Below are 110,170 nucleotides of genomic sequence, written 5' to 3' on the forward strand. Positions count from 1 at the left end.
AATAATAAAACTAATCAAATCAAGTTGCCTAGGATAAGAGTAGAGTAAATAGAATAAAAATGGAATAAATATACAGTAAATAAATACAGTAAAAATATACTGAGGTCTACAGTAGGTGTAATATTGCACAGTGCTGTTTCAAACTAAGTCCAGGAAGATGGTAACTGCCACTCTGTGCTCAGTGATGCAGTGAGGCACAGTGATGCATTGTATAGTCTGATGGCTGTTGGAATGAAGGACTTCCTGTGACGTTCAGTGCTGTATTTGGGTAGTGTGAGCTTAGCATGCACTGAACATGCTCCTCCTGCCAAGTCTGTGTATAGTGGGTTTTCCCTGATGGCCTGGAGCTTAGCAAGGCTCTCCGCCACCCTCGCTAGGGAGTCCAATCCAATCCAATCAGACTCTATAACCCACCAAGCTTTTACTTTGACACTTTGTTTTTTCTGACATTCTCAGTGTGACAACTCTCAGCCTAGTATTGTGCCAAAAAAGTTATTATTGTGGAAAAACGTTTAATTAATCATGCAATCGAAACCGCCACAACGAGACACAGATAGTAGTCATTTAAGAGCAAGGTATTTGACCACCTTATGAACACCGCCCTTGGATGACCCCAACAGAGCTGCACGAGTAATCCAAAAGCTTTGGAATAGTGTCCGTCCAAATTTCAAAACACTTATCTCCAAAGCCACACAGGGGCGAGGCGCTAGGCTTGAAAGTGATGCAGAGCTTACTCTATTTCAGATGGACATGTAGCTCACGGTTGCTCATTTATCCAAAATTGCCTACACCACCTTTAAGTATGTCCAAAGATAGCATCAACCTCTCAGTGGCCAGTTTTGGGGCATAGCATGCTTGGCAGGTGACAGACCGGTTATTTTGGGCTGTATTCAGATAGTCCAATAAGCCTGGTCTGTGACAGTGACCCCAGCTTTTCTGAGGCACCGCTCCAGCACACACCCAGGCACTCTCATTCTTCAGGGGAGGAGTGTGAGAATGTAACTTCCATGTTTTGATAGCTCAGCTTAGGAGTGAGTTTAAGTTGGCTATTTACTATGAGGTTTCAACCTTGTGCCACATGCTAAATGTCTGCCAGGCAGCACAGGAATACAGCTGGCCGTCTGCTATAGCCAGCAAAATATAACACACAGTCAACTAATAATAGATATCTCCAAGGCAGCCTAAACAATACAATGTCATGGTTGCTGTCCGCCAGGCATGAAAGCTATATTCATGAAAATGTGTTAGTTCTTATTATTCAAACAGTACTACCAAAGGAAAAAAATGCAACATACGACATTTCAAAAACCTTTCAGATATGCAGCAATCTTCCTTTTAAAATCGCATGATGTTTCCTGGATTTCCATGATCACAGGAACCCTGACAGATGTTTGGACAGTAGTTTGACAGGCGATGACGTCATTAAACGTCTATCTGATGCCCTCAAAAGGCCAAAGTCCAGGCTGTTTTAGTTTTTTTGTTTGTTTTTAGAACTGTGGAACTCCGATGGTCTCTCAAGGACAGCAGGGAATCAGATGCTTCAGGTGATAATTTAATGAGTCGCGGTTGCAACCTCATGGGAACTGTGTGAAGTAAGGTGTAAAGCAAGCTGAGACATGCTCGCAGTGCATACACTATATACTGTACACACTGCAGATACAGTCTATACACACTGCAGAGTCTATACAAACTGCAGATACACTATATACTGTACAGTACACACTGCAGATACAGTCTGTACACACTACAGATAGTCTATACACACTGCAGTATAGACAGTATACACACAAAACAATACATGTTGTTTTATAAATATATAAAAAGAAATGTTAAAAACTCAGAAACAAAGAAAAGTTGGTAACACTATAATACAGCCACCTAGAACCTGAACCTGTACCTGGAACTTACTCCTACATATCAAATATTTACTGGTTCCTACTGGTACTTAAATGTAGGTACAGCCCAATTCACACAGGGTGAATGTCGGGGAAATTACATTCTAAATCCCCAATTGTTCCTCATTGTCTTGTTTTCTTCTGCTATACCTAAATGTACCAGTAGGAACCAGTAAATATTTTATATGTACAGATTCATACGAAGTTACACCATAAGTACAGTACTACGTTCTGGGTATTTATAGTGTTATCTAGTGTTTGTTTTTTATCATTATTATTATTATTATTATTATTATTATTATTATTATTATTATTATTATTATTATTATTATTATTATTATTATTATTATTATTATTATTATTATTATTGTCGAAAAGTATTTCTATAATAATAGCTGGTTGACCGTAACAGAATATCAGAATATAACTCATGATCTTACCAGTGAGGAAGTCAATAATCACATTGAGATAGTGTTCCTCAAGACACTAACTAAATATATTTTGTTTAGAGATGCTGATTCAATACAGACAAACATTTATTTTTCAAATCTTTAATTACATTTTAAAACAAGATACAAAAGCTTCCTTAGCAATTCAACAAAAGTCTGCTTTTATATGCAGAGTATTTCCTCTTTGTGAAATGGAAACGAATGAGAGAAAACATTCAGCAACAGGTAGGCCTACGGTAGCTTCTAACATCTTTTGTTTATATAGCTAGATTAACTACATATATAAACCTATGTTATGAATACATGTATACATTTATTAGACAACACACAGTGGGAAAGTGACAAGAAAGACAGAGGGTATTCCACACAACAAAACAATGAGTGTGACTGGAACCACAATGATATGAACACAATTACAAGTGACCCACATTAGGTATTTTTAAGGGCAAGACCATTGCTTTCCATGGACTACAGTGTGCAAACTTACCAAGCTCAACTACCACTGATGTTGCTTATCTAGGCCTTTGATATGCCCTAAATTGTCCCCTATACAGTAAACTAGACTACTAAATTTATCCTCGAACTGATGCTTAATCTATAGACCCCTCCCTTTCCTCTGTGCCAATACCAGTATCTTGGGAACTACTGCTTCCTGTTGGGGAGGGAACCGCTTTTCCATCCAGTGTCTTCGCCCCAGGTTTCGTGGGGTTCGCCCCGACACTATCCTTCTCTGTGGCAGCATCTTCAATCTTCCCTATCTTCGTCCACCTTGCCTCCATGTAGATTTTCCCCACCTTTTTTTCCTTCAGTTCTATGGTTTTAATATTTTTCTCCACCTCGTTCACGTCCGCTATATCTACATCTACCTCTCCTTCATTCACACCTCTCCCAGTCGCATTTGCATTGTTCCCTCCACCTTCTGTAGATACTTTTCCGATGTGATTATCTTCTACGCCGCTTTTTACCCCCTCCCCTCTGAGTCTCTCTGCTTCGTGTCTCTCTACTGTTGCCTCACCATCCACCTTTTCCTCAAACGTCACCTTCTTCCCAATCCTTGGCTTTTCTGTCGCACCCTCATCTTTCACTTCAGTGTTTCCATTTCCCACAATCGCCTCTGGCACGTCATTCTCTTTCCACTGCTCTTCTCCAGCTGCGTCTTTCGCTCTGCCCTCTTCCATTCTCGCAACGTCTGAGTCTGCCGCCTGTTTCATTCCCTCTGCTCCATCGAGGCTGACCGCCCCGCTCTTATCCACATCTATCTGCTGCTTGACCTCCACCGATCCCCCCTCTTCCTCCTCTGTCTTTGGGTCGTGCTCCCTGGCTAATGCTCCCTCCCCGCCACGGTGAGCGGTCACTAGAAGGGGTGACACGTGTTTGTCGTCTAGCCTGGAGTTGAAACCCCGGAAGTTGTTCTTGGCACCGATGATGTATTTCCCCAAAACGGAGGAGGATTCTTTTCCGGATCCGTCTCCGACAGCGTAGCCATTGTCTTCCAGACACTGCATGAGCAGCTTCATGTCGGTGTGTAACCTGCCCACCACTTTGGTCAGCTCCGTGATTCGATTACCCACATCTGTGGGGCAGAACACACCAAATCACAACCAGCATTTTATGAATATGGCCACAATCTGTGATTATTGAAATGGAGCTAATGGGGCAAGAATAGAAGAAAGAGGTAAATATAGTGGCACTAACTTTTTCATGTTATATTTTCCTAGGGGTTTGGTTTTAGCTATACGGCTGGACACCCAGGAACATGTTTAATGTTTTACTAAATCCAAGTGTTAAATCCAATATTGCAGACTTTGATGGTTTGACCAGCAGCTCTACAGGTCGCTCTGTCGGTCAGTTGGCATGGAGGTGTGTGTTAGGCCTGTCCCCGACTAAGGATTTGTATAGTCGACTTTGATTGGGCAAAATGTGCCCCCCCCCCCCCCCTCTCGACTGAGAGATTTGCAGTCGACTACGACTTATTTCGATCGATTAGTAGACTATTCGACTATTCTAGGTCAGCCCTAGTGTGTGTAAGTGTGTTCATGCCAATTGCCATGCCAATATATTTCCCTACAGTCTACCACAACACATTTGCAGCATCACCGTCCTCAGCTGTAATGTGCTGGCATTAGCACAATATTTTTTTTATTTTTTTTATCCACCTTTTTTCCCATTTTCTATATTTTCTCCCATCCCAATTTTGTATCATCCAATTCAACCCTCCCCTGTCACAAACGCTGTTTCTTGCCTCCCACAAGCCGGCTGCAATGTGGACTAAGTCATACATAGCACAAGTCCCCTCCGGTACTTGAGGTAACAGCAGTCGCATCTTTTCACCTGCGCAGCTCGATCTCTCAGTGGCAAGGAGTAACGCGTGGGAGGCTCACGCTGCCCCCGACACTTCCTGATTATACTGCGCAGGCGCACCAACCGACCTGTAGGCGTCGCTGTCCACAACGCCCGATCCCCACCCATCAGTTTCCCACCCCCTAATACGGCCAATGTGTATTAGTATGAACGACCAGCTAAACTGAAAGCAATGTGGAGCGCTGGCTCCGCATTCGTGGCGAGCGCCTTGCCCACTACGCCACGTAGCCGCCCGCACAATATTTCTATAAACCACAATAACCATAATTGGCAGTTTGAATGCAGTTTTTGAAAACTCTGTATCGTTGTAGTCGCAACAGGCTGTGTAAGAGATTACCACGGTTACCTTTTCTCTTGGCCTCCTCAAACTCACGGCGAGCTGCTTCTATGTAGCGCTGCACCAGCGCCCTGATCACCTGCTGTCGAAAAGGTGTCTGGCTCTCTACATGGTTAGGCTAGAGAGGGTAGAGATATTACAGAACGCATATGATATGGACAACATGTATTTTCAACACATAACTCCTTATAGTGCATTTGTGGGGTAATGTGGGGCTATTATGAAATCCAACGTCCCTCTTGAGGATGATTTGCCCACCAGCGCGACACGCCACTTTGGCGACCTCTAGCGGCTCAGGCCTGCATATGTTTTTAATACAATATATAGATAGAATTAAAGCACTAGTTGTTGCCTGACGATAGCCGTTTCAGCCGACAAAATCCCTTCAGCGGTTCTCGAGTTACATGCCGATATGTGAGGCGTGCGCTGAAGTAGACGGCAGACTTTTTATTATTTTCAAATACCACTCCCGACTCCCGAGCCTCTACCTCCGTCAATCATTTGGCGATCTCGAAAAGTATTGGACAGGGTTGTAACCAATGATTGCAGGTATGTCAGCTAGTGATTTCAGTGATTCTAATTTTTGCTAGATCAAAAGATTGACCTTAGTTAATGTGTTAACTTTCAATCCAAACACTTTGACAACCCCTGGTTTACAGGAAGACCAGTTCAATCCATGCAAGCAATTGCTGCACTGGATATGTCTTATTACTTAGAACCAGGAAATGAGCAAGTAAATTAATTATTGTTATGTATAAATCTACTATATGTATAACATTTCTTTAAAAAATCTTTATTTCAGTAAATATCTGAACATCAGTTTGTGTTTATAGGTTAAGTATGTATAAGGTTCGGTGTGCATGACAGTTTGAATTGAAATGTGCCCCAAACTCCTAAGCGCTGTTGTTCCAGCTGGGCCTTATGAAGTTGAATGTCAGTGCTAAATTTAGGTTACAATATGTCCAACGTTATGTTTAATATTCAGGCAATACATATCGCACCATCTACAAACACGACTGCACACAGCCGAGGCAAAACTGTGAAGACGACGTTGCGATGCATCTTGTGTCCTCATTCAGTAGTTACTACCTATGTGTGTTAGGTTGAAACCTAGATGGGATAATGATTGTCTATGAAAAAGCAGTGGCAGTCAGATTTGGAGGTGTATGTGAGAAGCCCATTCAAATTATGTAAATAAAGTGGTTATCGACCAGAGGAAAAAGCTACATATTGTACGTTATGTTAAGTAATATATTGACGTATTTACAAAAATGTACAATATGTACGTACAGTATTACAAATAAGTAATATATTGACCTATTTACGTATTTACAAATAAGTACATATATTAAATATTCAAAAAAAATTACTTTTAATATTTTCAGAAAACATTTGAGTTCCCCTGCTAAATATATTACTTATGGCTATAACATAACGTACATTATGTACCTTTTTTCCTGTGGTCGATTAGTACTTTATTTACGTTTTTTGATGAGACCGTGTTGATGTGAGAAGTGCTTTTCATCATCAAGGAGAAGCACAACTTGAACAGGGGATACATCACCTTACTGTTTGACTACAAAAAGGCTTGGTTATGAACCTTACTTATAACTGTCTGCTGGTGAATAACAACTGTTGAGAAGATAAAGGGCTTCATCAGTCACCATTCAAGCATTCAGGAGTTGTTCCACAAAGTCTTGTGGTCAAACAAGGCTTTTTTCCCAGAGTTTGAGAAGAAGTTGATAACTTGACAGTGTTAGCTATGAACAGGAACTTACCATAGAAGCTATAGGGGGATATTCTCTATCAGAATTACAGTTACAGCAGCAGCAGATGCGCCTAAAAATACCCCTGGAACAGAAGAAAAATTAAAGATGTTAAAGATGAAAGTGTCCTTTTTGATGGAGGCTGTTTTGCACAGTGGCACCAGACACAATGAGGTGTACCTTATCAAGTAACAGAAGGCTTTTGGAGAGGGGATGATGTTGAAGGGAACAGGCATGGTGAGACCCTCTCGGAAGTAACTGAGATACAGCTTTGATCTGGCAAATTTCCACTCCACATCCGCATCATCCTGAGATTAAACCAGATTAACAAAATAACAGTAACATGGAGGGTAACAGTGATGTTAGTCCAGATTAACAAAATAACAGTAACATGGAGGGTAACAGTGATGTTAGTCCAGATTAACAAAATAACAGTAACATGGAGGGTAACAGTGATGTTAGTCCAGAATAACAAAATAACAGTAACATGGAGGGTAACAGTGATGTTAGTCCAGATTAACAAAATAACAGTAACATGGAGGGTAACAGTGATGTTAGTCCAGAATAACAAAATAACAGTAACATGGAGGGTAACAGTGATGTTAGTCCAGAATAACAAAATAACGGTAACATGGAGGGTAACAGTGATGTTAGTCCAGATTAACAAAATAACAGTCAAATGGAAGGTAACAGTGATGTTAGTCCAGATTAACAAAATAACGGTAACATGGAGGGTAACAGTGATGTTAGTCCAGATTAACAAGATAACAGTAAAATGGAAGGTAACAGTGATGTTAAACCAGATTAACAAGATAACAGTAACATGGAGGGTAACAGTGATGTTCTATATCATGCTAGCTTCCGCTCAGCGTCATATTGCATATATCTCGCTTCAGTGTATATGCACTGAATACATTTCAAAATGTACCTTTACATACCAACATCCATCTGGCCACACCCCCATCTGCTACCTATATAAGCAGGGGTGGGGCCACACACTCATCTCCTTCTCAAATTTCACCACAAACAAGTGCCTGTATACCACCACTTGAATTAGGAAAAGAAGAGAGGAAAAACAGAAGACAAGGAGATACGTTGACATTATATCTTTATTTTCTCTCTCACTATTTTTGAGAAAATACGGCAATATTGTCTTCGTCACTGGAGTGTCTGGAAGATGTTGATCATTCTGACCTCCACCGGCTTTTTCGTATTAGGGGCTCGCGCCGCTGATATACTCCCCACCTGCAGTCCTCCTTGCTGCGGCTGGATAGGTATTGAACCTCCGGTCATACAGCTGGACTGTGGGAGGCACCGGCTGTTGTGAGAAACCGGTTTGCTTCCGAGCTGGGTGAGTACTGTTTTGCTTGCGAGCACTAGTTGTCTGTTAACGCTATGGGGGTTAGCTGACAATTTTACGAAGGCCGGCCCCAGATTGGGGTCCTCTGCTCGGCTTCTTAAGCGGCGGACGGAGGATCTTGGTCTGACGCCCATGTTGGTCAACCTAGTTGGCCGGCGACCGAGACCTGGTTGAACCCGGGATTCTCTGGACAAGCGGATGCTTCTCTGTCCCGTGCAGGCCCCATCTTTCTTTTTTTTTAAACTTAAATTTTTATTGAACATTTATAGACAAACAACATAGCATATACAATAACATCAACAACACTATTAAACAGACATAAATAATAAAGAAAAAATGTAATACCCAAAAGACGAAAAATAAAAAATACTGACTTAAGCAAATATTCACATACATAAATAATGAAGTGGAAAAAACATAAGACAATTGTCATATCTTAAATAAAAATAAAATTAGAAAACATTAAGTGTGTGACATGGGTTCAGAGACCCTCTTTGAACCTCTTTCCTCCTTTACCCTTCGCCCTCTTGTGATGTATTTGGTTCTTCCTCTGTGATGTCGTTTTCGTTCCCCTTGTAATCCTCCCACTTTCCCCATCTTTCTCCAAATTTCTCTTCCTGTAACCTCAGCATGTGTGTTATCCTCTCCATATCCTGTATCTCTTCCACTATTCCTACCCATTGTGCTATTGTCGGTGGGTCTTCTTTGTACCACAGTCTTGTTATTGCTTTTCTGGCCGCTATCAACATTATCTTTATTAAATATTTGTCCCCCCCTTGTATTCCCTCGTGTGTCAGGTCTCCTAAGTAAAGCACCAGTCCTGTTTGTGGTAACCCGTATCCTAATATTCTGATCATTTCATCCCCTATCTCCTCCCAATACCCCTTCAGCTTCTGACATCCCCAGAATATGTGCGTGTGATTTGCCCTCTCCTTCCCACACATCCTCCAGCATGCTCTTTGTGTTGGTGCATATTTTCCCTTCAGCTCTGGGGTTATAAAGAATCTGATTATGTTTTTCCATCCAAACTCTTTCCATATCCTCGATCCTGTTGTTGAATGTTGCACCTCGCATATGTTCCCCCATTCCTTCCCTGTTATTTCTATCTCTAGTTCTCTCTCCCATTTCTCCCTTATGTAATCGGTCGTGTGTCCCTTGCTGTTCATTATAGCCCGGTATATTGCTGATATTACTCTTCCTTGCCCCCCTTCGTATGCCCATACTATCATCTTGATTATTCCATTCTGTTCTTCGTCTTTGGCCCCCCTTATTTCTTTGTTGTAGTAGTCTCTAACCTGTAGATATCTGAAGTGGTCCCTGTTTTCTAGTCCAAATTTCTCCTTTAATTTTTGTAGTGTCTGCATTTCCCCCTTCTCTATCATTTTGCATATCGCTGTTGCCCCCCCCTCTCCCACCTTCTGAATCCATGGTCTAACCTCCCTGGTTTGAATCTCTTGTCATGTGCTACCCATCTCAGAACCCCTGACTGCTTCTCCAATTTGTGTGTTTTTACTACTCTGTTCCATATGGTCAAGGTGCATTTGGTGATTGGATCTAATAGTCCCTCTTTTTCTTTAAATAGTTCCCTATCTCCCACCAGAGCTTGTACCTTGTATCCCTCCCCTTCTTTTTCAATGTCTTTCCATCTTGCCTCATATCTGTCGTTACACCAGCACGTCACTGCTCTCAGTTGTGCTGCATAGTAATAATCTTGTAGGCTGGGTACTGCCATCCCTCCCTCTTCCTTTGGTAGTTGTAGTGTTTTATATCTGACCCGTGGTCTTCTCCCCGCCCATATGAACCTCGATATCAGTCTGTCCCACTCCCTGAATTGATTCTGTGGTATTTGTATCGGTAGTGACTGGAATAGGTACAGTAACCTTGATAGTATGTTCATTTTAATGACCTCTATTCTTGAATTGAAGTCCAAGGGCATTACTGTCCATCTCTCTAAGTCTCTCTTGATGTTCTGATTTATCTGTGTATAGTTCGCCTCAAACAGTTTCCCCACCCCTCTCGTGATGTTCACCCCTAAGTATTTAATCTTGTCCATGTCCCATCTTATCCCGTACTGTTCCCTAATTTCCGTCGTTGGGGTATAGTTCCATGCTAAGGTCTGTGTCTTTGTCACGTTTAGTTTGTATCCTGAGTAGTGGCCATATTCCTTCAGTAGATCCATCAGTGCCGGGAAGCTCTTGTCTGGTTGCCTCATGTATACTATCACATCGTCCGCAAATAGGCCTAGTTTATATTCCGTTCCCTTTATCCTTACTCCCTTAATGTCCTCGGTCTGTCTGATCAGTTGTGCCAGTGGTTCTATGAAAACGGCGAAGAGCGTTGGTGAGAGACAACATCCCTGTCTGGTAGCCCTCTCTAATCTGATTCTATCCGTCAGGCTGCCATTCACCTTAACCCTCGCTGTCGGTTCTTGATATAGCGCCTTGATCATCTTCATCGCCCTCCCGTTCAGTCCGAACCTCATCAATGTTTTATATAAAAATGTCCAGCTCACACTGTCGAATGCTTTTTCTGCATCTAGGCTAATCAGTACCGCGCTACCACCTTGTTTTTGTAACTCCTCTACTATGTGTAATGTCTTTCTCACGTTGTCCTGTGTCTGTCTCCCTTTAATAAATCCAGTTTGATCTTCATTTATAATGTCTGGCATAAACGTCTCAAATCTCTTTGATATTATCGATGTATACATCTTGTAATCCACGTTGAGTATGGACACAGGTCTGAAACTACTACATAATTCTCTATCCTTCCCTTCCGTCGGTATCGTGGTGATTATGGCTTCCTTCCACGAGGGGGGCATTTTGCCCTCTTCCATCGTGTGTCTGAACGCTGCCCCTAACATGGGTGCTAATTCCGTTCTAAATGTCTTGTAGAATTCCGATGGGAATCCATCACTCCCCGGAGATTTGTTGTTTTTAGCTCTACTAATTGCCTCTTCCAGTTCTCGTTCCGTAATTATTTTATTTAATTCTTCATTCTGTTCTTTCCCTATCGATGGTAACTCTAGCTTCTCCAGATATGCTTCTATTTCCTCTTCTCCCGCTGCTTTTGGCTGTGTGTATAGTTTCTCATAGTATTCTCTAAATGTCCTCTCTATTTCAGCTGGGTCTCTCAATATTTCATTAGTCTTTGTATCCCTTATTGTGTGTATCGTGTTCAACTTCTGTTGCGTCCTAATTCTCCTAGCCAACAGTCTGGTCGCTTTTGGTCCCCCTTCATAGTACGTTTGTTTCATGAACCTCGCTTTCTTTTCTATTTCCGTCAATAATTCCCTATTTATCCTGGCCTTTACTTCTTTGATTTCTCCGAGCGTTTCCTGTTCTTTTGATATCTGGTGTCTCCCCTCTAGCTTCTTCAGCTTCCCTATCAGATTGTGATATGTCTCCGTTCTGGCCTTCTTCAGCATTGCTGTCTTCTCCATCAATTTCCCCCTTATCACCACCTTCAGTGTGTCCCATAGAATGTTCGGATCTACCGCCCCGTTGTCATTTTCTTCCTTATACTGTACCTGGCTATCTCCTCCTTGATCTGACTCACCACCCCCTTGTTATTTAACATTCCTACATTTAGTCTCCAGATCGTGTTCCTCCATCTCCCTTCTAGATCTACTGTCAGATATATGGCACTGTGATCCGATATGTCCGCTACTCCTATTCTGCTCTCCCGTACCCTGTAACTGTCCCCCGTCGTCATCAAAAAGTAGTCTATTCTCGCATATGTCACGTGTGAGTAATGTGTGTATTCCCTGTCCATGGCGTGCATCCCCCTCCAAACATCTGTAATTCCCATTTCCGTCATCTGAATATTCATATATCTACTGATCTGTGCCCGTCCTTTTCTAGTACTCGTGGTGTCTAGGTCGTGATTCAGTACTACATTAAAATCTCCCGCGCATATCAATATCCCTTCTAGTTCCATCACTATCATATCAAAAATGGTCTCATATAAATCCCTCTCACTCTCTGGGGGTGCATAAACATTCACTAACGTAATCATTTGACCCTCCATTTTTCCCTTCACCAGAACAAACCTTCCCTCCTTGTCTCTTACTTCCTTGATCAATTAAAATTTGACTGTGTTTTTGATTAACGTGATTACTCCTCTCCTCAGGTTCCGTTTAAAGGAACTATAGTATGCATTTTCATATCCAAATCTCTTCAGTTTCTCATGCTCCTGTGCTACCAAATGTGTCTCCTGCAGAAAAATCACTTCCATCTCACTTTTTTACACTTCAACATCACTTTGCCCCTCTTTATCGTATTATTCATTCCATTAACGTTTAACGACATCATTTTTATACCTTTAACCATTGTCATCTTTCTTCTTCTTTCGTCTGTCAGTCCCCCCCATGTCACATTCATTCCCCCCTCCGGTTGTAGCCTCCGCTCTCTTCACCGAATACATATAATGATTAACATAGATAAAAAACATAAACTTTACATAAAGTGCTCCCAAGGCGTTCGGGGGGTCCCTGTGTCCCCCCCTGTCCCCTGCTGGTGGGTGAGGAGTAATTGCTCTCCTAGTGAGAGGCCTCCTCCTGACGGCTTGGGGGTTTGAAACCTTTACCCCCAACCGCTCGTCATTTTTGTCCAGCCTTCTTACTGTTTTTATTGCTGTCGAGCTCCTGGTCAAAAGCGCTCTGTCCTTCATTCTGATCAAAGACCCCCATTTCCTAGGTCCCTCTCAATGTGGCTCATATGTTCCAATGTCCCTCCTTCCTCCCAAACCCGTGTGTGGTGTCTTCTGTGTACCCCTTTTTACTTTCTTTTCCTCCCCTCTATTTTCTATGTGATGTCCATTTATCCCCTTAATCCCTTCCAACTGTGTTACTCGCAGCGTGTGTCTATGTATTTGTTTCAATATGTTTTGTGTTCCGTCTATCATACCTAATTATATTTCCATTTATTTCCTCCATCAGCATGTGTATTATGTGTCCATGTATACGTTATGTTCGTTCCTATATCCTGCCTCTACCTGGGAATGTGTGTTTATGTATATGTTATTTCAGTTTCTATATTTTGTCTCTATTTGGATCGTTTTTTCAATCTCTTGTGCGTGTACTCATCCGTTCGTCTCCTCCCGCCTCCTCTCCCCTCCTTCTCCGTCTCTGGCCTCCTCGTCCGTCTCCGCCTTCGGTCTGTCACGTCTCACCTCGGCCTTCTCCTCTCTCCTCCCTCCTCTCCCGGGTTTCGATCTCCTACTCTGGTCCATCTGCGTGCTTTCTCCAATCTCTGCTGCAGGCTCAGCGTCTGGCCCTCCTGTCCCCTTCCTTCTCCGTCCTCCGCCATCTGCATCCCCCGTCGCCTCATCTCCTCCGCCGCCTCCCGCGCCGTCGCGTACGTCACCGTCCCTTCCTTCCAGTGAATCCTTAGCGAGGTCATGGGTGATTGGAATTTCATTCCGTTTTCTTTCAGAATTCTCTTCAGTCCTGCGTAGGACCTGCGTGTTATTGCTACCGCTGTCGAGTAATCGTGATCAAACGACAGTCTTTTCCCCTCGATTTCTATCTTCTTGGTCCACGCGGTTCTGAGTATCAATTCCTTAATCTCAAATCTCAGAAAGTTAATAATCACCGCCCTCGGAGGTCTGTCCGGTTTCGATCTCGGAGCCAACACCCTGTGGGCCCTCTGTATCTCCATTTTTCCAGTCCCGTCTCCTCCAGTTGTTCCTTGATAAGCTTTTCCACATATTGGGTCACCGATTCCCCTTCGACTCCTTCTTTCAATCCCCATATTCTGATGTTATTTCTCTGTGACCTCCCCTCCATGTCCGATATCTTTGTCTCCATCTGTTCTTGTTTTTGAATCGCACACGTTAATACCTCGTGTATCTCTGTGTTCCATTCCTCCGCTTGCGCCGTTTTAGTCTGTAACTCGGTTACGTTTCTGTCCTGTTCCGCCATCTTCTCATCCACCCTTTTGAGTTCTGTATTCACCTCTGAAGTCCTCCTGTTCCTTCCTCAATTCCTCCCGTAACTTCCCAATATCATTCCTTATCGTGTCCGTGTTCAGTTTTATCGTCGCTGTTATGGTCTCCAATATCCCGGCCTGCATGACCACGGCCCATCCTGGCATTCCTGTGTCTGCCTCAGCGGGACCTCCCCCTTCTTCCGCCTGTCCCTTCTCGGCTTCGCTTCGGGGGCTCTGTTTCTTCAAATTCTCCTCTTCTTGTGTGTTCTCCATTTCTCTTTCCTTCACAATCGTTATCTCTTCCTTACTTCTCGTGTGCATCTTTTATCTTTAATCACTTTTCGGGTCTCTATTTATCCGTTTTTTCGCTCATTTGACCAGGAGCTCTACCGCACGTGTGTTACCCGTCTGCTCTCATACCGGAAGTCTATATATATATATATCTTGACGCAGGCCCCATCTTTCACATGAGTGAGAGTACACCCTAACGAGGAAATGTGGGCATGGATCTTCGTTATCGGAAGATCCATGCTCAAGTCGGCTGCAGCCCGGATGGGAATTGTGCCGGCTCCGCTGTATGTCTGGTAAATCACTGTTGAAAACTGTGTTTGACATTTCTTTTTCTCTTCTCTCTTAAGGATGAGGAGGGTTTCAGAGAGCGGCCTGTCTGAAGTGTGGCTTGTTATGTCGTTGTGTACAGTTCAGGTGATAGCTGCTTAGCTTGCGTGCTAGTTTGTGGCCTACCTGTTAGCCAGTCAGCTGTTAGCTGCGGCGCTAGCCTGTTGCGTTCACTAAGGCTAGGAAACGTTAGCTTGTTGCTATCAGTCGAGAGCGGCTGTTAGCTTAATGCTACACTGTTGAACGTTACTGTGACTATAACATGCCTTAAACACTCTGACTACGACGTCATCTTTGACAGAGGATGTTAGTCGACCCTACACCCGGGTGCCATGCCAGCGAGGACTTCGTCAACATGGAGAACGGCGGCTGGGTGGCGTAGCGGACATTACCCTCGTCACCAACGCAGGAGATGCCGGGTTCGACTCTGTGTCCCGTTGACCAGTGTTGCAGTCCTCTCGGCCTGCGCTCAGGGTGAAGGTAGGAATCCTGACCGGACTTTAAACACTTCTTCTTTTCTTCCCTTCTAAATGTTTTATAATAACGATGTTTCCAAAACGTGTGTTGCTGCAATACATTGAGGATACGACGCGTGTTGTGTGTGAATTGTCTTGTCACTGGTATAGCTTCTCTCTCCATAGAAAATCGGCGTTGTTTTTTACATGTGTAAAGATGAACTGGTTAGTTGTGATGAGAACATGTGTGTTCATGTAACATTTGTAACGTGGGTGAACTCACAACTAAGAGGCTTAATTAACCTGTGAAGCTATGCTTAGTGACATGTGATTGAGGAATGAATCTTTTTCTCAGCCTGTGATGACAATGAACAGCATGTTCACATATTAACACGGGTACCTGTTCAACCTGGTCCTATCAAGGGTAAGGTAGGAGGGGTGACCCGCTCGGTTTCCCTGGGGCTTCCCCCCCTCCTCTCAGACATGTTTGTTTACAATATATTGTGTCACTGTGTTTGTGGGGATACGATGTAACCCTCAGCTTAAGTTGCTGGGGTTGTGCTTCCGCTTGAGAAACTATTCTTTTCCGAAAGAAAAGGTTGTTTGGTCACTTATCATGTGTGCTTAGCAAGGCCTGTGGCCAATACGTAATCAAGGACTTATGTCTCTCTCGTTATGAAAAATGGCGTTCCTCTGTAGTAAGAGTGTACTTTTGCCATTTTTTGTTGTGATGAAGGGTTGTGTGTGTCGTTGTGATCTACAACTGGGTTAGGTTTGGCCCACAGAAGCACATGTGTAAGTCTGGACCGGGGCTAAAGGGGCCCTCTCTGTTCTGTGTTTTTTCCTTAGTAAAACTCAGATAGCAGGTTAGCACATGAGCTATGTGAAGCTGTTAGATGCCTCATGTAGCATGCTATGACTGGGTCATGCTCTACTTTGTCATTACATCGTATCAGGGGTGAGGGGTCGTAAAGGGGTGAACTGGTAAACCTTTCCTCCCCTTTTCTGATTGGTCAGGGGTTAAAACCCCCTGTCCTTCAGGGTTCCTGTCACGTTGCTGTTCGGCACGTTACAGGGTGGGGGGGGGGAGTTTCCTGGTCCCACGCCCTGGAAAATTGGGCGTGTGCACCGCGGAAATTCCCCCGCCATAGAGTACGTCACTGAGCGCGTTTCTATTGGTAAGACTTCCGTGAGTTGTTCAGGTTCCATGTTATGGATCTGTTCAGGGAGTTGTCAGAGCTCCTCCTCACGAAGCTCCTCCTCAGGGAGAAGTGCCTTCTGTGAGTTCGGACTCTCCTTCCCAGTGAGGGAGCCTCCTCAGAGTTTCAGAGCCTCCTCCTCAGATTGTCAAGGTGAGTAGAACTTCAAAGGAGTTCTGCTCTATTGTATGTGTATTCGATTCAATTCGATTACTGAGTGTGTATTGGTTCAGTGCCTCCTCCTCGGAGAGCCCTAACCCATGTGTTACATAGCTCAATGTTGCAATATTCTTTTCAATCTATACAGCTCGTGTGGGAAGTCTCTCTGGGGATTCCCGTCTCCTCCCTGTGGCAAGGGTGGCGGGATGTAAAAATTAAAAAAGAAATTACCCTCAGCCGCGTCACTTGGGATTCATGTCAGTCTGTGTTTCTTTCTTTTTTAATAAAAAAAGGAAAGAACATGAAGCACGACGGCTCCTTGTCGTTCTTCCAGGCGACTTGGAGGAACAATGTCTGGTGTCTTGTTAGACTGTCCATTGATGTGTTTGGGTCTCGACGTGTACATAGTGCTGGCTCGGGTTGTTTCTGAAAAGAATCACGCATGAGGCTGGTATGCCTTGGTTGCTCGTTATTAAAACTGCGTTTTTATAGGGCAACTGAGATAGAGGTTTTCTCTTCCGAGCGCCTGTTACTAGGTCTCGACGATTTCTCGTTCATATCTGGGGGATGTTAACGGAATAGATCAAAACATAGGTAGAGGGGTCTCACGCCCTTGGGGTGGGCCACTGAGCGCGGTATGAATGGGACCGTCTGGGTGGCGCCCTCTTTTCATGTTTTAGATCGACACGCGTACCTACCCCCTTTCTTGGAGTGGGGATGTCGGCGTGATTAGGGCACGGGACTGGTTCTGGTCACGCTGGTCCAGGTCAGTTAACCCGTTGTCCGCCGGGGACGCAGATCTGCTGTTCTGGTACCCTGAGGGACTTGTGCTTTTTTCGGGGGGAAAAATGCCGGGTCGGCCCGGGTGTCACAGGGTTGGGCGTTATGGAGACCCTTTGTTGGGTACCCTGTGCTCCTTTTTTCCTTTCGCCCCTCTCTTACGCATGGCGAAGAGGGGGCTGTTGGGGTGGTCTTCTGGACCTCCTCTGGCATCCCTGTGTGCTTCCCGGGCCGCAGGGCCCGGTCCGAAGTTGTGTTTCCTCGACCCGTAGGCCTGGAATAACCCCTTTTTGAAAACTGAAACACTTGTACTGCGGTATAGCCAGTGTATACCCGCAGGTGTGTTTTGGAGTTTTTTCTTGAGGGGTTATAGGAACAACCACCGCATGTGGTACCAAGAGGGTGGTTGATTCCCTGGTGTGTTGGAGCAGAGTCTACTCCCGGGTTACCCGGTTGAGTGTGCCCCTGCACGTTCATGACGTCTGCCAATCGTGTCAGCCTTCTCTGCCTCGGCCCCTCTGGGTCGGGGTTTTTTGGTGGAGGCTTTTGTCATGGTGCGCAACAATGCCAGCATATGCCCCTTCCGCCGGGGGTGCTGTTTTCAGTAGACCCCTTTGGCGCCTGTCTTGTCCACAGTGCTCCAGGCTCGGGTCAAATGCCTGCTGCCTGGATTGAGAGATCGACCCCTTCTGGTGGTCGTCTCCCCGGTGCGCTGCCTGCTCCCACTGTAGTGTAGCCTCTTGAGTGCTTCGAGTTACAGCCATGCTGACTGCCTGAGTGTGCCAGGGTCAGTGTGCCAGGCGGCGTGCTAGTGGGGGGAAGGGCCCGCTCTTGGAGGGGCCCTGTCCGAATACGCTGGCGATGTGGGGGGCGGTGTCACTAAGTGACCGCCTGGTGAGGTCTTGATGCTGTGGCGTCGTTGACCTCTCCGGGCCCCCTTTTTCCGGGGGATCCAGTCCCTTCAGTGGGTCTGGGTCTTCCTTCGCGCTCCGCTGCTACGGCCTTGCCACAGGGTTGAGTTTGCTCTTGACCCCGTGATTTTGGGGGCAGTAACGAGGTTTGTTCCTTCCGTTCGTTCCCTGGTGGCATGCGGGTTATGCGTGTGCGTAGTCGTGGGGTCAAGCCACTGTCTGCTCACCCTGTGCGTTGAGTTGCTCGAGTTTCTCTTCGCACGGTCGGATCCGTCTCCCTCCCGTCCTCCAATAGGGAGAGTATCCTCCATTAGGGAGGGTCGGGGGGCTCGGTCCTCTCCGGTCTGATGGTTGTGGGGGGCCTCAGCGGGGTACATTTGTCAAGTTTTTAGCTCCCGCTCAGCTCCTGTTATGCAATATGACGCTGAGCGGAAGCTAGCATGATATAGAACGTAAGGTTATGAATATAACCGTAGTTCTATGAATGCTAGTGACGCTCAGCGTCTAGACACCACTGCGGCCCTTGATTTTTCATTGTGGTGAAATTTTTTGGGAAGGAGATGAGTGTGTGGCCCCACCCCTGCTTATATAGGTAGCAGATGGGGGTGTGGCCAGACAGATGTTGGTATGTAAAGGTACATTTTGAAATGTATTCAGTGCATATACACTGAAGCGAGATATATGCAATATGACGCTGAGCGTCACTAGCATTCATAGAACTACGGTTATATTCATAACCTTACGTTAACCTTCACTCCATTACTGAGGAAGGATATTTTATAAGTGGATTATTTTTAAATCGATCATATTGGATTGAATTTCATGTACACCCCCAAGTATAATGGATGGGTCAGGGAGAGAATGTTGCCATTATCCAGGAATAGAGAAGAATAATGTGGATATAAAAATAAAATAATTTCTGTTTTGTTTTCCACTTCATGGTCACTTTAAACGGGGCACCCTCACCTCAATCTTCTGAAAGGAATTGGTGATCATAGCGATAAGCATGTTGAGCAGGACGATCACAATTACCAGGGTGAAGATCCCGTACAAGATCCTTCCCACAAACTCCGCCACCACAAACTCAGGCATGTCCACATAGTCCTGGTTGGCCACACCGAACATGGTCCAGAACAGGAAGCGGAAGGTCTCGTTAAACCTAGCGGGGTCAAGAGGAGGATTATCACCACGGCAAGTTCTTCAAACCCTTTTCTAAACTCATAAAATGTTCCGCTGTCGACTAAAAACACACTACTTCAAACAATATCTGAAAAAAATAAAAAATAAAGGATACTAACCTTCATACTGTCTTTTTTGTATCTACTTTTTCTCCCCATTTTTCAATTTTTCTCCCGTCCCCAATTTCGTATTGTCCAATTTTACCCTCCCCTAGTCTCGAACGTTGTTAGGCCATGCCTCCCACAAGCCGGCTGCAATGTGGACGAAGCCTTGCATCACGTGTCCCCTCCGGTACTCGAGGAGGCAGCTGTCGCATCTTTTCACCTGCACAGCGCGATCTCTCAGCGGCGAGGGTCTGCGTGGGAGGGACACGCCGCCCTCGTCGCTTCCTGATTCTACTGCGCAGGCGCACCAACCGACCTGTAGGAGTCGCTGTCCACATCGTCCGATCCCCACCCACCATCTTCCCACCCCCTAATACTGCCAATTGTATTAGTATGAACGACCAGCCAAGCTGGTAGCAACGCCAAGAGCTGGGCTCGAACCCAGCATCTCCTGCGTTGGTGGCGAGCGCCTTGCCCACTGCGCCACCTAGCCGCCACCTTCATACTGTCTTATAATATTATGTACTTGACTACTTTATCTACTGTGCCTATATATGCAAATGTGTATACTACTATGCACGCATGCACTCAGAGTGTAGCACTCAGGTTTGACAAATAATAACACTTACCCTTAGTTGCCAGAGTTGTACCCTTCCTACTGACTTGTAAATTGCTTTGTATTAAAGCATCAGCTAAATGACTAAATGTAAATGTAAACTCTTATAACAGCGATTGTCCGGCACGTCTTGTGAGTTTGACATGCGGTTTTCGTGGCCTAAATTCAACCTCTCTTTCTTCTGAAGAACCAAACATCTGGCTATGAAAGTGCAAGGCAGTCTCAGTAGATTTCTGGCTGCCATAGGTTTATGTACATACAGTAGTAGCCCTATTTGTTTTTATTTACATTCATGTGAGTTCATGGCTTTTCCTTTGTCCCATGAAATGTTCAAACAGTAAACCTCAACATGTAAAAAAAATAGATAAAAATAGAAAGTCAAACGCAAGTGAATCGTAGTATTAATAATAATTACTATGATCACACAAATTCACTGTTTATAAAGTCCCATGTTATGGAATGAGGCCTTTCTGTGTGGAATCTGCATGTTCTCCCCGTGTTTGCATGGGTTTCCTCCCACACCAAAAGACATGCGTGTTAGGCAGGGACTACAGATGAAAACCAGCTCATTAGATAACTCTGGCACATTTACATTGATGTGGAAACTGAGAATGTTGATTAATGTACATTGTCCCTGGGTAACACAATTAATTAATTGTCTAAATTATATATAATCCAGAATAGGGACAAGGCTCAGCAAATATTTTCTGATCCTTTGCAACCCCTTCGTAGTGAATTTGACAAGCTTCCATCTGGAAGGCGCTATAAGTTCCCCTAGCCCCAACAAACATATTTAAAAAGTTCATTCCACATGCGCTTGCTCTGATGAATTCTTAGCTTTTCATTTTAACCATGGTACTGGTTAGGTACCTGCAGCTCTGTCTGTGTTTGTGTTGTTTTTCTGTTGTCTATAATATATTGGGCTGTTTTAGGCCAATGTCCTTTGTGCCTGTATGGTGTTTGTACTGTGTTGTTTTGTTGATTGCAACTGTTACGGACGGTGTCTTTATGTGTATATATATGGGAGTAATGTATGTTATCTGTTGTGTATATAGGCATGTTTTGTTTGTTGTTGTCTTGTCTCCCTCTTGTGTCTACATATCCCACTCTCAGGTTCCCAGTTGCAGCAGCAGCTGGTCAATCAGCAACTCACCCCGGTGCAGCGGCATCTGAGACTCGTTCTGCAATCAACATCCACTCTCCCTTCATATACCCTTTGTGTTTCAGTGTTAGTTAGCTCCCTGGTTCGTTTGGTCTGTGGTTGTGGTAATTATACTTGGTCTGTGTCTGTGTGGGAGCTCATCTTTGTGTGGTCTGGTAATAGAGCTGGTGAAGGCTCTGGCACTTTGTGCTATTAGTTAGTTTAGGACTTTGGTATAGTTTTGTGCTGTTTGTGTGTTGTATAGAGCTGTGGCCTGTTTGGCATTAGTTTAGTTATTTGTACATTTCTGTTTTGTTCCTAACTTGTGTATTTCCTCGTCACCCAGCCTATGGTGATTGTTTTGCTTTGTTATTAACCTTTTGTTTCGCACACAGGGACATTGAGGGCAGGAAGATACCCTGGGGTCTACATCTGCATCACGTAGGAGAACTACTGTTAAAGACACCAGCTTTAGAGTGAGCACCACCTCCTGCACTTTGGGGCGTCCGTGCCTGTAAAGGGGGGGGTGGGCTTTTGTTTCCTTTTGATATTATTTGGTGCTCACTGGTAGGTCCTCTTTGCTCTCTGTGTTGCTGATCCTCACTTGTAAAATAAATATTGTTATTTTACAATCTGTCTCTGGTGTTTTGTGTCACTGCACCCTCACCTATCCCGTCTGTGGCCTAGTGTTGCGTCTCCCCACGGGGGCACGTAACAGCAACCATGGTGAAGCCAAAGACAAATGTCCACGAAAGTGAACAAATTAAAAATATCTATCTATTAATTAAAAATCACTTGACTGGAGATAGTGATTTAGGAGAGTGGTGCATGTCCTGTCCCGGGGTCACAGGAAGCACACATGTGAATTCATCCCCTTTAATCTGTAGCTCAGACTGTGGGACAGCACCAGTACATTACTCCTCACTGAAAGAAGCCTGTTTCATTATGGTCCAGAAGGCTATAAAATATTCCCATAACCCTGAACTCAAAATTTATGTGGCAGAAATATAGAGGGCCTGAGGCTAAATCTAATTACTCAACACCATGAATGAAGCAGGAGTAGCTGTGATGTGAGAGACGTTCTTCATCAATTAGTGAACAGGGAAAAAACAATGAAGCACTTTAGGTTCCACCATGGAGCCAGCATACTGTTGACCAATCCATCCAGTTTATTGCCTTGCTCAAGTGCACCTCAACAGTGGTTGTTGACTGTGTTTGTTGAGGGCGAGGGGTGGGGGCTTCTTAATCACTTTGACACCTGTCCAGATTTTCCCAGTTGACCGATGGATTCAAATAGGCAACCGTCACCCGTTTGTTGCTCTTACAAAATACATTTTCCACCAGTTGTTGAGTTGAACGAACAGAAACACAAATTCCCACCTGCCGAGATGTGGAGAGAGGACATAGGGAACGTAGACGTTGTTGATCCCGCAGAGGAAGGCTGTTCCAATGATCATCAGGATGAACATGAATCTAAACGGAAAGAAAAATAAACTGTCTTTTTCCTAATGATGAAATGGGGGCGTATGGTGCAGAAGGCACTGTGAAGAGCACAAAGACACACAATGGGTTGATGTTGAGCCTGGTCTCTAAGCTTTGTCTAGTTTAGCGAGCAAAACCTCCATTGCTGTGGGGTGTCGGCAGGGCCAGACTGGGAAAATCATTCAGGCCAGCATTAAATATAGCATGGAATATAGCCCCAGTCAGGCCACTTTTTAAGCGGGCATCTGGGGGTCCCCTACTAGGAAAATGTTAGTTACAAAGACTTAATATCCTGCATTCTGGTGAATTTTTGTGCATGAATTACAAACGAATGTGAGCCAACAACTGCTTAGTACAATCTACTGTTATAAATCATATATATCATTAATAGGGCTGTCAGTTTATCGCGTTAATTAGATTAATTAATTACACAGCAAATTATCGTGTTATGAAAATTAACGCAAAATTAATAAAAAAAATCTTTATTTTTATTTTTATACATTTAAAAAAAAAACTCATTCATTCCATAAGAACGTAGAATACACATTTACAGACTTTCTTTTTATATGGGCCATTTGCATATTCTTGGTATCTGATTCTAGGGACATCTATGGATCTCAGGGAATGTATTCCCAGTGTCAGAAATACTGTGTCTGTTACTAGTGTAGACACCTGAATATGTCTAACAATAATTCAATGTGTCTAACTCTAATTCCTTGTACTCTACTGTGTTCATGATAACGTTGTGTAACTCGCTGACCTGTCTTGATTCTCCATATCCTAATATTGACATTTAGTAGTGGGACATGGCGCTGGACTGTCGCCAGGGGGAGCTGGTGCGACGTTGGGCTGGCAAAGGACAGGTGAGGAAGAGACTGGCTTGAAGGAGGAGCTAGATACACGGGACGCTCTCTTCTTCCATTTCCAGCGAAGCAAGCGGACGTGTGGACTAAGAGCTCCTGATAATAAAGACACGCGAACTACGACTCCTGCCACGGGGTGGGATAGTAACGTCGTATGCGATCGTAGCTTCCCAGTATAGTGCTTAGGGTACGTTTGAACCAAGAAGAAGACGTTCGACTGCCGGACTGTGCTGTGGATATTCCACGCGCTGCGATTAGGAATGTATAGGCGAAAGACTAGGGCAGGGGTGTCAAACTAATTTTCACAGAGGGCCACATCAGCATTATGGTTGCCCTCAAAGGGCCAAAGACCGTATAAATGTTAATGTAATGTAAAATAAATGTAGCTACTCATTTACATATTGTTAAACATGTTGTTTCTGTATTTATTACTTATTCAAGTTATACATATTGCATATGCATTTGCATAGATGTACAAATATATGTTAGCTTATGTTATTTTAACAAATAATTTTAGTTTATCAGAACCCCATATTACTCCATTAATCAATGATCAAACCATTCAAGTAAATAACAAAGAAGAAGATCATCAAATACAAGCTATGACATTAAGTTTGTTCAAAACCTTTTTGTCACAGTCAAGAGGGGCAGAACTAACAACTGAGCTGCAAAGAACACGTGGGACAGATGTAGCAGATGTTACAAAAACAAATGGCTGCACACAACCTTGCAGAGGCCATACATCCAACTAATGGAAGATAGTTTAATTAACTTTACTTAACAGATTGCAGAATAGGTACAGTACAGTACAGCTCAATACACACAATTGTTAAGGGGATGCAGACCAGAGAAAGACTTTTGACTTGTTTACATCAGGGTCCCCCATTTTCAATTCGTAATGAAATTGCTGTGTCTGCATGAACACACAACTGTAACTGTACTCAAAAATAACAAAATAAGGGTTGTCTCAGTTCACAACTATATTGGTCAAGTTTTGGGTGGGACTTGTTTGCGTCCCTACAGCTTCTTATTCAATTGAGCGAGATGCTCGGTTATGTCACACAGCCAGTTTGCATCTGACAGTTCAGACAATATTTCTTTAACCCTTTGTTACCTATTCCGCCTGGATCTTTTTTGTATTTTGGGCTGTAAAATTGTCAAAGAATGTCTGAGGAGTAAGTGCTTTTGGCTTTTTTCCTTTGTTACTTCATCAATACCTCAGATGTTCAACATACATGTATGTGTAAGAATGTGTAATAACTAAGGCTGTCAAAGTTAAAGCTTTATTAACGCATTAACCCACAATTATTTTAACGCCGCTATTTTTTAACCCAAGATTAATGTTTAAAAAGAAAAAAAAATAAGAATTTTTTACCAGAGCTCTTGGGGGGCCACATCAAAGGACGTGGCGGACCACATTTGGCCCGCGGGCCATGAGTTTGACACCTATGGACTAGGGGGTCGCACTGACCAAAGCTTAGCTTCAAGTATAGGCCTGTTAGCCCAGTTAGCTCACGCGTCACTCCACCGTCTCCCAGCCCCGCAGCGGACACCGCAGCAGACGTCGCTGGACCGCACCCACCTCCAGCATTCTCCTAGCCGACCGCCAGTCCAGCTATTCGCCTGCCTAACGTCAGCCCAGCCAGCCCCCTTGCTATCACAGGTGACAACCCCGTGTCCGTTCGACGGCCACCTCGCGTCACAGACATTCGTTGTGGAAGCAGGCCAGCACTCGGTTGGTACAGTACACTCACACCAGGTACTGTTAGCACTCCAAGCGCTCTGGAACATTATCGGCGAACATTCTCCTTTTCGAGAGCATGCTCTCTAAGGGCGAAGAGAATAAATACTTTGAGCTGGCCCGTGCACCAGTGAATAGGGGCGCCCCAACGTTTGTTGTTTTAGGTAATGCCGGCTTAGATAGGCTTTTTGTTTCAATTGTGGGCCCACTTAATTTTCTGGTTACATGTGTTGTGTGATTAAGTTGTGCAGACAGCACTAAGGTATATTGATAATTTTTCCCATTGAATAGCTCGCGGAGCTCGCCGCTACCCTCTCTTATATTAACACTTACGGGGACCTGTTTCATTACCGTGGAGTGTAAGATACAAGTGCCATGCATTGTGCTGTGTATTGAATGCATGCCTACTTTATATAAAAGGAGAGGCGTAGAAATGGGATCACTGTGTGCGTGTCAATTACTGTGAATGTGTATTACTGCTTAACCCTTTCCTATCCGGCCTATGTATAATTGGGGCAGGTGTTCTGGACAGGTCTCCGCTCGTCAACAAGGAAAGGTACTGCTTTGGGGAGAAATTATAGCATCTATCACTACTGTCACCGGGTGTGAGAGGGTGTGGGACGTATTAGGGGAAGTGTGGGTGTTTGGGGAATTACTGCAGTCGCCCTGGAGGGCAAGAATGACCAGTGTAGAACCCCTAGGTTGGTCAATCCTAGGCCCCATCCTCTCCCTCTGCTAAATCCCAATTCTAGTACCTCTACACTACAGTCGGGGACTCGGGGACCCCACTACCTGGTGACAGTTCATATCCACTCTCATAAAGTAGGGATAATCCACCCTTCTACACTAGGCTTGAGTAAATTGTAATGAACCAAATGAGAATATCAATTAAATTTTTTTATCTTTGACTGTGAATAACAAATTTTGACCAGACCTGAAAAATCTAAGCAAATTAATAGATGGAAGATGATTAAACAGAAGGTTTTGTAGATACAGTACTGAATTCTGCCATCCGGACACATGCAATTTGAAATATGATTATAGAATATAGAATATCAGGCATAAAATGGTTACGCGATTAAAATGCGATTAATTAGATTAATTAATTACAAATCCTGTAATTAATTAGATACATTTTTCCTGTAATTAATTAGATACATTTTTCCTGTAATTAATTAGATAAATTTTTTACCTGACAGCACTAATCATTAAGTAATATCAGTATATCATTAAGGAGGGAGACAACACAGGGACTAATGTCAAAATAAATAACTATAGGCCTACATTAAAAGATAATTGAAAATGAGGTGTGGACTTCAGTTAATCAGTGGTGGGTGCAGGGTGTTGAATGAAGTTAATCAAAAACACGTTATTTTCCCTGCAGGCCATTTAGCAATTCCAATGGCCAGTCTGGGCCTGCTGAGAGGTCCACCAACTCATCTTCTCTATTGCGCCATTGCAACTAGAAACACTGGCCTGACTGGAGAATTTCTTTTAAATAATAATAATATATGCAGGCCACTATAGGCCTAATATATGCAGAAAACTCCCTGTGCTCCTGATGGCCAATCTGGGCCTGGGTTTCGGTCTAGCTCACTGGGATTTTAGCAACAATTTCACCCAGTGGGCTTGTACTCTTCATTGGACTGTGGTGATTGAATGGTTTGCATATACTTATCTCAGTCTGAGAACTCACTGAGGGAACACACATACACAACAGATATAATTTCTACAGAAGGACAACATTTGTGATAAGCTGTGACCAACTTGGCTGCAGGAAGTAATTTCGCTGCCTGGGTGTGACCTTTACCCTGAGCACTGTATCTATTATCTTTATTTACCGCTAATTATCTAGTGGCAAAGAGCAGCGTTGTGGACTAAAGATAGCTGGACATGTGTACAAAGTGTTGTGTCAGTGGGACATAATTAAGTAATGGCTTTTCAAAGTTGTATATAGGCTAACCACATCTGTATGTATATACCTGCATATAATCCTTTTTACATATCTGTAGATACTATCTATATCTGTACATTCCTTACCTACGCTGCTGGCCAGTATGACTTACCTGTATCACTGTACATAATAATACTATAACACTGTACATACATCTGATTAGCGCTATTACTCAGTAGTAATAATTTATATATTCTATATCCAGTTTAATTACCTGTACATTGTATTACTATTGTACTTTACTGTTACATTTGCACTCTGGTTAAATGCCAAACTTCTTTTCATTGTACTGTACTTGTGCTTTATGATGACAGTACATTTGAATCTAATCTAATCTAATATGCAAATTATGTGAAGCAACTGAGCAGGACAGAGACAACAGACACAATGCTCTCAGAGCCCCTAAATTCCCCTCTTGTTGGCCTACTACAGTATGAATGTTAGCCTAGCCTGCATGTAATCAGTGTCTTAATGTCAAACCTTTATTCAATCAGGCAAGTTAACTAAAAACACGTTGTTATTGACAGAACCGGCCTGGGGGATATTTGTAGGACGAGGGGAGGTTACACTGCAGGAGGAGGGGGAAGCTGCTCTGTACAACATCGTCTTGTACTGCTGTCCACGGTGGAGCAGCTCAAGGGCACTTGTAGTAAATTCCCAAACATAGACTCATGATTTAACTAATGTGTAGAAATATTTGGGCCTCAAAACAATAAGTCATAGATTGTCTGTGTGTGGTTACATAAGACTGATTGTGCAAATGCCCTCCTGGGGTGACAATGGCATAGTGGCAGCTGGGGTAAGACTTCCCTTTAGGGGGTAGATCAAAGCAAAAGACAAAAGGTTACGTAGACATGTTATCTTGCTGAAGTTTCCTGTCACACACACAGTGAAACAACTGTTACATCAAAGAAGTGTTATCAGCTGCTTACGGCCGGGGGACACAGACAGACACACAGAGATCCACACACACACACTTTTTCGAATACACATCCTCACACACACACTCACACACACAGAGACACACACATAGACACACACACACACAGACACTCACATACTCATACCCACACATAGTCACACACACATTCACACACATAGACACACACACACACAGACACTCACATACTCACACACACACATACACATCCACACACACACACACATAGACACACACACACACATACATACACACACACACACACACACACACACATTCACACACACACACACACACACACACACACTCACACAGGAGATCTCCAAACTACCTGGTATATTGTTAAGTAAGTTAAAATATAATTAGTGTTTGGTCATACTAAAATGTCTACAATTAGTTAATGTGTCTGTGCTATTTTCAATTAATGTTCAGTATGATTAATTGATTGTTACACATTCTGCAATCTGTTAAGCAATGTTTTATATGATAATAAAATGTATTCTATTAAGCTAACAGAATGATTAAATTTGTTAGATATATGTTCTGAAAGTCAAACAGACTTAGAAATATAGCTGTGTTTAGGTAATCAATATATTTTGAGGTACATCAAAGTACTAACAAGTCAAGTAATGTGTTTAAGTAAAAGATATAAGGAAATGAAAATGATGCAATGTTTAAACTTTGATTAAGGTAAAGGACAGCCTCTTTTTGCAGTTAGGTGGAGGGGGTTGGCCTATAGGCCAAACCCCTATTTTCAAAATGCAAGCTTAACCGGCTTGTGATTGGAGCAATTAATGTGATGATGTCATCAACTCAAAGACACTCGGCCTTGGGCTATAAGAATGGCTGTGTGATGGTGAGAGGGGACTCAGGAAGAAACAACCAAAGAAGAACACTCTGGAACCAACAAACCCACGAAGACCTCTCTTACCATCTCATCCACAAGCAAGGCGGGCAAAGGACAAAGGAACTTTTTGGAGGGAAAAACAGAATCCTCTTTGTTATCAGCAGAGAACAAAGACTTTCAACAATTTATCAACTAGCATTCTCTTTACTGTTATATTAGCCTGGTTGTGTTCAATTACGGCATAGTGTTTTTGATCACAACTATAGCATTCTTTAATGTAATTTGTATACACTCTTTCTCTCTTATTAAACAACTGTTAAACTATCTTTCCTCCTTATTCACCTATCTGCCTTTTTGCCTGCTCAGTCAGTTTTAAGAGAAGTGATTCCCAGCTTTAAAGCATTGAGACACAACGCCGAGAGTACTAGCCAACAGGTTCTGAAGCAGAGCAGAACCAAAACAGCCTGGGAATCCACTTCATTTTGGTGCTGTGGCCCTTGAATAGAAACGTCCGTTTTGAACGAGAACAAAAGAGAATTTTTTTTTCCTCCTTCTTCACCTCGAACAACAACAACAACAACAACAGATCGTCTTCGCGTAGCTCGGAGAGTTGCCAAAGGTGAGTGTTATGGAGTGTACGGGTGTTCAATTCGAACCAACGAGGGGGTTGCTAAAAGTATGACTGTAATTAAGTATTAAATGAAATGTTCTGGCCAAGGGGTAGCGACTCAAGGCTATGTGTGATTATGGGTCCTGTGAGCAGGATTTTTAACCACACTAGTGCTGTCGTATTCCTTACAGTAAGAGAGTTAAGCACGGATATGCGTAGTATTTTCTACAGTAGAGATTTTAGCATAAGTGAACGAGACGCTGCCCGTGGTCGGAGCATTAAAAGGTATGGAAGTATTTAGGAACAATGTCTAGGTTTGTGCTCAGGGTTAAGCAAGGGGAACATGTGCATAGTACGCCTTATAGTATTGGCTTAAGCACATAGTGCGTAGTATTTTCTATAGTAGAAATGAAGCATGAATAGGGTCTAGTTTTACCCTGGGCACAGCCAGACATGTTAGATTTAAACAACGATAGGCTGTAACATTAGAATGATACGTTAAGGTGGACTCGTATGTTGCAAGCTATGGTTAAACAATTACTAGTGTATGATGTTTGTGTGTGAGTGAAAGGACTTATGGTTAGGTTTAACATGTGTGAAGTATATAGATTAAATCTGTAAAGTGGCACTTATAATATGACTGAGAACGGTTTTTAACATTGAATCGGGTACACACGCGACGTCCAAAGTGCACACACGCAACGGCGAATGCGCCACCCAGCTTCGTGGTGGGGGGCGCGTGCGTGTCGTAGCGCGCAACATGCTACAAACGATAGCTCGTTGTGGCTCGCCTGTGGACGGTTTAATACTGTATGTTGTGAATGGGGCGATAGGGGTGGATGTTTATGGTTAGGAGTGAATGGTGGGTTGTGTGAGAGTATAGTTATGTAATTTAAGTCACCGATTGGCCGTGGGGGAGTTTAATAGAAACGCCGGTTTTCCGAGGCCCGTCGGACGCAGCAGCGGTTAGCTGCTGTATTAGCCTCTGGGCACCGGAGCGAACGGGGGGTAAAGTAGACGTAATTCAAATGTATAAGGTCGATCGATAGTGTCTTGAGATTACGGGGATATGTAGGGCACTTAAAAGTTTTCATATTCGTGGCAGTTAAAATATTTATATACATGTTTAAGGTGATCGGGATTTTCTAAAGCCCGACCCGGAAGTCGTTCTAAGCTCGCCGGAAATGTCGACGGAGGGGTCAAACTAGTATTTTACTATTATGTTTTTATATTTCTAATTAGATCACTACACTGGCGTTTTGAGGGAAATAGGATTCTGTTGTGGGGTATGTGATATTGTATTAACGTTGCGAGGGGACGGCCCGCGCGGCGGAACGGGTCGTTGGGAACGTTTTTATGGGATCATGGGGTAAGCTAAGCTAATGCTACTTAGCCGCGCTAAACGGCTAAAGCGGTCGCCGGATGTGGCGTAGTAAGCGCGCGCTAGGTTGAAGCTAACGAAGCTAATATGCTAAGCTAACATGCTAAGCTAACATGCTAAGCTAACTGTGCTGACGTCATGGCATGACGGGACTCTCGGTATGTCTCGCGAGGGGGCGTCCATCTTGACGGGGCTCCGAGCGTCCATCTTGGGAGGGTGCCGAGCGTCCATCTTGGTAGGGGTGGCGAGCGTCCATTGTTAAGGGAAAGGTGGAGTTTATTGGGAATAAGGTAGGGGGCAGAAGTGTACAGGATGAGTATGTTTGGATTCTGCTCACAGAACGTTTTCATTGTACACTCTCTCTCCCCTCTCTCCTCTCTCACTCCCCCTCTTCTCTTTCTCCCCCTCTCTTTCTCCCCCTCTCTCTCTCCCCCTCTCTTCTCTCTCTCTTACTCTCTCTCCCCCTCTCTTCTCTTCTCCCCCTCTCTTCTCTCTCTCTCTTCTCTCTCTCTCTCTCTCTCTCTCTCTCTCTCTCTCTCTCTCTCTCTCTCTCTCTCTCTCTCTCTCTCTTTCTCTTTCTCTTTCTCTTTCTCTCTCTTTCTCTCTCTCTCTATTTCTCTCTCTCTTCCTCTCTTTCTCCCCTCTCTTTCTCCCCCTCTCTCTCTCCCCCTCTCTCTCTTTCTCTTTCTCTCTCTCTCTCTCTTCCTCTCTCTCCCCTTCTCTTTCTCTTTCTCTTTCTCCCTTTCCCTCTTGCCTCCCCTCCCTCTCTCACCCTCCTCTCTCTCTCTTCCTCTCTTTCTCCCCCTCTCTTTCTCCCCCTCTCTTTCTCCCCCTCTTTCTTCCCCTCTCTTTCTCCCCTCTCTCTCTCCCCCTCTCTTTCTCTCTCTCTCTTACTCTCTCTCCCCTTCTCTTCTCTTTTCCCCCTCTCTTTCTCTCTCTCTTTCCTCTCTCTCTCTCTCTCTCTCTCTCTCTCTCTTTCTCTCTCCTCTCTATTTCTCTTCCTCTCTCTCTCTTCCTCTCTTTCTCCCCCTCTCTTTCTCCCCCTCTCTTTCTCCCCCTCTCTCTCTCCCCCTCTCTCTCTTTCTCTCTCTCTCTCTCTTTCTCTCTCTCTCTCTCTTACCCCCCCTCTCGCTCGCTCCCCTCATTTCAACACCGCCTCTCTTCCATGTACTTCCCCCCCCCCCCCCCCCCCCCCGGAACGCTTCTCTTTCTCTCCTGGGTTAGGGCCTGTATATAGAGTTTTTTTATGGGTTTCAAACGCGGTGTAGTGCTAGGTATATTGTTTATTGCTGTTTACTGTAAGGTTTCAAAGGCGGTAGGCTGAGTTTGGGACTTATTGTGCGTATGTTGTTGTTCCATATTCAGTTTTATTGTTGTTTTTAGGGAATTTCTAGTGCTGGCAGTGGTATTGCCTGCGTTGGCGCTACGCTTTGTTCGACAAGGCACTCGTACTTCTTTCCTTACATTTGGACGGGCCCCGGCTGGGGCTCAGTACCAGTTCATGTTGGTGGGCCGTAAGTTGGAGCGTAATTACTCTAACTTTGCATGCAATCACACTGAAATGTATAGGCTACCATGTCAACCTAAACGCTTTGTTCGTACTTCTTTCCTTACATTTGGACGGGCCCCGGCTGGGGCTCAGTACCAGTTCATGTTGGTGGGCCGTAAGTCGGAGCATAAATACTCTGCTCGGCTGCGCCTGCGGTGGGGGTGTGGGTAGACAGTTCGTCGTGGCTCACTGTCTGCCTCCACGCTTTGTGCGCTGTGTGTGACTCGTCGGTGCTCGCTGCCACACTGCGCACATTTTTCATTTTACCAGGGGTACGGGGACTGCTAAACGTCGTGGCGGGGGTGGGCTCGCTGTCTGCCACCGCGCATTAACGGGGTGCGCTAAGCGTGCACTCGTCAAAGGCTCGCTGCCACACTACGCGCGTCGAATTATATTGGCTCGCTGCCACACTACGTGCGTCGAATTATATTGTGTGTGAGTGTATGGGTGACTGGTTACGGTGGTTGAGTGGGTTGTGAGTGGAATGATTTTTGAATATCCTTGAGTAAGGGGCCCGGGGTGTCACGTTCCAGGTTGCAAACTGGGGGTGATGCCGTGGGCCACAGGACGAGTTGGCCAGTGGAATGTCATTGGTCGGCAGGATTTTCAGTATGGGGATGGTGTCGCCACCTGTGGTTATGAACGGGTTGTGTGACACTGTTCTAAATGCACGGGGACTTCAGTGACATAAGGCACTGAAAATTGATTTCTGTTCCCGTGGGGAGCGCGTTATTATAACACCTAAAGGGTTAGGTGTTACGGGGGATATATAATAACTGTGTGAGAGATTGTGAATGGAAAATATGTGTTACTGATATGTGTAATGTAATATGAGCGAAATACATACTAGGCTTTCACGGACAGAAATAAATATAGTTACACATACACATAGTCATTTGCAAATTGGAGTAAAAGTGAGATTATTCACCTAAATTACAATGTCCGATACAGATGTTTAGAAATGATAGGCTGTAAATAACAACTTTCTGCTGACCACCATCTCAGGAAACAGCTGATGGAAAATAAGTTCCCCGGAGTGGTAATAAGGAGGATCTTGACAACAGGATTGAGAATCTGGGTTTCCAATGGAGACAACTGGAAAAAAAGATTAAGGCGGTGTCATTGATAAATCAAAAACGAAAATTGCACAAATGCTCTCATATGATCATAGTCTAGGAGATGCCCGACATTCCATGCTTAAAGACAAATGATGGATTGTGAATGGCAAATGTCACTGATAATTAAGTGTATTTTTTTGCTTCTCTCTTTTCACAGCTGCTCCAGGACGGATGGCCGGCGCTGACAATTCCGAACCCCAACAGGGAAATCGAAGAGACTGTTGACAGTCAGGGGGTATAGTATCACAAGACCGAAGTTATCAATTCCTGTTTACACCAATATAAAAGTGTGAGTGAAATTAACTCAAGTTTGGTAAAAATAGTTTGAATACAGAGAAACTTGCTTTCCAAACGGTGACGTTACGAGTGATTGAAGGAAAGGTGAGAATGGAAAATACACAGATAGGAGCAACCGGAGGGTTAGATGCACTGACCATAGAAAGGGTAGACAATCTGTCTATTTCAACGACTGGAGATGTCACAATAAAAGTGACGAAAAGATGGCCAAAGATATTCAGGCCATTACAGAACCTTGTGGTTAAGGGAGGCCGGTGTAGAATGCGTACCCAAATCAAGATAATACCGATAACCTCTGCAGACATTACATTGACCGAATTGGACGTTGACTTGATTGGCTGGAGTTTGATCGACTCCCCTTTAGTGTCCAGTGAGACGGAGGGACTGGAAATAATGTCTTTTACTCCGCCACAGGGAGTCGTTGCAGCAAGCGACCCAGAGACAGTTGTATTCCACGCTGAAGTGTCCGTTGCAGATGACTGCCAGTTACAGACGTGCCTCCCTCTCGAAGATCACCTAGCCGAGGCTAGACGGGTAGTGGACTATCTCCAAGGCCTACTCCAGCCCACACAGCCCGGAGGGGAGACAGGTTCCAATCGCCTCTCTCCCTCTCCCTCTGGAGAACCAGATGGCCAGAGACAGGCCCAGTTGGGGCCACAACCCGTGCCGGGTCAACAACAAACCCCAATAGGACCACCCACGAGGTGGCAACCACGAGGAAAAGGTGTAGGCAAAGGCAGGAATCCGATTGGCTACCGTGTGCGGCAGGTGCACTGTTGGACGTGTGGGACCCTCGGACACATTGCTCGGAACTGTGCAGAGCAGGACCATATATCCCCAACAGGGCGTGTTTGTGCAGGAACAGGTGACGGGCCCCTCCCAACCACGGGCCCCTCTCAAGGAACTGTGACTGGACCAAATAGGTATGTGGCTTTCTCCTCCGAACAGGCTCCAGGGAACCATGGCGAAGATGGCACACCACCAGGACGTGTTCTGGGCCCGATGACCCCAGGGTCATCCGGTCACAGGCAACTGACCCACCGGGTCCCACAACCCGGGGGAGACCGCCAGTGTTGTTGGGGCTGTGGAGTGAAAGGTCATTTTCAAAGGTCATGTCTGCAGAGGCCACCGGCAGAATAAGAATATATGCAACTGACTAGGGTAGAGGTGGGATATATTGAATGATAAAATATGCTCCTAATTAGATTATGAATGAAAGTTACTAAAAACGGATGTATGGGTGACTGACAAATGCATGAACTAATCAGACTAACAAGAGGTCAAATTATGTTAAACAGTTAATCGATATTAGACAGTGTGATGATGTGACACTGCGGCAGCGAGTGATCAGTAAATTATCCATGCTCGGTCAACATTCAGATTGATCAAGAGGTGGACTGCATGATTAAGAAATTGAAAAGACTCATAGTTGTTTCTAGTATTTTATAGTATTGATAGAAGCATATTAACAGTTATGAGCAATAGGATAGGTGTTTGTTTACTTTTATTTTTACTTCTCTTTTCTAGTGTGATATGAGCAATTCCTGACTTAGGCCGGGAGTGTACATTTCGTTTATTCATTTGATTTCCCTTTTTGTTTCTTAGTTAAAAATGAGCTAGAAAGCTCACAAGTTTGGTTTATTTTTTCATTTATTGATTTGGCAGCGTTTTCTTTGTGTTTTGTTTTCTGTTTTCTTTCTTTCTGTGTTTTTTCTTAGGATACCTGGCAAGCTGGGAGTGATCTCGACACATCAGGACGGGGTAGTATGTGTCTGTAAAATGGACTGGGAACAAAGTGAAGGAACATGAGCTAGTTATGGATTTTTGTTCTCCGCCCATTGAATACCCAGTTTTAGCGGCTGGGGGTGTGTCGTGGTTGCTTATAGTGTTGGGAAGCATGATTCTCTGTACATTAATGAAGCTCAATAGATTTGGTCGCTATTGGCCAAATTAGTATTGTGTAGGGTGTGAACATGTGCAATTGATAATTGGCTTGTGATGTATAAGATGTGTGTTTAAGGCGGACTGTGAATTGTTGCCATACACACAGGTTACTGGGAGAATGGATGTCAGTGCTGTCCGGTCCGGGATGCAGCTGTCCGAAACCAGAGGAAGACGGTAACGATGTTTTCATGTGTATTTCACATCGAGAGGTGGAGAGTATACTGTTTTGACAGCATAATATAATGAGAGCCATGTGAATTTTTCAGAATTTTGAAATTTAATGATCTAGAAGCCATGAAATATATAGATAAATGATTTGGAAAAGAAAGTTGTCAAAAGCTCAGACCAGTAAAGAGAGTCTGAGGGATGGAAATTATGGATTCTCAATCAATTGTTGTGGTAGAAGTGATCCCCACTGTGCCCCGGAGCGATATATTCACTACAGGATACGGAGGGGAGATTGGGGGATCCACAGTCATCAGAGAGTGGTACAAGGAAGACCGAGGACTCCATCGGTACCGTTGATCCAGGACACTGGCTAGTGTCTACCCAGCGGTTCCATGGGGAACCACAACACTGCGGAGAACCAGGAGACGCCTACATCTCGGGCCGGGAGAGTCTTGGCCAACGCAGTGACCGAGTCTTGAGGCTTCAGAGGGAACGACAGACAACCAACGAGGAGACAGGCAGCTAGGCCTCAGCAACGACTCCGGCTGTCAACAGAAGCAAGGCCTCAACTATTGACCAGGTGGTCAACAAGCGAAGGGGGGAAGCTGCTATCGCCCCTATCAACGACCAGGCGGAGGGGAGGAGAAACAAACCTCTTCCACTGATCCGAGGGTCAACCAGCGAAGGGGTCGAGCAGCCAGCAACGACCTCCCCATCGCTGTGAAGAATAGAAGATACTACAGCAGGGGGCTCTACCCCCTAAGAGAGGATCTCCACGAGTCAAGATGTGCTTGACAGAAGATGGGGTGTAATAAGAAAGGCAATTTGCTTTCTGAATTGCACCCAGCAGTCGTGATATTGCACCAGCTCTGAGCAATAAAGAGGAGGCAGGGTCAAATCTAGAAAACATGGACCCCCCTCCTCAAATGCTCTATTGATCTTGGTACGAGAACAAGTATTAAAGACTGCACATGATCACAAAAACTGAAATGGCTAATTTGAATTTTAGGATCTGAGTGTGACAAATCAGATACATATTTTATCCTAATATGATTTAAAATGTCTTAAGTGTTATCTAGATAGTAGTGTGTAGAGATTGATATCTATGTTTGACATATTAAGGATAGGTAAACTATCCGAGTGGGGATCTGTAGTAAATTCCCAAACATAGACTCATGATTTAACTAATGTGTAGAAATATTTGGGCCTCAAAACAATAAGTCATAGATTGTCTGTGTGTGGTTACATAAGACTGATTGTGCAAATGCCCTCCTGGGGTGACAATGGCATAGTGGCAGCTGGGGTAAGACTTCCCTTTAGGGGGTAGATCAAAGCAAAAGACAAAAGGTTACGTAGACATGTTATCTTGCTGAAGTTTCCTGTCACACACACAGTGAAACAACTGTTACATCAAAGAAGTGTTATCAGCTGCTTACGGCCGGGGGACACAGACAGACACACAGAGATCCACACACACACACTTTTTCGAATACACATCCTCACACACACACTCACACACACAGAGACACACACATAGACACACACACACACAGACACTCACATACTCATACCCACACATAGTCACACACACATTCACACACATAGACACACACACACACAGACACTCACATACTCACACACACACATACACATCCACACACACACACACATAGACACACACACACACATACATACACACACACACACACACACACACACATTCACACACACACACACACACACTCACACAGGAGATCTCCAAACTACCTGGTATATTGTTAAGTAAGTTAAAATATAATTAGTGTTTGGTCATACTAAAATGTCTACAATTAGTTAATGTGTCTGTGCTATTTTCAATTAATGTTCAGTATGATTAATTGATTGTTACACATTCTGCAATCTGTTAAGCAATGTTTTATATGATAATAAAATGTATTCTATTAAGCTAACAGAATGATTAAATTTGTTAGATATATGTTCTGAAAGTCAAACAGACTTAGAAATATAGCTGTGTTTAGGTAATCAATATATTTTGAGGTACATCAAAGTACTAACAAGTCAAGTAATGTGTTTAAGTAAAAGATATAAGGAAATGAAAATGATGCAATGTTTAAACTTTGATTAAGGTAAAGGACAGCCTCTTTTTGCAGTTAGGTGGAGGGGGTTGGCCTATAGGCCAAACCCCTATTTTCAAAATGCAAGCTTAACCGGCTTGTGATTGGAGCAATTAATGTGATGATGTCATCAACTCAAAGACACTCGGCCTTGGGCTATAAGAATGGCTGTGTGATGGTGAGAGGGGACTCAGGAAGAAACAACCAAAGAAGAACACTCTGGAACCAACAAACCCACGAAGACCTCTCTTACCATCTCATCCACAAGCAAGGCGGGCAAAGGACAAAGGAACTTTTTGGAGGGAAAAACAGAATCCTCTTTGTTATCAGCAGAGAACAAAGACTTTCAACAATTTATCAACTAGCATTCTCTTTACTGTTATATTAGCCTGGTTGTGTTCAATTACGGCATAGTGTTTTTGATCACAACTATAGCATTCTTTAATGTAATTTGTATACACTCTTTCTCTCTTATTAAACAACTGTTAAACTATCTTTCCTCCTTATTCACCTATCTGCCTTTTTGCCTGCTCAGTCAGTTTTAAGAGAAGTGATTCCCAGCTTTAAAGCATTGAGACACAACGCCGAGAGTACTAGCCAACAGGTTCTGAAGCAGAGCAGAACCAAAACAGCCTGGGAATCCACTTCACACTTGGACAGTAGTTAATGATATCTTATAGTCTGTGGATTCAAACCACCACCCCTTTCACCCCACACTTTCACTATATAAAAAAAATTGAATTATTTCCCCCACAGCAACAGCCACAGATTCAGGTGACTCTATCCCTCTTGATGTGATACAAGTCATAGCAATGTATTCTGTGAGTCCACTAATTCTGTCCCAATATTGTCCAATAGACTAGAGCCAGATAACACATTTAAGCTCGCATTTACTTAACTGGAAGTTAAATTCAGACTGCGTGTCAACCGGCCCTCGTACACGTCTCTCACCGTCTGCCTAGTACCTGATGCAATTGAGCAAACGGCCCTCGTACACGTCTCTCTCCTTCTGCATAGTACCTGATGCAGGTGAGCAAACGTCTCTCTTCGTCTGCCTAGTGCCTGATGCAAGTGAGCAAACGGATCAAACTGGGCTTTATCTCACGCTTGTAGGCTGTTTGGTTAAATTCTCTAAATAAATACACTGACTCAAGAATGCCTCTTGTTATGAAGTGGAAATAGTTCTACTCTATTGTATGTCCTCATACGACATACTGTACATTCTGGTACAGACAACAATCTGTACAATCTGGTCTATAGAAAAAAGCAGCTAGTAACACAGACTTTCTGAACAAATACTGACATGGACAGTGGCATTGCATCAAACCGTTAGTGTACATTTAGAATGGAGTGAGGCTCCTATCTAGGCTACATTTTACCTTTTGATTGTAGAGCCACCATTTGGCCAACTGGTGTGCAATTTGGTGTGAGGCGTTGCCACACCAATAGCTGTCATTGTGGTTTCATGTCTCTATTATGTGATTTCTGTGAATAGCGTTACCACGTGGCCAAATTACCAAAAAAATTGCACACCTCTCCCCTGTTATGAAGGAAACGCGTGAAGTTGGATGTAATGCCGCCTTCAAATGGAACTTGTGAGTTTGTAGTCTGGACGTGGGAAGTCCAGTATGCATATGCTTAGCATTCTTGCTTGAAGTCCTGAGGACACTGTAGCTAGGCAACTGAGGCAATTGCGTCTTGAAGCCACTGAGGTTAATATTTTAGCCAACTAAATGCAAAGGCATAATGACTGAGGAAACAGATGAGACTGTTTGGAATATGAAAATGTTCCAAATATATATTATTAATTTACTAAGAAAGACTACATTTACAATAATTCCACAGCAAAACAAACTTCCATGGGCTCCGGCATTTAAAAAAATTTCAGCACCATTACAAGTCATGAACTCTGAGCTTTCAGATGTTGTACGACGTCTACATTGTGAATACCACAACAGTGGGTAGTTTCCATATGAGTCCATATTGATAGATTACAGTGTTCTTCAGCCTCTAATCAACTCGTCACCTGCTGTTCCGTGACTTCCCTCTGCGTTGTGTTTGTGTCATCAGTTGATGGTTATCTCACTGGCTGTCACACACTGTATCACCCCGTTGGTACATGTGAGGTTTTGTCCGCTGCCCACCCACTTGCTCCGTTCCTTTAAGGTATTTTGTTAATTAATTGCATTCCGCGCCTCACGCTTCTTTCCTGTAAGATGCCGTTTGATTGGTGCTCTCCCAACCACACGCTTCTGGAGCAATGATCAATTTCATCCCGCAGCTGTCACAGCTTGTCATTTAGCGCCCTGTGGCTTTAAATACCCTGATCTCCCTAATACCGATGTTGGATCGTTTTGAATATTCCCTGCATCTGCCTTTCTTTCCCGTTCGCTGTCTGTTGCTCTCCAGGACTCTCGTGAAGTATCCCTTGGAGAACCTGATTCCCCGTACGAAGCTACGCCTCGTTTATCTGCCCGCTTTACGCGTTGCGCTTTGGTGAGTTTTTGAAACAGTCTTTTTGGATCACCAGTTTGTTGTGTGTTTGTGAAACACCGAAGAGATCCCGTTTTTGTTATACTGTTCTCACCTATTTTTTGTTGTTGGATTTACTCTTTGGATTACCGTATTGTTTTTTCTCTGGACTCTGCTAACTGTGTGTATCACACCGAAGATCAAGTCACTTGGATATTAATTTGGATCAGTCACCTCTCTGTTATCTGTTGTGCGCTGAGCTAACTGGGATTCTCTCTCTCCCTCCGTGTTCCATCTGGAGTGTATGCTGGGGGGATCTGCAGAGCGGCTCAGACGTCACAAGCAAATTCCTCACCAACACCGTCTGGGAGAATCTGCAGAGCCGCAAGACATTCTTCACATGCCAGATTCCCCGTTTGTTCTGTTTTCCACCTAATTCAATCTTGTGACTCTGAGAATAAACACGCCCTTGTTTTTGGCTAACTCTGAAAACAACTCTCTCAGTGCCGTTGCGTTTGGGGTCGGTTACAAACCATAACATTACGATCCAACCATGACGACCCCAGCCGACACAGAGAGAGTCAGAACAGCATTGGCAGTCCAGATAGAGTTAACCAAGGAACACAGCCAACAGCTAGACAGGGCTGCGGCTGCTGTACAGGAACTCCGAGAGCAGGTCCTGCCTATTCAGGGGTCCCTGGGCGCTCTGGCTAGCCAGCAGTCAAGTATTCTCCTCCACTTACACACGCTGAGTGACACCGTTAACACCTTGCTTGTAACCCCACTTCCTTCAGGAGCCTTGGCCGGAGCATCACCCGCAGCCCTGGCAGGCCCCGCGCCTCCCGATCCCGCACCTCGGGAGCCCCGTCTCTCCGAACCACGGCTGTTCGACGGTAAACTTCGAGGATTGTGCCACATTCATCATGCAATGTGAGTTCGTTTTTCGTCATCAACCCAGTCGTTTCACTTCAAGGGGAGCCCAAGTGGCCTACATGACTAACTTGCTCTCAGGCCGGGCAGCCCAGTGGGTCACTGCCTCCTGGGCAATGGCAGACTTCTGTTTCTCCTACCCAGACTTCGTGGCTGAGCTCCGCAGGGTTTTCCACCATCCAGCCCGTGGCCTGGACCCTGGAGCCCGGTTGGGTACCTTCCGGCAGGGCAGCGGCGGGGTTACCGACTACGTGCTGGAGTTCAGACTGGCGGCTACGGAGAGCGGTTGGAACGACCAAGCACTTCGTCTTACCTTCATGAGGGGGCTCAACGACGCAGTCAGGGACCAGCTCGCGACCCGTGAGGAACCTGAGTCCCTCGAGGACCTGTTCAGCCTCGCCATTCGCATCGACGGACGCCTCCAGGAGAGAAGACGTGAGAGAACCCGACAGGGACCTCCAGAGGTACTCCGGACCCCCCGTACTCGTGACGTTACTGCTGGTCGCCCTGCTCCCAACACGACTGGTGGTTTTTTTCCCCTCCCGTTCGGTACCCGAGGAGGAACCCATGCAGCTGGGACGTTCTCATCTGAGCCAAGCTGAACGGGAGGCGAGGTTCAGGTCCGGCCTTTGCCTCTACTGCGGTCGGGAGGGACACCGTATCGCCAACTGCCCCACCCGGCCAAAAGACCAGGCTCGCCGGGACCCCGGGAGATCCTGGTGAGCCGTTTTTCTCGTTCCCAGAGCCGTGCACCACCTGGCCATCTGATGAGCGTCACCCTGGCCTGGGCGGACCAACGGGCCACGGTGGAGGCACTCATTGACTCGGGGGCAGACGAGAGTTTCCTAGACTTCGAGTTTGCTACCTGGGCCAACATTCCACTTGAGGACCTAGTGAGGCCATTGGAGGTATTCGCATTGGACCAACACCGCCTGGCTGACATCACTCAACGCACCTGCCCTGTCCTGCTGACCATTGCTGGTAACCACGTTGAGAGACTCCAGTTCCTTATCACCAGATCCCCTCTTGTCCCAGTAGTCCTGGGCCGGCCCTGGCTCGCGCTGCACGAGCCCCACATCGCCTGGTCCTCCGGTACCATCAAGGGCTGGAGCTCCTCCTGTCATGCCCAGTGTCTTCAGGCGGCGTCCTGTCCCCCGCCCCGGAGATCCGTTGGTGAGCCGCCTCCGGACCTTTCGACCATACCCCCAGAGTACCACAACCTCATGGAGGTTTTCAGTAAGTCCAGGGCTCAGGCCCTTCCGCCCCACCGGCCTTACGACTGTGCCATCGACCTCCGCTCAGGGGCTCCCCTTCCCGGCAGCCGCCTCTACAGTCTGACCGTCCCGGAGAAGGCGGCGATGGATCAATACATCTCTGAGTCCTTGGAAGCAGGACTCATTCGGCCTTCCTCCTCTCCTGTGGCGGCCGGTTTCTTCTTTGTTGGGAAGAAGGACGGGGACCTTCGACCCTGCATCGACTATTGCCAGCTCAACGAGATCACCATTAAGAACAAGTATCCTCTACCTCTCATGAACTCCACTTTCGAGCCTCTCACCCAGGCTACCGTCTTTACCAAGCTGGACCTCCGGAGTGCCTACCATCTAGTCTGTATCCGTGAGGGCGATGAATGGAAGACCGCCTTCAAGACTCCCAGGGGCCACTACGAGTACCTGGTGATGCCGTTCGGCCTCACCAACGCTCCGGCGGTATTCCAGGCGCTCATGAACGACATCCTTCGTGACATGCTGGAGGAGTTTGTGGTAGTGTACCTAGACGACATCCTCATCTTCTCCAAGACCCTCGAGGAACACATCCAGCATGTCCGCCGTGTGCTGGAGCGCCTCCTCCACAATCGGCTCTTCGTCAAGGCGGAGAAGTGCCGATTCCACTCCGACTCCGTCGATTACCTGGGCTTCATCGTGGAGAAGGGCTTGACCCGAGCTGATCCTCGCAAGATCCAGGCCGTGGAGGAATGGCCTGAACCCACCTCTCGGAAGGAGTTACAGAGCTTCCTCGGGTTCGCCAACTTCTACCGAAGGTTCATCCGGAACTACAGTCAAGTGGCGGAACCGCTTACCAGACTGACCTCTCCCGCCCTGCCGTTCGACTGGTCCCCAGCGGCGTGTGCTGCGTTCCGCTCCCTCAAGAAGAGGTTCACTTCCGCCCCGATCTTGCTCCATCCAGACCCCAAGAGACAGTTCATCGTTGAGGTGGACGCCTCGGATACTGGACTGGGAGCTATCTTATCCCAGCGGTCGGCAACGGACCAGAAGGTACATCCGTGCGCCTTCTACTCGCGTCGGTTCCTCCCTGCCGAGAGGAACTATGACATCGGCAATCGGGAGCTGCTGGCGGTTGTGGCTGCCTTGGAGGAGTGGCGTCATTGGCTAGAGGGGGCCGAGGAGCCGTTTACCATTTGGACGGACCACAAGAACCTGACGTACATCCGTGCTTCCAAGCGCCTCAACGGCCGGCAGGCAAGATGGGCCAGCTTCCTCAGTCGGTTCGACTTCTCGCTGACGTTTCGCCCTGGTTCCCGCAACACGAAGGCCGACTCCCTGTCCCGGTTACACTCCAAGGGGGCTCCAACCACTGAGGACCCGACTCCCATCCTCCCGGAGGCCAGGGTGGTAGGAGTCGTCACCTTGGGCATCGAGGGGGTGGTAAGGCGTGCCCTACGCTTCCATCGCGCTCCAGGCAATGTACCGGTTCATCGTCTCTTCGTCCCCGACTCAGTCCGGTCCCGGGTCCTCCAGTGGGGCCATACCAGCCGGTTCGCCTGCCACCCGGGCGTTCATCGCACGTTCTCCTTCCTGGCTCGTCGATTCTGGTGGCCCACCATGAGGAACGACGTCAAGGAGTTCGTACTGGCCTGCGCGGTCTGCGCCCGCAGCAAGGCCTCCCACCAGGCACCCTCCGGGCTATTACAGCCGCTTCCCATTCCGAGCCGTCCTTGGTCACATGTGGCGCTGGACTTCGTCACAGGTCTTCCCTCCTCCCAGGGGAACACGTGCCTTCTGACCGTGGTGGATCGGTTCAGCAAGGGGGTTCACCTCGTGGCCCTTCCCAAACTTCCCTCGGCGGCCGAGACGGCGGACCTCCTGACACACCACGTGTTTCGCCTCCATGGTTTTCCCCAGGACGTCGTCTCGGACCGGGGGCCCCAGTTCACTTCCCAGGTATGGCGGGCTTTTTGCAAGGGATTGGGGGCAACGGTCAGTCTTTCCTCTGGTTATCATCCCCAGACTAACGGACAAACGGAGAGGATGAACCAGAGCGTGGAGTCTGCTCTTCGGTGTGTGGCTGCCGAGAGACCAGCTTCTTGGAGCCGTTTCCTTCCCTGGGTCGAGTACTCCATCAACTCCATGGTCAGTTCCGCCACCGGCCTCTCACCCTTTGAGGTATCCCTGGGCTACCAACCCCCTCTTTTCCCTGCACAGGAGACGGAGGTGGCAGTTCCCTCCGTGCAGGACCACCTCGACCGGTGCCGTCGGGTCTGGGAGATCGCCAGGACCGCGCTGCTCCGGTCATCAGAGCGCGCCTGTCGTGGGGCTGACCGGCGCCGGGTTCCTGCGCCGACGTACCACCCTGGGCAGAGGGTGTGGCTTTCCGCGAGGGACCTCCCACTTCGGTCCTCGGCCAAGAAACTTAACCCCCGGTTCGTCTGACCTTTCGAGGTTCTGAAGGTACTCAGTCCGGCGGCGGTGCGTCTTAAGCTTCCTGCGTCCATGCACATTCACCCCGTTTTCCATGTGTCCCGGGTTAAGCCTGTCTCTCTCAGTCCCCTGATGCCTCCTGCTCCGGATCCACCTCCTCCCAAGATGGTGGACGGTCACCCCCAGTGGCAGGTCCGCCGGTTGATGGGCGTTCGACGGCGGGGTCGGGGGTTCCAGTACCTGGTGGACTGGGAGGGTTACGGCCCGGAGGAACGGAGCTGGGTCTCCCGCCAGCTCATCGTGGATCCCGGCCTGATCACCGACTTCCATCGTGCCCATCCGGGCGAGCCGGGTCGGCCTGGTCGCCGGGTGGCTCCCGTGGAGGGGGGGGTACTGTGAGGTTTTGTCCGCTGCCCACCCACTCGCTCCGTTCCTTTAAGGTATTTTGTTAATTAATTGCATTCTGCGCCTCACGCTTCTTTCCTGTAAGATGCCGTTTGATTGGTGCTCTCCCAACCACACGCTTCTGGAGCAATGATCAATTTCATCCCGCAGCTGTCACAGCTTGTCATTTAGCGCCCTGTGGCTTTAAATACCCTGATCTCCCTAATACCGATGTTGGATCGTTTTGAATATTCCCTGCATCTGCCTTTCTTTCCCGTTCGCTGTCTGTTGCTCTCCAGGACTCTCGTGAAGTATCCCTTGGAGAACCTGATTCCCCGTACGAAGCTACGCCTCGTTTATCTGCCCGCTTTACGCGTTGCGCTTTGGTGAGTTTTTGAAACAGTCTTTTTGGATCACCAGTTTTTTGTGTGTTTGTGAAACACCGAAGAGATCCCGTTTTTGTTATACTGTTCTCACCTATTTTTTGTTGTTGGATTTACTCTTTGGATTACCGTATTGTTTTTTCTCTGGACTCTGCTAACTGTGTGTATCACACCGAAGATCAAGTCACTTGGATATTAATTTGGATCAGTCACCTCTCTGTTATCTGTTGTGCGCTGAGCTAACTGGGATTCTCTCTCTCCCTCCGTGTTCCATCTGGAGTGTATGCTGGGGGGATCTGCAGAGCGGCTCAGACGTCACAAGCAAATTCCTCACCAACACCGTCTGGGAGAATCTGCAGAGCCGCAAGACATTCTTCACATGCCAGATTCCCTGTTTGTTCTGTTTTCCACCTAATTCAATCTTGTGACTCTGAGAATAAACACGCCCTTGTTTTTGGCTAACTCTGAAAACAACTCTCTCAGTGCCGTTGCGTTTGGGGTCGGTTACAAACCATAACATTACGATCCAACCATGACGACCCCAGCCGACACAGAGAGAGTCAGAACAGCATTGGCAGTCCAGATAGAGTTAACCAAGGAACACAGCCAACAGCTAGACAGGGCTGCGGCTGCTGTACAGGAACTCCGAGAGCAGGTCCTGCCTATTCAGGGGTCCCTGGGCGCTCTGGCTAGCCAGCAGTCAAGTATTCTCCTCCACTTACACACGCTGAGTGACACCGTTAACACCTTGCTTGTAACCCCACTTCCTTCAGGAGCCTTGGCCGGAGCATCACCCGCAGCCCTGGCAGGCCCCGCGCCTCCCGATCCCGCACCTCGGGAGCCCCGTCTCTCCGAACCACGGCTGTTCGACGGTAACTTCGAGGATTGTGCCACATTCATCATGCAATGTGAGTTCGTTTTTCGTCATCAACCCAGTCGTTTCACTTCAAGGGGAGCCCAAGTGGCCTACATGACTAACTTGCTCTCAGGCCGGGCAGCCCAGTGGGTCACTGCCTCCTGGGCAATGGCAGACTTCTGTTTCTCCTACCCAGACTTCGTGGCTGAGCTCCGCAGGGTTTTCCACCATCCAGCCCGTGGCCTGGACCCTGGAGCCCGGTTGGGTACCTTCCGGCAGGGCAGCGGCGGGGTTACCGACTACGTGCTGGAGTTCAGACTGGCGGCTACGGAGAGCGGTTGGAACGACCAAGCACTTCGTCTTACCTTCATGAGGGGGCTCAACGACGCAGTCAGGGACCAGCTCGCGACCCGTGAGGAACCTGAGTCCCTCGAGGACCTGTTCAGCCTCGCCATTCGCATCGACGGACGCCTCCAGGAGAGAAGACGTGAGAGAACCCGACAGGGACCTCCAGAGGTACTCCGGACCCCCCGTACTCGTGACGTTACTGCTGGTCGCCCTGCTCCCAACACGACTGGTGGTTTTTTTCCCCTCCCGTTCGGTACCCGAGGAGGAACCCATGCAGCTGGGACGTTCTCATCTGAGCCAAGCTGAACGGGAGGCGAGGTTCAGGTCCGGCCTTTGCCTCTACTGCGGTCGGGAGGGACACCGTATCGCCAACTGCCCCACCCGGCCAAAAGACCAGGCTCGCCGGGACCCCGGGAGATCCTGGTGAGCCGTTTTTCTCGTTCCCAGAGCCGTGCACCACCTGGCCATCTGATGAGCGTCACCCTGGCCTGGGCGGACCAACGGGCCACGGTGGAGGCACTCATTGACTCGGGGGCAGACGAGAGTTTCCTAGACTTCGAGTTTGCTACCCGGGCCAACATTCCACTTGAGGACCTAGTGAGGCCATTGGAGGTATTCGCATTGGACCAACACCGCCTGGCTGACATCACTCAACGCACCTGCCCTGTCCTGCTGACCATTGCTGGTAACCACGTTGAGAGACTCCAGTTCCTTATCACCAGATCCCCTCTTGTCCCAGTAGTCCTGGGCCGGCCCTGGCTCGCGCTGCACGAGCCCCACATCGCCTGGTCCTCCGGTACCATCAAGGGCTGGAGCTCCTCCTGTCATGCCCAGTGTCTTCAGGCGGCGTCCTGTCCCCCGCCCCGGAGATCCGTTGGTGAGCCGCCTCCGGACCTTTCGACCATACCCCCAGAGTACCACAACCTCATGGAGGTTTTCAGTAAGTCCAGGGCTCAGGCCCTTCCGCCCCACCGGCCTTACGACTGTGCCATCGACCTCCGCTCAGGGGCTCCCCTTCCCGGCAGCCGCCTCTACAGTCTGACCGTCCCGGAGAAGGCGGCGATGGATCAATACATCTCTGAGTCCTTGGAAGCAGGACTCATTCGGCCTTCCTCCTCTCCTGTGGCGGCCGGTTTCTTCTTTGTTGGGAAGAAGGACGGGGACCTTCGACCCTGCATCGACTATTGCCAGCTCAACGAGATCACCATTAAGAACAAGTATCCTCTACCTCTCATGAACTCCACTTTCGAGCCTCTCACCCAGGCTACCGTCTTTACCAAGCTGGACCTCCGGAGTGCCTACCATCTAGTCCGTATCCGTGAGGGCGATGAATGGAAGACCGCCTTCAAGACTCCCAGGGGCCACTACGAGTACCTGGTGATGCCGTTCGGCCTCACCAACGCTCCGGCGGTATTCCAGGCGCTCATGAACGACATCCTTCGTGACATGCTGGAGGAGTTTGTGGTAGTGTACCTAGACGACATCCTCATCTTCTCCAAGACCCTCGAGGAACACATCCAGCATGTCCGCCGTGTGCTGGAGCGCCTCCTCCACAATCGGCTCTTCGTCAAGGCGGAGAAGTGCCGATTCCACTCCGACTCCGTCGATTACCTGGGCTTCATCGTGGAGAAGGGCTTGACCCGAGCTGATCCTCGCAAGATCCAGGCCGTGGAGGAATGGCCTGAACCCACCTCTCGGAAGGAGTTACAGAGCTTCCTCGGGTTCGCCAACTTCTACCGAAGGTTCATCCGGAACTACAGTCAAGTGGCGGAACCGCTTACCAGACTGACCTCTCCCGCCCTGCCGTTCGACTGGTCCCCAGCGGCGTGTGCTGCGTTCCGCTCCCTCAAGAAGAGGTTCACTTCCGCCCCGATCTTGCTCCATCCAGACCCCAAGAGACAGTTCATCGTTGAGGTGGACGCCTCGGATACTGGACTGGGAGCTATCTTATCCCAGCGGTCGGCAACGGACCAGAAGGTACATCCGTGCGCCTTCTACTCGCGTCGGTTCCTCCCTGCCGAGAGGAACTATGACATCGGCAATCGGGAGCTGCTGGCGGTTGTGGCTGCCTTGGAGGAGTGGCGTCATTGGCTAGAGGGGGCCGAGGAGCCGTTTACCATTTGGACGGACCACAAGAACCTGACGTACATCCGTGCTTCCAAGCGCCTCAACGGCCGGCAGGCAAGATGGGCCAGCTTCCTCAGTCGGTTCGACTTCTCGCTGACGTTTCGCCCTGGTTCCCGCAACACGAAGGCCGACTCCCTGTCCCGGTTACACTCCAAGGGGGCTCCAACCACTGAGGACCCGACTCCCATCCTCCCGGAGGCCAGGGTGGTAGGAGTCGTCACCTTGGGCATCGAGGGGGTGGTAAGGCGTGCCCTACGCTTCCATCGCGCTCCAGGCAATGTACCGGTTCATCGTCTCTTCGTCCCCGACTCAGTCCGGTCCCGGGTCCTCCAGTGGGGCCATACCAGCCGGTTCGCCTGCCACCCGGGCGTTCATCGCACGTTCTCCTTCCTGGCTCGTCGATTCTGGTGGCCCACCATGAGGAACGACGTCAAGGAGTTCGTACTGGCCTGCGCGGTCTGCGCCCGCAGCAAGGCCTCCCACCAGGCACCCTCCGGGCTATTACAGCCGCTTCCCATTCCGAGCCGTCCTTGGTCACATGTGGCGCTGGACTTCGTCACAGGTCTTCCCTCCTCCCAGGGGAACACGTGCCTTCTGACCGTGGTGGATCGGTTCAGCAAGGGGGTTCACCTCGTGGCCCTTCCCAAACTTCCCTCGGCGGCCGAGACGGCGGACCTCCTGACACACCACGTGTTTCGCCTCCATGGTTTTCCCCAGGACGTCGTCTCGGACCGGGGGCCCCAGTTCACTTCCCAGGTATGGCGGGCTTTTTGCAAGGGATTGGGGGCAACGGTCAGTCTTTCCTCTGGTTATCATCCCCAGACTAACGGACAAACGGAGAGGATGAACCAGAGCGTGGAGTCTGCTCTTCGGTGTGTGGCTGCCGAGAGACCAGCTTCTTGGAGCCGTTTCCTTCCCTGGGTCGAGTACTCCATCAACTCCATGGTCAGTTCCGCCACCGGCCTCTCACCCTTTGAGGTATCCCTGGGCTACCAACCCCCTCTTTTCCCTGCACAGGAGACGGAGGTGGCAGTTCCCTCCGTGCAGGACCACCTCGACCGGTGCCGTCGGGTCTGGGAGATCGCCAGGACCGCGCTGCTCCGGTCATCAGAGCGCGCCTGTCGTGGGGCTGACCGGCGCCGGGTTCCTGCGCCGACGTACCACCCTGGGCAGAGGGTGTGGCTTTCCGCGAGGGACCTCCCACTTCGGTCCTCGGCCAAGAAACTTAACCCCCGGTTCGTCGGACCTTTCGAGGTTCTGAAGGTACTCAGTCCGGCGGCGGTGCGTCTTAAGCTTCCTGCGTCCATGCACATTCACCCCGTTTTCCATGTGTCCCGGGTTAAGCCTGTCTCTCTCAGTCCCCTGATGCCTCCTGCTCCGGATCCACCTCCTCCCAAGATGGTGGACGGTCACCCCCAGTGGCAGGTCCGCCGGTTGATGGGCGTTCGATGGCGGGGTCGGGGGTTCCAGTACCTGGTGGACTGGGAGGGTTACGGCCCGGAGGAACGGAGCTGGGTCTCCCGCCAGCTCATCGTGGATCCCGGCCTGATCACCGACTTCCATCGTGCCCATCCGGGCGAGCCGGGTCGGCCTGGTCGCCGGGTGGCTCCCGTGGAGGGGGGGGTACTGTGAGGTTTTGTCCGCTGCCCACCCACTCGCTCCGTTCCTTTAAGGTATTTTGTTAATTAATTGCATTCTGCGCCTCACGCTTCTTTCCTGTAAGATGCCGTTTGATTGGTGCTCTCCCAACCACACGCTTCTGGAGCAATGATCAATTTCATCCCGCAGCTGTCACAGCTTGTCATTTAGCGCCCTGTGGCTTTAAATACCCTGATCTCCCTAATACCGATGTTGGATCGTTTTGAATATTCCCTGCATCTGCCTTTCTTTCCCGTTCGCTGTCTGTTGCTCTCCAGGACTCTCGTGAAGTATCCCTTGGAGAACCTGATTCCCCGTACGAAGCTACGCCTCGTTTATCTGCCCGCTTTACGCGTTGCGCTTTGGTGAGTTTTTGAAACAGTCTTTTTGGATCACCAGTTTTTTGTGTGTTTGTGAAACACCGAAGAGATCCCGTTTTTGTTATACTGTTCTCACCTATTTTTTGTTGTTGGATTTACTCTTTGGATTACCGTATTGTTTTTTCTCTGGACTCTGCTAACTGTGTGTATCACACCGAAGATCAAGTCACTTGGATATTAATTTGGATCAGTCACCTCTCTGTTATCTGTTGTGCGCTGAGCTAACTGGGATTCTCTCTCTCCCTCCGTGTTCCATCTGGAGTGTATGCTGGGGGGATCTGCAGAGCGGCTCAGACGTCACAAGCAAATTCCTCACCAACACCGTCTGGGAGAATCTGCAGAGCCGCAAGACATTCTTCACATGCCAGATTCCCCGTTTGTTCTGTTTTCCACCTAATTCAATCTTGTGACTCTGAGAATAAACACGCCCTTGTTTTTGGCTAACTCTGAAAACAACTCTCTCAGTGCCGTTGCGTTTGGGGTCGGTTACAAACCATAACAGTACATCCGTAATCGGAAGAATTAACGAGACATTGGAAACAGGATACCTTTCCTTCGAACGTTATGTTTATTCCCATAAACATACCATGTACAAGATGGAAACAGTTCTGAAAGGTCCTTGAAAAATATATTGCATTCATTGAGGCCTCGTCGTTAGCCAAAAACCTTCCCTGTTAGCCGAAGCTAGCCCCCTCGAGGGCTAGTAGGGGGGGAGGGGAGGCCCCTCCCACCACCCTCTAGCTAGTGCTCTGTCTCTGTCCACGTCTATTGCCCCTTTTCCACTGCATGGTACCTACTCGACTCCACTCTACTCTACTCTGCCTTTTCGGTTTTCCATTGCCAAAATTTGCGGATGGTACCTGGTACCGGGTACTTTTTTAGTACCTGCTTTGTCGAGGTTCCAAGCAAGTAGAAGCGATACCAGAAAAGTGACGTGAAACACTGCAGACCACTGATTGGTCAGAAGAGAGAATCGTCACTACATTATCATTGCGCTACAAGGGAGACGTCCTGCACAAAACACAACACCGCCATCTTTATATAGCCTCACGTAGCATTCATTATTTGTTTGCAGCAGGAACAAAGTGCAATAAACAAAAAAGGATACATTCACTGTGTATTCTACCTCATTTATTGATGAAACAAAACCAACATCAACACAATTTACCACCAAGAGTGGAGAGTTTAGTCTCACAAAAAGATCGCTGATTTTTGTTAGCTTACGTGCTAATGTGATTGCGTTTTACCATTATAATAGTTAGCATTGCGGCTAGCATGCATAGCGTGCAAAGATCAATATCGCTCGCTATTGATTGTTTGTACTAGTAATGTTAATGCTAGTAGAATAGACACAACGTGAGGTAATCATCATCATCCATTTTAAACCGGTTATTACCTAATGTTAACGTTAGTAGAATAGACACAAGAAGTAACGTTAACGCTAGTAGAATAGATACGAGAGGTAACGTTAACGTTAACGTTAGCAGAATAGACACAACGAGAGTCTGGTTAATGTTGTTATTGATTGATTGAAAACTGTGTTTACTCTGGCTTGCTCCAAGCTCTCACGGACATAGCTATACTCACAGAGCTCTCTTGCTGTACGCCAGCGGCCCACCTCCCCACACGGAGACAAATGGAGTACTACCTGCAGTGGAAAACGGACAAAGTACCAGGTACCTAAAGCGAGTAGAGTAGAGTAGAGTAGGGTAGGTACTATGCAATGGAAAAGAGGCATATACTTCTCAGCCTCGTTTTCTGGTCTAACCTACACCGGAAGAAACTAATAGCGTCTTTCCCCTAGCAACGGGGGCCATCCCCATAGCCCCGCCCCTTCTCGCGTTACTAAGTGACACGATACCATGGCAACGTCGTTCTGGTCACCTCTGACACACTAACTTCCCTTTCTATCTCTTCCCCATAGCTCTCTCTCTCTTCTGACCAAACCTTCCCCACCAGCGGCTATCAGTTGTTGATGTTAACAACTTGGCTGCCGACCTTGGCGCACAGCCCAAATCTCTGTCTGTCTGTGGCTTCCCCAGTCTAACTTGAAAACACACACGACTGATACTGTCCTCCTCATTTGAGATCTTAGAGTAGACGCTGTCATCTACAGATATTTACATTATGTACACATTGAAAAACAGGGCTATTCTATCAATATGAACAACCTATTGTAATGGTATTTGTGACTTCGTAAGTGGACATTTTCTGAAAGCTCAGAGTTTACAAGTTGTAACATGGTGATGACGGTTTAAAAAAATTGTCATTATACTTTTGCATTTAGTTAGCTAAATTGTTAGTCTTGGTGGCTTCAAGACACATTGCCCAGTTGCAACAGTGTCCTCGGGACTTTAACCACTTATATTGTGCCAAGTATATTGCGTACTCAATTTCCCATGTCGAGACCACAAACTCACAAGTTCCATTTGAAGGCAGCAGCTCATATGGACTTTTCTCGTGAACACGGTAAACACGACCCCCATCTAAAGGAGCATAAATCAAAGCATTCACGAGTACCACTTCACTTCCTGTTTACCAAAATTTCACATGGTCACATGGTTTGGCCTTGCAACTTTCAGAAGCGAAAGACGTTTGTGCCTAGATGCCACACAGATGATTTTGTGAGAATCGTGTAGGAGTACTAGGAGGCAAAGTAATTTAAAAGAAAAGAAAAGGAAGAAAATCCAATATGGTTGACATGGGTGGTCCTATTAGCAAGGCTATAGACCGAGGATAGCTGTATGTGTACATAATCATGTGTCGATCAGACTTACAGTGTGCGAGTTATGGCTTTTCAAAGCTCGACAATTTCATCTTTGATTATAGCACTAGCACCACCATCAGGCCGATTGTTGTGAGTTGCACTTGTGGGCTAGATGTAACAGTAAAGTGTAAAGTGCAATAGTAATATACAATGTACAGGTAATTCAACTGGATATGAAAATATATAAATTAGTACTACTGAGTAATAGTGCTAGATGTATGTACAGAGTTGCAGTATTAATATGTACAGTGATACAGGTACAGTATAAATACACTATAAGACACTACTAAGTCATACTGGCCAGCAATGTAACTAGTAAGAGTAGGTAAGGGATATGTACAGGTATAGATATAGTATCTACAGATAAGTAAAAAGGATTATATGCAGGTATGTACAGACAGATGTGAATAGGTAAGAATAAATATAGGTAAGAAAATGGTAAGAATAAAATATATATATATATATATACGGTATACAGCATTATTGTACATGCTATCATACAGAGTTATATGGGTTATATGCAGGTGTTCAAGTAGGTATATAGAAGGATTATATGCAGATATATTCAGACATATATGTCAATATATATATATATTAGTGCTGTCAAACGATTAAAATATTTAACTCGATTAATCGCATGATTGTCCATAGTTAACTCGCGATTAATCGCAAATTAATCGCATTTTTTTTTTTTTTTTTTACCTTAAACAGATCTTTTTCAAGTTCCAAGTTTTAATACTCTTATCAACATGCAAGTCAACAAATGCTTGCTTTGTGCAGCCATTTAACACAAAAGGATGACCCTCATGCATTGCAAATTTGCATCAAATTCAAAACAGAGTAATGCACAAAATAACTTAAAAGAAAATAATAATTTAAAACAATGAATAAAGTGTGCATGAAATAATAGGGGAAAGAAAACGTTAGGAACTTGTTACATTCACACACACAAGGGCTGATTAATCACACACCCCCCTCTCTCCCTCACACACACACTCTCCCAGCTCTTTTTCTCTTTTGCCCCTTCCTCATCTCTCTCACCCCCCTCTCTCTCTATATCTCACACACACACACACACACACACACACACACACACACACACACACACACACACACACACACACACACACACACACACACACACACACACACACACACACACACACACACACACACACACACACACACACACACACACTTCAGAAACAAACATAGTATCAATGAGAGCATCAATAATACACCTGAGTGAAGTCTAGTAAAAAAAAAAAAAAAAAAAATTATTTTTTTTAGTTAATCTTGAGTTAAAAAAATTAGTGGCATTAATAGAATCGGGAGTTAACGCGATATTAACGCGATATATTTGACAGCCTTAATATATATATATATATATATATATATATATATATATATATATATATATATATATATATATATATATATATATATATATATATATATATATATATATATATATATATATATATATGCAGTAAATATAAATATATAAATGTATATATAGGGTATATACAGCACTATTGTACGCAGAGTTGTAGGGTATATATATATATATATATATATATATATATATATAAATATATGGGTAGGTTGGATGTGTGCGTTGTTGGCTGTTCTGTGACCTCTCATACCTCATCATGTCATCAATCATCTTCCCTATGGAGATCTGCAGTGTTCCCAGAGACTCCTGTGCAGGCAGGATGTAGGCCAGGCGGGTGAAACTCAACATGCTGGTCACAGCAAACAGCACCTCTGCTATGAGCTGAGGGTCCTCCTGATGCCACTCCTCACGCACTGCAGTACAGCGTTGAACAAAACACTGTTTTCTTTTTGTTTTACAGTCGTCGTCGTCATCATCATCATAATCATTATCATCATCATCTCCATCATCATTCTATTCTGTATGCCACTGGCCCCTACCCAGATGCAGTACTTATGCTGAATCTGTTGAAACTAGCTACAATCTAGTCATGTGGTTTGGTAAAAAGGGTTCTGTGCCCATTTCACCTCCCCATATAAACACCCTCAACAGAATGATCCTAGAGCAGATATCTGAATATAAATAGCTGGGTATATGGCTGGACAACACTCCGCACAGAATGCGCTCTTCTTTCACTTTGTCTGCTATACAACCCATTGCACAGTAGTAGCAATTTGCTACTACTACTACTACTACTACTACTACTACTACTACTACTACTACTACTACTACTACTACTACTAATAATAATAATAATAATAATAATAATAATAATAATAATAATAATAATAATAATAATAATATAATAACAGAATACATACTAGAATACATACAAAGTGTAGATGAACAACATATATCTATAAGCCTTTTCCAGAGCACTTCATATTACGGTACACCAATTACAGGGTAATTACTGTATAATAAAACAGATATAACCAGAAATGACTTGGTAATTGCTGGTAAGATCTGGTAAAAACAAGATCTTAATATAATTAATTATGGATGAAAACCTACCTGAGAAAGCACTCGCCCATAATTACTTGTTATTACCAAGTCAATTATTTCCCTGTTATTGGCCAGTAATTACCCCGTAATCTGTGCACCATAAAATTAATTGCCATTACAGCAGTGGTTCTCAAGCTTTTTTTGGTCAATGCCCCCTATCTGATGTCCAGTTTCCAAAACGTCCCCCTCAACCCCCTACACCCAATGGGAATAAGACGTTCAGCTCTCAATTATGACTATTATCTGTTTATCATTGGTATCTATGCAATTCTCAGCCATTAATGTTGCTCAGTTCTAACAACGGGTATGGACCCTGTAACTGAGGGGTACAATTCCCTGACTGTATTACTAGATATGATACTTACTACCACTACCTTTGTACTTAATATTCGGCCACCCAGTACACGGCATAAATATATTATCATGAACACTCTCACGTAGATGAAACGGATCCAACACAAATGTACGAATTAGAAACAGGTCTTTATTGCCTACACAGCGATGGTGTGTAGACTAAACACTTAATCACTTAATTACATTTATGAATTGAAATAGTATGCACTTTTATGGCAAGGAGTATTCGTCGGTATATCAATAGATAATGTCCAATCTCTGAAGGCGCAGGTGGTAAATATACGACCTGGAATAGTTAAGGAATAACAGCAATGATACTTTAATGATTATAGGCTGGATACACTAGAGGGGGTTAATCCGGTCGATTGTAAGCCGACAGGAGTAGGAGGGGGGGGGGGGGTAGAATCCAGCTGCCTCGTCCGGCCAAGGGTATCCCAGGAGAACCCACTGTAGTGCCGTTCAATGCGCCGGCGATCCTTGGACCACAGATGAAAGCAGGTGGACTCTTTGTGGGCCGGCTCTCTCCGGTCCACGGGGGAGAGATGTGGAGAGACCTCGTCTTGCAGAGCGTCTCCTCACCTTGTGTCCTCTCCAGGGGGGGGGTTCCAACACACGGTAGTGTCGGGGGTCTTTATCCATAGAATAATCAAAGTATCCAAAGCATAATCCGTGCCTGGGAAGGCGGGCTGTCGTCGGTAGAATAATCCGGTATACAGGTCCACTCGCTCGTCGGCTCTGGGGCTCCTCGGGTGCAGCTTCACATAGGGTCAACCACCCTGGGTAAGCAGCCAGTTCTCTGCCCGAAACGATGGGGTACTGACCACGGTAGTATTCTCACCGCACAAAGCACTATATATTAACAGACTATTATTAGCTTAATAGACTACGTCCAACTCGACGATATAGTGCCAAATATGACTATTCAAATATTAATATACACGATGTCTCAATACCGATGGTAGGCGAACTTGGCCTTACTCCCACACGTGGCATCGCGGGGAGGCTTTACGTCTGTGACTCTATTGGAGGGTAAGAAACTGGACTGAAAAGAAAGTCCTACTTTAGTAGCGCAGTATATATACGCACTATGAACAAATAGTCCCATTAGTGGTGCGGTAGCCAAATTCCTACGCGGAACTAGGACTTGTTCGTACATGTCGAGCGGTACGTTTGAACTGGGTCTGAGGGGTATGGCAGCCTGGCACCAAGGTCTCGACCAATAGTAGAATGGAGACTATTATGGGATGTTCAGTAGGCTAGAATGGATATTCAATGCATATTGTACAAGGAATATACAAGGGATATCAGGGAATATTAGAGAATATACAAATACAATTAAATATATATATATAAATAAATATATATATTCGGTTTAATCTGGCCCTTCACAACAGCCACCCCCTGAATAGGTCCCAGACCTAATCAGTTAAACGGAGACAGATTAATCGCGTTGTCTATTTACACATAAGGGTTTGCTGTAGGGGTCAGTCAACTTCACAAAGTCATAGGGTTGTAGGGTCATGGTCATCATCGATTGTGTCTGGGAGTCGAGGCAGTTCTATGAGCCTTGCCACGGGACGGGTGTAAGTGCGACCCTGGACGAGCACTTCAGCTGCTCGGACCTTGCCGTCGGCACCGGTGATCACTTTGCTTACGCGGCCGGCCGGCCACATAGCTCTGGGCAGTGATTGATCAATAATCATGACGACTGTTCCTTCTGTCAAATTGTCTCTCTCCTTTACCCACTTCTGGCGGGTCTGTAGAGACGGTAGGTAGTGCAGTAGGAAACTGTTCCAAAACTTGTCGGCTAATACTTGGCTGTACCTCCACATTCGTCGGCCGTTCGCTTCTTCAGGCCGGTACATTGTCTGGGGTAATGTGGGATCTAGCCGCCCCATCAGGAGTGTGTTGGGGGTAGCTGGGTCGATATCCGCCACATCACTGGAGACATATCCGAGGGGCTTCGAGTTAAGTACTCCCTCAATCTCCGTGAGGACTGTCATTAGGACTTCTTCCGCCACAGTCTGGGCCCCAAGTACTGCGTACAGGGCTGTCTTTATGGAGCGCACTTCTCGTTCCCAAGTGCCACCGAAGTGGGGTGCGTTTGGGGGGTTGAATTGGAAATCAACCTGTGCTGGAGCGAGGTGGGTCTTAAGTTCTGGGCCCATAGCTTGGAAGCTCTCTCTCAGCTCTCTTTCGCCGCCTTTAAAGTTTGTCCCATGATCGGACAATAGGGTAGACGGTCTTCCTTTCCGTAATATGAATCTACGGAAGGCCATAAGGAATGAGTCTGTGCTCATGGTCGGGAGAAGCTCGATGTGTATCGCTCTGGTGGTCATGCATTTGAATACAATACCCCACCGCTTCTCGGTTCCTCTTCCTTTCTTTATGTGCAGCGGGCCAAAGCAGTCCATACCCGTTGAGTGGAATGGCTTGTCACCGATTCGGAGGCGACATGGAGGAAGGTCAGCCATCCTTGGTATGCTGGGCTGCGCGCGCCACTTGCGGCAGTCTAGACATGTTCGTTGGAAGCGTCGTACCGCCTCTCTTCCTTGTAGGATCCAGTAACGACGTCTGATTTCCGCGAAGACTCTTTCTGCTCCTGCGTGATGTACATCCTCATCGTATTTCTTTATAATCAGCTCTGTGACCTTGTGTCGGCTGTTCAATACGATCGGGTATTTAATGTCATCCGGTAGATTGGGGGCTCTGCGTAGGCGACCACCCACTCTGATGAGGGTGTGAGCGTCGCTCTCGGGGGCCAGGTGAATTAATCTGCTGTCGGATGGGACGGGCTTTCCTCCCTGTAGACAGGCCAATTCATCGGGGAACGAGTCTCTCTGGGCTCGCTGCAGTAGAAGCAATTCTGCTTCCTCGTAGTTAGCCGCTGACATATCAGCGGGGGACTTGCACTCCGGGTGGTACCGCAGGAATGTTCTTTGTTGTGCACTCTCTATGGACGTGCAATCGTTTATGTTAGGGTCGGTGGAGGCTACGGTGCTCAATCCACAGAACACAGACTTCTTAATTTCCACCTCCTCTGGACTTGCTGCCCTCGGGATAGGCATGGGCCACCGTCCTTCCGGGAGTCCTAGGAATGCGGGGCCGTCACTGTAGACATTGCGACGGGTGAGGTCATCCAGGGGCATCCCCCGGGTGATGACGTCAGCTGGGTTCTGTTTTGTATCAACGTAGCGCCACTCTGTTTCTCCGGTTAACTCTTCGGTTAAGTCTTGAATCTCGGTGACTCTGACTCCCACGAAGACTTTGTACTTGCATGAGTCCGATTTGATCCAGGCGAGTACCGTCGTGGAATCTGACCACAGGATTGTTCTAGACACCGGTATGGTGAGCTCACGTTGGATGAGCGTGGCTAGGTGCGCTCCGGCTAGGGCTGCGCAGAGCTCTAGACGTGGGATAGATTGTTGCTTGCGTGGGGCTATTCTCGAGCGGGCGAGGACAAATGCTGTGTAGATCTCTCCCCCTTGGTCTTGGGCCCGCAAGTAGGCTACTGATCCGTATGCGACCTCTGAGGCGTCACTGAAGACGTGTAAGTCCATTTTACATGTCTCTGGCCTCACCGTGGGTGGGAAGTAGCTTCGGCGCATATTAACGCCTGGGAGTGAGTGGAGCTCCATCTCCCACTCTCTCCAGGTGGATGCAAGGTGTGCGGGAATGGGGTCGTCCCAGCCCTGGTCCTTGTCCCACAATGCTCATACAATCATTTTTGCCCTGGTGGTGTACGGTAGAATACATCCTAGCGGGTCATATTGTCGGGCGAGTGTTGTGTACACACTCCGTCTGGTGGTCGGCGCCGCCGCCGGCCTTCCCTGCTCCGTAGTCAGGGGCTTGTGTCTGTAGTGAAGCGAATCTGTTTTGAATCGCCACACCAATCCCAGGGTCATCTCCTGGGCTTCTCCCGGGATTGTAGCCATCCAGGTCTCGCTGCTGGCTGCCTTGTCCTCGGAGGAGAGGCTGCGCAGTACTTGCGGATCGCTGCTGGCCCACTGCCTGAGATCAAAGCCGCCTTTGATCAATGAGGCGCGGAGTTTAATCAGGAGAGCCTCGGCTTCTTCCTGGGTTGAAAGGCTTTGTAGACAGTTGTCTACGTAGAAGCTGTTCTTTACGCTGTGTCGGACTTCTTCGTCCGCTGCTGGGTCCTCTGCTACATGTTTCTGTAGTGCAAATGTCGCACAGCAAGGGCTGCACGTCGTTCCGAAGGGGAGGACTTCCCATTGGTAGATGGCTGGGTGCTCATCTCCTGGCTTCTCTCTCCATAGGAACCGTAACAGGGGCTTGTCCGCCTCTACTAATCTCACCTGCAGGAACATTCCTTTAATGTCCCCGCTGATGGCCACCCTTTCCTGGCGGAAGCGGAGTAGAACGCCGAGTAGGGAGGGGCCGAGTGTGGGACCGGGCAGTAACTCTTTATTCAGATTTTGGGATCCGATCTGGTAGCTGCAGTTAAATACTATGCGGTCTTTACCGTTGTGATGGACCTTGTGGTGGGGCACGTACCACGATTCAGTGGTCTGGTCAGCCTCTTTAATGTCCATCTTTGTGACGTGTCCCGCTGTGATGAGCTTCTCAATCTCAGCGCGGTATACACTCCCTTGGGCGGGGTTCTTGGCTAAGCGCCGCTCCGTGTTCAGCAGGTACCGTTCTATGGCGTCTGTCTTGGCGTGGAAAGTAGGCATTCCTTCTCGCCGCAGGAGTGGCGTGGCGTATCTCAACACGCCGTTGACCGGGACTCTCTTGGTCCCTGTCTCGAGGAGGTGAATGGCGTAAATGTCATCTTTAGAGCGAATGTCTTTCTTTCCATTCTTAAAGGGCATTTGTTCCAAGCTCCATAGCCGCTCTACGTGTTGCAGGAGTGCGGTTTCTCCCTCTGTGACTCGGGAGTGGAGACATCTAGTGGCTGTACTTCGGTTGAGAGATTTGGCGAGCGGGCCTTGGAGAGTCCATCCCAAACGGGTCTCGACTGCTGCAGGACAGCCTCGGGGTCCGGTATGAACCCGGTCTATCGGGACAATGAGGTCTGCATGGTCGGAGCCTATCAACAGGGTCGGCATAGCATTGTCTATGAGCGGGATCGGTAACTTGCGCAGATGTGCATATTTCTCCATCAGCTTGGCGACGGGGTATGTGTACCGCGACAGTCCTATTTCTTGGCTGGTGAAAGCGTCTGCAATCTGGTACCGTCGCTCAGGCTGGCCGCTTGCTGCGATAGAGAATGAGACATTCTCGCCCTTTATCGTCTTCAAATCTCGTCTTATTGTCCGAATTGTCATTTGGGTTTCGCTTCCCCGCAGCCCTAGCTGGGCCGCAGCGGAGGCGAGCAGCAGGGTCTTCTCTGACCCGTCATCGAGGACGGCGTAAGTGTCCAGGACTTTATTCTGGTAGCTTAGTGTCACATGCACTACTTTTAGGAGTACTCGGGCTCCACTGCTGCTGGCGGGATCGATGTACATGACGCTCGCTTTGCGGCTGGATGGTGCAGGTGAAGGGCGCCGTCTGTTACTGTCGTGAAGTATGTCCAGATGGGCTCCATCGCACTTGGTGCACCTTTTCTTTAAGCGGCATTCGGCTGCCATGTGTGAGCGCGCACAGCGAAAACAGCGCTTGTTGGACTTTATCCATTGACCTGCTTCCTCCGCGTTCAGCTTGGGGAAGGAGTCACATTGCGCTAGCCAGTGTTCTTTCTCACAGTAGGGGCACACTATCTTCCACTTCTCCGTTCTGGAGGGGGTACTGTGGCTCCTGCCGCTCGGTACTGACTCCGATTGGTGCATCACAGTCACCGATCTTCTTCCATCATTTAGTCGTCTGGTTCCTTCTCTGGAGCCAGGGGTGCTCCGTCCGAATGTATCTAGCCGTAGGCTGCTGACTTCTCTCGCCAGGAAGTCTGCTAGATCGAGGAGGTTCGGTTCGGGGCCATTCGGGTCTCTGTGGTCCCTCTGCCGCCTAAAGCGCTCCTGACGAGCGGGCGGCAGCTTCTCCAGGATCCTTTCCACATTTGAGTTGGCGTAAAGTTCATACTTCCCCTTCTCTCTTTGCGCTCCCAACATCCCTACCAGGGACTGCACTCTGATGGACAGGTCGTCCAGTGCTCGATTGTCTATTGCTGGGGGTAAGCGGTCGATGTGTCGGATCTCCTGGATCACGTAATCCCATATGCGCCCATACCTCTGGTCCAATGCTACCAGCGCTGCTGTGTATGGGGTGGTGGAAGTCGCGTAGGCGAGCGCTATATTATGTGCGCGGGGCACCTTTAAGTGCTGCAGTAGGATGGCGTATTTGTGGCGTTCATCCAATACATCCACCAACATGGTCTCCAGACACATGCGGAGTTCTGTATACTGGGCCCGGTTCTCTTGGGTGAAGTCGGGTACCATAGGCGTGCCAATGTATGACGCTGACTGTGGATACATCGGCGAGCGTTGGGGGAGAGGCCTCCTAGGCGAGTCTCCTCCCGCTCCTTGGTATGGGCTGGTACCGGCAGTGTACCATGGCCCGCTTGTCCAGGTGCTGTTCCTCGGTGCGGGTCGTGCGTCGTGCTCACCCGTGTATAGAGTCGGGGGTCTGTAGCGCAGCTCCGCGGGAGTATAGCCTGGGCTGTACCGGACCTCCTGGTCCGGTAGAGTACTGTGCTGTCTTCGGGCGTGGTTCTCCTCCTCTTCCTCTTCGTCTTCAGTTAGGTCATCCAGTGCTTGTAGTCTCTGGTTTAGCCTCTCCACAGGATATGCTGCTCCTTCCCGGTTGCTAGGTCTCGCTTGGACCGGTGGGGGGAGGTGGTCTGTGGGGGGTATAGACCTCGTCTGTTGGTCAAGTTCAGGGTTGTTTACTCGGCTAGGGGATGCCGCCCTGGAGGTGTGTCTAGACGAGTTCCTGGAGCCTCTGGCGGAGGGAGAGGGTGTTGTCCGTCTGATCAGCTGTTCTATTAGTTGCGCTTGCTGTCTGTCGCGCTCTGCGTCCCGTTGAGCACCGGCTCGTTCTCGGGCCACATTCTCTTCCATCTGAATGCGTCTTATTTCTAGACGTATCTGCTCTTCTTCGCTCCGCTGCTGGATCTGCAGTCGGTCGCGTTCAGCAGCGGCGTTCAGGCTGATGAGGAAGGCCTGCTGTAGGGTCCTCTCTGCCTCGCTGGGAGAAGGCGGTTGTATAGGGGAGCCTTCCCTCGGGGTACTCCTTGCGGAGCCTTGGAGCTCTATCTCCACGGTGCTCTCCCCGTCTTCTTCCGTGCCGAGTTCTCTCTCGGTAGTGTTGTATTCCTCCCGGGACTCATCGGGGACTACTTCTTCAGTACTGGCGGGGTGTGAAGTCATGTCTGGTTCCCACTGGTCCCCACCGTGAACTTGGTCAGTTACATTAGAGCCCGTAGGGGCCTCTATGGTCGGGGTAGTCTGGGCGTTGGGGTTAGACATACTTTTACTTTCTAGTTTTACCGCGTTTACTGTTAGTAGAAGACTAGGTTGTTGACTGACAGCGTAAGCCTCTAAGTACTGAGGGAGCCGTCGTTCGCGCTGCGGGCGTTGGTTAGGAGGATCGTTTCGTGGAGTGTTCATCATAGGCCATTTCAATATTAATAACACTATATTAATATTACACTAATTACCCTCCGGCTCGAAGGACCAATTGTAACTGAGGGGTACAATTCCCTGACTGTATTACTAGATATGATACTTACTACCACTACCTTTGTACTTAATATTCGGCCACCCAGTACACGGCATAAATATATTATCATGAACACTCTCACGTAGATGAAACGGATCCAACACAAATGTACGAATTAGAAACAGGTCTTTATTGCCTACACAGCGATGGTGTGTAGACTAAACACTTAATCACTTAATTACATTTATGAATTGAAATAGTATGCACTTTTATGGCAAGGAGTATTCATCGGTATATCAATAGATAATGTCCAATCTCTGAAGGCGCAGGTGGTAAATATACGACCTGGAATAGTTAAGGAATAACAGCAATGATACTTTAATGATTATAGGCTGGATACACTAGAGGGGGTTAATCCGGTCGATTGTAAGCCGACAGGAGTAGGAGGGGGGGGGGGGGGTAGAATCCAGCTGCCTCGTCCGGCCAAGGGTATCCCAGGAGAACCCACTGTAGTGCCGTTCAATGCGCCGGCGATCCTTGGACCACAGATGAAAGCAGGTGGACTCTTTGTGGGCCGGCTCTCTCCGGTCCACGGGGGAGAGATGTGGAGAGACCTCGTCTTGCAGAGCGTCTCCTCACCTTGTGTCCTCTCCAGGGGGGGGGTTCCAACACACGGTAGTGTCGGGGGTCTTTATCCATAGAATAATCAAAGTATCCAAAGCATAATCCGTGCCTGGGAAGGCGGGCTGTCGTCGATAGAATAATCCGGTATACAGGTCCACTCGCTCGTCGGCTCTGGGGCTCCTCGGGTGCAGCTTCACATAGGGTCAACCACCCTGGGTAAGCAGCCAGTTCTCTGCCCGAAACGATGGGGTACTGACCACGGTAGTATTCTCACCGCACGAAGCACTATATATTAACAGACTATTATTAGCTTAATAGACTACGTCCAACTCGACGATATAGTGCCAAATATGACTATTCAAATATTAATATACACGATGTCTCAATACCGATGGTAGGCGAACTTGGCCTTACTCCCACACGTGGCATCGCGGGGAGGCTTTACGTCTGTGACTCTATTGGAGGGTAAGAAACTGGACTGAAAAGAAAGTCCTACTTTAGTAGCGCAGTATATATACGCACTATGAACAAATAGTCCCATTAGTGGTGCGGTAGCCAAATTCCTACGCGGAACTAGGACTTGTTCGTACATGTCGAGCGGTACGTTTGAACTGGGTCTGAGGGGTATGGCAGCCTGGCACCAAGGTCTCGACCAATAGTAGAATGGAGACTATTATGGGATGTTCAGTAGGCTAGAATGGATATTCAATGCATATTGTACAAGGAATATACAAGGGATATCAGGGAATATTAGAGAATATACAAATACAATTAAATATATATATATAAATAAATATATATATTCGGTTTAATCTGGCCCTTCACAACAGACCCAGTTTTTTTCTGGATTCAGATTTTTACTCATTATACTTTTTACTACCAAGTGTGTATAAATTAAACATTACAAAAAGTAAACCTCTAAAAAGTGAGACTTTCCTGGTTTCTGAAGTAGGATTTTAGATTTGTGTTGTGCTCACTGCATGTAGGCTCCTCTCTAGTTCCAGTCAAGTTGTCGTCCTGATATTAACTCTTTGGACGTCAAAATACTTCCCAAAGGTCAGTGAATACCTCGACACCAGAGGGAGCTCCACAAATCATGTTAAAACCCAGATTCGGCTCAAACAAGGGACTAAACACGTTTCGCAATTATGCCACATCAATGTGGAACGCCCCACCCAAAGCTGTAAAGGAATGTGAATCACTACCCACTTTCAAAACCACTCTCAAAGAGCACCTACGGGAGACTGCAATTCGAAACTGGCCCCTGTAAATGTCCTACGCCAACCGCCTGAATACTTTCCACAACAAATTTGTGTTTCCGCGTCTCTGATTGGCCACGCGCGTTTCTGGTCATGTGACATGTGCGCCAATCGTGGGACCGCAACCGCAAGTTTTTGGATGGTTAAGCTTAGGCGCTCTTTCGAAGTTGGTTAAGGTTAGAGTTTGTCTTAGAGCATGGCGATAGAACGCCTGCCCTGATTCCAAACTCTAACCGTAACCAACTGCGAAAGAGTCGCCTAAGCTTAACCAGTGATAAACTAGGCGTTAGGTAGTTTGCAGGCTGTTAGACCCGGAAATAGGCGCAGAACTTGCCGTCCCACGATTGGCGCACATGTCACATGACCAGAATCGCGCGTGGCCAATCAGAGCGCAAAACTCGAACGCGGAAACACGAATTTGTTGTGGAAAGCATAGATGCAACCCAACCCCCTCCAATGTACAGTAAATGTCCTAACCCAATAACACACAAGACCCTCTTCTTGGGACCAAGTAAGGTTTCCTCGAGACTCCAATGTACTGTTTCCCCCACCCCGCCTACCCACCCCACCCCCCCACCCCACCCACCCAACCACCTCCAATGTACAGTTCCCCCCCCCACCCCACCTACCCAACCTCCTCCAATGTACGGTTTCTACGTCAAATGTATATACTCTCTTTTTTAGACGCTTTTTGTATCACAAACAGTACTGTATTTGTAAATCTGGTATGTCATAAATGTATAGATGTAGTAGTACTGTCTATCTGTATGTCATGTATGTCATATATGTTATGATGAATTGAAAATGGGGGACCCTGATGTAAACAAGACGAAAGTCTTTCTCTGGTCTGCATCCCCTTAACAATTGTGTGTATTGAGCTGTACTGTACCCATTCTGCAATCTGTTAATAAAATGTTCAATCAATCACGCCACGCAGTTGAGCATTGTTTGTACCACGCCGACGCTCTAAAAGATAGGAATATGTGGCGGTGTTTGCAGGGCTATAACTATATTCTATATTATAGCTATGGATACAATACTATGGCCCATTTGACATCGACTAACTATCGTTCAATATGTGTTAAAGAAAATTTCATCAATACATTCCCATTTTATACCGTGGTGAATATGAGTATAGTTTTAGAGTAATCCTGTCTAATCCCAGAAAACGACGCTATGCAGCAATATGTGCATTTCACTAAAAACGTTGCCGTTTCTCGCCTGTACACGCTACTATTTCTAAATCAAATCTATATTATCGGTATTATGTTTCATCATGAATGCATGAAAGTGTGGGAGGGGGGTCGTTTTTTGATGCTTTGATCGTCACCAACGGCACACGTTGTGGAGTAACGTTACACACATATCTTTTTTATCCACTCTTTCTCCTTATTTTCTATTTCTTTAATTTTTCTCCCATCCCAATTTCGCTGTTTCCAATTCTCCCCTCCCCTGTCTTGAACGTTGCTCGCATATGCCCCCCACATGTTGGTCGTAAGGAGGATAGAAGCCTTGCATCACGTGTCCCCTCCGGTACATCAGGAGGCAGCCTGTCACATCTTTTCACCTGCCAGCGTGGACTCTCATTGGCGAGGTGTAACGTGTGGGAGGCTCACACTACCCCCGCTATTTCCTGTCTCTGCTGTGCAGGCGTCCCCCAACCGACCTGTAGGAGTCGCTGTCCACGACGTCCAGATTATCACCCATCGACTTCCACCCGCTGACTCTGCCAATTGAGCCAGTATGACGGCCGGCCCAAGCCGGAGGCAACTCCGACAGCCGGATTTGAACCCGGTGTCTCTTGCGTTGGTGACGAGCGCAATGTCCGCTGCGCCACCCAGCCACCTGTTACACACATCTTTTTAATTTATTCGTTTATTTGGACGGGACAATGCAAAATTAATGAACACTGTGGAGTGTAAAAATTGCCGGATTTAGCACAAGGCTAATTTCCATCCGTTGTCCCCAAACATAAAAACAGGACTCATAGAAACAGTAAGAAATGTACAAATACATGAAAACAGGACACATAAAAACAGTAAAAAAAATTACAAATACATAACAGCATGTCACATGTGTTCACATGACTGGTTGGACTTCAGCTATTTTTTTAGTTGCCCCCTAAAAGAAGCAAGGGTGGGGCTTTCCCTTATGGAAATGGGGAGACTGTTCCATGTTTGACTGCCTTTTATGAACAGGACGTTTTGGCCAAACGTGGTCAGTCTACTTTGGACCATGCAGTCACCTCTGGTGTCTGACCTGGTGCAGAGTCCAGTGTTTCTTTTTTTGTAGATGAATTCCTGTACAGGAGTGGGAGCTAGTCCATGTAGGCATTTGTAAATGAAACAAGAGCTTTTTAAGACTTTGAAATTTTCAAAGCTCAAAAAGCTACATATCTTGTGATCGAAGTGAAGTCATGGTTGGATCACAGCAGGATTGATACCATATAGCCCTGACCTTCACTAGGATGTACCCCAAAAAGAATATTCCAATTATCTGATTGCGAGTCCCAGTATTGGTGTCGATCGTGTCGCCAACATAATCCGCCACACATCATGCACCGGAAGCATTTCACGCTTCTCAATCCGATCGGGACAACCGCTCCCGTTGCCCGACAAAGAAAAATCCGACCGGAGACTTTTGATCGACGCACAGGCCAAGACATAATGTTTCAAAGGGTGCTCGATACTGCCACCCGGGTGGATGTGGCCGGTATTGCACTTTGGCATTCTCAGGATGATTCCTGAGTAAAAGAGTCCGTGTGCCTGTAATGAATGGAAATATCGAATAAACGGTTGAACGGTTGGCGAGTTAACCCGACTTTACTCAGGCCTGGCGCTGATTGAGTTAAAACAATGATAAATAAATTAAATAAACTAGCGCCCCCTTTGAGCATCTCAACGTCCCCCTTTCAATTATTCTGCACCCAGTGCCCCCCTGACACTCTCTGAACGTCCCCTGCACGTTTTCAGAAGGCAGTTATTGTCCCCCGCACTTTTTTACCGTCCAAAACAATGTTACACGATAATAAAAGGATAACTCAACAGGCACTAGGACCACACAGAAAGCGGCTGCTAGTTCCCTCTCTGAGCTCAGGTCTCTGACGACCTGAGCTATTGTTATGCAAAGACCGTAGCCAGGTGGGTACTTGGCACACGACTACTTGTCTTTGCATAACAATAGGCGTGTTTGAGATTAATTTCGGCTTGCCTCGAAAACAAGCGAGAGTAGACGATTGCAGCCGGGGGAGGAGTCAGAAAGTCGAACACTTCAGAGATGACAACAAGCCTCGCCTCGCATGGCAGATATCGCATTCACGTTCCCACACACCTTAACTACGCAAGTCAACTGCGTTAAGATGAACTCCCCAACTGCCAAAATTCTCATACCTTTTTCAGTGTTTACCCATCTTTCTTACATAAGCATTTTTCCAGAAAATTTACAGTTTGGTGTCGCAGTCCATCTGGAATAGGAGAGTCCCTAGGCTTGGTAGAGCCCTCTTACAAAGACCAAAACCTCTGGGAGGGATGGCTCTGCCCAATTTTTTATTATATTATTGGGCAGCCAACTTTAGAATATTACAACATTGGGCACGGTTTGAAAACACACCTTCATCTCCTGTATGGTTGCATTTGGGATCCTCTTCCAGCCCTGCCTCACTGGCTGCTCTTGCTCACGCACCTCTACTTTTCCCTGCCTCTCCCTACTCTAAAAATATTATTGTCAAATCAACACTTAGGATCTGGAATCAGTTTAAACGACATTTTGGTTTACAATATTTTTCTTTACTAGCTCCAATTACAGCTAACCCTGTTTTGCCCCCCCCCCCCCCCCTCTGTGATGGATATAGCTTTTCTCTCCTGGTCCCCTCTTGGTATTAGAACGTTCAGAGATTTATATATAGAAAATATTTTTGCATCATTTGAACAACTATCTGACAAGTTTTCTCTTTCGAGGTCACATTTCTTTAGATACTTGCGAGTCCGTAATGTCAACCCACAGTTCCCCAATCTTCCAGAAGGCACTCCTAACACTTTATTAAAGCCTACACCTCATACTCAAAAAGGGTATTATATCTGTCCTGTACAGTTTGATTTTCTCACTGCGCCCTACCTCATTAGAAAATATCAGGAGGAGATGGGAGGAGGACCTGGGTGAGGACATCACAGAAGACCTGTGGGAGGATATTCTACGCCGGGTCCACTCCTCTTCAATTTGTGCCAGGCACGGACTGATCCAATGTAAAATTGTTCACCGTTCACATTTGACTAAAGTCAGGCTATAGCCAAGATCAATGGCAACATTGATCCCACCTGTGATAGATGCCATTGTGCCCCTGCTACACATAGTCACATGTTTTGGTCTTGCCCTTCCCCAAGGCCAGATTAAGACTTCAGAGGCCCCTGAGCCAGATTCTTGTGGAGGCCCCCCCACACACACGTGCACGCACGCACAGTGGCGTTTTTATATGTCACTTTAAAAAATATATAGAATACCATAATTCCTCTAATAGTAACCCCGGCTTGTATTTGTTTCAACTGTAGTGGATACCAGGCTTGTATTAGGAGGAGGCATGTATAAGAGAGAGGCCTATATTTCTAATTTTCGTATCTCTTTTATTTTTTTTACTGAATGAATGAATGAATGAATGAATGAATGAATGAATGAATGAATGAATGAATGAATGAAAACTTTATTTAACAGATTGCAGAATGGGTACAATACAGTACGGCTCAATACACACAATTGTTAAGGCAGGGGATGCAGACCTGAGAAAGACGTTTGTCTTGTTTACATCAGGGTCCCCCATTTTCAATTCATATAGACATTTATGACGTACACAACATACATGACATTTATGGCATAGGGACATATAGGTATTTAGTACTAGTACTAGTGTGTAGTGTGGAGGCCCCTAGTCACGTTATTTCTAAACCTAGCCGCATTTCTGGCAAGACGCTCTCTGATTGGCCGATGCCTGTTTCTACACTGGTTAAGCTTAGGCACTCTTTCGAAGTTGGTTAAGGTTAGAGTTTGTCTTAGAGCGTGACGGGCTGATGGCAAGTTCTTTCGACGGTTAAGCTTAGGCACTCATTCGAAGTTGGTTAAGGTTAGAGTTTGTCTTAGAGCATGGCGATATAACGCCAGGTAGTTTGCAGGCTGTTTGACGAGGAAATGGGCAAAGACACAGCTCGTCACGCGATTGGGCAAACATGTCAGTGGCCAATCAGAGAGCGTTAGTCAGTGCCAATCATTCAGTGTCACAGTATGACATCGATCTCCAAAATAAGAAAGAAAAATAAAATAAAATGTGGGGCCTCTAGTGACGAGGGGCCTCCAAAAATGTTTAAAATAAAAGTAAAAAAAAAATAAACAAATATTTGGGGCCTCTAGTGACGAGGGGCCTCCAAAAGAAAAGAAAATAAAAGTAAAAAAAATAATAATAATAATTTGGGGCCTCTAATGACGAGGGGCCTCCAAAAAAATAAAAAATAAAAAATAAAAAATAAAAAATAAAAAATAAAAAATAAAAAATAAAAAATAAAAAATAAAAAATAAAAAATAAAAAATAAAAAATAAATTTTAATTTTTTTTTTTTTGGCCCCTCATCACTCGAGGCCCACGGGCCGCGGCCCGGTCGGCCCGGTCGTTAATCCGGCCCTGCCCTTCCCTACATAATTTTTGGTCTGAAATATTTTAAACTATCTCAAATAGTATTGAGATCAGCCCGCCTGCCATAACTGCTTGCTTTGGTGTCTCCCCTACTACCCTGTCTCTGCCACGATATAAAGCTGACCTGGTGGCATTTGTTACTCTCCTGGCTAGACGTCTCATTTTACTGCATTGGAAGTCACCCACTCCTCCATCTCACTCTATGTGGCTCAGGGATATTTTGCACTTCCTTAAGATGGAGAAAATAAGGTGTGTCATAAGGGGTTCTACAGCTAGATTTAATAAAACATGGGGTTGTTTCTTTACTTATGTTGGGGAACAAGGTTCAATCCACACCCCATAAATAATGCTCACTTCTAGCCTAGCATTGTCTGGTCGGTTGACCTGTCTACATGTGCAGGTGTAACCCGATGTTTACCTTCTCACTTAAAAAATTAAAATAAAAATGTCCATTCCTCTCTTTCTGCTGTACAGTCCTTGTCCTGAGTGTACATATCTGTTCAATTGACTGTATGTCCAAAACAATATCTATATATTTATTTTGTGGTGTACTCGCTGTAGTCTATATTCAACAGACCTATACTTTGACTACTTATACGTAGCTTTGTGCAATATGTATATTGTTTACATTCAACAGACCTATATTTTGACTACGTATATGTAGATATGTGCAATACGTCTGGCATATATGTGTACAGTTTGAGCTTATGCTAATTTCATATTGCAATGAAAAACTCCAATAAACAAAGTAAAAATTTTATAAATGTATTGTCATCACACAGCAGAATAATTCTGTTTTGCATCAATATATATATATACTGTATATCTAGGTAAAACAGAATTATATATACAGTATATTGAGGCAAAACAGAATTATTCAGCAAACGCTTTATCATGTAAGATGTGCAACGAGATATAGGCCTATATATTATAGTTTTGGCTAATTATAATTTCGAGAGCACTGATAATGTTTGGCCAGCTAATTATCCTTTGGATTTCATGTGGTATCGTATCATGAGAGCAGGTAGAAATACTATAACAGTCACTCATTCACACATATCGATGTGAATCAAGTCTTAATTTATTATTATTATTGGATACAGGAGTTTCCAATAATAATCAGCTGATAGAGTTGTACCCTTCTTGCTGTCTTGTCGTACAGAACTTGTAAGTCGCTTTGGATAAAAGCGTCAGCTAAATGACGTTTTGGCCTTTTTCTTCTTCTTTTTTACAGCAGAATCCTCAACTCAACTCGACTTTTGACCGTAATATGGATCTAATAAGCTGGGCTTTTACAGCGATTGATCGCATATTCTCTACAAGGAAGCAGAATGCGGATGACCCATTATGCCCTCTTGGGAGCTATCAGGCGGGATACACCATAAATTCTTACGGGACCTGGCTCGCAATATGCTTTTTCCCACTGGAGATAAACGACGTTGAGGACGTATATCTTCTAATTGTCATGCTGCTCGGCCTGGGCACCGTCAGCTGCTGGATCTGGTACTGTCTGAAGCTAATTCGGAAGAAGTTGATTTCCCAGGCCAGGGATCTGGCTGGGATCAAGGATAACCTGATGGAACTGTTTAAGAAGATCGCTGATCTAAGTACCCTGCGCGGTGATGAACAATTGAGCTCCAAGACCATGTTGGACTATCATGTAGACGAACAGTCATGCTTGAAGACAATTCTTGAGAGACTTGCTTCTAACCATGTGGAGGAACTTTCGCGGTCACAGGCCATACTGGACATGACGTCAGAAATCAGGGACGTGAAAATAAAAATGCCACCGTACCGTAATAGGGGATACGACGATGGTGACGATGATTAGACAAAATTGACCTGTTTTTAACTATATGCGGCATATCTGCCTCGAGCTGCATCTGTTATCACCCCCCCCCCCCCTCCCCCCTTCCCACACCCTCCTTATCCTTTCTGCTGTGGAACGGACCAAGGCCAGGGTCAGCGCGGAGGAGTTGACTCGCCGGCGATGCGTGATTCTGAGAAAGAGGGGACGGTCTGTACTAGCTGGAAGCGATAAGATTGATGAGGCCCCCCCCTACCCCCTCCCCACCACCCACCCCCCCCCACCCCATCCGCACCTGCTGTTGTGACTCATCTGGCGCCACAGCCATACGTAGGCTGCCTCTGATGCTCGACGGTGGGGGCCCACCCCCCCCTTGACTGCTCCACAACCAAATTCCTTAACCGCCCTCCCCCCCCCACCCACTCCGCCCTCCCTCCAGTTCACCAGGCGCCACAGCCATACGTAGGCGGCCGGCTATCACATACAGTGTCTCAGGCCTCCTGTAATGCTGACATGTTCAACAAATGTACATGTCTGTTGAATTTATGCTGTGCCATTGTTACTGTAAAAATGTAATGATTGTGTTGTTGTTAATATCATTTATGAGACGTTAAGCTGTATGTGTGTGTCATGAATTTCCCCAAGGGGATTAATAAAGGAATATCTTATCTTATCTTATCTTATCTTAAATGTAAATGTTATGTACCAAGAGCTTCTGCAATTAACTTTCCCATTATATTTGGTTCCGGGGGGTTGCTACTGTTATTTTGATATAAACTCCATTGCAGAGATGGTTATTAAGACAGTATTTATGAGGAATGTGTAAAGCGTTCAATTGTGAATGTCAGTACTCTGATACAAATAATTTGGTTGATTGATTGATTGAAATGTTTAATTAACCGGTTGCAGAATGGGTACAGTACAGTACGGCTCAATACACACAATTGTTAAGGGGATGCAGACCAGAGAAAGACTTTCGTCTTGTTTACATCAGGGTCCCCCATTTTCAATTCATAATGACAGTTCATGAAGTTTATCTTGGAATAATGATGGATAAGATAACGTTATTTGAAGAAGCTCTTGGTACCCAAACTAATCCAATAATAATAATAATAATAATAAATCTATCGGATAGACAGGACCCTGATGTAAACAAGATGAACGTCTTTTTCTGGTCTGTATCCCCTTAACAATTGTTTGTATTGAGCCATACTCTGTATTGTACCCATTCTGCAATCGGTTAATAAAGTTAATTAAAACACAGTGCAACTAGGTATGAAATGGCCAACGCACCACTGACCACACCCCCAAATGTGTCCCCTCCACCATTGAAAACAAAATGACGCCCTTGCCCCTGGGGGGTGGTACCATAAATGGTAAATGGCTGCATTTATATAGGGCTTTTATCGATGCAAGGTGCCAACCTGCTCATCGGGAGCAATTAGGGGTTAAGTGTCTTGCTCAAGGACACTTCGACGCGCTGCCCGGGAGGAGTGGGAATCGAACCGGGAGCCTCCAGATAGCCAGACGACTGCTCTACCTACCGAGCCACTGTTGCCCCCCCCCCACAGTGTACCACCCTGCTGAGAACCCCTACGCTACAGCAATAACCTCACCGGTCTGGGTGAAATAGACACACTCCTCTGTGCCGTTGGGAGCGTGGCAGACAAAGTGGCCTTTGAGCATGATGAGCACACGCAGGGCGAAGGAAGCCAGATACATGCTGAGCACCATCATGTCCAGGCAGTTCCACCAGTCCCGGAAGTAGCTCCGCAGCCCCTCGATCCACACCTCCTTGCACTCGTACCAGAAGAATCCTACACAGCAGCAGAAGAATTGACTTGATTTGATTAAAATGTATTGTTATCATACAGCACAAGTACAGTACATCGAAAAGAGGTTTGGCATCTAACCAGAGTGCAAATATAACAGTAACATGCAGTAATAATACACAATGTGATTAAACTGGATATAAAATATATAAATGTATAAACTTTTATATATAAATAAAAGTAATAGTGCTAATCAGATGTATGTACAGAGTTGCAGTATTATTATGTACAGTGATACAGGTATAAAGACACTATGGTAGTAAATCATAATGGAACTCACAACTTATATTCTAACACACTTTTATCTCATTAATTTCCATTATCTGGATTCAGTTATACAGTATTGTAGTTTTACCTGATTACTGTGGTTGTTGTTGTTGTTGTCAATTGTAACATTATGTTACTAACATACATTTATTTTGTATAGGGGCTTAACACTTTGGACGCCAGACCCGATGATAGTCGGGTTAACTCGCCAATGCTTGGGCGCCAAACCCGAGTATAGTCGGGTTTTCATCGTTATTTCTTTTATTCGATATTTCCATTCATTACAGGCACACGTACATCTGGGTTAACATGGGGAATCATTCTTAGAATGCCAATATGCAATACCGGCCGCATCCACCCAGGTGGCAGTATTGAGCGCCCTTTGAAACATGATATCTTGGCCTGATTGATTGATTGATTGATTGAAAACTTTATTAACAGATTGCAGAATGGGTACAGTACAGTACAGCTATGACATACCAGATTTGCAATTACAGTACTGTTTGTGATACAAAAAGAGTCCAGAAAAAAAAAAGAGTATATACATTTGACGTACATTGGATTGGGTAGGTGGGGTGGGGGGGGACTGTACATTGGAGGTGGTTGGGTGGGGGGGGGGGGGGGGTTGGGTAGGAGTGGGGGGGGGGGGGGGGTTGGGTAGGAGGGGTGGGTGGGGGACACTGTACAACTGTACAAACAAAACTGTACATTGGATTATTGACAAGACCATACTTGGTAATTTACTGTACATTGGAGGGGGTTGTGTTCGGACATTTACAGGGGCCAGTTTCGAGTTGCAGTCTCCCTTAGGTGTTTTTTGAGAGTGTTTTTGAAAGTGGGTAGTGATTCACATTCCTTTACAGCTTTGGGTAGGGCGTTCCACATTGATGTGGCATAATTGCGAAACGTGTTTAGTCCCTTGTTTGAGCCGAATCTGGGTTTAACATGATTTGTGGAGCTCCCTCTGGTGTTGTGATCGTGGTATTCACTGACCTTTGGGAAGTATTTTGTCATGTACATGGGTACCTTGGTCGTGTAGTGTATCTTGTAGACCAGGCCCATTGCAAGTTGCTGTACTCTGTCGTCTACTCTAAGCCATCCTAGGTTGTCAAAGTGGGCAGGGGTGAGGTTGGTTCTAGGAGTAAGGTCAAGCAGTAGTCTGACCAGTTTGTTTTGAGATGTTTGTAATTCTGTTTTTAGCGCCTTTGAGGTGCTTTGGTACCATGAGGTGCAAGCATAGTCGTAGTACCCTTGAATGAGTGCTCCTGCTAGAGTCTTCAGGGTATTCTTGTTTACCAGTGAGGAGATCCGGTACAAGAATCGAGTTCGTTGGTTGACTTTTTTTATTACATTGGATGCCATTTTGTCACAGGAAAGATTTGCCTCTAGGATGGAACCCAGGTAGGTAATATCTTCTTTCCTTGTGACAATATTGTCACCCACTGTAACTGAGAAGCCATCGGTCTTGCTGAGTTTGTTATTTGAACCGAAGAGAATGGACTCTGTTTTGCCCATGTGTAATGATAGTTTGTTATCAGCGAGCCATATGCAGATTTTGCCTAGTTCTGAGCTGAGGGTTTTTTCAACCTGTAACTTGTTCTTGTCAGAGACCAGCAGGGCTGAGTCGTCCGCAAACAGGAACAAGTTGCAGTCACAAGCTGACGACATGTCATTTGCATAAATTAGGAACAGTAGCGGACCTAGTATGCTTCCTTGTGGAACACCACAGCTTACTGTGAGGGGGGGGATAGGGTACCGTTTACCTCCACCATCTGCTCTCTCCCCTCCAGGTAGGATTGCATCCAGCTCACTGATAGACTATCAAAACCAATTGCTTTTAGCTTGTCAATCAGAATGGTGTGATTGACAGTGTCGAAGGCCTTTTGTAGGTCCAGCATGACCATGCCCCAGTATTTGCCCGCGTCCACCTCTTGTTTGATGTGGTCGTTTAAATAGAGAAGGCATGTGTCAGTGGAGTGGGATGTTCTGAAGCCAGATTGGAATTCGTAGATTCGATTTTTTTCCGCAAGGTATTTTTCGACCTGTTCGCATACAATTTTTTCCATGACTTTCGAGATGGAGGTAAGGTTTAGAAACAGGGCGGTAGTTGCCTGGGTCTAATTTACTGCCTTTTTTGTGCAGAGGGGTCACTCTCGCAATTTTGAAGTCCTTGGGGACGTGTCCCTGTTTTATGGAGAGGTTTATTATGTGTGTGATGACTGGGGTGATGGCGGCTGCTGAGTCTCTGAGGAATTTGGAGGGGATGTTGTCATGGCCAGTGGCCTTGTTGGGTTGGAGGGCGCTCAGTTTTTTGAGTACCTCATCTGTTGTTACCATTTCCAGTTTGAAGTCGTCTTTGTGGACCCCTAGGTTCTTGTAGTATGCTACTATGTGTTCTACCCCATAATGCCCTGAGTGGGAGGGTAGTTTGTTTACCAGTGTTGTGGCTATGTTTGTGAAGAAACTATTTAAGTAATTGGCTACATCCAGCTTTTCTGTGATGAGCGTGTTGTCCGTCTTTATGTTTATGTTTGAGAATCTGGTTTTAAGTTTTTTACTGCAGCCTAGTTGGTTATTGAGTAATTTCCAAAGTTCACGTGGTTTGTTTTTGTTTTCCTCAGTTTTGTCATTGATGAATTTTTTTTTGCTGTTTTGATCATGGAGTTTACATCATTTCTTAGTCTGTTTCTTTCCAGTTTGAGTTCAGTCACGTGGGCTTGGAGTTCACTGCTCGTGCTTATGGTAAGCTTTGACTGACTTTTAAGAAACTCAGAGCATTTTTTGTCTCTGGTTTTCATAGCGGTCAGTATTTCAGTGTGCATCCACGGCTCCGCGCGATCTTTTACCCTGGTGGTTCTTAGGGGGGCCATGTTGTTTAGTATCGTTGAAAATTTGGTTTTGAAGCCAAGCCATGTTTCTTCAACCAGTGTACCATTGAGCTCATCTGACCAGTCCAGACTCTCCAGTTCAAGGTTAAAGGCCTCGCTAGAGTAGGTTTTGAGGTCTCTAGATGTGACTGTTTTGTGACAGCCAGCCTTTTGTTTTAGCCTTTTGCGCGTACAGAATATCATATAATGATCACTTAACCCGCATGCTATAACCCCTTTATTGGCGATCTTGGACTTGTCAGAGGTCAGGATGAGGTCAATGGTAGTCTGAGTTGACTCACACACACGTGATCTGCTGGCTGAGGCCGTGCAGATCACAAAACCTATTGTAGGATTTGAAGACGGGTGCATCTTTTTGTTGCATATCCGTGTTCCAATCCCCAATAAGAATCATTTCTGTATCCTCAGCTCCAGCTAAGCACGCATCCAACACATCATAAAAGCCATTTTGGTCTGGCGGTCTGTAAATTGTGCCGACTAGAACAGATTTAGCCCTTTCAAATAGAATTTCTACAAAAACAGTTTCAATAGCCTCATGATCTAGGTCTGTACGGTTAATAAATTTGGTGTCTTTATGGATGTACATACAGACACCTCCTCCATGCCTGTTCCTGTCATTGCGGACTAAAGAATAGTTCTCTAATTCAATTTCCGGGTCTGTTACTGATGAGTCCAGTTTAGTTTCTGAGAAACATAGTATGTTTACCTTTCCGCTACTGAAATGTTGTCTTATTTCTGCCAGTTTGTGCCTGAGGCTATTTACATTAAGATGAAAGATATGTAGTCCGTTTTTATCTGCTGTGTTGTCAATATCCTTGAGATAAAGGTAGGGTTCTTCTTCTGTGGGAAGGGGGGGGGCTCTGTGATGTCCGGAGGGGGGGTGGGGGATCCTTTGATCAAGGTGGGTGTCCCGCGACGGGAGGGGGGTGGGGCTGTGTTGTTATTATTTGGTCCGTGTGTGGGAGGGGGGGGTGGGTGAGATTCTTTGTCATGTTCATCTGCTGGCGTCACCTGGTGGTGGAATTCCGTGGGGAGGGGGCAGGGGCCAGGGGCTGTGTTTATTCCATCCCGCCGGCTCCCTGCTGTGGAGACGTCTCGTCCTCCCGTGTGTTCCTCTGCGGCGGCGCCGGGTGTGTTGATTGCTCCGGCATCGGGTGGAAAGTAGGCACCCGAAGCCATCGTTGCATCCTGTAGTGCCAGACCCAGTCGTCGCGTCTGGGTTCGCGTCCTGACGGGGGTCCTGACGTGGCTGGGTCCGGGGTTGACACTGTTGTTGTTGTTGTTGAAAAGGATGTTGTTGTCGTTGTTGATCGCGACGGCAGTCATCACTGCTCCGGTGACGGGTGGAATGTATGCACCCGACGCCGGTGTTAGGATGTTGGTGTCGTTGAAAAGGATGTTGTTGTCATTATTGTTTATCGCGACGGTAGCCGTCACTATTTGTGGGAGCCTCTGATTCATCACTTTCTGTTGTAGTCGTGTAGTCGGGCCCGGGTTTAATTTAATATCTCCCGCAAGGAGTAGATAAAGGATGATTATCGTCCTTCGATCTAGTTTACCTGCTGGGGGCATTTTCTTCCGCTCCGGATTTGCCGTTAGGAACCCGTGGATAGCTGCGGTTCCAATGGCCAGATGTTTCTGCTCCGAGCCGTCGAGGAGGTAAAAGTCATTGTGTCTACCGCTTTCTCTTCCGATTTCTCTTTTATCCGTTTGGTTTAGCTTTCTTGATGAATTAAAGTAATCTGTAATCCATAGTAGGAAGATGATGAAATGTATGAGAAACCTTGTTGGTTTTCCGTGTTGATTGTAGTTGTTGCTGGAGTTCTTGCTGGAGCTCAGAGATTTGCGACCGTCCATGGCGAGCGTGTGTTGCGTTCTAATGAACCTAACGCCTAGTTTATCACTGGTTATGCTTAGGCGACTCTTTCAAAGTTGGTTAAGGTTAGAGTTTGGAATCAGGGCTGGTGTTCTATCGCCCTGCTCTAAGACCTGTGGGTCGATGAATGAATGAATGAATGAAAACTTTATTTAACAGATTGCAGAATGGGTACAATACAGTACGGCTCAATACATACAATTGTTAAGGGGATGCAGACCTGAGAAAGACGTTTGTCTTGTTTCCATCAGGGTCCCCCATTTTCAATTCATATAGTCTCAGAAGTCTCCGGTCGGATTTCTATTGGTCGGGCAAGGGGACCGGTTGTCCCGCTCGGATTGAGAAGCGTGAATTGCTCCCGGTGCATGATATGTGGCGGATATATGTTGGCGACACGATCGACACCAATACTGGGACTCGCGATCAGATAATTGCAATATTCTTTTTGGGGTACATCCTAGTGAAGGTAAGGCCTATATGGTATCAATCCTGCTGTGATCCATGATTTCACTTCGATCACAATATATGTGTGTATTTTAATCCACAACGTGTGCCGTTGGTGACGATCAAAGCATCAAAAAACTACCCCCCCCCACCCTTTCATGCATTCATGATGAAACACAATACCGATAATATAGATGTGATTTCAAAATAGTAGCGTGTACAGGCGAGAAATGGGAAAGTTTTTAGCGAATTGCACGTATTGCTGCATAGCGTCGTTTTCTGGGATTAGACAGGATTATTCTAAAACTATAGTCATATTCACCACGGTATAAAATGGGAATGTATGGATGAAAAAATTATTTCTTTAACACATATTGAACGATAGATAGTCGATGTCAAATGGGCCATAGTATTGTATCCATAGCTATAATATAGAATATAGTTATAGCCCTGCAAACACCGCCACGTATTCCTATATTTTAGAGCATCGCGCTTTTAACAACACATCACGCATATCGCTGCAGTGTCCAAAGTGTTAAAGGTGCTACAGATAACATTCAGCCACTAGATGTCGCACTAGAGCACCGGCATGTTATTTATCCAATTAGGTGAATTCTATGTTGGTAAATGGGAAGTAAGGAGGGGATACATGTACGCAACATGTAAACAATAGCATTCATTTTGGACTGGCAAATCTTTTTTTAACACCTCTTAAAGATCGGACGGCCGGTATACAGGCTGTCACGCACTCGCGCACACGTCACGACACTTTGCCCTCGTCTGTCGGCTCCGGGCTGCATTTTCGCCGATCAACAAATACATTGTTGGAAAGTTTAATTTGCCCCTTTCGATCGTCTAGCGAGCGTCATTTGACAAGCCGTTCGGACGAGTGACCATGTCCGGTATTCTGCACCTTTCTAAAAGCCCTGTGGATGTATTCTTTAATTAAAAAATTATAATAATTAAAAAAGGATGACTCTATATAGAAATGTTATCTATAGCACCTTTAACTCATTCACTGGCAGCCATTACCCTTATCCCGTTCTTACTGGGCCATGCTTTAAAGATAGGGGTGCGTCACCTTGTTTGTAGAGCTATATCTATATTCTATATTATATAGCTATGGAGACAATACTATGGTCATTTGACAGTCAGTATCTTCTGTCGAACATGTAAACAATTATTAATCTTTTCATGTATACGTTTGCGCGTTATTCCGTGGTGAATATTGTATCATTTCAGAGTAGGGCTGGGCGAGAAAACGATAACGATAATTATTGCGATATATTTTAATAATCAATATCTAAAAAAAATATATATATACACAGTTTTTCTTTATTTTCCCTTTTCAACATGAAACAAGACAACACAATACAATAACAATACTAATAAACAAGACATCACAGGACAGTAATAATAATAATAATAATAATAATAATAATAATAATAATAATAATAATAATAATAATAATAATAATAATAATAATAATAATAATAATAATAATAATAATAATAATAATAACGACAATGACAAGACCATCAGTTAAATCAGAATAATGAAAAATAAAATAGTCATGTATAAATTAAATATATAAATTAATACGAATATATATATATATATATATATATATATATATATATATATATATATATATATATATATATATATATATATATATATATATATACACACATACATATATATACATATATATATATAATATATACATATACCCACATGTACCATAATATTTATTATTTTTTTTCTTTTTGTGACCTGCAACAGGGCAGTTTTAAAACCAGAGACAGTGGACAGACTTGGCTTTCTTGCCTGCAACTTAGAGTAATGGCTTTGCTTGTCCAAATGACAATACTGACCAAGTTGAGATTTATTTTTCTCTTGTCCATTTATTTAGTTTGCTTTCTAATTTAAAATACAGTTTGAAACCGTCTGTACACATATGTGCTAGCAGAGCTAGTCTCCAGTCACGAGTCACGGTGCACATGTGCGGTGGTTTGTCCACCAAAAAAGCGCCAAAAGAGAATTTTTAATTATAATAGACTAGAAGTCTTTATTTGTCATGCAGTTTAACACACACGCGAGATGGGCGACCCACAGGAACACACACACACATGCACTGAGTCGCCGATGAAATGTTTCTCTGCACTTTTCCCATCCCGTTGTCCTTCCCCCCATGGGCAGCCGGGAGCAGATAGGGCGTCAACGTGAGCCGCGCCCCCGGGGACCAATCCAAGTGCTCCTGTCCGTCTTCGTCAAGGACGCCACAGCCTTAGCGATCTGTTGTGCATGTTTTTCCATTGGGTTTATCTTATTGGGGGGGAAACCCTTGCGAGCACGGGGAGAACATGCAAACTCCACACAGAAAGACCTGGGAGATACCCCACCTGAGTACCTGGCATCATGGAAACCTGGTCCCCAAGCGGGAATCGAACCCTGGACCTTCTTGCTGTGAGGCGACAGTGTTAACCACTACACCACCGTGCCGTAAAAGATAGAAAATAAACTAGGGTGCGAACCATGGGGGAGCTAGAGGAGCCATGGCTCCCCTAGATGAGACATTAGCTCCCCTGAAAACATGATTTGTGAATTTTTGGGGGGTCTCTAAAATACTGACAATAAATGTAATTTTTGCCATGCATTTCTAATTTTTCTGTAATTTTCTGTATCGTCATCATCGTGTATAATGCGTAAAATTAGGCTATTTTGATGTATGATTCATGATATGCGCACTAATTCACCGTAATAGACAATAGCATAAATCTATGGGGTTGCGGCACTGCAGATATACCCTACTTGTAATAGATGGCAACATGCATGCTATTCTTGCGTTTACCATTCGGAGCGTGGCGGCGCTGCAGCCTGCAGGCACAAATCAAACTTCACCCGCCGTTTTAAAAGAAAAAAAATACAGGTATTCAGGAAAATGTTGAAAGTTAAACGAATTATCAAAGAAGTAAGCCTTCTAACCAATTTTGGTTTTACAAAGAAGGCGAAGCAGCCAATCGACTCGACTGAGCAGGAGCCGGTAGGAGCATCTATCTTCAATCGCAGACAATTTTAAATTGACTGCTGGCGACACTAACAACTGCTGCAGGGACTACTTCTGTGACATGCATATTTTGAGAATTGGGCAGATCTTCACCATCAGGTGGGTGGCGAGTAGTTTTAATACTGTAAAAGCAGTCTGGAATAACTACCCTGCTTATGCGCGCCACTTTAAAACAGCAAGTGAGGACGCATCTCGCAGGCAGCTGATCCCAGGCCTTTGTGGTCGCTTCTGTGTTAAGGTAAGACCTACTTTTCCTAATTACAGTAACTGTATTATTATCATTATTGCTCATTTATAAAATATCTATTGTATGATTGTTGTGCGTTGGTTACATGCGCAGCTGCGCTTGTCTCGTGTGTGGGTGCGTCACTCTTTGAGTACTGACCAGGGTGCCACTGCTGACTGGTGTGATAATGTTGCATTTGCCTACTATAATAATGTTAGACTCGATGTGTTTGGTCGTGGACTTGTTGTTCGGTATTGGTTCATCCGTGTGTTTATGTGTAAATACTAAATATGACTGTTGTGTGTGAATTTTAGTGTTGGATCAGAGGGGTTAGTCTGAGCATGTGTATTTCAATATGTGCGTCTTCATCATGCATGCAGACACCTGTGTGGTGTAGACTATGTGTGGTTCTGTAACGTTACTCATACCTATAGCGTATAGCCTATGTCAGCAAGCGTCACAGTAAAGTCCTCCCTGTGAGGCACGCGCAGCGCTGCTGACCCCGCCCCCCCCGCAAAATATAATGAGCTCCCCCGAAGACCATGGTATGGTTCGCACCCTGAAAGTTGTGAACGCATTTTTGTGTGCACGCGCATGCACATCCGTGCGCGCACTTCTGCTCAGCGAACTGCTAGGACGGCGTGGTACCGAGTGGTACCACCACTGCATCACTGCTTATAACAATATCGATAATTAGCGATATCGAGTGATATGATATCGTTATCGATATCGTGATATCATTTTTGGCCATATCGCCCAGCCCGATCCGGGCTTATTCCTGAAAAGCTGAGTTATAGGGCGCTACGTGAATTCTGCTAGATCCCCACAGACACCAGCAGCTTCCAGACACGCTACTATTTGATTTGGTCACCAGTAACGGCATTCGTTTTGAACACCACACATGCTGATCAGCTGGATAGATATGAAAACATTGTAGGATCAAGGTGGAATTATTGTCAGATAGTCCTTACTTTGATCGGGGTTATTCCAAAAAGAATATTCCAATTGTCTGATCGCGATTTCCAGTATTGATGTCCATTTGGTCTCGGACATAATTTGGCACAACTTATGGATTGAGTGCTAGATGCTAGATGCGTTTCGAAGTGGTCGGATGAAGCGATTTACTTGGCTCCGTCTAAATTCTGCGCCGGGAGGGGTTTAGATGTAACACACAGTCTGGAACAGGGTTTACTGCATTCTCGATACTGCCACCTACCAGGATCTGGCCGGTACTGCACCCTCTGGGTCCCAGTATGCCTTTTAACGCTAACATATAGGTCCGTGACACTGAATAGAATATTAAAATCGGAAAAAAGGAAAACAGACCAAATCATGTATATATACGTGATTGACGTTCAACGGTTGTCGAGCAAACACATATATACGTGGACGGCGCAGATTGAGTTAAAGATATCCCCTAAAATAAATCTAATAAAATGTATATTCAAAATTAAAGGGAGGTCAAGGTAGAAAGACGAGCTACCCACCAACCACCCACACCATATGGAAGGAGCTGTGTAGGATGTTCTGCTGGCGGGAAGCAAATTTGTCTCGATACAGTTCCATGGTTATTGACTCTCCAAGCAGTGTGATGAGGAACCACAGGTAGGAAGCAGAGTGAAGCAGGAACTTGATCACAGGAATCTTCAGTATCTTTCCGACCTGGTAAACAAAGTCAGAGCTGTGTAAAGGCTGTGTAACACTGAAACTTCACTCTTTAAAATACCTGTGTAAAGGCTGTGTAACACTGAAACTTCACTCTTTAAAATACCTGTGTAAAGGCTGTGTAACATTGAAACATCACTCTTTAAAATACCTGTGTAAAGGCTGTGTAACACTGAAACTTCACTCTTTAAAATACCTGTGTAAAGGCTGTGTAACACTGAAACATCACTCTTTAAAATACCTGTGTAAAGGCTGTGTAACACTGAAACAGCACTCTTTAAAATACTTGTGTAAATGCTGTGTAACACTGGAAAAACCTGTGTAAAGGCTGTGTAACACTGAAACTCCAGTCTTTAAAAGTGGCAATAAAACAATCCTCTTCCTGACTTTTAATTTAAAATACATTATATGCTTTTCCCTCTGCAACTATTTATTGTAAGTGATGTGAGTTTAATTAAGGCAATTCAGATGGCCAGTAGTTTCCATATAGCCTTCTATGCTATCCGTAGTGACTTTGTCCTATTTGCCAATCCCCAACCCTGGTGAAGCCTGGTGAAGTGCACTTACATTGCTTAAAACGTTCCCCATCTATCCCAGCCTCAAAATGTGAACATAAATTGCACGTCTTTTTGGGGGAAAATTCATTCTATTACAACCTTCCCAGCGCAAAGGTTTTTTCAATATTTGTAATTTTGGAGGAAATACGCTTCCTGAGTGGCATGATTTCAAAATTAACAGAACCCGGGAGCCATGCCTTGGACTTGGGCGCGACCCAGTAGACGAGGCAGACAAGCGGCATGGTGAGGAAGATCCCCACAGACACCAGCAGCTTCCAGGCCGTCTTGCTGCCCCTCCAACCTGACAGGTTACCACACCAGATAGAGGACAACACCTGCTGGCAGATAGGGTGGGCCACAAACTGTACAGGGAGAGTGGGGGGGGGGGGGCAGGGCATATATATAGAGAGAGGGAGAGAGAGAGGGAGGGAGAGCGAGAGAGGGAGGGAGGGAGAGCGAGGGAGGGAGAAAGAGAGGGGGGAGGGAGGGAGAGAGACAGAAAGAGAGGAGGGAGGGATAGAGAGAGAGGTTTTCTCAGGATTTTAGTACCCTATTCACCTCATAGGCCCCGCCCACTTCTGCCATTGTCTCTTTATTTCCTGTAGATGAACTTCCTGATAAAGAATTCTAGCTAGACATTCCCAAATCAAATAAATAATAACTGTTCAGCTCATTATTCTTATAACAAAAATACTTGTAAAGAAACAGATCAGGGCGCTTGGCATTTTTCATTCAAACTTGATTTTTCATTCAAACGTTGAAGGCTAAATAATACATCCCTTCATAGATACAGTGTCACAAGCACATAGTAAGTTGAAAGACAAAATCGGCAAAGCTGGTAACCTGGAAATACAAGCTGAATAGCTTTCAATAGACACTAGCCATCACTACACCGTCATTAGAATGTTCATCACATCTCAAAATCCTATCACACCTGTATAGGGAGGTGTAGTGGTTACGTCATTGGTATTTCCCGCGCTGTCCAACCTCCTTGAAATTACAATGTATTTCCAATGGACCCATTTCTAAATCGTCTCGTTTAAAACAAATAAAGCATGAACATTGGCATGGTGTACCTTTCTGTGTGTATTCCTCCACAATCTATAGCTCAACATGAAAAAATTCGCAATTAACTCTTTGATGTCCACAAGCTTTCCCCATCTGCACTGACTAGTGCCATCTTTTCTTGACCATTTTCACGATATTTCATTTCAGTCTTACCCCGAAAATGCGATCATTAGAAAAAGCTTGGTTTAGGTCTGGTAATAGCTTGTTGCGGACACTGTGATCATTACAGAAATATGTTTCAGGTTCGGTAAAATAGACATAGAATATGCCTTACCTTAGCCAGAAGGGACTCCAAAAAGAATAATTCCAATGATCCCATCGGCGATCGCGATTACTTGTTTATATGTAATTACACGTGTTTACGGGAAACTATAGGTTTTGAGGCGAGCAGATCTCCTAGCGATTGCCCTGCAAGAGCTCCTCCCCCTCAGAGCGAGTCTTGACAATCCAGTTTAGACATTGTCTCTACTGATCCCTTTCTATCAGAGTTAAAAAGGTAGGCGATACTGCCACCTGGTGAGATTCGATCGGCATTGCAATTCCAATGTAGGCAAATGAGCCAGGGACACCTAGAGTGATCCGGATGACCAGATAGAACGGGGATCAAAGGGAAAAAATCAAAGGATCCAAAAACGAGTTTACTTGTTATTGGCGCTCAAGCATTGGCGGCGAAACACGAGTTTACTCGTTATTGACCACCAATGAGTTAATCGGAAAAGTAGCAAAATAACAACGTTTATGTTTTCGTTCACTGAGGAACTACACTTCACTTTGGCGCTGCTGACTGACGTCACCACAGACGTACCACCGTGTATTAGGCGACAGCACTGAACGACAGGCGTTCTAATGTTCATGAGGCAGAATTATTACAATAGCCGATAATACATTTTCCCAATGATAAATCCCTATACGGGTGGACCGCACGGGAAACTAAAGTGACATCAGACTACACCTCCCTATTCTGGCTCACGCATGAGATTGTGTAACTTGTCTCCAGTCGACAGCCGTCTGTGTTCCTCTACCTGCTTCTGGTTGTAGTTGACGGCGAGCCGCAGACGTAACAGATTGGGGATCCCCTCCTCAAAGGCCTGTTCTTCTAGGTGGTCCTGCCTCTGGTCTCCACAGCTGTTCAGGATGGTGGTCACCTCGCTCTGGTTACGACACATTCCCAGCAACTCCACGGCGAACTCCTGGCAGAGCTCCTCCAGGGCCAGGTACTGAGGCTGAGGAGGAGACAAAACATCTTTGTAAATGGTTTCGTATTCCAAAGTGTGTGTGGTCTGGAGAGTCTACCAGTGTGAACCCACATTGTGTTTCTTAAAACATTTGTTTTACAACAGAAAAGTGATTTATGAGGCGGCTAGGTGGTGTAGTGGGCAAGGCACTCGCCACCAACGCAGGAGACGCTGGGTTCGAGCCCAGCTCTCGGCGTTGCTACCAGCTTGGCTGGTCGTTCATACTAACACAATTGGCAGTGTTAGGGGTGGGAAAGCTGGTGGGTGAGTCCTCCTGGTCGTTGTAAACAGCGACTCCTACAGTTCGGTCGGGGCGCCTGCTCAGCGAGGAAAGGATCTAAGGGGGGTAGTGTGATCCTTCCACACGTTACACCCTCTCAGTGAGAGTCCGCACTGCCAGGTGAAAAGAAGCGGTTGATTGGCTACACATGTGTCGGAGGAAGCATGTGATAGCCTCCACTCTCCCAGACCGACTGTAGGGGGTAGGTGTGCAGCGACCAGGAAGGGGATTGGGAATTGGCATAACGACTAACTTTGGGATGGGAGAAAAATGGATGAAAAGGGAGGGGGTAAAAAATCCAAAAAATAAAATAAAAATTATTTATGGGGCGGCTAAGTGGCACAGTGGGCAAGACGCTCGCCACTAACGCAGGAGATGCTGGGTTCGAGCCCAGCTCTCGGCGTTGCTTCCGGCTTGGCTGGTCGTTCATACTAATACAATTGGCAGTATTAGGGGGTGGGAAAGCCGGTGGGTGGGGATCGGACGTTGTGGACAGCGACTCCTACAGGTCGGTTGGTGCGCCTGTACAGCAGAATCAGGAAGTATCGGGGGCAGCGTGAGCCTCCCACGCGTTACTCCTCGCCACTGAGAAATTGCGCTGTACAGGTGAAAAGATGCGACGGCTGCCTCCTCGTGTACCGGAGGGGACACGTGATGCAAGGCTTGGTCCACATTGCAGCCGACCAGTGGGAGGCATGGTCTAACAACGTTCGAGACAGGGGAGGGTAGAATTGGATAATACGAAATTGGGATGGGAGAAAAATAGAAAATGGGGAGAAAAAGTAGATAAAAAAAAGAAAGGTGATTTATGAGTAACTGACATAAACCGTTCATGCTTTGTGTAACTGAAGTTGATTGATTGAAGTTGCACAAGTGTGCCGTATCGTGGCTACTTTACTTTTTTATTCTATAAACTATTATTCTATAAACTATGGCATGGCCATACTGAACCTACTCCCCTAAAATGATGATTGGTGAAGATTTCTGAAGTGGATCCCAGAGAGTATCTCTGTTGCCTGTAAACCTTATTAATCCAATTTGGCCATTTTCATGTCTTTTCACTCTTAAAAGGTGCGATAGATAACCTTCAGCCACTAGATGTCGCACTAGAGCACCAGCATGTCATTTCTCCAATCAGGTGCATTCCACGTAGAGGTCTGCAAGCCCGAGGGGGCCCGACGGAGCCCGACACCATGGACAGATTAGGGCCGGGCTTGGGCAGATTTTTTAATGCAGGATAGGGTTCGGGTAGCGTGAATATTAAAGGCAACCAACTTGTGTTCAGCTTTTCGTTCAGCGTTTCTCTGATTGGCCACACGGCCACGTGACCGCCCTAGCACACGCCCTTATCCGCTGAGAGACGCGGGCAGACGCGCTGGTCGAACCAACGCGCTGGTCGAACCAGTTCAGACAGAGGTGTTTATTTATATTAATAAACATATCTACTAGAAACACTGGTGTTCTGTTGTGTGACTGTACTAAACTCTTCCACCACATGACCGACATTTGACATACAGTACACCTCCTATCTATGTTGGGATTATATTTGGTCATGACAAAACAATAAAAATCGCTACTGTTAGTAACGCTGCCACCACCCACTTCAATGACAGAGCTCTCATATTTGCGAATGCATAAACTATATCTTAAATTATGGCGATGTGTCTAATATGGCTGTCGCGAAGTCATTGATAAGCGACAGCCATATTAGACACATAGCCATAATTTAAGATATAGTTTATGCATTCGCAAAATATGAGAGCGCTGTCATTGAAGGGCTTCCTACAACGGAGCACGGCCGCTGCTGCTGCTGGAGCTGGACCGAGTCAAGCCGCGGGCGGCGCACGGAAGCCGGGGACAAACCACCGCGTCGCCCCGCTGGCGCTTCAGCAGCCTCCACGGGCGAAATAACATATAACGTTACAGCGTACAGTTCCACACTGATGTACAGTGAGTGTCTAATATGGCTGTCGCGAAGTCATTGATAAGCGACAGCCATATTAGACACATATCCATAATTTAAGATATAGTTTATGCATTCGCAAAATATGAGAGCGCTGTCATTGAAGGGCTTCTACAACGGATATGTGGTTTATGACGTTAATTAATAATAAACACTGTTAGGACTATCTGACTCTTACTAATAAACACTGTTAGGACTATAAACACTGTGCGGACTATCTGACTCTTAATAATAAACACTGTTAGGACTATCGATTCACGCGTCACTACTGTAACTAGAAACTCTGCTGGGTGTCACTGTACATCAGTGTGGAACTGTACGCTGTAACGTTATATGTTATTTCGCCCGTGGAGGCTGCTGAAGCGCCAGCGGGGCGACGCGGTGGTTTGTCCCCGGCTTCCGTGCGCCGCTGCTGCGTCAAGCCACACAATTATGTCTGTATTTGATTATGGTGAAATTATGTACATGCATGCCTCTCCCTCTGAAAGCCCATCCACGCTGTGTATCATAGAGACATAGAGCACTGGGTTTTATCACTGGAGATATATTTCTCACTCACCATTGTATTTTGCGCCATCTGACAATATCATAATGATGTGTTTTCTATATTATATCCACAATCATTCATCTAAAAAATTGATGTACAGTGACGAGTGAATCTGGTAGTTGGTTTTTAAAAACGCGAAACATAATAATCAGTCAGCAGCGCTCCACTGCTACCGCAGCTGAACACAAGTTGGTTGGTACAGCAGCTGAACACAAGTTGGTTGGTACAGCAGCTGAACACAAGTTGGTTGGTACCAGTGGCGGAACTTTGGTCCCAGCGGTGGGGGGGACATATTAGGGGGCGTGGTCAGTGACGTCGCAGGGGGGGGGTAGTTTTTTTTTATATATAATTTTTTTTTATATAAAATATATATATTATATAATTATACTTGTAGTTGTATTGTCTGCGAGACATCGCCACCACGCAACACGTCAAAATGCTCGCTATCTGCAAACAGCTCCACTGTCTGTCAGTCATAACCAACACTCTCGTTCACTAGGACAGTGGTTCCCAAAGTCGGGGTCGCGACCCAAAGGTGGGCCGCGAGCAGCCACGGGTGGGCCACGAGATGATTTAAAAAAATAAAAAATAAAAATAAAAAAAATATTATTTTTATTTTTTATTTTTTTATTTTTATTTTTTTTTCAGGCCACTGAACCTAGAAGCAGGCCAGGACAGTGTTTCTAGTTGTATTCTAAAATTCTATTCTATTGTATTCTAAAATGTGACTATATGGTTTTATATTAACTTAATAAATAAACAAAAACGAAAAATCTACTTATTTCAACGAACATTTCAAACTAAATAACAGATTATGCACATAAAACGCTGAAAACAACCGAAGCAACAATAGTATTTTAATGAGGCTATTATTATTATCATTATTATTTTACAACAAGTTAGCCCTCTCATAAATAGCACATATAAATGAATACCACGATCACAACACCAGAGGGAGCTCCACAAATCATGTTAAACCCAGATTCGGCTCAAACAAGGGACTAAACACGTTTCGCAATTATGCCACATCAATGTGGAACGCCCTACCCAAAGCTGTAAAGGAATGTGAATCACTACCCACTTTCAAAAACACTCTCAAAAAACACCTAAGGGAGACTGCAACTCGAAACTGGCCCCTGTAAATGTCCGAACACAACCCCCTCCAATGTACAGTAAATTACCAAGTATGGTCTTGTCAATAATCCAATGTACAGTGTTGTTTTGTACAGTTGTACAGTGTCCCCCACCCACCCCTCCTACCCACCCCCCCCCCCCCCCCCACCCAACCACCTCCAATGTACAGTCCCCACCCACCCCTCCTACCCAACCCCCCCCCCCACTCCTACCCAACCCCCCCCCCCCCCCCACTCCTACCCCCCCCCCCCCCCAACCACCTCCAATGTACAGTCCCACCCCCACCTACCCACCCCCCCCCCCCCCAACCACCTCCAATGTACAGTCCCACCCCCACTTACCCAATCCAATGTACAGTTTCTACGCCTAATGTATATACTCTTCTCTTTCTGGACTCTTTTTGTATCACAAATACAGTACTGTAATTGCAAATCTGGTATGTCATAAATGTATAGATGTAGGACTATCTGTATGTCATGTATGTCATATATGTTATGATGAATTGGAAATGGGGGACCCTGGTGTAAACAAGACGAAAGTCTTTCTCTGGTCTGCATCCCCTTAACAATTGTATGTATTGAGCTGTACTGCACTGTACCCATTCTGCAATCTGTTAATAAAGTTTTCATTCATTCATTTTCATTCATTCATTCATTCATTCATTTCATTCATTCATTCATTCATTCAACTAACTTAATAGGATTGAAGTGATATTTGGCTTAAAAAATCGGTCACCTGAAAAAAAAAAAAAGCCTGACGATGTGCATTGGGCCGCGGCTCTCTGACGCCTTATTTTCTGGGCCCTGGCCTGAAAAGTTTGGGAACCCCTGCACTAGGATACTATGATGAATTGAAAATGGGGGACGGTCCCTGATGTAAACAAGACGAAAGTCTTTCTCTGGTCTGCATCCCCTTAACAATTGTATGTATTGAGCTGTACTGTACTGTACCCATTCTGCAATCTGTTAATAAACTTTTCAATCAAACTTTTCAATCAAAACAGCTGCCCAACTCCGCGCTCTGAGCGTTCTGATGCACACATCACAGCCCAGTTTACCCCACCTGGCTGTTGCGCCCTCTGTGTCACTGTCGCAACAACAATCGCTGCAGGAGCAATAAATAATAACACACATTACCTATTCCGAAGACGGTAAAACACAGAAGGTGGTCTTGCGTTCAGGAGTGGTGGAAATAAACTCCTTCATGACAACATGAATGTCCAGTGAGTCCAGAATATCCTGATGCATATGCTGCGCCTGCAGCAAGTCCAGGTTATTATTATTAAAGAAATCAGATGAGACATTTATTTTCTGAGACACAAGTAAACACACTCTCCACTTCAGTCAGTCCTCCCTCTCTGCAATTCGTTCCCGCATACAACATCGCCGACAGATATATTCCTTTACTGCGAATTGTCCCAAAACAAAAACTATTCCAGGCCGCTATTTCTTTACCAACGGATTTCCAGCGTCGGCTACACTACACGCTGCTTTAATAACACTGCATTATCGAGACAGCGCCCCTATGTATGACTTTGAGGATCTGGCCATGCATTCCAAGAGTAGGGTAAATCTGCAGTGCTGGCACTGTGTAGTAGCGAGTCACAGTGCTGGCCGCCAGGCCGCGCAGTTGCAGCGGTTTGGAAAACATGGGGGGGACAAATACTGCATTCTGAAATCATGCAGGGGACATTTTCCGGGGACCCCCCCGCAAATTACGCCCCTGGTTGGTACACAAGTTGGTTGCCCGCGCTGCCGCTTGCTCCTTGGATTTCATTTGGGACGTGGGACGGCTGCCGCTTGCCTGCGCGTGGGGGCGGGGGGTCGCAGCCAATCAGAGAAAAGCCGAACACAAGTTGGTTGCCTTTAATATTCACGCGTTCGGGTAGGGCTCGGGCTCCTTTTATTTGTCTCCTTTTTTTTTTCACACGCGCACACACACAGAGGAAGACACACACAAGCATGCCATCACTTCACGTAGCGCTTCAATCAAAGCAACAAGCTAGACCACTGAGAGCGTGCGTGTCGGAGATGGAGAAGCTGCCTTTGCTAGCTAGACTATGTGTTGAGTATACCGGCAAGCAGCAGCTCGAGCGAGCGATATTTCAGCACTGCAGGGAGAACACTGGAGGAGAGGAGAACAGCGTTGAAGCCATCAACGTTGGATGCCATTCTTTTCCTTCACAGTGCCCGCGAATTAACAGCAGAGTGGAATAAACTGTAAAAGGTTTTGCATGATTGTTCTTGGATTTAGCCGGTTGGCGGAGATTTGTGAGTTTTGTTAACGTTATTCAACGCAAGAGGTTTTTGTTGCTGACGTTCATCTAACAGTGAAGTGGTGAGTCCATCCTGATTTACTCAAATTAATAGGCTGCTGGTTTATGAGTGTTTTCGGTATGTTTTAGTGTTGTGACATTAAAGTTTTAGTCTGTGGGCATGTAATTGTTGCTGTTGTTAGCCGCAGAGCTATGTCGTTATTGCATTGTGCATTTTTTGTCATAATGCAGCATTTGTGTGTGTGTAACGTAGGTAGCGTGTGTGTGTGTGTGTGTGTGTGTGTGTGTGTGTGTGTGTGTGTGTGTGTGTGTGTGTGATGTCTGTCATCACATCGTAATATTGGTCTCGGGCTTAAGTCGGGCTAGGGCTGAATAATTGCTTAACTTTTCGGGCTAGGGTAGGGCCGGGCCTGAATGGTACAGGTTTGGGCTGGGCTGGGGTAGAAATTTCAGGCCCACGCAGACCTCTAATTCCACGTGGGGAAATGGGAAACATTTTTGGGGGGGAAAAGCAATACTTTTATTCCGCACCTTTCTAAAAGCTTTGTGGATGATTTTTTATTTTATGATTACTCTACATACAGATTTAATCCATAGCTACTTTAAGTATTTCAAAAAAAATTATAAACTGAATCCACGATACATCAGTAGGGTTGAGGTAAATATTGACTTACAGTTCAAAACATTTCAGGAGGCATGTTATTAAAGGTTATTTTGGAATGGATTGAAGTCAAAGTGAATTAGTTTCCAACCCTGATAGGTAAATATGTGTGTCTGTGTCGGACCTTGAACTCTGGCTCCTTCTTTGAGAGCTTGCGGAGCTCCCTGCTCAGACTGAATGCACTCAGCATGGCGTCGTCGGACGTGATGGACAGGTAGGCGCGGCTGGCGATGCCACGGTAGGTGTTGATGCGGGACAAGGAGAACTTCAGGAGGTCATACTGCCGGCCATTGCGACACTCCAGACAGGCGCAGGAGATCTTGTGTGGCCACGGGATGTTGTGGCCCTTTTGGGTGAGCATGGAGACGATCTCGTACAGGTCCTTCTGGCAGGCCAGGGTCAGAGGGGTCACGCCGGGGGCGAACTGGGAATTGTCGATGGAGTGATCGAAGATGGCCAGGGAGAAAGAGCGCACGTCCATCTTGTTGCCTTTCTCCTGGTCCAGCCGGTCCAGCAGGCGCTTCACCACGCGGGGCTGGTTGGTGTCCACCGCCACCAACAGCGCCTCATGAATCTGCCGGAAGTCAAACTTCACCCCCTGCAGGAGGGCGTCCATGGCCACCTCATTGCCCAGGCGGATGGACAGGTTGAGGGCCTCCCTCCACAGGCGATCCTCGGACTCGTCCAGCTGGCGGATGATGCCATCGCCGGTCTTCAGCAGTGCACACACCAAGTCTATTTTCCCCTCCTGGATGGCGCCGATGAGTTCTGGGGGGAATTGCATCTTCTTGTTCACAATCTCCCGCCATTGTTCTGGCTACAGGTAACACAGAAACACAAGAGCTTAGTGTTCTGGCTACAGGTAACACAGAAACACAAGAGTTTATTGTTCTGGCTACAGGTAACACAGAAACACAAGAGCTTAGTGTTCTGGCTACAGGTAACACATAAACACAATAGTTTATTGTTTTGGCTACAGGTAACACAGAAACACAAGGGCTTAGTGTTCTGGTTACAGGTAACACAGAAACACAAGAGTGTATTGTTCTGGCTACAGGTAACACAGAAACACAAGAGCTTAGTGTTCTGGCTGCTTGCGCTTGCATGTAGTCACTGTGTGTTGTTGTAGCCACAGGGTAAATCGCGATTTTTTATTAGTTAGTCATGACAAACCAATTACATAATCCAACATATGTGTAAAGGCACATCATATTCCAGTTAACAGTATCTTTTTTTAATGATTCGTTACGGCGCAATCAATACTTCCATGCGTTCGGGACCTCCATTTTTTGGGGGTATTCATCAGAAAAATCGGATCCGGGATTCGGCTCCCATCAGTCGGGCAAGAACTGCGGGTTTTCAGCCTCTGTCCTGGAGCTTAAGGGGGAGCCGCGCTCGGCCAATCAGAGAAACGCGGAAGGCGCTCGGCCAATCAGAGAAACGCGGAAGCGCAAGTTGGTTGCCTAAAGTGTTCACGCGTTCTGGCTACAGGTAACACAGAAACACAATAGTTTATTGTTTTGGCTACAGGTAACACAGAAACACAAGGGCTTAGTGTTCTGGTTACAGGTAACACAGAAACACAAGAGTTTATTGATCTGGCTACAGGTAACACAGAAACACAAGAGCTTAGTGTTCTGGCTACAGGTAATACAGATAATCAACATGTAATCTGTTACAAATGTCCTGCCAACAATTTTTATCAATAGTGTAATAATTCATTGGATTACACCAACTCAATTATATAATCTATTTATTTTCATTTTTGAATTTACCTGTATATAATATTAAGCTAAATAGAAAGTGTATTCAAATGTAATTGTATTCTAAATTGACTGTCATTTAAAATGTTGTAATACTGTTATTGATGTGTCTGGTCTCCAGTTGCTGTTAAAGGATTATATTATGTTATTTAGACCAGAGTTTGTGTTGGAGCAGCACTCCGTTGGAGTAGGAGTCTGTTCTCACAATTTAATGACAAGATGGAAATCAGATGAATCATTCAACAAATATACATCTGCATAAAATATTTTGTTTTTAACTAATAGATATGAAAAGAAACGGGTCATGTATTCAATTAAGTACATTATAAAATTAATACACAACTGACAAAATACATGTATTTTGAAATGAATAAATATATTAACTAACAAAATATACGAATTAAACAGTAAACATTAAACTCCAGATTTCATATCTAGCATAGATGGAAGGTGCTGGTTTCACATGAACCAATCGCAGGATAATATATATTCTGTAATGAATTCTACTATTAATACTACAACTCTGTACATACATCTGATGAGCACTATACTAAGTAACACGATTTATATATTTTATATCGTTAAAGTGTAATCACATTTACATTGCACTTTACTGTTATTTGTATTTGTTGTACTGTACTTGTGCTGTATGATGACAATACATTTTTATCTAATATAATCTACTGTGTATTGAATTATCTTAACAATGAATAAATAATCATGCTTACCGTGAGGTTCTCCATTCCTAAAAAAAATAACTGGACAAATTTGAGCTCTTAGTGTAAAAAAGACACCATGCTCTGCAGATAACACATTTCTCCAAAATGTTTATTTTTAAGGTTGAGAGATGAGAATAGCAGCCCGCGAACTAAGTTGACCGCCTACGCACCTTCAGTGATGAGCTCTGCCTGTGGAATATTGTTATCAAGCGCTATCGGCTGACTTTTCAGTGCATGGGATCAGGCCCCCACAAAACGAAATAACACATCCTCAAGTCCCATGGGGGCGAGGCCAATTAAGAGGTAATTTCTATGTGTTTCACGCCTTGCTAGGCTCAAAACAGGGTGTGTCCCTCCCTCCACTCCACTCATACAGGAATTAACTCTGCGCTCTCCCCAATGGAAACACTACCATGGTACAAATGAGGTTAGCTGTTACAGAATGGGCAGCAGCTGTCATATACCCATGGGGCACATCTCAGTGGTGGAAAAAAAACAAGCAGACTAAAATAACAGTAATATATACTGTCATATAGTCATGATCTACTATAATAAAAACATTTGTATCTGGTTCTCACACATAAAATGCTTTGATAATGGACATTATTGTTGATTGTCGAAATCAAGGAAGTACAAGTAGGCTATAGGTGGAGGTCAATAGTTATTCCAAATGTAATAGAAATAGAAACAGCAATACATAAAGCATACATAAACACTATACATAAACCATACGAGTTATTCCTACATTATTTTCCAGAACAATCTTTTATCAGGGTTGAATAATGTATAAAATGGAGACGTTGTATACTTCACAAAACAAACAAAATAACATTATATTATCTAAAAAATAACATTATGCACATCCTTCCTCTGAGCTAAAAGAGAAGGGAAACGTGTCATTCATGTCATATGATATTTTAACCACTAGAGGGAGACTAAAAGAGAAGGGCAACGTGCGTGATATTTTTCCGTAGCCGCATTTCTGGCAGGCGCTCTCTGATTGGCCGACGCCAGTTTCTACACTGGTTAAGTTTAGGCAATCTTCGAAGTTGGTTAAGGTTAGGCAAGTTCTTTAGACGGTTAAGCTTAGGCACTCTTTCGAAGTTGGTTATGAAGAGTTTATCGCCGGCCACTAGAGGGCAGCGTCTTACCAGCATCCAACTGGATATGCCTTGCACTGCGCTGTTATTGCTGAGCGGCCATCTTAGTTCTCATTCTTCACTTCGCCTCCTGCAGAGACGTTCGTTCACTCATTCATGTGAGATGCTTGATGCACCATTACTGTTCATACATATTATATATTATATTATATATGCATTATATAGATATATATTTATGTGTTACTATAGTGTTATTGTGTATTCATGATATACGTTGTCAGCTGACTGTGCTGTCTGTGTCTGTTTCAGGGTGTCTTCATCTTTGTCTTTTATTAAATACTGAAACTGACATTGAGGAGTGTGTTTCTTCATGAAGACACCATGGTCGTCGTTGGATGCTCTGTCCCCGCCTGTGAGTTCACATCCGGCAACGTGTCTGAAGCACTCGCCATTGCTATGTTGAACAATCATGGACTTGCCCACCAGCATGCAGCGCCTGTCATGGCCGCGCCGGCCCAGGCCCCAGCCCCTCGCGGCCCGAGACTCGATCGGCCCAGGGTTGACGTGGGCGTGTCAATAGAGGAATGGAATGTGTTCATCCGACATTGGGACATATTCTGCACCGGCTCAGGCATAGAGGATGCCCAGGCCCCCGTCCAATTGTTTCAGTGCGCCGGGCCTGTGCTTGGAGACAGCCTGCTGAAAGCCGCCCCCGAGGTAATCGCGCTCGTCGAGAACAAGGAGATGGCCCGTAACGCTCTCCCGTCGTCCTCCCTGTCAGCCATGTCGTCATTCCGGCGCCTTAAGACGACTCCACAGACGAGCCCCGCCCGAGCCCTGCGGACGGGGCTAAGCGAACGTCATGCCCGGAATGCAAGAGCGTCTTTAACATTTTCACGGAGGGGCCTCGCGGGTGGAATCCTAAGCCTCACCAGGTGTGCATCGGCTGCTACAGGGCCCGCCGACAACAGAGGCGTCAACAGCCACCATCCGACGGTCAACAGGCCGCCGTGGGGTCGGAGCTGATCTCCCAGGTCTCATTGGTGCAAGCTGGAGCCCGCCCTGGCCGACGTTGCGGGAGCCATCGCCGACGCCACGCCCCTACGTCGCATGGCTGTGTCAACAGGCCTGCACCTATCAGACTCGAGCGCCACATCTTCTCCAAGGGCGAATGGAGACGAGCCAGGCTGAGAGACCACCCCCGAGCACTGATCACCATCTCGGTGGACATGCCAGTCGGACGGAGGGATGGCACCAGCAACCGGGGCTCAGCCAACGGGGCTCGGATATCTGCCGTCGGACGTTTGGTCTCTGGAGGAGTTCCTGGCCTGCGGTTTCACGCAGGACGACCTGCGACCCGTCAGCCTCAGCCAGTGGTGCAGTCGTGGTCACACGCGGTTACACGCCGTGTTACCAGATCACTGAGGCAGAAGTACGCGCGATCGCGCACGGATGTGTACTCGCGTGTATGCGCACACAAAAATGCGCTGTATCGATTCGTTGTGACTAAGTACCCGGCCACCGTTTTACATAACAAAAAGCGCAGGTAGACTAAGTGTCTGGGTGTTGGCATCTCCCCCTTCATTCTGTGTGACACAGGCAGTGGAGGTGAATACTAATGTGGCTCGGAATTCGTGATGGGGGTCTACCTGCTTATGATATTGAATCAAGCGTCTGTGCTGCGCGCCAGCTTTCCATGCGCACATTCACACAAATAGAGAGCAAGAAGAGCTTGTATGATAGAAAGATTGCACTTGCGTATATGTGCTTGTGTGTGTGTGTGTGTGTGTGTGTGCGCGTGTGTGTGTGCGTGCGTGTGTGTGTGTGTGTATAAATCAGTTCTGTGCGCATGCACGTACCCGCGCGCGCACGCGGCGTGGCGTGTTACCAGTTCCCATATTACGACTGCAGCCGCCAATCGATCCCCCATAGCCATCGAGGGAGCGTTCTTCGCTAGGCTCTCGACGACCTGCAGCGGGGGGCGCGTTACGTCCTGCCGTTCCATGGTATATGTGAGCAGCTCAGTCCGGGCCATGTTCCTCTCCTACGAGTCGTTGCTCAACCTCGGCCTCTTGCCTATGAACTTCCCGTTGGACGACGTTACAGGGGGGCCCAGGGATGGGCGTAGCCCTGACACGGCTGACACGCCAGACAAACCGTTGTCCGTCAATGCTATTAGGTCAACCAACGGCGGCTGCGTAGGGCCAGGTGACCCCCAGGACGCACAGTGCTCATGCCCCCAGCGCACGGTCCCCCCTGCGCGCCCCACGGCACTGCCGTTCCCCTGTACACCAGAGAACAACAGCCGGATGAAAGGTTGGCTACTCGGGAGATATGCCTCATCGACGTTTAACACCTGCCCTCATCGGGCATTGCCATGCATGGAAGGACCGCCTATCGAGATGCACGTGGATCCCGCAGCTACACCCAAGGCATGCCACACCGCGGCCAACGTGCCTCTACACTGGCAGCGGAGGGTCCACGATGACCTCCTGTGGGACGAGGCCCTTGGGGTCATTGAACGTGTGCCATACGGCGAGCCTGTCACGTGGTGCCATCGTATGGTAGTCACTCGGAAGCACGACGGTTCCCCCTGTAGAACCGTGGACCTCTCCCCCCTCAACAAGTTCTGCCAACGTGAAACCTTCGCCACCGAGTCTCCGTTCCACCTTGCACGTCGCGTCCCGAAGGGCACTTGGAAGACCGTCACGGACGCCTGGAACGGCTACCCCCTGCATGAGTCGGATCGCCACCTCACTACCTTCATCATGCCCTTCGGCCGTTGGCGCTACACCAGGGCACCACAGGGCTTCCTGTCATCAGGGGATGGCTACAACTGACGGTTCGACGCCGTCCTCTCGGACTATGAGCGCAAGGAACGCTGTGTGGATGACACCATCCACTATGACACTGACCTGGAGCAACACTGGTGGAGGACCATCGACTTCCTCACGTGTGTCGGCCGGTCGGGCATCGCGTTGAACCCGGATAAGCTTCAATTCGCGGAGAGGTGCGTCGATTTCGCTGGCTTCAGGGCGTCGGAGTCTACCATCGAACCACTCCTGAAATACTTGGACGCCATCCGGGACTTCCCTACACCGGGCTCCACGACGGATATCAGGAGCTGGTTCGGCCTTGTTAACCAGGTGGCTAACTATGCCCAGCTGCGTGACACGATGGCTCCATTCAAGCCATTCCTCAGCCCACGTTGTGTGTTCCGATGGTCCCCCGCTCTGGAGGAGGCCTTCCAGACGTCCAAGCAGGCCATAATTGGGGCCATCCGTGAGGGCGTGGAGATGTACGACATGCAGAAGCGTACCTGCCTCCGCCTTGACTGGTCCAAGCTCGGCATTGGCTACTTCCTGCTCCAGCAGCACTGTCACTGTGCCTCGGGCGTACCAGACTGCTGCTCAGGAGGATGGGGGATCACCCTCGTGGGGTCGCGTTTCCTGTCCCCTGCGGAGCAGCGTTATGCGGCTGTCGAAGGAGAGGCCCTGGCTGTGGCCTGGGGTCTGGAACAGACGCAGTACTTCACGCAGGGGTCCGACAACCTCGTCGTGGTCACCGACGAGGTGAAGATCTTTGGCGACCGCACGTTGGATGAGATTACGAACTCGCGTCTATTTAGACTCAAGCAGCGCACCCTCCCGTGGCGCTTTGACATTGTGCATCTGCCTGGCTAGAGCAACTATGCCGCTGGCGCCACTTCAAGGCACCCTTCCCCCTCGGGCTCGACGAATTGCATCTCACTGTGGCTGCCGAGCGAGCCTGATGCTGTGGAGTCAGCACTCATGGCCTCCATCCGTGACGATGCACGAGAGCTCGGTGCCGTCTCTTGGCCCCTCCTCGCACAGGAGACAGCGGCTGACGAGGGCCTTGGCCTCCGCCTCATCGAGCAGGAGGGTGGGATTAACGTCAACGACCCCGCCCTGGCGAGCCTGTCATCGGTCTGTGAGTCCGTCTACACACAGGACGGCGTCCTGCTCTATCAGGACCGTGTCGTGGTTCCCCCATCCCTCCGTGAGAGAGTCCTTCGGCATCTCCACGCTGCCCACCAGGGGACTTCAGCGATGGGGCAGCATGTCAGGGGACATTCAAGCCACCAGGGACGGGTGTGCAGACTGCAAACGCAATGCTCCGTCACAGGCGGCTACACCCTCCCTGCCATCATCACCCCCATCCACTCCGTTCAAGGCGGTGTTTGTGTACTTCTTCGACTATGGGGGCCGCCACTACCTAGTTGTCGGGGACCGGCTCTCGGGCTGGGTAGAGGTCCTGAGCTCTACGGCTGGTACTGCCCTGGCAGGCTCAGCGGGCCTGGTCCAACACCTCTGTTCGTTCTTCGCCACTTTCGGCGTACCGGAGGAGCTCTCGAGCGACGGCGGTCCGGAATTCAAGGCGAGCCACACTGAGGACTTCCTCCGCCTATGGCACGTCAAGCACCGTGTGTCCTCCGTCAGCTTTCCGCAGTCGAACGGGAGGGCAGAAGTGGCGGTGAAGGCTGCTAAGCGCCTCCTGATGTCCAACACCGGCCCGTCAGGCAGCCTTGATCAGGACCGCTTCCTGCGTGCGATGCTGCAGTTGAGAAACACACCTGACCCCGACTGCAACCTCTCGCCAGCGCAGATTATCTTCGGCCGCCCCCTTCGGGGCTCGCTCTCCTTCGTGAACCGCCTCGAGAAGTTTTCGAACCCGCATATCCACCTGCTGTGGCGCGAGGCATGGGCGGCAAAGGAGGACGCCCTTCGGACCCGTATGTCCCGTACCACCGAGTCTCTGGGGACTCACTCAAGACCGCTCCGCCCGTTGGCACTCGGCGAGAGAGTATTCCTCCAGAACCAGCAGGGCCCGAGCCCGAGCCCTCACAAATGGGACAGGTCAGGTGTGGTGGTGGAATCACTGGGCCACGACCAGTATCGGGTCAGGGTCGACGGTTCGGGACGTCTGACATTGCGCAACCGGCGTTTCCTCCGCGCCTACACACCGGCCACACCCTGCGCCCATCAGCAGTCGGCTGCACCGTCGCCGCCACCTACTGTGCCTATCCCGGCCCCCACCCGTCAGCCCCCGCCCGCGATGCCCCAGGGATTTGCTCAGCAGCCGGCTGATGGGCCCCGCGACGCGGCTATGGGCGCCTTCCCTACGGCGCCTGCTGATGAGGCGGCCTCTGACCTCACCGCTCCTGCCGATGCCTTCCTGGGCACGCCGCTCCCGGTGCCACGGTCGCCAACGACGCTGCCTCTGCCTACTCGGCCGGGCCGCTTGAAGAGGCCGCCTGCACGTTACGAGCCCGAGTCCGGCAGCTGGATACAGGATTTAGACCGTTAATCTATTCCGACCTTTAGCTTTCCGGTCTGGGGGGGATGAAGAGTTTATCGCCGGCCACTAGAGGGCAGCGTCTTACCAGCATCCAACCGGATATGCCTTGCACTGCGCTGTTATTGCTGAGCGGCCATATTAGTTCTCATTTTTTTTTTTTTTTTTTTGTCTTTTTCCCCCTCCATTTTTCCCCCGATTTTCTCCCATCCCAATGTTAGTCGTATGCCAATTCCCAGTCCCTTCCTGGTCGCTGCGCACTTACCCCCCACAGTCAGATCATCTGGGAGAGTGGAGGCTACCACGTGCTTCCTCCGACACACGTCCAGCCAATCACCGCTTCTTTTCACCTGGCAGCGCGGATTCTCATCGAGAGGGCGTAGCGTGTGGGAGGACCACACTATCCCCCTCGAGTCCTATCCGCGCTTAGCAGGCGCCCCGACCGAACTGTAGGAGTCGCTGTTTACAACGACCCGGACCCACCCCGCCAGCTTCTCCCACCCTCTAATACAGCCAATTGTATTAGTGCAGACGGCCAGCCAAGCTGGTGACAACCCCGGAGCTGTGAGCTGGATTCGAACAGGCGAATCCAGCTCACAGCTCCGGGGTTGGTGACGAACGCAATCTCCGCTCGGCCACCTAACCGCCCTCTTAGTTCTCATTCTTCACTTCGCCTCCAGAGACGTTCGTTCACTCATTCATGTGAGATGCTTGATGCACCATTAGCCTACTGTTCATACATATTATATTATATATGCATTATATAGATATACAGGGCCGCCTGGGAGAAATGCGAGGCCCTGTGCGAGATTTAAACGCGAGGCCCCCCCCCCCCCCCCCCAAAAGGTACTTTTTTTTTATTTTTTCATACAGTCAACATATTCGTAAATAATAGCGCTGCCCGAGGCTGGGCATGATACAGTCAACATATAGCAAGAGAGAGAGCGAGAGAGAGCTCCCGTTCTACAGTCAATATACAGTGTACAGAGAGAGAGAGACATTGGAAAGAAATTGAAATGCTATTTGGCCCTAAACAGAGAGTACACAGTGGCAGAATACCTGAGCACTGTGACTGAAGATCCTTGACTAGGTACAGACTCAGCGAGCACAGCCTAGCCATCGAGAAAGGCCGCCATAGGCAGACTGTGTGTGTTAGAAAGAGAGAGAGAGAGAGAGAGCATGTGTGTTAGAGAGAGAGCATGTATGAGAGAGATAAGCAAAGATGACCCCCTAAAGGATATTCAACTTTTAATGAAAGAACAAAACAGAAGGAAAAGATAACTTCACAAAGGCAACATGAATATACATAGATCCAAAAGGACAAAGATCAACACTTAAATCCAAAGAGAAGAGGGTCTATACCAGAGAAAACAAAGCAGCAAGGAGCCAATGGCCGACAGCTAAAGGCTAGCCAGGTAGGCTACTGACACCAGGCCACACACAGCTTTGGCCAACGGCCCAACGCTACCCAAGCTACACAAACGACCAAGACAATGAATTCACACACAGCACATGTCGTATCTCCAAATGTTGTGAAGTAACATATGTTTTGCCTGGAAAAAAAACATCGTTATTAACAAAACATTCGGGAGGGGAAGGAAGGAAGAGTGGGGTAATGTCATGATTTTCATTAATCTTACCTGCACCAAGGAACGCAGGGCGAAAGGCCGCAACACAGGTCTCCACGTTGACGAAAGGCCTCTCGCTGGCGGGACAAAAATAACCCCCTGCTATTCTCACGGCTAATGTCAATGGTCGTTGCACAAGCTAACAGCTAACTCAAGGCTAACTGATAGCATCAAACGAACGTTCCCAGCCGAGCGCAGCCGGCAGCTAACGTCGTAGCTAAACAGCTAACTGGCTAACAGTTAGCTCAACCTGGCTATCGCTAACCATTAGCTAACGCAGAAGCAAGCTATGCGGCTACATACAGGTGCTGACACCAGGTCACACACCGTTAGCTACTAGTAGTACTACAACAGCTAGTCGGCCAGTTTAGCTCCAGAGAGAGAGAGAGAGAGAGATGTCCACGGCGGGAATAGAATAGAGTTAATAGAATAGGTTAAAAACTCACCAAACGTCCAAGAGGATGGAGACAACCGCGTGGAGTTGACGAAGTTCATCTGCCAAACGACCATCCTCTTCATCTTGGCTGTATGCGCTGTCTCTAGGTTAGCTAACGCTAGTTAGCCTTTAGCTAAGCTAGCTACTAGCCGACATCATCATGGCTATACCATGACAAGGCTCCGGCCATTTGTCCCGCTAGCGAGAGGCCTTTCATCAACGTTCCTTGGTGACCGACCGACTGATAATGACCGACCTCTTTCTTCGTCTTGGCTGGCATAACTAAGCATAATAGTCAAAAGCTGCACGCGCGAAATAGTCAAACGCAGCTGACTCACGCCGGCGTACTACACATGATGTAAGTAAAACCACTCCCTTCGTTGAAACCAATAGTATGTCTGCTGCAGAACCCCAGAGGCTGAGCTCCAATAGTGAGTATGTCTGCAGACCCAGGAACAAGTCAGACACATTCTACAAACGTGTCTAATGTGAAATATATAAGCATATAAGCAAAACTAGATTTTAGGTCTGTGATGAAAAAGGGCCTCGCGGGAAGGGGGGCCTCGCAAAAAAAAATAAAAAATAAAAATAAAAAAAATAATAAATAAAAAATATTTTTTTTTTATTTTTTTTTTGCGAGGCCCCCCTTCCCGCGAGGCCCTGTGCGACCGCACTGCTCGCACACCCCCTGAGGCGGCCCTGTAGATATATATATTTATGTGTTATTGTGTATTCAATCATGATATACGTTGCAGCTGACTGTGCTGTCTGTGTCTGTTTCAGGGTGTCTTCATCTTTTTCTTTTATTAAATACTGAAACTGACATTGAGGAGTGTGTTTCTTCAGGTTAAGGTTAGAGTTTGTCTTAGGCCCCGTCCACACGAACGCTGGGTTTAATGTAACCGTGATTGTATGTGCGCAGTTGCACTGTTCGGCCACACACAACCGGGGATTTGCTACACTGCAACCGCGGTCTTTGAAACCGGTGGCCAGGGTGGAGTTGTGCGGTTTTGCAGTTGCGTGTGGGCATAGCAACCGAGGTTATTCCCAGTGTTTACAGCAGAGCTGTCGCAATTATTCCCCATGTTCACGGCAGACCGCGGGGTAGAGAGATTAGAGCAGAGCCAACTACACCAGTGTTTACAGCAGAGTTGTCCCAAGTAGCGTTATATGAAAATGATTGTAACAAACTTTTGTTCAAAACGTATCGTCTGTGTTGAAGAGTGTTGTGATCGACTGATGTCTGTTGACGCTCAGAGTAAACATGTAGCTGCAGCTAAACTAAACTCATGTGTTGTCAAGTTATTGTTATAAGGAACCCAGTCCAGACTGCATCCCCTTAACAATTGTTTGTATTGAGCCGTATTGTATTGTACCCATTCTGCAATGTGTTAAATAACGTTTGCATCCATTCATTATACTAGCGTTAACGTTACATTATTACGTTAGCATTTAAGCTATATACTATACATAGAGAATGCCATTGACATTAGCATGTAGCTAACAACACCGGAGATCTTTTTTGTGAGACTAAACTATCCACTCTTGGTGGTAAATTGTGTTGCTGATGGTTTTGTTTCATCAACAAAATGAGAGGCAGAACACAGTGAATGTATCCGTTTGTTTATTGCAGTTTCTTTCTTTGCTGAAAATATATGTTCCGTTGGCAAAATGATCAATAGGGTCCAGCTGTGCTTCTAAACAGGAAGTTTACTTCTTCTTCTTCAGTAAATTAATGGCAGATCGCGACCCAACAGGAAGTTTAGTGAGCGTTCAGTCTTTTCTGATTGGTTGAAATGGCCTTCATGTCTGAACAACATCGCCGCCTACTGCTTTGGCATTGTATTACATTGTACTAAATGTATCGGTTTCTGGGTTCCAGCTCTGCCCCGTGAGTACGCAGTTATACACGGTTGTCCACCTGTGTTCACCGTGTGGACGGAGTTTTATTTTTTCAAACTTCGGTCATATTAAATCCAAACTCTCGTGTGGACAGGGCCTTAGAGCATGGCGATAGAACGCCAGGTAGTTTGCAGGCTGTTTGACGTGGAAATGGGCAAAGACACAGCTCGTCACGCTATTGGGCGCACATGTCACATGACCAGAAACGTCTGCCAGAAATGCGGCTACGGAAAGTATAGACGCGGGAAACGTGTCATTCATGAATGAATGAAAACTTTATTTAACATTATATTTCAACACCAGAGGGAGATTCTCTACAAACGTTCTTTACGTCAGTCGTTTTCAACTGGGTTACGCCAGGTGTCATTGGGGGGTCCCCAGAAAAATGGGGAATCGTTTAATTGTTTAATTCACTAGAAGTTAGCCTGATGAGAAAATGTTAAAAAACTGATAGCTTTCACACTCTCCATTGAGCCTACTATGTAGTCTAGAGTTACAGAATGTTTGGCTAAATCACATCTAACAACAGAAAATTGTCTTCTAAAGTGTATCATTGGGGGTCCTTGACACAAATAACGTAGGTTATCCTATACGTTAACCCTATGATTACAGGCAAAGCGTCTTGCTTCGCCTATTGGACTATACTGTACGTGCGCCATTATGCGAAGCAATTGACGCGGAGCCAGCCCAGTATGCAATAGTATAACTTGTCAACTGAGTGCCTTTTCCACATTCTTCCCCTGGAGAGGGAGATTTTCTCTGTACTTTCAGTCGTTTATAGAACAATTTGGTGGGGAATGGTATTTATACACATTTGTATTCAATATAAAAGATGGGTTACCGTTTAAATGAATATTTAAGAACCAGAATTGCCCAGAGGAAAAAATTATCTGTTTCGATTTAGACTATTTAACCATATCACACCATCATCACCACCAACAACAACATATTAAATTAATCCCTCTTTGAACACCTTGAAAATGGGTCAATTCAATTGTGCACAGGGCAGAAAGGCCTACAGACAGAAGATAAAGCTAGAGCTGCAGTGTTCGATGAAGATAGAACGGAATCGAAATAGCCATTCATTAATGATAAACAGTGTGGCCATGAGGTGGCAGCAGAGGCGTTCAATACAACAATAGGCTACAATAATACTATCAATGCTGTAGGCCCGAATGTAGAAATGCATAAAAAACGCCGCTTCGGGAGAAAACAGCATGCATTATAACTATTAAAAAACCGACTCACTCGTGATTTTACACTGGTATATTTTCATA

At 46.5% G+C, this 110,170-nt stretch overlaps 1 protein-coding gene across 1 annotated transcript; it reads right to left on the minus strand.

The window, feature by feature from the left end:
• Nucleotides 1-2,934: 2,934 nt before the first annotated feature.
• On the minus strand, nt 2,935-98,535 carry trpc2a (transient receptor potential cation channel subfamily C member 2a; the record flags this gene model as incomplete). Its single annotated transcript, XM_084320439.1, has 13 exons — nt 2,935-3,917; nt 5,052-5,160; nt 6,821-6,893; nt 6,989-7,116; nt 19,184-19,376; nt 22,638-22,730; nt 55,853-56,015; nt 75,657-75,857; nt 86,132-86,306; nt 87,064-87,228; nt 88,957-89,157; nt 96,154-96,846; nt 98,521-98,535. The coding sequence occupies 13 exons, from the start codon at nt 98,533-98,535 to the stop codon at nt 2,935-2,937; spliced, it is 3,192 nt and encodes a 1,063-aa protein (XP_084176565.1).
• Nucleotides 98,536-110,170: the final 11,635 nt, after the last annotated feature.

The sequence above is a fragment of the Notolepis coatsorum genome (assembly GCF_963971535.1).
Source record: "Notolepis coatsorum genome assembly, chromosome: 8".
Classification (NCBI taxonomy): Eukaryota; Metazoa; Chordata; class Actinopteri; order Aulopiformes; family Paralepididae; genus Notolepis; species Notolepis coatsorum.